The 101,173-nt window shown below is 41.2% G+C and overlaps 2 pseudogenes; one reads left to right on the forward strand and one right to left on the reverse strand.

The window, feature by feature from the left end:
• The first annotated feature begins 23,649 nt into the window (after positions 1–23,649).
• LOC124622964 lies at positions 23,650–97,653 on the forward strand (annotated as a pseudogene).
• A 65-nt stretch (positions 97,654–97,718) lies between these two features.
• LOC124622965 lies at positions 97,719–98,469 on the reverse strand (annotated as a pseudogene).
• Positions 98,470–101,173: the final 2,704 nt, after the last annotated feature.

Raw genomic sequence — 101,173 nt, forward strand, 5'->3', positions numbered from 1 at the left:
GTAATACTGAGTCCGTGAAAAATTTATCTTGCACTTCGGGAAAAATTCAGTGAGGCAACAACCTTTGAGCGTCTATTGCACGCACTGAGCGAAAGCACGCAACTAGCTGCCCACACGCGAAGTAATACAAGCAAGCATTCCCAAACTAATCTCACCAAGTAAGACTAACCATCTCAGTGAATAAATTGAGTTAGTCTCATCTAATCGCTGTACATTGTATTGTCTGCTCGACAGCGTAGGCCTTGGTGACACAAAAGCAGCTTCCTTCTCATCATCAGATACACAGCACAAAACGCCTCTTCCACTCTGCCATAACAAGAGACGAGAAATTAGCAAGCGTAATGACGGACTACTTTCAAACAAGCAAGACTGCTAGTTCCACAACCGCGAAAGAGTACTGTTGATCGAGAGCAAATCGACTCGCCAAAGACAAGGTTGCCACAGTGACCAGGCAAAGAGGTTTCTTAACAGCCTCTACCGTTGTATCGAAACTGGTTTGAACAAGAGCATCGCGATGCACAAAAAGCAAAATATACATTAAGGAAATGATAGTGTCGAGTAATGGCTCTGAGCACTATGGGACTTAACTGCTGAGGTCATCAGTCCCCTCGAACTTAGAACTACTTAAACCTAACTAACCTAAGGACATCACACACATACATGCCCGAGGCAGGATTCGAACCTGCGACCGTAGCGGCAGCGCGGTTCCAGACTGTAGCGCCTAGAACCGCTCGGCGACTCCGGCCGGCCGCTGAGTACTAGGAACCTTTCACGCTTCTAACTGGTACTGGCCAAAAATTAGATATTTCGCGTCCCTTTAAACCTAGTCACCAATGACGATACCTGCTGCGTTCGCTTCTCAGACACGAAAGCTTTGCTTGGTTAGCATTTCTTGTAGGTGCTAGGTTTGAAACAATAGCCCAAACACAACAGTTCGGCATAACTTTTGAAGTTCAAACACGTACATAAGGAACTGCTCATGAATTGAATACCTTACATGTTTAATGTCATTTTGTGCTGGATAACAATGTCGATAGGTGACTTTAGAGCTGCGCACAGATCCATGTGTCATAACGAGTAACAGTGAAATTGCTTGTGACACTCTGGTGATGCTGAAGTTTCTGTAGGGTTCTTGGCGCTGGTAATCGCGGTTTTTTAAACTCAATTGTTCAGTAACCAGTTTATGCAAAACCACTCGTCAAGTGAACGACAGGCAATAGTTGAAGGAATACCTTTTGGAGAGCAAGAATACGTCAAATTTTCATAGAATTTCGAATGTTCAGACTTACTGGCAAAAGTCTCTAATTTAGTTTTGACTGACGATTACTGAATGATTTATGTGATACGATCACAGGGATCAGTTGTCTCAGATGCTAACGAGAGAGGAGTGACACTTTTGAAACGTCACTTATGTAACAAATTTGAGTTTACAACCACTAAGGACTGTATTATCTCTAATAACGCGTTTTAAATAACGCGGTATTAATTTACATCTTGATTGATCGCCGTACATAGCATTACTCTCTAGGAGTTACTTGTAGTAACCATTTTGTACAGTCAAACGATAGTACAGCCAAGAGATTAAAGGATCATCATCATCTCCTTCCAAGGACTAGATGCTGTAGTCATATTTTCCGGCCTCTGTCACCCGTCCAACATCTCTCACGAGGTCTACCTAGTTCACTCTTTCCAGTCGGCTAATAATTCATTATCTTTTTGGCAATCTATTTTCTATCATTCTATCATCACGATCCTTCCATTTAATTCTATTCTTTTTTATCTTGTCATTAACTGAAAAGATTTTTAAACCTGATCTTATCGCTTCATTTTTTATTTTATCCATTTTATTACAGCCCCTTACATATCGCATGAACTTCATTCAGTGCCTACATACGTAATTTTTCTTTTTTTGTTACTTTCCGTTTTTCGAAACCATATACAAGAGTAGGCACCGCCTCAACTTTATAGAATTTCTATTGTGTTTCCTTTCTTGCTTTTCTTCCCACAGTTTTCCCATTGACCCACAGATAGTTTGATATTTATTATACCTTCTTCTAAATGTCTTTATCGTAGTTAAAACTAATATCACATCTAGATATTTGAATTGGGATACTTGTTCTAAAATTTTCTCATTTATTATTATTTTCGTTCTGACTGGGTTCTTTCCTTTGAAAACCACTATCTTTGTCTTATTTTGCAGATATAGTTACGTTGTAATGAATCGCATTTTATCTCAATCTATATACCGCACTTTGTAAATTATCTTCTGTTTCCTGTATAATTATTTGGTCATCAGCTTATAACAGAGTATTCAATGGAATGCTAGATCTTATTTCAGTTCCTAACTGTCTTTCATCTTGCCGCTTCATATCTAGGTCGCCAATATATAAATTAAATGAAGTGGGTGACAGACATACATATAGTATCATTAGACGAACGTCCCTTTCTGAAGCTTGATGAAAGGGTCTGTTAGAAAGTTACGTTATGGGGCTGCGTGTAAATCAGGGTACTTTTGAGCATGATAGTGCCTGCACGTAACCAAAAATTTAACACCATTATTTTTCGCAATTATAACTAAAAGTTCGTAACTGTACCTCGTAATGAAGATTAGGCTTCATACAGAGGCATACAGATAATCTGTTTTCCCTCGCTCAACATGCGAAATGGAAAGGACAGAAACTCACTGACATTGTTGAAACGTGTGCTGTCCCACAGGCTGACAATAGATTGAGAGTCAATGCAGGGAGTTTCAAAGTCTTTGCGACAAACGTCTATGGTTGATAGATTACGTCACTGGAACAACTTTTATTACAGACAAAATAATAGCTGACGCTTTCCAGCAATGCTAGGGGGCCTTCACTATTCGCGGGCCGTGGGATGGCAAAATTTCACCGAACTTTCAGTGTCTTTTAATCAGGCGCACAGCGTACCACCCACCCCAGTAAACTGCTAGATTTTAATCAACAAAACCATAAAAGTGAACTGGTGATTCGAGGCATGCTACTTTGGGATGGTAGGTCCGCAGCTGTAAAGTATTGAGGAAATTTGATAATTATTTTTATTTTGTCCGTCTCAGTGCATGAATACATAATTTTTGCAGCAGTGGTTACTGGTTTCGGACTGACGCACCCATTCTCAAATCACACACCTTGTTATTAACCGTAACTAGTCATACAACATGCTGCCAAAAGACACGAGTAGTTTCTGCACAGAAAGTCCAACTGTGGGCAACAAGTCCTCTCATTGATAAGTTAGTCCGAGACACAAGGGGCTAACTTGTCAATGAGAGAGACTAACTTATCAATGAGAGCACTTGTTGCACACAGTTTGGCTTTCCGTATAGAAGCTAGTCATGCCATTTTGCACCACATTGTATGACTAGTTAAGGTCAATAACAAGGTGTGTGGTTTGAGAATGGGCGTGTCAGTTCAAAATCAATAACCACTGCAGCAAAAATTGTACATTCATGCAACTAAGAAGGACAAAATAAAAAATTATCAAATTTCTTCATAAGAATGAGGGTCTCTAAATCAAAGAAAGATACTTCATACGCGAATTAAGGACTTCAGCTTCTAACAAAAATTGTCGTCCATGAAATTATCTGTCAGCCCTAGACGTTTGATGTAAAGATTTTCACACACTCTATATGTTGATGTACACGCAGATTATTCTTCAAGTTCGGGAGATAGTGTAGTACACTGTCGGAAAAAAATCTCAACACTGAAAAATAATTAAGGTAGAGTGACGAAATTTCAGGAATACATTTGTTTAGGTAACATATTTAAGTAGTTAACGTTTTAAGTACACATGTTAATGCAAGCGCAAGGTAAGTCATTGCAAATGCGAAATGCTGGTAACTTAATAACCGGTATAACCACCAGAATGTTGAATGCGAACATGCCTACGTGCGTGCATTGTGTCGTACGGGTGCCGGATGTCATTTTGTGGGATGGACTTCCATGCCTGTTGCACACGGTCGGTCAGTACAGGGACACTTATTGCTGGTTGTGGATGACGCTGGAGTTGTCATCCGATCATGTCCCATGTGTTCTCGACTGGATACAGTAGTCCAAAGCAACATGTCGACACACTGTAGAGCATGTTGGGTTACAGCAGCGGTATGTGGGCTAGCATTATCCTGTTGGAAAACAGTCCTTGGAACTATTTTCTTGATTAGTACCACAACAGGTCGAATCAGCAGATTGGCGTATAAATTTGCAGTTAGAAAGCATGAGATGACCACGATAGTGCTCTTCCTGTCATACGAAATCACATCCCAGACCATAGCTCCAGGCGTAGGTCTAGTGTGTCTAGGCCGCAAACAGGCAACAGGCTGCAGGGGCTCACCTGGTCGCCTCCTAACCAACACTCGCATCGAGGCAGAAGCAGCTTTCATCAGAAAACCCAACAGATCTTAACCCTGCTCTCCAGTCACCTCTTTCTTGATACCATCGACGTCACAAATGGCGATGGTTTGGGGTCGGTGGAATGGGCGTTACAGGGCGCCTGGTTCGGAGCTGTCGTCGAAGTAACCGGTTTGTTACGGTTCGTTGTGTCACTGTGCTACCAACAGCTATGCGAATTGCAGCTTCAGGCGCAGTACGATGCGCCACAGCTGTATGCCGAACATAACGGTCTTCCCTCTCGGTAGTGTCACGTGGCCGTCCGGACCACGGTCTTCATGCCACCGTATCTTCCAGTGTACACCTCTGCCAGGAATCATGCTCAGTAAGCTACGTCTTAAAGGCATTCTTGACTAACCTCAACCCACTACGTCCAGTTTCAAAGCTGACTAACGATCACCACCGTTACAGCGCGTATTTGAAGCACACCTAATTTTCATCCTCACAGTGGCGCTACTAACGCCACCCTTACGCGAATGGTGCGAAATTTGAATTCGTCATCTTTCTGATGAAACACACGTGCCAACTTTTTTCAACTTTCGTTTATCTCGCACGTCTCCTTCTTGGTGTGGGGAGTTTTCATTCCGTCAGCGTAAACGACTCTCGTATTTTAGGAACAGAATGTCGGCCACTGAAACTGAGGGGTTGCTTCGTGTCATCCATGGCACTGGTTTCAGCTCTCCCCCTCTTAACACCATTCCTTGTCTCTGTTTGTTTATTTAGTTAAAACTGGTGGTCTTTCATCCCTTTTGGACAGCGTTGCTGCTGACGTCATTCGAATGCAAGTGTTGAGCCGAGAACATTTCGTCTGATAGTGGGCAGCATGCGGCGGTGTGGCACGTGTGGTTAAGCGGCGGAAAAGTATTAGCAGCGGTAAGCCGCCGGTGCGGTGCGTGACCAGAGGGCGGTCGGCCGCCAAACAGCGGGCACACCCCGCCTGCACCAGAACAGCCACCAGGCTGCAGCGCGACACGGCCGCAGCTTGCAGCGGTCCCCGTCTCTCACCACCGAGCTGCCGGCACGTCTTAGGAACTAAAGCAGTCGATTCAGAGAGGCATAAGTCTGTATGAAGTAATACAGGGCTGCTGCACTGAAGCGCCAAAGAAACTGGTGTAGACATGCGAATTCAATCCAGACATACGTAAATAGGCAGAGTACGGCGCTGCGGTCGGCAACGCCTATATAAGACAACAAGTGTCTGGCGCAGTTGTTAGATGGGCTACTGCTGCTACAACGGCAGGTTATCAAGATTTAAGTGAGTTTGAACGAGGTGTTATAGTCGGCGCACGAGCGATGGGACACAGCATTTCCGAGGTAGCGATGAAGTGCCCATTTTCCCGTACGACCATTTCACGAGTGTGAATATCAGAAATCCGATGAAACATCAGATCTCCGAGACGGCTGTGCACAAAAAAAATATCCTGCAAGAAAGGGATCAACGACGACTGAAGAGAATCGTTCCAAACGACAAAAGTCCAACCTTTCCGCAAATTGATGCAGATTTCAATGCTGGGCCATCAACAAGTGTCAGGTCCGCGGCTCGTGGTCTTGCGGTAGCGTTCTCGCTTCCTGTGTACGTGGTCTGGGGTTCGATTCCCGCCGGGGTCAGGGAGTTTCTCTGCCTCGAGATGACTGGGTGTTGTGTGTCTTTCATCATCATTTCATCCTCATTCACTTGCAAGTCGCCGTAGTGGCGTTAAAGAACTTGTGGATCTGCGGCCGAACCGCCCCCGAGGGGTCTCCCGGCCACCAATGCCATACGCTCATTAACAAGTGTCAGCATGGGAACCATTCAACGAAACATCATCGATATGGGCTTACGGAGTCGGAGGCCCACTCGTGTACCCTTGATGACTGCACAACACTACAACACAAAGCTTTACGCCTTGCCTGAGCCTGTCAACACCGATATTGGACTGTTGAAAGATATTGCCTGGTCGGACGAGTCTCGTTTCACATTGTATGGACCGGATGGACGTGTACAGTTATGGAGACAGCCTCATTAATCCGTGGACCCTGCACGTAAGTAGGGGACTATTCAAGCTGGTGGAGGCTCTGTAATGGTGTGGAGCGTGTGCAGTTGGAGTGATATGGCACCCCTGACACGTCTAGTTACGACTCTGACTGGTGACGCGTACGTAAGCATCCTGTCTGATCACCTACATCCATTCGTGTCCATTGTGCATTCCGACGGACTTGGGAAATTCCAGCAGGACAATGCGACACCCCACACGTCCACAATTGCTACGCAGTGGCTCCAGGAACACTCTTTTGAGTTTAAACACTTCCGCTGGCCACCAAACTCCCCAGACATGAACTTTATTGAGCATATCTGGGATGACATGCAACGTGTTGTTCAGAAGAGATCTCCACCCTCTCTCATTCTTATGGACTTATGGACAGTCCTGCAGGATTCATAGTGTCAATTCCCTCCAGCACTACTTCAGACATTAGTCGAGTCCATGGCACGTCATGTTGCGTCACTTCTGCGTCCTCGCGGAGGCCCTACACGATAATAGACAGGTGTACCAGTTTCTTTGGCTCTTCAGTGTATAAATGATTCGTTCGTTCTCAAAGCTCTACATTTACCAAAGTACATGGTGACCATAAATCATGTTCACAGCTTAAGACTGTAATAACTTTAGAACTATATTGGATACTAACAAGCGTTTTTCATCATGTGATAAGATAACTCATCCAGGTCACGCAATTTTGACACAAAGTTGAATCTGAAAACCTGATAAAAAGTAGACGCCACAGGAGAAAGTGTGTGGACTGGTTCATAAAGACGACCTCCGATACCCAAGTGCAACCCAACTTCGTACACAGTACGGAAGGCAACGAACGTCCCGATCAACTATTTGGACTTGGCATGCATCATTTATGAAAACAGGTAGTGTTCTCCACAAAAAGAGGACGGGTCGCTAGTCTGTTTCAGACGCCAACGTGGACAAGGAACTGCACACAATTACAAGGAGTCCGACAAAATCGGTGCGTATGGCGACCAGGGAGTTGGAAATGAGACAGTCAGTAGTGCACATCCCTACAAGGTTCAGCTGCCTCAGGCATTAAAGCCTACTAACAAATCTCAGTGCGAACAGTTCGCAGTGAATAGGCCAGGCAACACTGACGCAAACAACGACATTTTGGAAAAGAGGCAACGTTTCATGTATTCGGCAAACAAAATCGTCATAACGTTCATATGTGGGGTTCACAGCATCCCTATGTTACAAGTGAAATGGACAGCCCAAGGTCATTGTTTGATGAGGACTGATGTACAGTTGCATCTTTGGACCATTCTTTTTCATCGAGTCTGCTGTCAAGGGTGGTGTTGACCTGGATATCTCACGCGTGTCTGCAGTGCCACAATTAGAACACCTTCATCCTGATGTCATATTCCAACAGGCACTAGCCCACTGGTCCCTAAATGTCCGTCAGTTTCCAGGTGAAAAGTTCTTGGCTAGGTGGATTGGACGAGATGGTCCAGTTCGATGGTCACTCCGATCCTCTGACGTCACACAACTAGACTTCTTCCTGTGGGGTTTTGTAAACGGTTTGGTGTACCGAAGAAAGTTTACAGACCTACAGGATTTGTAGGCATGCATTCGCAATGCATTTGAACATGTCACCTTGAAGATCTTGAATGTTACGTGAGAGAAATGGACTTCCGATCAGACATTATCCGTGCCACTAAGGGTGCTCACATATATGTGCATAAACGGGGAAAAGCCAGCCGCGGTGGCCGTGCGGTTCTAGGCGCTGCAGTCCGGAACCGCGGGACTGCTACGATCGCAGGTTCGAATCCTGCCTCGGGCATGGATGTGTGTGATGTCCTTAGGTTCGTTAGGTTTAAGCAGTTCTAAGTTCTAGGGGACTGATGACCAAAGATGTTAAGTCCCATAGTGCTCAGAGCCATTTGAACCATTTGAACCATGAACGGGGAAACAAAACTTCATGAGTTATCTCGTCAGATGTTGGGAGCCATCTGTTAATATTAAGTATAGTTTTAAAGGTACTAACTTACAAAAATAATTTATGCACATCCTGAATTACATGTATAAATATCACATGAACAGAAACTCAACAAGATTACAATTTGCACTCTACAAATGTTCTATGAACGCCCCTCTGGTCACACGGCACACGGCCAAGGGTTGTGAAGTTCTAGAAACAGCCTGTCAATGGCCATCGTAGCAGCATTCTACATCTACGTAATTACTCTGCAGTTTGTAATTAAGTATCTGGCAGACGGTTCATCGAACCACCTTCAAGTTCGAAGGCGAGAGGGAAAAAAGAGCGCGTAAATCTTTCTGAACGAGTTCTGATTTGTCTTATTTTATCGTGACGATCATTTCTCTTTGTGTAGGTGGGCGTCAACGGAATGTTTCCTCAGAGGAGAAACTAGGTGATCGAAATTTCATGAGAAGATCCGACCTCAACGAAGAACACCTTTGTTTTAATTATTGTCACCCAAATTCAAGTCCCGGCGGGGTCAGGGATTTTCTCTGCCTCGTGATGGCTGGGTGTTGTGTGCTGTCCTTAGGTTAGTTAGGTTTAAGTAGTTCTAAGTTCTAGGGGACTGATGACCATAGATGTTAAGTCCCATAGTGCTCAGAGCCAGAGCCAAATTCAAGTATTATTTCCGTAACACTCTCTCTCCTATTTCGTGATAATACAAAACGAGCTGCCCTTCTCTGAATTCTTTCCATGTTGTGATCGCATTTGATGCGGATCCCACATCGCACCGTAGTGCCCCAGGAAAGAGCACACAACCGTGCTATAAGCAAACTCCTAGTAGACCTGTTGTACTTTCTAAGGGTTCTGCCAGTAAATCATAGTCTTTGATTTGGTTTGCCCCCAACATTATCTGGGTGATAGTTCCGACTAAAGTTCTTCGTAGCTCATATCCCCAGATAGAACTGACAGCATTTATATTTGCTTGATTTATCGCATAACTGAAATGTAGCGGAATTCTTTTAGTACTCATGTTGATGACGTCACACTTTTCAGTATTTGGAGTCAGCTGCCACGTTTCACACCACACAGATACCCAGTCTAAATCGTTTTGCACTTGGTTTTAATCATCTGATGATATTGCAAGACGCTAAATGACAGCAGCTTCTGCAAATAATCTAAGATGGCTGCTCAGATTGTCTCCTACGTCGTTTATGTAGATCAGGAACAGCAGAGGGTCTATGACACTTCTTGGGGGACAGCAGATATTACTTCTGTTTTACTCGATGACGTTCCGTCCATTACTATGAACTGTGACCTTTCTGACATGAAATCATGAATCCGGTCGCACAACTGAGACGATACTCCATAGGCATGATTAGAAGACGCTTGTGAGAAACGGTGTAGAAAGCACTACGGCAATCTAAAAATATGGAATCAATTTGACTTTCCCTATCGATAGCACTCATTACTTAGTGAGAATAAAGAGAATGTTTCATAAGAACGATACTTTCTGAATCCATGGAGGAACAAGATATCAGAACAATATCACTTTCACCACTTCGCCCAATCCAGCGGTAGGGAAATACCTCCTTTAGGTAGCGACAAACATCGATGCTCCAATGAAGGGATGCCCCGTCTTATTTGGAATCAGCACTGTGTTATGGAAACATTGCCAGCTGCAACATATCAGAGTAAAAGATATCCTTCAAGGGCTTCTCACAGAAAAAATGACCTTTATAGCTTCGTCTGTGACATTTCACAAAAAACATTAACTTTCGGGAAATCTCGTTTATATGCCACAATTTCGTGAAGATGTTCGATGCCCCAAACACTCGTACGGTGGCGATTAACCTTTCCAGATAAATGGAAGGTTGCTTCGTCGCTGAACATAAGCTTGGAGACTAAACGTTCATCCTCAAGTTTTGGCAGCATTGTGGTGCAAAATAGAAGTGGTTCAAATGGTTCTGAGCACTATGGGACTTAACTTCTGAGGTCTGCAGTCCCCTAGAACTTAGAACTACTTAAACCGAACTAACCTAAGGACATCACACACATCCATGCCCGAGGCAGGATTCGAACCTGCGACCGTAGCGGTCACGCGGTTCCAAACTAAAGCGCTTAAAACCGCACGGCCACACCGGCCGGCGCAAAATAGAAGGCAACGGCGATAATCTTTTGGTTTTTATTGCTGCACGAGTTGCCTACGGTATGGTTTGAAATGTAACTGCCATCGCAAAATCTACCACATAGTTTTATGCAGTATTAAAAGTTCGTGGCCTGAGCGGTTTTTTTTTTTTTTTTTTTGTGAAATTTTCCCCCATCCTCTCCACCCTTACGTCTAGCACACTTGGCAGACTGATGCTTTTTTGTGTCCCTAAACTGTCGACACCAACGGACAATGCTCTGTTTACATGGAGGTTCCTTTCCATAATTCCTTCTGATTGCACTCTGCACTTTTGCAACAGATAAACTTCTCACATAATCACATCAACACAGAAAGACCCTTTTCTTGCTTTAGATCAGAGTAGAATAGATTAAGTTTTCATTCCACGGACCTAAGAATGAGATGATTGTCGCGGATGTGGGACAACTCATAAAGTATAACATTTGAATATACACTGAAGAGCCAAAGAAACTGGCACACCTGTCCAATATCATGTAGGGTCCTTGCGAGAACGTAAATGTGCGGCAATATGACGTGGCATGGACTCGACTATTATTTGAAGCAGTGCTGGAGTGAATTGGCACAATGAATCCTGCAGGGCTGTTCATAAATCCGTAAGAGTACGAGGGGATGGAGACATCTTTTGAACAGCACGTTGCAAGGCATCCCAAATATACTCAACAATGTTCATGCCTGGGGAGTTTGGTGACCAGCGGAAGTGTTTACACTCACAAGGGGAAGGCCTCAGTCACGGCCAACCGATTCTGCTCAAATTTGGCAGGTCCCTTGAGTACAACCTAAAACGAAGGACTCCAAGATATTTTGGGTCAACACCCCCGCAATTTTGAGAAAATCACCCCTAAAGTCTATGACGAGCAATCGACTCAAAATTGGAGGGATCGATAGATAATTGTAAATAGAGCATTTAGAAATCGAGGAAAGAAACTTTTACAACTGCCGCTTCTGTACCCACGCGGTAAACGCTTTTTGGCGACAGCCCCGATAGCGCAACGGATAAGGTAACTCGCTGGGAATCGGTAAACTCGGGTTCGAATTTCCTAGAAACCTTCATGGTATAGTACTGCAGCATCAACAAAAGTCATTTCGTTCGTCAGCTCCAAAAATCGCTCGACGATAGCCGCTCATATCAATCTGGAACGCCGAGAAACAGAACTGCCTGCTTCCAGCAGTGCATTGATAATGCATCTGTTTGCAACACTTTTACAAACCAAAACACAGCGTCGGTAATACTGTGACAGGCTCCCAAATATATATTACAGCGCTAGTCGAAGGGTGTACATCCTCCATTATTCAGATTATGCATCTGAAAGATATGACACAACAAACAATAACTAGTTACTACGGCATAAACTGACGCGCTAATTACTACAAACTACATGCAGTACTCGTCATATGTTACTTCGGCGCATTAACGACGAAAAAATCACTATATGTATCCGCGTGGTTCGCGGCAGCCTAATGAGGAAAAAAACTCTTTCTGATTGACTTCTATAAGGCTCGTGCTTGTCACTTTCACACTTCCAGGTCCACAACTATGACATGACGAAGTGGCAACCGGGACAACGTAACTGTCCCTGCATGCATTCTATCCCGTGCCTCGCTGTAAACAAGCGTCGCGAGGTTGGTTATCTGTAATCTCTCGTGAGGAATTCGCAGCACTCTTACTCGGAGTTGTTTTCATGTGACAAGGATTAGAAGTTTAATACTTTTCTAACTCACGGCGTTTGGGAAATTAGATCGCCTACCTTATTATTATCATTCCTTATTGATTTACTTACCTTATTAACCCTCCTATCCCTATCAACTGAGATATGGAAAAATACAAACGAAAAGAAGAATATCCGCTAGGTTTCTCCGAGATTGATTCCCAGCCAGTTACCTTGCCGTTGCGCTATCGGTGCTGTCGGCGAAAAGTGTTTACCATGTGGGTACAGAAAGGACACCTGTAAAAGTTTCTTACCTCGATTTCTGGAAAAGTGTGCGTTTTCGGACCCCATACCTGATGATGAAAAATGCTCTGTTTACCATTATCTATCGATCCCGCCAATTTTGAGTCGATTACTCATTACAACCTTTAGGGGTGATTTTCTCAAAATTGCGAGGGTGTTGACCCAAAATATCTTAGATTTCTTCGTTTTAGGTTGTACACAAGCGACCTGCTAAATTTGAACTGAATCGGTTGGCCGTATCTGAGGCCTTCCCTTTGTCAGAAGAGTGTTCCTGGAGCCACTCTGTAGCAATTCTGGACGTGTGGGGTGTCGCATTGTTCTGCTGGAATTGCCCAAGTCCGTCAGAATGCGCAACGGACATGAATTGATGAAGGTGATCAGACAGTATGCTTATGTACGTGTCACCTGTCAGAGTCGTATCTAGACATATCAGAGGTCCCATATCAAACCAACTGCACACGCCCCACACCATTACTGAGCCTCTACCAGATTTAACAGTCCCCTGCTGACATGCGGGGTGCATGGATTAATGAGGTTGTCTCCATAACAGGACACATACATTCGCTCGATACAATTTGAAACGAGACTCGTCCAACTAGGTAACATGTTTTAGACATCGACAGTCCATTTACGGTGTTGACGGGCCCAGGCGAGGCGTAAGGCATTGTGTCGTGCAGTCAAGATTGCACGAGTGGGCCTTCGACTCCGAAAGCCCATATCGATGATGTCCCGTCGAATGGTTCGCAACGCTGACACTTGTTGATGGCCCAGCACTGAAATCTACAGAAACTTGCGGAAGGGTTTCTCTTACGTCACGTTAAGTAGTTCTCGTCAGTCGTCGTTGGTCCCGTTCTTGCAGGATCTTTTTCCGGCCACAGCGATGTCGATATTTGATGTTTTACCGGGTTCCTGACATTCAAGATACACTCGTGAAATGGTCATATGGGAAAATCGCTACTTCATCGCTACCACGGAGATGCTGTGTCCCATCGCTCGTGCTCCGACTATAACACCACGTTCAAACTCACTTAAACCATGATAACCTGCCATTGTAGCAGCCGTAACGAATCTAACAACTGCGACAGACACTTGTCGTCTTGAAACTTTCTGGCAGATTAAAACTGTGTGCCGGACCGAGACTCGAACTCGGGACCTTTACCTTTCGCGGGCAATTGCTTTACCATACCGTATGAGCTACCTAAGCACGACTCACGCCCTGTCCTCACAGCATCACTTCTGCCAGTATCTTGTCTCCTGCCTTCCAAACTTCGCAGAAGCTATCCTGCGAACCTTGTTAAACTATCACTCTTGGAAGAAAGGATATTGGGGAGACATGGCTTAGCCACAGCCTGGGGGATGCTTCCAGAAGGAGATTTTCACTCTGCAGCGGAGGATACCATGGAATAGTTGGTAAATGTGAAATAGGGTGGTAAAAATACAAAAAGTCATGTTACTTTGGCAAACAAACATTTAATGTAGACAAAATGCAATTCTGAGATTGCTCTTATTTAAACCCTTAAAACAATTACTTTTCAGTAACAGCAAAAATAATTTGATGTGATAACAAAACTGCTGAAGTTTATTAACTTCCAAAAAAAGTTCTAAAACAATTATTTGTAGAGCTTGTTCCAAAAGGTACCAAATCCAGCTGGTCAAATTTTTTAGCAGACCAGAAACAAACAAAAAAAAATCCCAGTAGCCCCAACATTTCTCGTTGGTATACAGTTTGTCTGGGACTCACCCGTATACCTTTTAGAAAAATTTAACATATTCCTGATAATTACTGCAAAGTTATTAACAATTTAATTTTGGATTTGGTACCTTTTGCCAAAAAAAATTATTTTGAAACTGTACAAATTATAGCTCATTTACAGGTAACACTCAGTACTAATATATTTTATGACAATTATTGGAAATGATTTTAGCGGCAAGTATTATCTTAATGGTGCCTTTTTCTCCCGAGCCGGCCGCTGTGGCCGAGTGGTTCTAGGCGCTTCAGTCCGGAACCACGCGGCTGCTACGGTCGCAGGTTAGAATCCTGCCTCGGGCATGGATGTGTGTGAAGTTATGTTTACATAGTTCTAAGTCTAGGGGACTGATGACCTCAGATATTAAGTCCCATAGTGCTTAGAGCCATTTTTTCTCTCCCTGTGCTGTTCTCTGCATTTAAACTTTGTTATGTGACCTATAATTTCAGGCTGTAGTTTTTTCATATCACTGCCTAACTTGGCACCATCTTTTGTTTCAGAAACTGCTGCCCCACTATTCATTTTCTCATCAGCTGCATCCTCAATCTTCCTTCTCCCAGCCTTAAAAATACTTCGGAATGTAAATCTGCAAACAGGGACCTTCCCCTGAAGAGCAGTTTTTATGCTGTACTTATAGTTTTCTTTTGGCTTGAGCATTCTTTCTTACCTTGATTAGGCCTTCTTCTTTTAGGACAATTCACATCAATATACTTGATTAAAAGGTGTTTCTGACTCACAGCGTTTGTATTGTTCCAATATCTGTTATTTTCGCATATCGTGTCACCTTCTGATATGCATAATGCTTTCCAAAAGTTATCAGTAGGTTTACACTTGGTCTGGGGTTTTGCACTTGCAACAGCTCGTGTTGCAAAAATTTTGCATTTCATTGGCTATTCTGTAAATTCAGGCAGATTGGGGTATTTATCGGACACATCAGAATTCATTTTAAGTATTCATCATAAAAAAACACAGCAGAAAACGTAAGAATATTACAGGTAACAACACAAAAAGAAATTGAACGGAGGCATTACTGTAACTGTAATCACATAATTTCTATATAGGCTCACTGGGTTTGTGACGTCACAGAAATCTGCAAGATCTACCCTAGGGGATTCAGTACTTCTTGTCATGAAAGTTCGGAGGATATGGTAGGTTCTGCTGTAAAATACTGGATTTGACGACCTCCATGTAAGAGTTTTGGTCCTTCTTGCATGGAAATATTTACTTGTTAGATCCAGCAATCTATTAGGAAGGGGCTGCCAGCTATAAGTCATTTTTTGATTTTTCTGAATTTGGTACTTTTGGGAAACAAGATCCACAGTTATTTATGTAGCAGAAGTGTTTCGTTTTACAATCATCTGTCTGCAAAAGTTACGAACGTAATCTTCATCCTCTACACCTACACAGCAAAGGTAAGCCCACATTTTAAAAACAATGCACTTGACCTTAACTTCCCCTCTTCCATGACCTGAAACCTGTCCTTCACAAAACAAACGTGGTGCATAATTATTATCAATCGGCTGCATGAGGCTGACTGTACCCCCTTCCAATGCTTACACCGCGGAAATGTCCCTGTCAGTATTAAATGGCAAATGGTAGAAGACAGTTGCAGCACTGGCTGGTAAAAGTCGCGCGTTTCGATTATTTTTAGTTCGACGTGAAAGCAATTTTAATAAAAATGGAATCAATTAAGACAGAACACATATATACAATGATCAAAGCGTATTATGAAAGTGGTTCTAAGGTAACATTCTGACAGAAATTAATGGACCTGAAATAAAATGGCTTGTTATTCAATTTTTGTGCTGTTTGGAATAAATGTGGTGACATAAGCCGGGACTGCGGCTAAGAGTGACGCACAAGCTGAAGCGGCCAAGTAAGTCCTAATATTTTTTTTAAAAAATTATGTGTTATTTGCATTTTTGTGTAGTCCACAATGTTGCGAGATTTAGACATTTCCATCACGTATTGTATGTACATTTGAGAGGTTGGAGAGCGACCAACATTAAACGACACATCTCTTGAGATATATGTTTTGTGTCTTAAACTGAAGTTGTTTCGCAGAGTTATGTATTTGTGAAACTTGGAGAGAATGTGCGGAGTACGTAGACATATAAGCTGCATGAAAACGGCGTGTGGTGTCAGTCTTGTTCGGTCGGTCTGTATCAGTTGGTCAGTCATTGGGTCATTCTGGATAGCAGCGGTCAGCAGAAGTTAACTCTGTGAGATACGACGCAGGAGGAAGCACAGTTTCGATTGATAACGTTATGATGTGAGTCGGCAACCATTATGTTCCGAGGAGCGAAATGTTTGTTCTCGGAGCTAGTGATAAATGGGTGGAAGGTAACCAAAGGTATATGTCGTCGTAGGAATCTGGACAAGCAAGTAAAAGATTAGCTGACACAAGTGCACTTAAAGTAAATATATTGTACTCAATTGTTGCCGTAGAACTGCCAAGCTGTTGGCAGCTTGTGGCTGCCGTGGCTAGCTATAAGCAGAGACACGGCATCTACGTACATCCATGTATATTGAATGTTTGCCTGTAGAACTAGCTAGTTATCAATAGCTCGGTGTAACGTTCGGCACCAACCAGCAACACACAACTAATCTCGAACCAGTAGATGCCCAGGTGCTCGCCGCTTATAACACTATCCTGGCGGTCTTCATTGGTCGGCGACCGTGGTGATGTTCAAAACGCCACTCCGGTACCCCTGTTTGAACGCGACTCGAACTGTTCGAACAATTTACCTCACACTCTGGGAAATCTCGGGTTCTGTTCGAGCTTTTGATCGACCTGCGGTCTAGTGACTTTTGCTGGTTCCATCAGAACGACCTGCCTTAACGTTTTTAATGCACTATTCATTTTAATAACAAAAATAACTTGGAAATCACTGAAATATCTTTCAGGATATATGACATGTATAACAAAGACATTTAATAACTAAATAAAAGATTTATATCACGATTCTGTCCAATTCTGGAGGTTTCGGTCGGCCCGCTATCTAGTGACGTCTGGTGGTACAATTTTCAATTCATGCTCGCTATTAAAAGATACTGTCACTTTACAACGATATGTTTCATTTGTTCGGCATTTGATTCTTGATTAATTTTCGTGATCCTTTCATCTGAATGTTGTCGTATTTTTTTATTCAAAGAGATTAAAATCTGGTAATCTATTTAATATTCATGTATGTGAAGAAGGAATGAATTGCTCATTTGGAACTTACTTGGTAAGTCATTAATATTGTACTGGGTTTACTCACATGTTATTTTTTGGAAGATATTTTCGTCTTTGTCTGTTATCTTTGTATAAATTACTAATAATGTTTACATATCCATACATACCGGCACTGTAAGAGAACTTGTATTGCAAATTTGCTCAAACGCGGTAGGAGTTAGTGCAATGGTGGAAATTAACACTGTTTCCTCCAGTGTTGCACGAAAATATCGAACTTTAAATTTTAATCAGAGCCGTAGCTTAATGTTGTGGCTCGTTCGTAGTTTCTTGTGTATCACTTGCACTCCCTCTGTGCTAGTCAAATGTCACGTGATTGTTCGAACAAGCTCGACACTATACCGAACGTCCCCGTCTATCGGGAAATCGAGCCTGTTCGAAAGCGAGTACCGTTTACCCAGCACTATCCACAAGTATCTTTATCAAGGCGATGGCTCGGGCAGTATCGATAAGCTTACGACACTACAGATAGAAATATTGTCCTGGGTTTCGAACTTTGTCAGGTTTACTGCTGGTTTCAGTAACAGAAAATCTCTTGCGAGTTTTGGACGATTATTAGGCAGTTTTGTAGTCGTTTGGACTTGAAATACTTTCGATAGTTTGTTGTTTGAACTTCTGTTTCATTTAATTATATGGAGCAGGTCTTATATGTAATTTTGTAAAGAAAGGTGAATCGGGACTTTCTATTTACGCACCTATCGCGTGAATAAAGGGCACATAGTCTGCATGTGTTCCGTAATATTAAACTTTACTGCGCTCTGATTCAGTTCTGAGAATTTGTAGTGTCATTGTCTTACATACATGTAAATTTGTAATGGTTCCCATTAATCTCATTTCTGTTGCTTACTGATAAATAGCACATGTTAGTTGTATTTGTAACTGAATGAACCTTTTCACGTGTTTAATGAAAGCAATTATTGAATTTCGCAAACTGTGGGTGAACAAACATAGGAGCGCTTACTTTTTAGTGTAAGAATCACCCACCCGCCTCTCTAACATTGAATACGAGCCATGTTTATTTAAACAGAGTCGGATGTTTAACCAAATCTTCGTCCGGGTTAGAGGAATTCTGTCTCAATTATTCCCTTTTAGTTTAGCCAACCCAGCAGAGGAAGCTTACAGCCACTCAACATTGATAAGCAGTGCTTGAAGCCTTATAAATGTCAAAATTTACGTCTGTTACCTTCTACTGATATATTACAATTTACTGAATGACTTCATACAGGTATATTTTCACCATCTATCAACATAAATAGCTGTTATCACCAGATGTCAAAGAAAGAAGTTTTAAGTGTGAATGCTGCAGTGGTTTCGCTTTCCCAAAGCTCTTTCAAACAGATCTTGTGTCGTTTTCTCTATGACTGTGGCAATGGACCTTCGCAGTTCTATCAGCCTCGCTAGAAGTGGTACATAGGTTTTGTCCTTATCAATACGCTATGCCTTAAAACCTAAAGGTCTTCGAGAGCGTGATAATCATGTCCAAATGCTGCTTTTTTCTGTAATGCTGTTCCTTCTCCTCCATGCCCCAAATATATACAGGGTGTACATTAAATCTGAGAACACTTTCAATTATTTATTGCACAAGAACTAAACATAGTACATATGTCATACATATTGCATCTTGAAGAGAAACTCTGAAAGGTTTTTTTTTTTATTTTTTTTTTTTAACAAACATTCGATATGCGAACCGTGAGTGACCCGACAAACGTCAATACGGTAATTGAATTCTTGCTATACCTTTCCCAGCATGGCATCGTCAACTGTGGCAGTCGCTTCCCGTATTCTCTCCCGGAGCTCTGCTACATCACGTGGTAGCGGCGGTACTTACACCAGACCCTTAATGTGTCCCCACAGAAAAAAGTCACACGGAGTGAGATCTTATGGTTGGGGAGGCCATTTCATGAAACAGCTGTTCCCTTCTGTAGCACGGCCGATCCATCGATGTGGCAGTTCCGTGTTCAGGTACCCACGAACTTCACGATGAAAATGAGGTGGAGCCCCATCCTGCTGAAATATGAACGGAGAGTCCAAATGCATTTGAGGCATCAGCCATTGCTGCAATATGTCCAAGTAGGAATATCCAGTGACAGTGCCCTCGGCGAAGAAGAATGGCCCGTACAGTTTTCGATGTGACAAGGCACAAAAAACATTTACCTCTGGGGAATCACGCTTAAATTCAGTGCGTTCTTGTGGATGCTTTGTACCCAAGATTCGACAGTTATGCCTGTTCACTTTACCATTAGCGTGAAAAGTGCCTTCGTCGCTAAAAACTGAGCGATCAACAATGCCGTCCCCATCCTCATTCAGTTGTTGCAACTGCGAACAAAACTCAAAACGCTTGTCTTTGTCGTCGTCATTGAGCTTCTGCACTAGCTTCAATTTAAATGGTTTCATAGACAGCTTCTGCCGTACGACTTTCCACACTGTCATTGGAGCCATTTCGAGTTCACGGGATGCATAACGCACCGATTTCTTTGGACTCCTTATGAATGTCTCTCGTACACCGTCCACATTCACTTCACTCACACTGAGACGTCCGCTTCTCTTTGCAGGGCACAAGCAACCCGGCGTAACGAATTTGTTGTGCCTGTGGTAAATCGCCTACCTTGTTGATAGCTTCTTACGGTACTTGGTTCTAAACATCCGTTGAACAGCTGTAGCACACTTGTTTTTGTCGAACTCCAACACACAGAAAGCTCGTTCCGCACCTGAACTCGCCGTGTTTGCGACTATCGCTGACTACCGGCAAATTACCGAATTACGCTGTGGTGATGTACATAAAAAAAAACTTTCAGGGTTTCTCTTCAAAATGACATATGCATTATATCTGTACAATGTTTGGTTCTTGTTCAATAATTGAAAGTGTTCAAATGGTTCAAATGGCTCTGAGCACTATGGGACTTAACATTTATGGTCATCAGTCCCCTAGAACTTAGAACTACTTAAACCTAACTAACCTAAGGACATCACACAACACCCAGCCATCACGAGGCAGAGAAGATCCCTGACCCCGCCGGGAATCGAACCCGGGAACCCGGTGAAAGTGTTCCAGGACTTTATGTACACCCTGTATGTACAAGTACTTTCCATTATTTTCTCAGCTAATCAGTCTAAGCACCTCTGTTTAATATGCACAAAATATGTCTCCTTTGGGGCACCATGTCCAGGCTGATGCCCAAAATTGTAGTGTTCTTATTCATTTCTCCATACAGTAAAATTTTGCTACATCACTCATATCCGACGTCCATCCTGTTTAGTGGACAATACATTTTCACAAAGCACCCTCTTCTTTACACATTCGTTGTAATGCAGAAAGGAAGATCAGATTTTCATGTCTTTTGATCACAATATCCGTGCCAGCAGCAGTATGGATGGAATTCATTGAAATCGTTATCGTAAACCGCAGTATGAATGGGATTCATTATCGTAGTATCCATCTCATTAATGATGTTGGCAAATGCAATCATTGGTGGCCCCAAACCTTTGTTACTGCCCACTGAATCTTCATTTACAATCACCTTCTCAGTGTGTTTCGTGTCATTAATGAGAGATGTGACACTAAAGCGAAATTTGGATTGCTATTTCTACAGTTATCACCCACGGTCCATTCACAACAAGGTAACCGCCTGTCAAAAGCCTAAATAACCACCTTCTGCAGCGCGGACGTGCAGGAAGAGAGTCAGTGAGGTTCTGGAAGGTACCGACAGGGATGTGGAGCCACGCTGACTCCAGTGACATGGCCAGCGGTGCTGGATTTCCCGGTGACCCATGGCGCCAGCAGCTCGATCGAGATGGTCCCACAAATTGTCAATTGGGTTTAAATCCGGAGAAGTTGGTGGCCGAGAGAGTACAGTAAACTCGTCCCGGTGTGCTCTTCAAACCACTCTCGTACGCTGTGAGCTGGGAGACATGTCGCACTGTCCTGCTGGTAGATGCCAATGTGCTGAGGAAAAACAAACCGCGTATGGGGATGAACATGGTCCCCAAGGATAGATGCATACATATGTTGATCCATTGTGCCTTCCAGAATGAGAAGATCACCCAGTGAATGCCATGATAACATTCTCCAGACTGTAATGCTGCCTCCTCTGGCTTGGACCCATCTGACGATTGTCAGATGGCCATACACACCAACAGCCAGCTGTCCGATGGAGCATAAACCGTGATTCATCTGAAAAGGGCACCTGGTACCACTCAGTGGACGTTCAGTTGCCGTGTTGGCGCGCAAATTCCAGCCCTCTTCACCGATGAAAGGCAGTCAGAATGCGCGCACGAACCAGGCACCTGCTGCCAGAGGCCTGTATGCAGCAACTTTGGATGGAGGATAGCAGTAGCCAGATTAGGGAATTACTGTCCCTTGCGTGGGCTGCCATTAACACCACGACACAAATGGCTGCATCTGGAGTGGAGCCGTGACTAACAAGCAAGGACTGGTCGTGAATGACGCCGCACTGTGTCCAGCGATGAATCGCCGTTCTGCAGTACCACAAATGACCATCACGAGTACGGCGACTTCCTGTGAGAAGGACCCATCCTTCCAAGGTTTGGAAGATGGAAAGTGGGGATACTTCTGGCGTCATGTTGTGGGGAACCACTGTGTATGACTTCAGGTCACAGCTGGTAGTGATTGAGGGAACTCTGATCGCACAACAGTACATCATGGACATCCTGCGTCCTCACATGACAGTGTCGTAATGTCATTTTTCAACAGTTCGATGCCGGTCCACACATGGCACATATCTCTATGAACTACCTGCTTTATGTTGAGGTACTACCATTATGAGCAACATAAAAAAATGGTTCCTATGGCTCTAAGCACTATGGGACTCAACATCTGAGGTCATTAGTCCCCTAGACTTAGAACTACTTAAACCTAACTTAACCTAAGGACATCACACACATCCATGCCCGAGGCAGGATTCGAACCTGCGACCGTAGCAAGAGCGCGGTTCCGGACTGAAGTGCCTAGATATGCTCGGCCACATCGGCCGGCTGAGCAAGATCCCTAGATCTGTTCACAACAGGACACATGGACAAGCTCAGACGCCAATTTCATCCCATCGTCAGTACCCAGGATATCAAGGGCCAGTTACAAAAGTTTGCGATCAACTTGCCCCAGGATACAACGGCTCATGGCATATTTCCTAATGAAATCGCTGCTTGCATCAAGGCAAGAAGATATACAATCTCATACTGATAAGCGGCCTCATACCGCCAGTTTCATTGTAAATGTCATTCGATGTTGTAATCACTAAAATTACGTCACATACACTCCATTTCATGTCCTCCTCCCATTCTGGATGCTTCAATTTTTTTGTCAGGCAGCGTAGTTCCCCCATTATGAAATGGTTATACGACATGTATTTTTCTTCACTACTGGTGAAACTATTGTATGATTGCCCATTAATATGCAACGCGGCAGTAGTTCTATCAGTTGAGATATTTGTCTATCTGCGTACAGTCTTTTGCAGAAATACAGGTAGGTGCACATCTTTTGCGGGACAACTGAATTTCACTGCCAGTTTCCGACACGCCGGACGAGAAACGGAGGTACGGCGACGCAGGAACGCAGAGACGCAAAACCCCTGGCAAGAGCCGCGTGAAGAGTCGCGTAACACGTGAGAGAGCCGCCCTCGAAGGGAACCCGAAACCTGAGTGCCGGCGTCCGCGTCAGAGGACCGGACACCGGCCTCAGCCTACACGATACTCTTTCGTGATGCACAAGGAAGCAAATCCCTCAGACATCGCCAGTGTAGTGATGAAAGAGTAGCCCCAGCGAAAGAAAAGAGGCGTTGTCATTTCTGCAGCTACAGCCACAGTCAAGAGTGCTACTCTTTGCCTTTCTAGTCCCGTTCACGAAAAGAGTATGTTCAAAAGCGCAAACCACACATTCGTTCTTATGGTGAATTAGCTTCTTAGGCGGCATCGCCGCTTTGAGTGTAGCTCATGCACTGGACGAGTGAGTCAGCGCAATGTAACCATACTGCTCTCGTATCCAGTAGCTATCAGATTGGACTGCCACCCAAACTTAGGATTGCCATTAACCACTGGAGGCGAATGCTGGGCTGTTTCCCAAAGAGGATCACGGCTAGTTTGTTTCCCCATACGGGAATGTGGGATAAGACCGGGTAGTGGTGTGAAACCGGGTACCGTGTTTCTGATGTCACTACTCATGCCCTCTGGTGGAGAGACACAGAATTACTCACCACAAGTCAAGAAGAAAGAGCGACCATATTGGCGTGTTGTTGCTGTTCAGTTCACCATGTCTCTGAAGGTAAGTTTGTTATAAGGTATCAATTGAGTGACGTCCTTATGTTTTCAAACTGCGATTATTTCATACACATTGCACTTGTAAAAACGCTATTTAATGAGGAATATTACAGGATAACTATGTATTTATATATATTAGTATGTATTATACGTATTATGTATATGTATTAGTATGTATTTATACATGCCTTACTAAGGGCAAATAAGGAGTGGAACCACTGCCTTGTGGTGAAGAGGGCTCTTCAAAGGCTGAGGGAGTGGACCCTGAAAGTAAATCCTCATTTGCGTTTGGCTTAGCAGGCCGGCAGATGATGAAGTGACATCTGGCTATGTGATCCCAGTGTCCTAGAGGCTGCGAGGGCCTCAATTTGATCCTCGCGGTCTCTGGACCTCAGCTGGGGATGACACAATGATTGCTGACTACTCAGTGACTTGCAGATTTGAATAATGCTGTGATGATGTGACTGACTGGACAGCCAGTATTATTACATGCCAAAGTGCACCTGTTGTGGTGCTGTATCTGCTAAAGTCATATACACTGCATACTGATCTGCTTTGTGATGTTGAGCTGATCTGTCTGTACTTACGGTTTAGCTCAATAATCAGTCCATCATCAACAAGAAAAATCAGTAATGGTATTGTACTTTCATTGTGGAACATGTGAAGAACAATACAGATCTCCCAGACATTACATCTGCTGTGAATTTTAACAATACATGTAAATCAGCAGTTTGATGCTTGCTTCAAACCATAGTTTTCAACCATTTGTTTACAGGACCTTTATTACTGTCATAGCATTCTGGATGATAAAATTCGTTCTCCAAAAATACAAGTTAGAAATGCAGTCCTTACATAAAATTGTTTCATGTCCTAGTCATGTCTCAGTCATGTTTCAGATCTTGTTGCAAGACTAAATATGTCAGTATAACCTATTACAAATCACTATACATACCCTTTTGACTTTACCAGACCAGTTTATCATTTGCATTTAATTTTATGTTGAAAAGCCAGTTTGCACTAACCTTACTTGTTTAAGACAATTATTGCACTTCTTCTCCAGGTAATTCAGTGATTCTCATTTGCTTCCTTCCAGTTTTCAGTGTCTTCTGACTTTATTGCTTGTGTATAATTCCTTGCTGCTTCATGAAGGAACATCATTCTTAGCTGATGCTCTGAATCTTTAGTGTAACTTACTTCTAAGTTGCTACCAAACTGTATTTCACTGACATACAAGTCACTGCTAACACAGTCATTAGATACATGTCTGTTGAAACAATCTTGTTAATAATCTCTTCAAATTTAACTGTTTCATGTTAAATTCTTGAAAATTCATCATATTTCTCAACATCTGAAGTACAAACAGCTCTTTTAATATGATACAGTGGCTTCAGTAATTGTTTGAAGCTACAAATCTCTGCATATGTAGACACGCCATTTTTCTGGAAAGTAAACATGGTACCCACAATCTACTTAACCAACCACATATTTTGTAGTAGATTAATCATTAAATTTCTTTTGTTTTCATGTTGGCGTCCAAGCATAATGCTTTGTTCCATCTTGAAAATATTTGAATTGGAAACTTGCCTTAATTTTCATGGGACCAAATTGATTCAAGATACAGGCTGCAGCCAAAATTGCTTCATCCCGCAATGGTTTTAGTAGATGTTCAGCAGAGCAGAGCCAAGAATATGCCATTTCACAGAGAGTTCTGTGTTCAAACTCAGCAACTGCAATTTACTGGGAAGTATGTTTTGCAGTAATTGAAAGTTTTTGTGTAAATGAGTCAGCAAAACGACTCGTATCATTGTTACTAAACTCCTTACCACCATTTATATGTAATTCTCCTACTGTAAAATCAGATTAAATCGTTATATTTTTTAAAACAGTGGTAATTTTTCTTCTATTTTCTCTGTGTGTGAGAAAAAATATGAGGCAGTGAAACTGGAAAAATCACCTTTAAATAAAGGAAAGTACTGATGATTCTGAAAATCCCTTTCCTCCATCAGTCCACAGATATCTGTGTAAACTAAATTTCCGGTTTTTGTAGATTTCTGCACTATCACTAAATGACGTTCTATGATGATGTTTTCCGTAGACATACCATCCACAGAATCTGCAATCAGTTGATGTTTCTTTATTGTGATTGTCAAAAACTGCTGCACATAACATTGGCTTTGATAGCTGATTTTATCTTCCCACGCTCCTTTTAGGCAGAACAAAACATAAGAAACCATTCTGTCCATTTTTGTTTGCTGAACAGCCACACATTAATTTTACACATTCAAAATTCTTCAGTTTGTAGCACTCTTCATCCACTTGGTTGTCAGTAATGTGACAGAATATTTGAGCAACTTTTTTTCAGACAATAATTTATTGTAAACTGTAGCAGCAGAAAATAGAACAGAAAGAATCCTTACATACTTCTCGACAGCGCAACTAAAGTTACTTCCGCATCTCTAAATCTACATCTACGTCCATACACGCCAAACCACTGTGAGGTGCAATTGCAGAGGGTACTTCCCATTGTGCCAACTATTCCATTCATGTACGGAGTGCAGGAAGAATGGTTGTTTGAATTCCTCTGTGTGTGCAGTAATTATGATCCCTATGTGAACAATATATAGGGGTTTGTAGTATATTCCTACAGTAATCATTTAAAGCCAGTTCTTGAAACTCTGTTAATAGACATTTTCAGGGTAGTTTATGTCTGTCTTGAAGAGTCTTTCAGTTCAGTTCCTTCAGTACCCCTGTGACACTTTCCCATGGATCAAACAAACCTGTGACCATTCATGCTGTCCTTACATGTATACGTTCAATATCCTGTTACGCCTATCTGGTACAGGTCCCACACACTTCAGGATTGTTCTAGAACTGGTAGCAGGACTGATTTGTAAGTAATCTCCTTTGTAGATGGCTTTCACTTCGCCAGTATTCTGTCAATAAACCAACCACCTGCTTTACCCCTGACTGAGCCTATGAAATCATTCTGTTTCCTACTCCTGTACTGTGTTACGCCCAGGTTTTTGTATGAGTTAGCAGATTCTAACAGTGACTTGTTTCTATTATAGTCACAGGATACTATGTTCTTTTTTTTTCAATTCGTGGAGTGAATTTTATTTTTCTGAAGATCTGAAGCAAGTTGCCAGTCTTTACACCACTTTGAAATCTTGTCAAGGTCTGACTAACTATTGATAGAGGCTTCTTTCAGATAAGTACTTCATTACAGGTAACTGCATCATCTGCAAAAATATCCTAACTTTACTATTAATATTGTCTACGACATCAATAATATACAACATGAACAGCAAGTGTCCCAACACACTTCACTGAGGCACACCCGAAGTTACTTCTTCATCTTATGATGAAACTCCATCCTAGATGATGCGCTGCTTCCTCCCTGTCAAGAAGTCCTCAATCTAGTCACAAATTTCACTTCATACTCCATATGATTGTACTTTTGATTGTAAGTGTAGATGTGGTACTGAGTCAAGTATTTTCAGAAATCAAGATATACAGCACCTACCTGATTGCTTTGACCCAAAGGTTTCCGTATGTTACAGGAGAAAAGTGTGAGTTGGGCTTCACAAGATCAATGTTTCCATAATCCATGCTAGTTGGCATTGAGGAGGTCATTGTGTTTGAGGTACCTCATTATAGTTAATCTTAGAATATGTTCTAAGATCCTTCAACAAATCAATGTCAAGGATACTGAACAGTAGTTTTGTGGATCACTTCTATTGCACTCCTTGTAGGTGGGTGTGATCTGCGCCTTTTTCCGAGAACTGGGCACAGTTTTTTGTTTGAGAGATCTGTGATAGATTATAGTTAGAAGAGGTTCTAACTGAGCAGCACATTCAGTATAGAGTCTTCTGGAATTCCATTTTGCCCGGGAGCTTTGTTCAGTTTTAATGATTTTGGCTATTTCTCAACACCACTAACACTAATACTTTTTTCATTCATCATTTGCAGGGTGCAAGACTTAAATTCAGGCAATTCTCCTGTGTTTTAATATGACATTTGAAGATGAAGTTAAGTAATTCATCTGTTGCTTTGCTACCCTCAGTGTCAGTTCCTGTCTCATTCAGTAGGGGCTGGACACTAACTTTGGTGCCACTAACAGCTTAACATATGACTAGAATTTCTTTGGGTTCTGTAAGAGATTAGTTTGACAATATTCTGCTACAGTAGCCATTGAAGGCATCACACATTGCCCTCTTGACAGCCGAACAAGTTCCATTTAACATCTCTCTAAATCTACCCTTTGTTTAACATCCATTATGCAGTAATCTCTGTTTAGAAGTTTCTTTACAGTGACTGTTTTGTTGCCATTAGATCAAATATATTTCCATCATGAGTGTGGTTCCTAGCTACCTGTTCTATATAGTTTTGAAAGAAGGCATTTAGTAAAGTTTCACAGGATGACTTATGACCTCCACTAACAAAAGTGTAATTTTCCCAATTGATTGTTGGATGATTAAAGTCTCAACCGATGATTACAGTATGACTGAAGAACTTACATTCAAGTGGACTGAGGTTTTCTCTAAATTTTTGATTACATCAGGAGATGAGTCTGGTGGGCGTTACAAGAATCCAATTTTCATTTTATGCCCACACCTGATACTGAGTCTTGCCCAAATGATCTCACATGCAGCTTCAATTTTACCTCAGTGCGTTTGAGTTACTTGTCTATCATTTTGATATACTCTTAAAGTTTCCCCAGAATTCTCGCTGCTATCAATCCCAGGGTTCAACTACCTTCACGTACCCAGTATTATGTGAGCTTCAGTGCTTTTCATGAGTGCTTCAAACTCTGGCACTTTTTTGTGAACACAGGTATCGCAGGTACACGGCTCTCGGGAGCTCTTCCAACACAGCGATTTGCAGCAACTGCCAATCATTTGACAGTAGTCAGGGCTATTTCCAGCTGCTCGTGAACATCAACCAACTCATCCCATCTTTCGAGAACAGCATTCACAGTGGGACTGCATTTTAGCTGGTGCAGTGTGTTATAAGGCAGTGAACAAACAACTTTAAATTAAGTCTGATGATCATCTTTTAATCTGATTTTGCTAAAAAGTTGCTAATTCTCTGCAAATACACAAAACGACATTTCTATTAATGCAGCACGAAAACATGTTGCAAGGATAACAATCTATGTCCTCTCTACCCTTAAATTCTCAGTCCAGTCACAAATTCTGCATATTAGCACATACAGGTGTACTTTTGATAATAAGTGTGTGAGTGGTAATGAGTTGGATTCATTTCAGAAGTCAAGAAATACTGTATCTGTATTGCTGCCTTGATCATGGTCTTCAGATTTCATTGGAGAAAAGTGAGAGTTTGATTTCACTAGATTAATGTTTTTGAAATCACTGCTGGTTAGCATGGAAGAGGTTATTCTGTTTCAGATACCTTGTTACACCTGAGCTCAGGAAGTGTTCTAAGATTCTACATCAAGCAGATGTGAAGGATATTGGGTAGTACATTTGTGATCAGTTGCACTACCCTTCTTATAGAGGGTGTGACCTGTTCATTCTTTCAACCACTGAGGATAGTTTTGTTTTTGAGGGCTCTACAGTACCTTATAATTAAAAGTAGGGCTAAATCAGTTACAAATGTAGTAAAGAATCTCACAGAGATTCCATTGGGCCCTGGAACTTGGAGACTTCATTTGTTTTTTCAGTGCCACTAATGTTTTTTTTTTCTTCTTAATATTGTTATTATTCTATGCCAAGCACTGATGGGGAACTCAGTAAATTTCTGCTTTTGCTTTGCTACTATAAATTTTGTTTCTTTTCTTGTCCATGAGTGTCTGGACACTGACTGTGGTGCCAGCAGCCTGTATATGTGACTGGAATTTCTTTTGCACAATGGGAAACCCAGGATGGAATAATGACAATATTATGATAAGGCTTGATTGCCACTCAGATAGTATCAATCTATTCTTTTCATAATATTGTCAGAATTTATTTTGTTATTATGAAATATCTTTCAATAATACTCTGCTGCAGTAGTTGTTGAAGGCTTTATAGTCAAGTGCATCTTTCTATTTATATCCCTATACTTTGTTTTACACCTGTTATGCTGATGTACAGTCTTAGACATAAAAACTGACCGACGGCCGGCCGCTACAGAGACTAAGTCCGAGTCGTTCACTTAAAGTGGCCAATAAAACTGACCGCCCCTGACAACTGTAAGTCGGACCATCTGCACAATCTGGCAACACTGTAAGATGCGGAAGTGTTAGGAGGAAGTGTTGTCTACTTCCGAGATGTGCTCGGGTTGTGTGAGCCCGTGGTCTAGTGGTAATCTTCGTGCAATCTAAACCTATAGTTGCATGTTCGTGTCCAACTGTTTTTTTTTTTACTGCATTTTTGTCTATAGTTATGAGTCTGATTGAACATCGAAGATAATTCACTTTACATTCTACCCACCAGGCACCAGCAATAATAAGTATTCCAGAAACATTTCTGCAGGACAGCTCGTGGATGCGTCGCGATCATAACAGCTCACGTTCGAGCGTTTCCTCGCGCTGCAGCAGCTACCGGCCACCGGCCAGACGCCACCCGCCACCTGAAATCCGTCGCCACGCTGTCAGTGTATGTATCAACTGTCATTTTAGAATTTGAAGTTCTAGTTATCATCTTGCAGTTAAGCATTGGATTATGCATACTTGAAAATCATGAACTACAATTAAGCATTGTAAAATTGAGCCGCAAGTGGAAAAAGGTGTAACATCTGCAACATAACGCTTACTTTTGGTATCACAGAGGCGTGAATGCAGAGGAGGTAGCTAGAAAGATTTGAACTGTGTGTGGAGCGAGTGCTTTTGGGAAAAATACGCCAGAAAAAGATATTCTTGTTTCAACAAAGATCGTTCTGGCATGAATGATTTTCCACATAAAGGAAGTCTCGACTACTGATATATGTGATGGATTACCATTTACCCATCATGCGACATTAGCATTCAACAGGGAAAGTTCAGAAGTCTGGTGTAGGCGCTGCAGTCGTGGACTGTGCGGTTGGTCCCGGTGGAGGTTGGAGTCCTCCCTCAGGCATGGGTGTGTGTGTTTATCCTTAGGATAATTTAGATTAAGTAGTGAGTAAGCTTAGGGACTGATGACCTTAGCAGTTAAGTCCCATAAGATTTCACACACATTTGAAAAATCAACGGAGTGACTATTATCGGACGTCATCAGGTTACTCATTGAGCATTCCGATTCAGTACCGTCACTGGTGACGAATTCTGCTGCCTTTACCATTAACTTCCTAAGAAGAAATGAATGGCTGAGCCCCACCAAAAGACATAAACTCGACAAAGGGTAGTGTGAACATAATAGTTTACATCTGATAGCTCCAAAAATGTGTTTTGAGCTACGAATTCTGCCCCAAGTCGTGTGTGCTTCACAACAACAAAGATAACTTTCAGTACCATTCGTAAGTATTATGAAAATGTGGCAGTTCATTGATAAAATTATTTAGGCACAATAAAAATTATGTCGGCTGCAAACAAAAGTGGCATTATGAATTTTGCAGTTCCGTAAGGTTTTCGCTCTGACACTAAGGGTTACTGAAAGTAGCAAGACGAATTTTGCTCGAGCGTTGTCTTACGATCCCCTTATTGAGTTTGATCTGCCTGCTTGTAGCTCTGCTACAAAAGAATTAGAAAATCTGGCTTTCAGCGAGTCTCGAAAGGCGAACGAAAACAGCTTCCACCTGGTAGCCAAGCATGTATGTTACCTGGGAACTGGTTTTTTTCCTAAAGTGGGAAGACATCCTTTTGTGGTTGAATTGTAGGCAATGCCGTTGGTCTAAGCGTTTCGGTGTGTCGAATTTGTACCAATGATTTTTCAACAGGTTTTTCCTGTCCCAAATAGAGAGCTGAAGTCTCCCATTAGTATTTTCACGTCATCTTGGTGAATTTTGCTCATAGTATTTTCGAGTGTGTTCCAGAATTTTTGGACATTTTCGGTGTTTTCTTTATTTTCGATGTTGGTGGGGGCATGTGCATTGATGAGTATATATTTTTTACTGGGGCTCTGGATGAGCATAGTCATAAGTCGATTGTTGATGGGCGTGATTTCTTTGACAGAGTTGATGATAAATCTGTGTTCGAGAAATGCAATGTCGAAGATTGGTACGCCTTTCGCTACCTTTTGTTGTATTTTGCTCTTGAAGATGCAATGGTTTCCGTAATGCAAGGTTTCATTGCCAATTAGTCATGGTTCTTGAAGAGCAAGGATGAGAAATTTTTGTCCGTCGATTTCTTTTGTGAGATTATTTAGTTTTCGTGTTTGGACCAATGTATCGACGTTTAGTTTTCAAATGCATGTTTTCTGCTTATAGGGGAATTTACCAGAGATCTTCGATATTCTCTGCCGTGCTAACCTGGACTCCCCAGAATCCGAAAATCCAACTGCCGCCTGTCGACAGGCGGGTTGTGTACCACCTGAGGTAAAGTTGACTTTGCTTCCACAGTTCATGTTTTTTTGTGTTTCACTGGTTTGGCCAGGGTGATTCCCGGACCGGACAGGACCAGAGGGTGTTGAAGCCTTTGGAAGCAAATTTTTTCAGCCAAGCTCATTGAACTAACAGACGGTGACCAGAGTAGCGGTGATTTTTACTCAGATGTGTCTCTGTTTGGGGTTCAGAGGATTGAGTAACCGTTCAGGATTGTGTTAGTATTTAGTTCACCCCAAGTATTTGATTTCCTCGGTACCACCCATATGGGGGAGGGTTTCCTCTATAGGCCACACGGGATGTTTATTATTATTATTATTATTATTATTATTGTTGTTGTTGTTGTCATTATGCCATCAGCAAATCCGATATGGTGTATCTTCCCACCACTGAAATAGATGTGTATTGTTCGATTCAGTATTTCCATCACATAAATATGGGTTATAATTACGTTACGTTGCTGCTAGTAGACATATTCCTCACTTTTTTTGAAACAGTTGCTACCTGTTACTCCATCATAGGAATTTATGTGCGCGGCATTGTTGCAATACCGACGTTCAAATTATCCGATTTCTGTAATTTCATTTCGATACCAGATCGTTCTAATCGGATTCAGCCAGGTAGTCTTAATGTGGATATCCGACTACGACTCTCATCATACGATAGACTGGGCAAACCACATTCTTAATCGGACTGTTGAATCTAGGTCACTTATCTATGACAGGGCCTGAATTCTTAAACACTATGTAAAATAATAAGCCAATGTGCTTATTGCAAATACGTTATTTAAATATAAATATATGTACTATCGAAATAACAGTTTATTTACAAGATCAGAGCCCCATCCATCATAGCAGAGCAGTGCGAGATTGGTTTCAGGGCCAAGAGAGGATAAAGCTGTTGCCGTTTGTTCGACGATCACCGAACATCAACCAGATAGAGAATATGTGGGCTGAGGTAACAAGGTCATTGCCATGTGGACCTACAAATGCAAGCTACCTTTAGACGAATATAGAAAACGTATGGTCGGAAGTAAACCATCACGCTACACTGTCGACGACTTAATGAAATCAATGCCCCTACGCCTTCGAGAAATCGTACGTAATGATCGTGGGTCAGTTGATTACTAAAAGTATATTCGTCCACAAAACCCATGTGGACAGTTATCTGATATCGGTAAACTTTGCTTTGTCGCAGCTCTTTAGCATACAAGTCCATTTACTTTCAGTCTCCTCTTTACAATTCTTGCAATGCAAGGTAATTGAAAAATCTCATCCACTCGACGCCAACTGAGGAACTGACTTGTGCATGTGATGTTCAACACACAGTAATTGTCACCCTCACTGGAATCAATGACTGTGTGTGTGTGTGTGTGTGTGTTGTCGTGTTCACGCACAATCTGAATCAATACTATTAACATTGGAGAGACCAGAAACAATAAATATTGCATCAAATATGACTGTAAAGTATTTTAATGCGATGGGAAGTTACAAACTGAATTTTTACCCAACCCACTTCGTGCCTATTACGTTAAGTAAGATGTATTAACTCCATAGTATCGTTAGCAGTGACAGTGTGCTCTTGTTGTCGAGGCTCGCGACAAGTGCAGCGATTAGCAGTGCCCAGTGCCGCCGCGATTCGTTTATGTTGGCTGAGCTGTGGACACTGCAGCAGACGCTTCGCCGTAAACAGAAAGAAATCACCTTGGCTCTGACTGCAGTGAGCGGATATCACTGCCTGCGTGTTCTTGTAGTAACCAACGTGAGACTCTATTCACTGGTGCCATGACGCAATTGCAACGGGTATCATGTCATTAGCCATCAGAATATTAACCAGTGATGAAATGTCCACTCTATTTGAATCCCAAGAAAATAGGAACCTTCTTACAAAGGAATGTGAGGTGATATCAAAATTTATGCAACATACAAAAATTAACTGCAGGGCTTTCATGTATGCAGTAGTAGCACACAAGGAAGTATTATGACTTAGAAGCGTGTATTTCAATTCCTCTTCTCATATTAACGCCCTTGTTCTAATATGAAGTGAGAAAATAAACACGAAAAACTAAAGTTCCTGAGAAGCATATGAGTAATTTCCTCTTCTCATTTCGTAACTTTTGTTGTAGTATGAAGTAAAAAAATAAACAGTTTAGGGTTCTGAAGCCTAATTTGACACCAGATTCTTATCGTAGGCGCTATCGGAAACGCAAAAAGCGGGGAGCTGTCCATTCTTTTGTCCAACAGTCTGTTTCCTTTCATGCATTATTCCCGCTAGGAGATTCTTATTTAAGGACTTGTGGGCATCAAGTTCTTCAGCAGAACAAGCCTTATGTTATTGTGCTAATTGCTGTACGGAAAAAATGCAACAAAGACGAGTTCTCCTAGAGCAGTGAGGATATTTGCACATGTCTGTATTCAGCAATGACTGCCAGCTGCAACAACACTTCACAGAATCCTTGCGGCAGGCAACACAACTGTGCGTGCACTTCAGACTTCATTCAGTAAGACGTCAGGAGATGGATGGAAACGTCAAATTAACGTCGCTTTCCGATTCGTATTCAATCCAGAACGAGGTGTTATCAAGGTAGTTGAGCGTTCTAGCAATTACACTTTTATAATTCCGATATGAGTATTCCGATAGCCAAAAGAACCCGCTAGTGTGAAACCATCGAGAACTGCATTAATATCAAACTGCAAGAACTTGAGACAATACGTGGACTCTTTTCTTCAATGGGTGACCTATTACTGTTATTTTTGGATTCTCTCCGTCCTAGTCGTGATGCAAATGGAACTTCAGAGGCGCTTTTCGCTATTCTTGGCAAAAATCAGCAACTTGCAATCACTGCGAGTCACAACTGCGTCGTGATAATGGTTCAGGTTGCAGTGGTTGTGGTGGTGTTATGCTGTCAAACTGCTTACAGTCAAGTTAATGGTGGCGCACACAATTTAGCGCTGACTACCTACTTAAGTAAAGATAGTGTTGTGGCGTTGTCGCTTGTCTTTATTTGGCCTCATCGTGAGTAATCCGATTTAACGAACATAGTACTCCATCCGCGAGCTGCTAATGACATAGTATCACTTCAGAGATTATCGTGCGGGTGTTACATTAATTCTGCAGTGAATTGCTTAACAAATATTACCCTGAGCTATGCAGCTGGAATGACTCATTACACAGGTACTCTATGTTGCACTTGGTTAAGTGATCAGTTCGCTGCAATCCTGCTTCTACTGTTCGTAAATACTTTACAATTTACAAAATTTTTAATCCAAAATACTGCATCTCGTTTCTTACAATAGTGCAATAAGGGCGCACTGGTTAGATTTAACTGAACATATCATAACAAAAGTTATGATATGAGAAGAGGAAATTACTTATATGCTTCTCAGGAACTTTAGTTTTTCGTTTTTATTTTCTCACTTCATACTAAAACAAGGGCGTTAATATGAGAAGAGGAAATGAAATATACGCTTCAAAAATGGTTCAAATGGCTCTGAGCACTATGGGACTTAACATCTATGGTCATCAGTCCCCTAGAACTTAGAACTACTTAAACCTAACTAACCTAAGGACAGCACATAACACCCAGTCATCACGAGGCAGAGAAAATCCCTGACTATACGCTTCCAAGACATAATATTTCCTTGTGTGCTTCTACTGCATACATGAAAGTCCTGCAGTTAATTTTTGTATGTTGCATAAATTTTGATATCACCTCACAATCCTTTGTGAGAAGGTTCCTATTTTCTTGGGATTCAAATAGAGTGGACATTTCATCACTGGTTAATATTCTGATGACTAATGACATGATACCCGTTGCAATTGCGTCGCGGCACCAGTGAGTAGAGTCTCCCGTTGGTTACGATCAGAACACGCAGGCAGTGATATCCGCTCACTGCAGTCAGAGCCAAGGTGATTTCTTCCTGTTTATGGCGAAGCGTCTGCTGCAGTGTCCACAGCTCAGCCAACATAAACGAATCACGGCGGCACTGGGCACTGCTAATCGCTGCACTTGTCGTGAGCCTCGACAACAAGAACACACTGTCACTGCTAACGATACTATGGAGTTAATACATCTTACTTAACTTAATAGGCACGAAGTGGGTTGGGTAAAAATTCAGTTTGTAACTTCCCATCGCATTAAAATACTTTACAGTCATATTTGATGCAATATTTATTGTTTCTGGTCTCTCCAATGTTAATAGTATTGATTCAGATTGTGCGTGAACACGAAAACACACACACAGTCATTGATTCCAGTGAGGGTGACAACTACTGTGTGTTGAACAACACATGCACCAGTCAGTTCCTCAGTTGGCGTCGAGTGGATGAGATTTTTCAATTACCTTGCATTCCAAGAATTGTAAGGAGAAGACTTAAAGTAAATGGACTTGTATGCTAAAGAGCTGCGACAAAGCAAAGCTTACCGATATCAGATAATTGACCACATGGGTTTTGTGGACGAGTATACTTTTAGTAATCAACCCACCCACGATCTTTATGTAAGATTTCTCGAAGGCATAGGGGCATTGATTTCATTAAGTCGTCGACAGTGTAGCGTGATGGTTTACTTCCCACCATACGTTATCTCGATAGTTCATATATTTATATTTAAATAACGCATTTGTAATAAGCACATTGGCTTATTATTTTCCACAGTGTTTAAGAATTCATGCCCTGTCGTAGACAACTGACCTAGATTCAACCGTCCGATTAAGAATGTGGTTTACCCAGTCTATCATATGATGAGAGTCATAGTCGGATATCCACATTAAGACTGACTGGCTGAATCCGATTACAACGATCTGGTATCGAAATGAAATTACAGAAATCGGATAATTTGAACGTCCGTATTGCAACAATGCTGCGCACATAAATTCCTATGATGGAGTAACAGGTAGCAACTGTTTAAGAAAAAGTGAGAAATATGTCTACTAGCAGCAATGTAACGTAATTATAATGCTCATTTATCTGATGGAAATATTGAGTCGAACAATACACATCTACTTCAGTGGTGGGAAGATACACCATACCGAATTTGCTGATGACATAATGATAATAATAATAATAGTAATAATAATAATCCTGTGTGGCGGATAGGGGAAAGCCTCCCACAAATGGGTGGTACCGAGGAAATCAAATACTTAGGGTTAACCAAATACTAACACAATTCTGAACGGCTACTCAATCCGTTGAACACAAAATCCAGATACGTCTGAGTGAAAATCACCGGTACTCTGGTCACCGTCTGTTAGCTCAATGAGCTCGGCTGAAAATATTTGCTTCCAAAGGCTTCGACACCCTCTGGTCCTGTCTGATCTTGGTATCATCCAGGCCAAACCAATGAAACAGAAGCAAACATGAACTGTGCAAGAAAAGTCAACTTTACCCCAGTTGGCAGCTGGATTTTCGGATTCTGGGGAGTACAGCCTAGCACGGCAGAGAATATTGGAGATCTCTGGTAAATTTCTCTACAAGCAGAAAGCATGCATTTGCAAACTAAACATCGATACATTGATCCAAAAACGGAAACTAAATAATCTCACATAAGAAGTCTACCGACATAAAATACTCATGCTTGCTCTTCAAGAACCACGACTTACTGACAATGAAACCTTGCATTACGGGAACCATCGCATCTTCAAGAGCAAAACACAACAAAAGGTAGCGAAATGCGCACCAATCTTCGGCAAGGCATTTCTCGAAGACAAATCTATCATCAACTGTGTCAAACAAATCACACCCATCAACAATCGACTTATGCCTATGCTCTTTCAGAGCCCCAATAAAAAATATACATTCATCAATGCACATGCCCCCACCAACATCGAAAATAAGAAAAACACCGAAAATGTCGAAAAATTCTGTAACTCACTCGAAAATACTATGAGCAAAATTCACCAAGAGAATTGAAAATGCTAATGGGAGACTTCAACTCCCTATTTGGGACAGAAAAAACCTATAGAAAAATCATTGGTACAAATTCAACACACCGAAACACTTACACCAACGGCACACTTCTGACTCATATTTGCCAACAATTCAACCTCAAAATGATGTCTACCCACTTAAGGAAAAAACCAGTTCTCAGGTAACATGGTTGGCTACCAGGTGCTAGCTGCTTTCGTTCCCCTTTCGAGACTCGCTGAAAGCCAGATTTTTAATTCTTTTGTAGCAGAGCTACAAGCCAGCAGATACTAACTCAATAAGGGAATCACAATACAACGCTCGAGCAAAATTCGTCTTGCTACTTTTAGTACCTCTTAGTATCAGAGAGAAAACCTTACGGAACTGCAAAATTCATAATGCCACTTTTGTTTTCAGCCGACATATTTTTTATTGTGCCTACATAATTTTATCTATGAACTGCCACATTTTCATAATACTTGGCCACATTTTCCTAATACTTGCGAATGGTACAGGAAATGAAGTAAATACAGACCTTTTTGAAGTCAAAAGTCGGTAATATCCTGCTAATTAGTTTTAAAATAGGCGCAATCATCTTACAGATACTTAATGTTTTGTTATGATAGACTGCCGTCGTGATGTTTCTGTAGTAAGCTGAATTTAATGTGTGTTAGTACAGTGAATATTTTTATTGCGTTTTCCATTAGTTTACTGAACGCAACAGTAATCATCAAAGAGAAATCAATCAGCAGCTGAATTTTCTTTCTCGATATCTAAAACAATCTGACAATCCTTTCTTTCAGGAGTGCTAGTTCTGCAAGGTTCGCAGGAGAGCTTCTGTAAGTTTGGAAGGTAGGAGACGAGATACTGGCAGAAGTAAAGCTGTGAGACCGGGCGTGAGTCGTGCTTCGGTAGCTCAGATGGTAGAGCACTTGCCCGCGAAAGGCAAAGGTCCAGAGTTCGAGTCTCGGTCGGGCACACAGTTTTAATCTGCCAGGAAGTTTCAATGCTAAAGTAGTTTACAAGTTCCACGCCCGTAGATACCTGCTGCTTCTAACGATGCCATTAAGCCAGTGTAGTTCGAAGAGTATTTTCGTCCAGAAATGAATTGCCTTGACAGTTGATCGATCAAGAGCAGGAAACGTAAAATTCTACGAGTATATGACGAGAGGGACAAGTGCTTGAGAGAGGACTTCCCTATCAATACAAGTGCCTGAGAGACGACTTTCCTATCAAACTCCAGGATAGTTTTGTTTCTCAAATCAACAGAGTGCGTTATCATGCAGTAGCACAGGTGATGTAGTTTTACCAGTCGATTTTCTTACACTGCCTCTGAAAGTTATCTCAGTTGTTGGCAACTAATTCCTGCTGTGATGCACACACGACTTGGGGCAGAATTCGTAGCTCAAAACACATTTTTGGAGCTATCAGATGTAAACTATTATGTTCACACTACCCTTTGTCGAGTTTATGTCTTTTGGTGGGGCTCAGCCATTCATTTCTTCTTAGGAAGTTAATGGTAAAGGCAGCAGAACTCGTCACCAGTAACAGTACTGCATACGAATGCTCAATGAGTAACCTGATGACGTCGATAATAGTCACTCCGTTGATTTTTCAAATGTGTGTGAAATCTTATGGGACTTAACTGCTAAGGTCATCAGTCCCTAAGCTTACTCACTACTTGACCTAAAGTATCCTAAGGATAAACACACACACCCATGCCCGAGGGAGGACTCCAACCTCCGCCGGGACCAGCTGCACAGTCCATGAATGCAGCGCCTTAGACCGCCGTTGATTTTTGTTGTTTAGAAATTAGGGTAAGCGGTACTCCTACACCAGACTTCTGAACTTTCCCTGTTGAATGCTAATATCGCATGATGGTAAAATGGTAATCTGTCACATATATCAGTAGTCGAGACTTCCTTTATGTGGAAATCATTCATGCCAGAACGATCTTTGTTGAAACAAGAATATCTTTTTCTGGCGTATTTTTCCCAAAAGCACTCGTTCCACACACAGTTCAAATCTTTCTAGCTGCCTCCTCTACATTAACCTCTCTGTTATACCATAAGTAAACCTTGTGTTGCAGATGTTACACCTTTTCCACTTGCGGCTCAATTTTACAATGCTTAATTGTAGTTCATGATTTTCAAGTATGCATAATCCAATGCTTAAGTGCAAGATGTTAACTAGAACTTCAAATTCGAAAATGACAGTTGATACACACACTGACAGCGTGGCGCCGCGTTCACATGGGCGGCGCCGGATTTCAGGCTTCGGGTGGCGTCTGGCCGGTGGCCGGTAGCCGCTGCAGCGCGAGGAAACGCTCGAACGTGAGCTGATATGATCGCGACGCAGCGACGAGCTGTCCTGCGGAATTGTTTCTGGAATACTTGTTATTGCTGGTGCCTGGTGGGTAGAATGTTAAGTGAATTACCTTCGATGTTCAATCAGACTCATAACTTTAAACAGAAATGCGGTAAAAAAAAAAAAAGTTGGATGCGAACACGCGACTATAGGTTTAGATTGCACGAAGATTACCACTTCTTTTTTCCTTTTTCTGAATTTTATTTTTATTGTTTTTATGTTTTTTTGTTTTTTTTGTTTTGTTTTGTTTAGTTTTGTTGTGTAATTGATCAGAGGTCTTCTGCGCCCTGCTGATAATATGTTGAGTCACGTCTTCTCGAAATTGATGTGTTCCGTTCAATTGTTCAGAAATGTTCATTGGCTCAAACAGGAAACCTTCTTCTCTCTTGGCTTAACACATTCCAGATGTGAGGCGGGTCGTGGAAAGCACTCCAAAGGAAGTTCGAGAAAAATTGTCTGTATTTTGGGTGACGGACAACGACATAATGACGGTCATTGAGGTATGTCCAAAAATCGAGTACAGAGTCTACAGTTTGTCCAAATAGGTAGTGAATGGCATGTCCGCAAATCCAATTCACAGCATTGGTCTCTGTCCGAGGAAAATAGTCACGTTCCGGAAACAATAATAAAAGGGGAGTAATCCGATCCGGAATGTCCCGCGTTAGAAAAGCGACAATACGACGAATCAAGTGCCAAACCTCCGCCGCCGGTCCGCAAACAAACCGATGTTCATCATTGTCTGGCACTCCACACGTGGAACATAGAGGTGATTCGGCGAGGTGGATACGATGAAGGCGAGATTGGTTGATTTGCTTACCATTGACAGTTAGGTACCAGTCAGATTGAACATTCGTGTCAAGGTAACAGACGAAAACTGCGCGCCATACATGACGCCAGTCAACCTGGGGGAACTTTTGTTCACTTGGGTTAGGTGGACGACCTAATTGGAGGGCATTGTATACTGCCTTTGTCTTGAGTAAAAGCTGTCTTGGTAAAGTGAGGCGTAGATAACTGAGTTCAAGAAAGAAGTATCGTATATAATGGAACTGGGCCGGAACATCCGAGATCATCACTGGGGCTGACAGTAAGACCAGCGTATGTACCGACAGGAGGAGGCCAGTGAGGCTCGTTGGGCAACGTGTCCATACCGTCATCTGGGAGCTGACAAATAGGGCGCGAGCTCTATCCGGCACGTGAAACAGACCTATCCCACCTCGTTCACGGGGAAGAGTAAGGGTTGCATAGTTAACTCTGAACAACAGCCCAGAGCTGACGAAAGATGCCATCGCTGCCAACATGCGACGTGCCACAGTAAGCGGGAAAAGTAGAACTTGTGCTACATGGGGAACTCGGGATGCGATATATATATTGACATATCGAGCTCGTTGGAGAATATCTAGGGATCGAAGGCGATGGTCCATAAGACCTGCTCTGATCATTAAAAGGAGGCGTCGGCAGTTGATAGTGGCTGAACGCCGGAGATCAGATGAAAAATCTATTCCCAAACAGCGAATGGTATCAACGGTTGTGAGAGGTGTAACGCACTTCACGGGAAGTCCCGTGCCAATGAACATAACTTGTGACTTACGTACGTTTAAAGAGCTACCCAACGCCTCACCAATAAGTCGCTACCCACGTCAAAACAGCTCGAACCTCGTCGGCATTACGTAAACAGATGACTACATCGTCAGCATAGGCCGTGCAACAGAATCGGTATCGATCTATGGCCAACCCCACCAAACGTTGTCTGAGTCCACATAGCAAGAATTCCAAGGAAAAGGCGTACAAAATCGCTGATAGAGGGCAACCTTGACGTACGGATCGACCTATTTTTATCGGAGGAGTGAGTCTGTCATTGCCATAATCCTGGAAGAGGCACCCCGCAGAAGGCGCATCACTACCGTGATAACGGCGACTGGGAAACCCATATGGTGGAGAACGGCCGTACGGAACGAATGGTCAACCCTATCAAAAGCTTTACCAAAGTCCAAAGACGCAAGTGCCCCAGAGAGGCGTTGTGCCTGGGTGACGGCGATCATATCCCTGTAGCTGCATAAAGCCGTGCGGATATTATTATACCCTCCCAAAGTTGCTTGGTCTGGCGACACAACATATCGGGCAACGTTTTTAAATCGTGTCGCCAAAAGGCGAGTGAAGATTTTCATATCACTTTTAAGGAGGGTGAGGGGCCGATAATCACTGATATTGTTGCCACCATGCGGTTTATGTATAGGAATAATAATTCCTTCCATGAAAGCGTCCAGCACAGGTACTTCCAGAGACATCAGTTCCCGACAGATGGAGGTGAAGGTAGACTCTAACAAATCACGGAAGGTGCGATAAAATTCGAGGGGAAGACCGTCGGGTCCTGGGGAGCGATTGATGGTTCCTGCCCGGATCGGATCGCGGACTTCATCATCAGTCACCTCTGACATCAAGTCAATCGCCGCATCTCCTGGGATACCACCGAAGTTGAGCTGTGAGACTTCCTCAGACAACTCTGGGGAATGTGGAATTGCGGCGTAGAGCTGCTGGTAGTGGGCGTGAAGCACATTCCCTATTGCAGATTGGGTTACGTAGCGACTCCCTTCTTGGTCTGTTAGGACGTGAATCAATTTTCGGCGTCGATGTTGGCGTTCTTGGATGATATGGTACATCGACGGATGTTCATGAGGCATGCGATCAGCAGTACGGGATCGTACTATCGCTCCTTCCAAATGCCTTCGCATGAGATTGGAGATTTGGGCCTTAGCATGGTTCATCCTTGTATGGCGCTCAGGGCAGGCTGGCATCGTGGAGCATTCTCGTAGGATCCTGTAGTAAAAGTCCATAGTGCTCTTCCTCCAGGCGACAACATCTTTGCCATATCGGATCAAAGTTTTTCAAAGAGCAGGTTTTGCACACTGGATCCACCAGGATATGGTAGACGGATACGTGGGACGGCGTCTGTTACATGTGATCCAAGTCCCTTCTATTAGAAGTCGACAGTCAGGTGAATTAAGAAGTGCCATTTCAGTTTCCAGAAACCACGTCTGTCCCATACTGCCTGTCTTGTGAGAACAACGTCACGGAAGTAAGCCTCATGATCTGAGAAAGCAACAGGCCAGATTTCAGCCTGTCGAGTGTGTTGAATTAGGGATCGCGAGATGTAGATGGGATCCAGTCAGCTAGAGGAGTGCGCAGTGTAGTACGTAAAGCCCAAAAGATCACCGTGAACATGTCTCCACGTGTCGACAAATTGTAGCCGCGTGACGACTGTTTCCAGAGCTGCGCATGGCGAGTGACGCGGCAGTTGATCCTGAGGTCGCTGGGTGCAGTTGAAGTCTCCACCCACCCAGTCATCGTGTGGTCCCATAAAAAGGGGTGTAACTTCATTTGCGAAGAAGGCATTGCGTTCTCGACGGTAGCTGGAGCCCAACGGCGCATAAATGTTGACGATGCGTACACCAAAGAGAGTAAGGGCCGTTGGGGAGGTATAGGACATCTTCGGCAGGAAGACCTTCTCGTAAGATGATGGCAACACCACTACCGGTGTCCGAAGCAGGAGAAAGATGCGCCGTGAAGCCATGTGGTGGTGAAAAATCGGCGACATGCACTTCCTGACAAAGCGCAATATTTATGTACGCATCATAAATCGTATCGCGGAGCAGCGCTAGTTTGTGGGGCGCACGAATGGTCGCGAGGTTAAGCACTGCGACACGATAATGCTGGTGTTGGAGTCCCACAGGCACAGGTGGGGCTCCTTCTTCAGGAGCGAGAGGTCGTCGATTGTGCCGGTCCGTTGAAGAGGCTGCTACTGTGGAGAGTTTGCGGTCCCGGGCACAACCGATGGGGGTGCCACATCATCAGCACCGTCTACCCCATTCCCTTCGATCTCCATGTCGTCTGCCCAGGAGACTGATACTGCGGTAGGGTACCGGCTGTGTACATCATCCATGTGGAGAGGAGACGTAGTTTCCGGCTCAGCGGATAGACTCTCTTCAACGTCGACCTGTGGGGCGACGGCGCCAGTAAGGAGGGGTGTTCGTTGTCAGTGGTCACCTGTGGCGGGTCTTTCGCATCAGACTTTTGGTCATCAAAGAGCGGTTTGTCATCCACCTTCGGGTCTGCATCCCTGGTATCCATCCATAGAATGGATTCATCAGGGGGTGTACGGCTACATTTCTTTCTCTTTCGTGTCGACCCTTGTTTTCGAACAGGTCGTTCAGAGTCCGATTGCGGGTGGCTTTCGTCTGACTCCAGACCAGTCTGAAGGAAAGCAGAAGTAGGTACCACTCCCGGATCAACGTCCATCTCAGTAGCATTTTCAGTCACAGTGCTGCGATGATTCGGCAGGTCAGGATCTGGCATCTGTGGCACCTCAGAAGGAATCTCAGGAGCGGTTGCATCTACCTGATCAGACGACGTCAACGGAGCAAGAAGACCCTGTGTAGAGGTGCTACCTTCCTGGGCAACCTTGGCATATGTGATAGGGATCTGAGTGATAACCGCTGGGAACGCTTCCTCGCCGACCGGCGTCTGGATCAGGCGGCGTCGCATGCAGGCGGATCTGACGTGGCCTTCTTGTCCACAACTCGCACATGTTCGGGGTTGGCCGTCGTACATGACAACGGCTTGCACTCCGCCAATTGTCAGGTATGATGGTATATCTTTTTCAGTTCAATTTTGACCTGACGCACACTATTAAGGACATGGTAGGTCATGAAGGTTTGACATTTTTCCACTACGTAACCGATGATGTTACCGTATGGTTGTAATGCAGAGGCAACTTCGTCCTTCGGCACTTCAAAAGGTAGTTCAAACACCCTAATCGTACGTTGACCATACTCTGCGAGTTCAAGTGTTACAGCTCCGACGTGACCATCAGAGTATTTGAAATTAAGTCCATTGGCATGGCGGTGAATAACATCTTCACACACCTTGGTGTTTGTCATTTTAATATGAACGACACTACTTGTGGTCAAAAAATGGATTCTGATAATGTGGTTAGGATCCAAACGAACTTCTTCACGTAGGAACGTTTCAACTTCATGTGCACGAGGTCGCGCATGTTCAGCTGGGAAGGAAACTTTAAGGGTCGCACGGCGGTAAGCGCTCGACATGCTGCTCGCAGTGGGTGGACACAAGCCTCAAAGCTACGACGCGGAAGTAAACAATGCCTGCAGCGGACCACTGGCTGGCACGCGGGGCCGTCCGCATACTGCCACGGCTGAGAGCCGACTGACCACTAAACCACGGGCTCACACAACCCCAGAACATCTCGGAAGTAGACAACACTTCCTCCTAACACTTCCACATCTTACAGTGTTGCCAGATTGTGCAGATGGCCCGACTTAGAGTTGTCAAGGGTGGTCAGTTTTATTGGCCACCTTAAGTGAATGACTCAGACTTAGTCTCAGTGGCGGCCGGCTGGTGGTCAGTTTTTATGTCTAAGACTGTACATCAGCATAACAGGTGTAAAACAAAGTATAGGGATATAAATTGAAAGATGCACTTGACTGTAAAGCCTTCAAAAACTACTGCAGCAGAGTATTATTGAAAGATATTTCATAATAACAAAATAAATTCTGACAATATTATGAAAAGAATACATTGATACTATCTGAGTGGCAATCAAGCCTTATCATAATATTGTCATTATTCCATCCTGGGTTTCCCATTGTGGAAAAGAAATTCTGGTCACATATACAGGCTGCTGGCACCACAGTCAGTGTCCAGACACTCGTGGACAAGAAAAGAAACAAAATTTATAGTAGCAAAGCAAAAGCAGAAATTTACTGAGTTCTCCATCAGTGCTTGGCATAGAATAATAACAATATTAAGAAGGAAAAAAACATTAGTGGCACTGAAAAAACAAATGAAGTCTCCAAGTTCCAGGGCCCAATGGAATCTCTGTGAGATTCTTTACTACATTTGTAACTGATTTAGCCCTACTTTTAATTATAAGGTACTGTAGAGCCCTCAAACACAAAACTATCCTCAGTGGTTGAAAGAATGAACAGGTCACACCCTCTATAAGAAGGGTAGTGCAACTGATCACAAATGTACTACCCAATATCCTTCACATCTGCTTGATGTAGAATCTTAGAACACTTCCTGAGCTCAGGTGTAACAAGGTATCTGAAACAGAATAACCTCTTCCATGCTAACCAGCAGTGATTTCAAAAACATTAATCTAGTGAAATCAAACTCTCACTTTTCTCCAATAAAATCGGAAGACCATGAATCAAGGCAGCAATACAGATACAGTATTTCTTGACTTCTGAAATGAATCCAACTCATTACCACTCACACACTTATTGTCAAAAGTACACCTGTATGTGCTAATATGCGGAATTTGTGACTGGACTGAGAATTTAAGGGTAGAGAGGACATAGATTGTTATCCTTGCAACATGTTTTCGTGCTGCATTAATAGAAATGTTGTTTTGTGTATTTGCAGAGAATTAGCAACTTTTTAGCTAGATCAGATTAAAAGATGATCATCAGACTTAATTTAAAGTTGTTTGTTCACTGCCTTATAACACACTGCACCAGCTAAAATGCAGTCCCACTGTGAATGCTGTTCTTGAAAGATGGGATGAGTTGGTTGATGTTCACGAGCAGCTGGAAATAGCCCTGACTACTGTCAAATGATTGGCAGTTGCTGCAAATCGCTGTGTTGGAAGAGCTCCCGAGAGCCGCGTACCTGTGATACCTGTGTTCACAAAAAAGTGCCAGAGTTTGAAGCACTCATGAAAAGCACTGAAGCTCACATAATACTGGGTACGTGAAGGTAGTCGAAACCTGGAATTGATAGCAGTGAGAATTCTGGGGAAACTTTAAGAGTATATCAGATTGATAGACAAGTAACTCAAATGCACTGAGGTAAAATTGAAGCTGCATGTGAGATCATTTGGGCAAGACTCAGTATCAGGTGTGGGCATAAAATGAAAATTGAATTCTTGTAATGCTCACCAGACTCATCTCCTGATGTAATCAAAAGTTTAGAGAAAACCTCAGTTCACTTGGTTGTAAGTTCTTCAATCATACTGTAATCATTGGTTGAGACTTTAATCATCCAACAATCAACTGGGAAAATTACACTTTTGTTAGTGGAGGTCATAAGTCATCCTGTGAAACTTTACTAAATGCCTTCTTTCAAAACTATATAGAACAGGTAGCTAGGAACCACACTCATGATGAAAATATATTTGATCTAATGGCAACAAAACAGTCACTGTAAAGAAACTTCTAAACAGAGATTACTGCATAATGGATGTTAAACAAAAGGTAGATATAGAGAGAAGTTAAAATGAAACTTGTTCGGCTGTCAAGAGGGCAATGTGTGATGCCTTCAATGGCTACTGTAGCAGAATAATGTCAAACTGATCTCTGCAGAAACCAAAGAAATTCTAGTCATATGTTAAGCTGTTAGTGGCACCAAAGTTAGTGTCCAGCCCCTAGTGAATGAGACAGGAACTGACACTGAGGGTAGCAAAGCAACAGCTGAATTACTTAACTTCATCTTCAAATGTCATATTAAAAACACAGAAGAATTGCCTGAATTTAAGTCTTGTACCCTGCAAATGATGAATGAAAAAAGTATTAGTGTCCATGGTGTTGAGAAATAGCCAAAATCATTAAAACTGAACAAAGCTCCCAGGCAAAATGGAATTCCAGAAGACTCTATACTGAATGTGCTGCTCAGTTAGAACCTCTTCTAACTATAATCTATCACAGAGCTCTCAAACAAAAAACTGTGCCCAGTTCTTGAAAAAGGCACAGATCACACCCACCTACAAGGAGTGTAATAGAAGTGATCCACAAAACTACTGTTCAGTATCCTTGACATTGATTTTTTGAAGAATCTTAGAACGTATTCTGAGATTAAACATAATGAGGTACCTCAAACAGAATGACCTCCTCAATGCCAACTAGCATGGATTTTGGAAACATTGATCTTGTGAAACCCAACTCACACTTTTCTCCTGTAACATACTGAAATCTGTGGGTCAAAGCAATCAGGTAGGTGCTGTATATCTTGATTTCTGAAAATACTTGACTCAGTACCACATCTACACTTACAATCAAAAGTACAATCATATGGAGTATGAAGTGAAATTTGTGACTAGATTGAGGACTTCTTGACAGGGAGGAAGCAGCGCATCATCTAGGATGGAGTTTCATCATAAGATGAAGAAGTAACTTCGGGTGTGCCTCAGTGAAGTGTGTTGGGACACTTGCTGTTCATGTTGTATATTATTGATGTCGTAGACAATATTAATAGTAAAGTTAGGATATTTTTGCAGATGATGCAGTTACCTGTAATGATGTACTTATCTGAAAGAAGCCTTTATCAATAGTCAGTCAGACCTTGACAAGACTTCAAAGTGGTGTAAAGACTGGCAACTTGCTTCAGATCTTCAGAAAAATAAAATTCACTCCACAAATTGAAAAAAAAAGAACATAGTATCCTGTGACTATAATAGAAACAAGTCACTGTTAGAATTTGCTAACTCATACAAAAACCTGGGTGTAACACAGTACAGGAGTAGGAAACAGAATGATTGCATAGGCTCAGTCAGGGGTAAAGGAGGTGGTTGGTTTATTCACAGAATACTGGCGAAGTGAAAGCCATCTACAAAGGAGATTACTTACAAATCAGTTATGCTACCAGTTCTAGAACAATCCTGAAGTGTGTGGGACCTGTACCAGATAGGCGTAACAGGATATTGAACGTATACATGTAAGGACAGCATGAATGGTCACAGGTTTATTTGATCCATGGGAGAGTGTCACAGGGGTACTGAAGGAGCTGAACTGAAAGACTCTTCAAGACAGACATAAACTATCCTGAAAATGTCTATTAACAGAGTTTCAAGAACTGGCTTTAAATGATTACTGTAGGAATATACTACAAACCCCTATATATTGTTCACATAGGGATCATAATTACTGAACACACAGAGTAATTCAAACAACCATTCTTCCTGCACTCCGTTCATGAATGGAATAATTGGCACAATGGGAAGTACCCTCTGCAATTGCACCTCACAGTGGTTTGGCGTGTATGGACGTAGATGTAGATTTAGAGATGCGGAAGTAACTTTAGTTGTGTTGTCGAGAAGTATGTAAGGATTCTTTCTGTTCTATTTTCTGCTGCTACAGTTTACAATAAATTATTGTCCGAAAAAAAGTTGCTCAAATATTCTGTCACATTACTAACAACATTCCAACGTGGTACAAAGATTGGAAACTTGCTTTAAATGTTCATATATATAAAATTCTACAGCTAAAAAAATAAGAAAAAACATAGGTTACTATGACTACAATATACACAAGTCACATTTGGAATCAGTGAATGCATGCTATCATTTGGGTGTAACAAACTGTATGTTTATGAACTGGAACTGTCATATAGTTTCAGTAATATGTAAAGTAAGGCGCAAACCAGTTCATTGGGGAATACTATGAAAATGCAATGAGCCTACAAAGGAGATTACCTGTAAAATTCTCATGCTACTAACCGTACAATTTTGCTCAAGTGTGAGCAAACCATATCAAATAGGACTAACTGTGTATACTGAACCTATGCAAAGAAGGGAAGCAAAAATGGTCGCAGGTTTGTTTGACCCACAGGAGAGTGTTACAGAGATTTGCTAAGAAAACTAACTAGCAAGTGCTTGAAGACAGATGCACACTATCCCATAAAAGGCTTCTCAGAAAATTTCAAACAGCAACTTTGATGAATCTATAAATATGTTATAATCCTCAAAATATTGCTTCCACTGAGATCACAAAGACAGGATTGCCGTGTGCACCAAGATGTTCAAGCAATGATTCTTCCACACTCCAAATGTGAATGTAACAGCAAAAAGCCTTAATGACTGGTGCAATGAACTGGACCATCTGCTATGCACTTCACTGTGGTTTGCTGAGCACAGATGTAGAACATGGAAACTTCAAGAAATGAAAATAATATAAATATGTATAAAACTAAAAGGAATATTTTAATGATGAGGAGCTATAATTGTTTTATAAATATGGTACAAATAAATTGGGCTGTGACAAGAGCTGCAGCATGTCACAAATCAATATGATAGACAACTGAAACACCAGGTGGATGAAGAGTGCTACAAACTGAAGAATTTTGAATGTGTAAAATTGATGTGTGGCTGTTCAGCAAACAAAAATGGATAGAATGATTTCCGGTGTTTTGCTCTGCCTAAAAGGAGCTTGGGAAGATAAAATTAGCTATCAAAGCCAATGTTATGTGCAGTAGTTTTTGACAATCACAATAGAGAAACATCAACTGATTGCAGATTCTGTGGATGGTATGTCTGCAGAAAACATCATCATAGAACAGCATTTAGTGATAGTGCAAAAATCCACAAAAACCAGAAATTTAGTTTACACAGGTATCTGTGGACTGATGGAGGACCGAGTGAGGTGGCGCAGTGGTTAGACACTGGACTCACATTCGGAAGGACGACGGTTCTATTCCGCGTCCGGCCATCCTGATTTAGGTTTTCCGTGATTTCCCTAAATCACTCCAGGCAAATGCCGGGATGGTTCCTCTGAAAGGGCACGGCTGACTTCCTTCCCCATCCTTCCCTAATCCAATGAGACCGATGACTACGCTGCCTGATCTTCCCCAAACCAACCAACCAACCAACTGATGGAGGAAAGAATCATCAGTACTTTCCTTTATTTAAAGGCGAATTTTCAAGAGTCACTGCCTCATATTTTTTCCCACACACAGAGAAAATAGAAGAAAAATTACCACTGTTTTAAAAAATATAACGATTTAATCTGATTTTACAGTAGGAGAATTACATATAAATGGTGGTAAGGAGTTTAGTAACAATGATATGAGTCATTTTGCTGGCTCATTTACACAAAAACTTTCAATTACTGCAAAACATACTTCCCAGTAAATTGCAGTTGCTGAGTTTGAACACAGAACCCTCTGTGAAATGGCATATTCTTGGCCCTGCTCTGCTGAACATCTACTAAAAGCATTGCGGGATGAAGCAATTTTGGCTGCAGCCTGTATCTTGAATCAATTTGGTCCCATGAAAATTAAGGCAAGTTCCCAATTCAAATATTTTCAAGACGGAACAAAGCATTATGCTTGGACGCCAACATGAAAACAAAAGAAATTTGATGATTAATCTACTACAAAATATGTCGTTGGTTAAGTAGATTGTGGGCACTATTGTTTACTTTCCAGAAAAATGGCGTGTCTACATATGCAGAGATTTGTAGCTTCAAACAATTACTAAAGCCACTGTGTCATGTTAAAAGGGCTGTTTGTACTTCAGATATTGAGAAATATGATGAGGTTTCAAGAATCTAACATGAAACAGTTAAATTTGAAGAGATTATTAACAAGATTGTTTCAACAGACATATATCTAATGACTGTGTTAGCAGTCACTTGTATGTCAGTGAAATGCAGTTTGGTAGCAATTTAGAAGTAAGTTGCAGTAAAGATTCAGACCATCAGCTAAGGATGATGTTCCTTCATGAAGCAGCAAAGAATTATATGCAAGCAATAAAGTCAGAAGACACTGAAAACTGGAAGGAAGTCAAATGAGAATCACTGAATTACCTTGAGAAGAAGTACAGTAATTATCTTAAACAAGTAAGGTTAGTGCAAACTGGCTTTTCAACATAAAATTAAATGCAAATGATAAATTGGTTTGGTAAAGTCAAAAGGGTATGTATAGTGATTTGCAATAGGTTATACTGACATATCTAGTCTTGCAACAAGATCCGAGACATGACTGAGACATGACTGGGACATGAAACAATTTTATGTAAGGACTGCATTTCTAACCTGTATATTTGGCGAACAAATTTTATCATCCAGAATGCTATGACAGTAATAAAGGACCTGTAAGCAAATTGTTGAAAACTACGGTTTGAAGCAAGCATCAAACTGCTGATTTACATGTATTGTTAAATTTCACTCCAGATGTAATGTCTGGGAGATCTGTATTGTTCTTCACATATTCCACAATGAAAGTATGATACCATTACTGATTTTTCCTGTTGATGATGGACTGATTATTGTGCAAAACCGTAAGTGTAGACAGATGGACTCATCATCACAAAGCAGATCAGTATGCAGCGTATATGACTTTAGCAGATACAACACCACAACAGATGCATTTTGGCATGTAATAATACTGGCTGTCCAGTCAATCACATCATCACAGCATTATTCAAATCTGCAAGTCACTGAGTAGTCAACAATCATTGTGTCATCCCCAGCTGAGGTCCAGAGATGGGGAGGGTCAAATTGAGGCCCTCGCAGCCTCTAGGACACTGGGATCACATAGCCAGATGTCACTTGCCTCAACTGAACAGCTGCGGCTGCCTCACTAGCAGTGAAACAAAATCAGTCAGTGACATCAGCGCATGACACAATGCTGCTGCAGAATGTCTACTATGCAAGGTTGCTCTGTGCTTGGGTCATGGAGAGTGCCATCACAAAGCTTCTCCGCTGTGAGATAAAAACCTGACCACATCATGGAACATGGATGATGAGGATCAATGCCACACTCACCACATGATGAGAGTGCACAACTGCAGCTGCAATAAAATTTTTGAAATGATAAAGAATTCATATGCATGCCACCTGTCTTGCTATGGCCACTTTACACATCTGACAGACTCCTGTAGTGTTCATCTACCCATCGCTCCCCCAATTCTCAGGTGGAGTGAGCTGGATGCCAACCTGACATCCTGGAGAACACTCTTTCCACCCATTGATAGTGAACATTTGATGCTAATCTGCTACAATGAGCTCTGCAGATTCAGAGAGTAAATTTACTGAACAGTTGGCTAATTGCTTCCATGTCACTGTAGACAATCTTGATTACTATTTAGGTTTATAAATCAAGAACTTAGACAACAGGATTCAAATAAATCAGTCTACATTTAAGATGAGGATTTTACAGAAATGTGGCATGATGGATAGCAGGTGGGTCACTGGTTTTCAATAATGCTGAACTCTATTTCGGAATAGTTGCAAATCTGATGAACTTAATACATTCCACAACACAAAATTTATTGTACGTAATTAATCTGCCTTTGACAGTTCAAGATACAAAAACAAAGGTGCATCATGCACTGCTGAAACTATTACTTAGGTATACTAAAATGACAATATTATGAAAAGGAAAGATTGCAATTCACCATACAGCACGGATGTTGGTAGCAGATACGCAGAACAAAAAGACTATCAAACAAATAGGCTCTTGGCCAAAAAGGCTTTAATCAGAATTAGACAATACAAACATGCAATGAAAAATCACACACACATGACCACAGTCTCTGACTGCTCAGGCCAGATTGTGAGCAGTAGTGCATGATGGGAAAGCAGTCTGGGTGGTAGCGGTAAGGGTGGGCTGGGGTGAGGAGGGGGAGGGGTAGCAGAGCAGGAGTGGGGTACAGTAAAGTGCTACTTGCAGGAGCATACATGTACAAGGTGTACAGAGGGTAGGGCAGCTAGGTGAAGTCAGGAGGTTAGACAGAGGATAGGGAAGGGAGAGGGGAGGCAGGGGCAGTGGATAAGGAGAGAAGTAAAAGGATTGTCAGTGCGCTGGTGGTACCACATGCTAACCCACTTGTCACTATTAATTCCACCACCCTTTACACTAATATTCCTAATACCCTTGGCCTTGCCACTATTGAACTCTACAGTTCCCAATGCCCACTGGATTTCATGCCTACAACCTACTTACTAGTCACAATGTCCAACTATTTCCTCACCCACAATTACTTCACCTTTGAAGGCATCACCAGCAAACAAATACAGGGTATGGCAATGGGCACCCACATGGCAGCATCCTATGACAACATATTCACGGGCCATGTGGAGGAAACCTTTCTAACCACGTAGAAAACCAAAAATCTTACCTGGTTCACATTCTTTGTTGACATCTTTGTGATCTGAATCGAGTTGTGAGGGCACTGTGCCCTTTCCACATTCCTCCTGAACCTCAACACCCCCTCTCGCATTCACTTCATATGGTCCTTCTCAACCCAACAAGCCAGCTTCCTTGACATTGATCCCCACTCAAAAATGGCTATGTCTGTACCTCCATCTATATCAACTCTTCCAACTGCAAGAAATAACCTCCACTTCAACAGCTGCCACCCATTTCATACAACCTACTTACCCATCCCCACTGCATATGTAATGATGAGCAGTCTCACTTGAAGTATACCAAGGGTCTCACTGATGTCTGTAATTACATTCCCAACCTCTTACACAAACAGATCTCCCATGCCTTATTTCTCCATGTACCAAAGTCCCACCATCTTACCACCGAGGAGCATTCCCCTCATCACTTAGTACCAGTCAGGACTGGAGCAACTGAATCACATGCTCTGCCACAGTTTCAACTACCTGCTCCCAACTTATGCCTCAGGGCACATATCACTGTATTAGACCTAGAGGCAAGACCTGTCCCATACATCCTCCCCCCACCACCTACTCCAGTCCGGTCACATGCCTCACCTATCCCATCAGAGGCAGAGCAACTTGTGAAACCAGTCATGTTATCTACAAGCTAAGCTGCAACCACTGTGCTGTGTTCTACGTGAGCCTAGCATCCAACGATCTGTCTGTCTGAATGTGAATGGTCACCAACAGTGGTCAAAAGACAGCTGGTCCACCCAGTGGCTGAGCCACTACCCGACACAACATTCTTCATTTTAATGACTGTTTCACAGTCATGCCACAATCCTTCCTGCTAACATCAGTTTTTTGGAACTGCGCAGATAAGAACTCTCTCTGCAGTATATCCTATGTTCCTGTAACCCTCCTGACCTAAGCCTTATTAGTCATTGTCCTCCACCCTCCTACCCCCTTCCCTGTTCCCATTCACAGCACAGTGATGATGGCCTTTTTGGCTGAAAGCTTGGCAGTCTTTTTTGTTCTGCCCATCTGCAGCTCAACATCTCCACTGTATGATATATTAAAATGACAATTACAGAAGAAATTAATACTGAGGAAACTGATGACTGTAGTATTGAAGCTTACAGCAATATCAATCATGCTGGGGAAAAGTAGACTAATGATACTCTTCCTGAGTTTCAAGGTGATGCAGTTGTATTAAAAAGTAAACTAAGGTAGTGTGTCATTCTTTTTCCAGCTGAGGCTCAAATATGTAGATGCATGTAATGCTTTCAAATCATTTTTGTGGTTACATTTGCTTCTGAAAGAAGCTGAAAGAGCTGTTGATGGGTCTTCTGTTCTTCACTTACAATTAGTTGCACAAAGTACACACCAAAAGGTTTCAGATTTATAATGTAACAATAAGATAGAGATTTAAAAAAATTGTGAAAGATTTCCAGGCACAAATCTGGTTTTAGAGTTGCTGAGCCTTTCAAAGGTAGAATAAGTAGGCAATGGTTGACTAAAACAGAGGAAAGAAATACAAGACAAAAGGGTAGCTTTTAAAGACAAAATAGTGAAACTAACAGATAATCAAATAAGCAAAAAGACAAAGTTCAATAGACATCCTTGGATAATGTATTAGTTATTGAAGATAAGTAACTCAAGGGGCAAATGTAAAAATGCAACAAATTAATCAGACAAAAGGAATTACAGATACCTAAAAAATGAGATTGACAGGAAATGCAAATTACCAAAGCACCAATGTCTAGATTAGAAATGCAACGTTATAGAAGCATGCATGACTATGCGAAACATATATACTGCCTATAGGAAAAGTAAAGAGATCTTCATAGAAAAGGGGAAACACTGTTAGCAAATTAAGAGCTCAGGCAGCAAGAACATACTAAACAATGAATGGAATATTGAAAGTCAAAATGAGTATGTAGATTAATGGAAAGAAACTTGAAGACAGAAGAACTTATAGAAATAGAAGCCCAAATAGATGAAGATGAGGTGGGAGATACAATTCTGTGAGTGAATTTGACAAAACCCTGAAAGAGTTAAGTTGAAACAAGGCCCCTCACAATTACTGAGGTCCTTGAGGGTAACCAGTCATGACAAAACTACTCTACCTGGTACACCAAGATTTATGAGATAGACAAATTACTCCCAGACATTAAGGAGAAAGTAATTATTCAAATTCCATAGAAAGCAGTTGCTGATAGGTGTGAATATTATTGAACTGGTATATTACTGAACTAGCATTATTAATTCATGGCTGCAAAATAAGTACACCAGTTATTTACAGAATCATTGTAAACTGGTGGAAATTAACCTCAGGCAAGATCAGTTTGGGTTCCAGGGAAATACAGGGCAGTAAAGATCCTATCATTTATCTTAGGTTAAAATGTTTGTAAATTTAGAGAAAGCTTTGGACAATGTTAACTGGAATACAAATACAGCAATCAGACTGTAGTTATAAGGCAGCAGAGGTAAAATACATGGAGCAGTTGCTTATTTACAACTAATATTGACATCAGACTATAGTTATAAAAGTTGAAGGGCATGAAAGGAAAGTAGTAGCTGAGATGGTAGTGAGAAAGTGTTAGCCTCTCCCCAATGTTTTTCAGTATGTACATTGAGCAAGCTGTACACAAAACGAAGTAGATATTTACACAAGACATTAAACTTCAAGGAGAAAAATAAAAACTTTTTGAGGCCTGCTAACAACTTTGTAAAGACAGCAAAGGAATTAGAATAGCAATTGAATTGAACAGACAGTGATTTGGAAAGAGGTTATAACATTAGCATCAACAGAAGTAAAATAAGGGTAATGGCAATCAGTCCAATTAAATCATGTAATGCTGAAGAAATTAGATTAGGAAATTAGGCATATTTCTCACTTTTTCTTAGGCAGTTGCTACCTGTTACTCCATCATAGGAATTTATGTGCGCAGCATTGTTGCAATACAGGCGTTCAAATTATCCGATTTCTGTAATTTCATTTCGATACCAGATCGTTCTAATCGGATTCAGCCAGTCAGGCTTAATGTGGGTATCCGAATACGACTCTCATCATTTGATAGACTGGGTAAACCACATTCTTAATTGGACGGTTGAATCTAGATCACTTATTTATGACAGGGCCTAAATTCTTAAACACTGTGGAAAATAATAATACAATGTGCTTATTACTAATATGCTATTTAAATATACATATATTAACGAACGAGATAACAGTTTACTTACAGGAGCAGAGCCCCATCCATCTTAACAGAGCAATGCGAGATTGGTTTCAGGGACAAGAGAGGATAAAGCTGTTGCCGTTTGTTCCACGATCACCGAACATCAACCAGACAGAGAATATGTGGGCAGAGGTAACAAGGTCATTGCCATGTGGACGTGCAGATGCAAGCGACCTTTGGACATATATAGAAAATGTATGGTGACAAGTAAACCATCACGCTACACTGTCGACGACTTAATGAAATCAATGCCCCTACGCCTTCGAGAAATCTTACGTAATGATGGTGGGTTACTAAAAGTATAATTGTCCACAAAACCCATGTGGACAATTATCTGCTAGTCGGTCGAGCTTTGCTTTGTCGCAGTTCTTTAGACACAAGTCCATTTACTTTCAGTCTCCTCCTTACAATTCTTGCAATGCAAGGTAATTGAAAAATCTCATCCACTCGATGCCAACTGAGGAATTGACTGGTACATCTGTTGTTCAACACACAGTAGTTGTCACCCTCCCTGGAATCAATGACTGTTTGTGTGTGTGTGTGTGTGTGTGTGTGTGTGTGTGTGTGTGTGTGTGTGTGTGTGTGTGTTCACGCACAATCTGAATCAATACTATTAACATTGGAGAGACCAGAAACAATAAATATTGCATCAAATATGACTGTAAAGTATTTTAATGCGATGGGAAGTTACAAACTGAATTTTTACCCAACCCACTTCGTGCCTATTACGTTAAGTAAGATGTATTAACTCCATAGTATCGTTAGCAGTGACAGTGTGCTCTTGTTGTCGAGGCTCGCGACAAGTGCAGCGATTAGCAGTGCCCAATCCCGCCGTGATTCGTTTATGTTGGCTGAGCTGTGGACACTGCAGCAGACGCTTCGGCATAAACAGAAAGAAATCACCTTGGCTCTGACTGCAGTGAGCGGATATCACTGCCTGCGTGTTCTTGTAGTAACCAACGTGAGACTCTATTCACTGGTGCCATGACGCAATTGCAACGGGTATCATGTCATTAGCCATCAGAATATTAACCAGTGATGAAATGTCCACTCTATTTGAATCCCAAGAAAATAGGAACTTTCTCACAAAGGAATGTGAGGTGATATCAAAAGTCATCCAATATACAAAAATTAACTGCAGGGCTTTCATGTATGTAGTAGTAGCACACAAGGAAATATTATATCTTGGAAGCGTATATTTCCTCTTCTCATATTAACGCCCTTGTTTTAGTATGAAGTGAGAAAATAAACACGAAAAACTGAAGTTCCTGAGAAGCGTATCAGTCATTTCCTCTTCTCATATCATAATTTTTGTTTTAGTATAAAGTAAAAAAATTAACAGTTTAAGGTTGTGAAGCGTAATATGACACCCGATTCTTATCGTAGGCGCTATCGGAAACGCAAAAAGCTGGGAGCTGTCCATTCTTATGTCCAACAGTCTGTCTCCTTTCATGCATTACTCCCGCTTGAGAAATCCGATTTAACGAACATAGTACTCCATTCGCGGGCTGCTAATGATATAGTATGTCTACAGAGATCATCGTGCGGGTTTTACATTGATTCTGCAGTGAACTGCTTAACAAATATTACCCTCAGCTATGCAGCTGGAGTGACTCATTACACAGTATGTTGCACTTGGTTAAGCTATCAGTTCGCTGCAATCCTGCTACTACTGTTCGTAAATAATTGTATAGTTCATAAATGGTTCAAATGGCTCTGGGCACTATGGGACTTAACTTCTGAGGTTATCAGTCCACTAGAACATAGAACTACTTAAACCTAACCAACCTAATGACATCAGACACATCCATGCCCGAGACAGAATTCGAACCTGCGACCGTAGCGGTCGCGCGTTTCCAGACTGTAGCGCCTAGAATCGCTCGGGCATCCCGGCCCCGGCATACTTGTATACTGACCATTTGTTATTTGACTAAATATGGACTGCAATGTGGTTCGCATATATATGATTATGGGGTAGCGCTGGCACAATGCATTGAGTAAGGGTTGGATGCCGTTGAAGTCCCGTTACACTGATGACAAGACAAATGTTCGCAAATCACCTCTATTGCCTCAAATAACAATTGCGTCTTAAATATCGAAGGACCGACGTCCACACTGTCACAGCGCGTGTAATACAGCTAAGTCGGCAGATGAATATTTGTGACCGACTGGGCTTCGAACCCGGACCTCCTGCTTACTAGACAGACATGCTGATCACTGCACTATTATTTTTTTTTAAAGTTTGAGAAGACTTTCAGCACCAGGTCGGCGGAGGCAAAGAGGGCAGGGGTCGAAGATCCGAGGCCTGGCCTCAATGCCTCCTCCATATCTGTCACTGTGGAGCTGCATTATTCCCATGTATTCCATGTTTGCACCCATATTTACCTTTAAATTGTGGAACAAAATTGAAGTAGTAATTAAGGTAAAATAAATTACAGATTGCCGCCTGCAATGGCGTGCGTTCAAAAATGGCTCTGAGCACTATGCGACTTAACTTCTGAGGTCATCAGTCGCCTAGAATTTAGAACTAATTAAACCTAACTAACCTAAGGATATCACACACTTCCATGCCCGAGGCAGAATTCGAACCTGCGGCTGTAGCGGTCGCGCGGTTCCAGACTGCAGCGTCTAGAACCGCACGCCCACTCCGGCCGGCGGCGTGCGTTCCTTGTAGAAGATGTGCTCTAGAGTTTCTACAAGCCGACGTGTGTCGCAGTATGGAGATGGTCTCAATTTGATTTTCCATAATCGTTCCGCTGAGGGTATGGTTTCGTTTACAACGTCGCACCATACGGCACTGACTCTAGTTGGTAGAATTTTATTGTTGACGCTTTTCCAGACGTTCCTCCAGTTTTTTGTAGGTTAATTTACCGGATTTGGTTTGTGAAGACGATGTCTGGTAATATAATCATAGACGGTTCTAGTGTTGGTTTGTGCTGGTGGAAGTCTTACACAGCTCCAATCGCCATAGTACTTTCGGGCGTAATCTAGGCTGGCATGCTACATTAACAGAAGCGTTCCTATCCCCAGGATCTAACGAGAGGAACAGAAGTTTCGTGATGCCTGTCTTAGTGGCATGTATTAGTTTAAAAGCACGTCTTTAATTCCAAGTCCTCCGTTTTGCCTCTGCAAAGTCGCCGTGTGGAAGGAGACTTTGAAGATATTTTAATTCCACACATACCAAGAGGCAACAGCTAATGTTTTATGTGTAGTGACCTGCAGTATCGGTAAGACTGCTACGACATGATATATTTTGCTAAGTATGAATATTTATAAAGTGAACATTCTGCAGTCGGTCTAGCAATCGCATGTCATGGTCCTTCAACAAGGTTCCGAGGACATTAAGTTTCCGCTCCCAATTGTTCGTGGCCATGCGCTTGGGATTCGCGCTTAACCTCAAGCCGAGTTGGAGTGTCTCTTCAGTTGCATCTAACCAGTGCGCACCTGTTGCACTATTGTAAGAACCGAGATGCAGGTTCATTTGGCTACAAGAATGCGTATGTTCCTCCAGCATGACGGGGCTCCTGCACATTCTAGTCGTCAGGTGACACATCATCCAAACCTAACATTTCCCGGAAGGTGAATCATTAGATATGGGCACTTTTCCTGGCCTTCAAGGTCCTCGGACCCTATCTGTTTGGATTTTTGCCTGCGGGATGGTTAAAGGCGAAGTCTACAAATAAAAAGTAACTCCAAGAGCCGATTTGAGCGTTCGGGCTATGAATAGTGCAGCCCTCATAAAAGAACGCAAAGACGACCTCAGTAGAGCTACACGTGGTGTTATCAAGAGAAGTCAAATGTGCATTGAAGTTGGTTGGTGAATTTTTGATAGTCAACTTCGACTGTCCTAATTTGCCTTTGCTTTGAGTTTTTTAGCGTTACGTACTAACAGCTGTATCTCTGTACTCAATAAAAAGTAGACGCATTTATATGGAATTTTTTTCGTCTGTGCTACCACCTGCTAAAATATCTACTATTCCTCCTGAAACACCCTGTATATGGATATATGTATGGTGGCCGTTCTTTCGGACATGTCCGAAAGAAAATGCTTGACGGCATTCTGCAACGACCTCCGATCTAGTTGCAGGGGCTGACAGAGATTTCAGAGCTGCTTGGCTGTCTGAATAAAAGTAGATGCTACGATTTTTGTAGGGTCTACTCTAATTCTCCTCCGTGCACATGCTGACAGAAAAAAAAAACGTGTAATACTGTGGCCATCTTCCCTAAAGATATTCTAGGCAGTACACCAGACCTGGTACTTTCATCTGTTTTCGACCTGTCAGTAAACCACTATATTATGTTTCCTGCACGGTGTTGTGGTTCGTTTTTCCACTGCTCCCTGCATCCAACTGTTACATGGCAAAGTTTATTGAAACAGCTAGAAGTTATCGTGCAGTTAGACGGCATTTCCCCAGCCATCACCTTACTGATTTGGGATTCTGCATAGTCTAACTATATCCAGTTATTTCCAATTTTTAGCCTTTATGCCCCTGCCGCTGCCTCCATTTTAAGCCACAGGTGTAAGGCGGGCATGTCTAGCATAATATCCATTCCAAGAGTGGATGTCCTGCTAATTCCATCTGTTTGTGAAAGCAGACCAGTCTCTGCACTTTGCGACTCCCTAGCAGCCACCTTCTGTTCGACTTTGTTCATATTATAGGCCAATAAATTATCATTGGTCTTTTTGCAGGAATGTATATCCAGTACGTACTGGGTTTAGACCCCAGTTTACCCTACAGCAGCTTCTAGTGCTTATAAGTTTATCTTTCGCAGTGGAACATATTTTTTATGTGAGGCGTTCATAATAGTTTTCCATCCAGGGCTACCTCTAGATACACTACAACCCTCTCTAAAGTTTCATCGAGAAACATAATTTTTCATTGTGTGTGCTGGACATGCTTCCCCATAAATAATACTACACCAATTTTCGTGGGGCTCGTCTTTAAATAATTTTTCACAATGTTCAGTGCACATAGGTTTAACAGCACTAGCAAATTTTCTAAGTCTTACTGCGAATAGATCGTCTACTTATTCTTTTCAAGAGTAGTCTCCCATATTCAGCTCATCTATGAGTTCATTCATCACTAGATTCTTCATCTCTAACCATTTACTCGAAGGTCGTATTACTCGACATCCAGGAAGATACAGAGAGCATCCAGAAAGGGTAGTGCTTTTTCCTATTCCCAACAAGTTGTCGAAGTGTTACTTCACATGTTTTGCTTCGCAAGTATTATGAAAATATGGCAGTTCATAGATAAAATTATGTATTCACAACAACAAAAACTATGTCGGCAGAAAACAAAAACGTGGCATTGTGAATTTGGCAGTACCTCAAGGTTTTCGCTTTGACACTAAGGGTTACTAAAAGTAGCAAGACGAATTTTACTAGAGCGTTGTCTTACGATTCCCTCATTGAATTTGTATCTGCCTGCTTGTAGCTCTGCTACAAAAGAATTGAAAATCTGGCTTTCGGCGAGGCTCGAATGGCGAACAGAGGCAGCATGCACCTGACAGGCAAGCACGTTACTTTTTTTAAATGTATTTATTTATTTATTTACATGATAACAATTAGGAAACGTGTACAAATGAGAATTCTAGGAACTCAGTGTTACAAGTAAGTGCTACAACAACAAAAGTGGCATAAAAGAGTAATCAAATAAATAAAAATGTAAATCACTGATGCAATTCCAACTAAAAGGTTCTTCAATAAATGTAACTGGTTCCACTTGGTGCTTCGCCATCGTGATCTGTTATCACCAACAGCGCCTGTGAAGGGCATCTGCAACGGAGGCATTCTGCTTCGCTAGTGCCTCAAGGAAAACAGCATCCTTGCAGCAGGCTGTCTCTTCCGTCGCTCATGGCTGACAAGGCAGAACGTTCAGCCGACAGCGTGATGCGGCACAGAACATTAACCGCAGTTTGGCACTCCCCAGCTGAGTGGGAGGTTAACGAAAACGCTGCGTAAATAATTTGCGAAGAGCGTACGGTATTTCGGTGTGCGTTCGAGGGCATCATTTTGAGCATTTTGTAGGAACCACCAGTAATCAAGCTGCTCTTTCTCTCCGTCGCTAAAGATATAGGCGACGGTAAGTCCTTCGAACCATGTAAGCACATGATATTTTGCCGCCGGAAAGTAAGTTTCACCTGGACAGAGTAGGGCCTGAGGGCCAATCATATCAGGTGTGACCCGGAGGTAACAAGCCAATATCTCCTGTGTTAGTCGCCAAACTCCGGACGATGCGCAGGTAAAATGATGTTCATCGGTATCCAAGAGGTGACAATCTGGGCAATAAGGTGAGTCTGCCAGTCCATTAGTGTGAAGTCGCTGTCGTGTGGCATATTTTTTGTTGGCGATCTGATACCACTTCGAACGCACCGTGGATGACAGAAAGTTGTGGTGTATCGTTTTCCACACTCTTGGCCAGTGAACCGTAGGGTACTTGTTTTCCACCACGTTATGGGGAGCAGCCCGCAGAAAGTTGGTATAAAAATCTTTCGCCTTTGGTGGACGTGTGGCGGAGAGATTCGAGCTGACATAGCTGTAATCAAGAATGAAGGTCGACACATGGGAGAGCTGTGGTGCCATATGCGCCACCGACACCGGCGGGACGTGAGAGACTGGCATCAGAACCTGTAGTAAACGACCCGTGAGAGAGGTATGTTGACTTTTCCATCGTTTCCTCATGTTGCTCATGTAAAGGGCAGCTGCTCTCGCCCTGACGTTGACCAATCCCAGCCCCCCTTTGTGCACTGGGAGGGTAAGAGTGTCGTATCGTACTTTAAATATATGACCTGCGGAAACGTAGTAACTGAAGGCCGCCTGAAGCCGGCGACCTATCTGCAGCGGTAGTGGGAGGACCTGTGCCACGTGGATGAGTTTTGATGCCACGTAGAGGTTCAGGTATTCAACACGTTGTAGCTGATTCAAGTCCCGGAGCAGGTTCTGTCGCACCATTGCGCGTATGATCTGTAATAACCGTCGGTAGTTTGCTGCAGCTGTTTTACGTACGTCTTTCTTGAACGTGATTCCCAAATATCGCAGATCAGAAACTGGTGGGAGGGGAGGAGGGCTTCCGGTCCGAGACCACGCCCAATATCCAACGCCGCCGACTTGTTGATGTTCAGAAGACTACCTGCGGCCTGTCCGTATCGCTCAATCCAGGTTAGTACGCTTTGAACTTCGTCATTGGAACGAACCAGCAGTAGCAGGTCGTCAGCGTATGTCCTATAGCGAAAGGTGACGTCCCGCAGCGTGATGCCAGATAGGCAGTGGTTAAGGCCCCCTAGGAGTGGCTCGAGTGCGATTGCATAAAGGTAGGCAGAAAGGGGACAACCCTGTCGTAGAGACCTCTTAATGGGTACTGGTCCTACCGTCCTTCCATTGCCCTGGACGTGTGAGCTGACTGCGGTCCAAAGACGCCGTAGGGTGTCGATGAGGCCCGGGGGGAATCCCATACAGCCCATCACTCGCAGGAGGAAGTTGCGGCGCACTCTATCAAAGGCGCGGTTGAAATCGACGGAGACGATCACCTCTCTCAACCGGCAAGCAGAAGCGATCGCTATTAAGTCCCTGCAGTCACCGGTGGCCATGTGTATGTTGGCTTTTCCACCCTGTGACGTCCGTTCTGGAGCGAGGATCATCGGCAAAGTCTTCTTAATACGGCTCGCCATAATCCTGGCGAAAATCTTGTAATCGGCGTTCAGCATTGTAAGCGGCCGATAGTCGTTAATCGATAGCCCTCCACCTGGCTTGTGTACCGGTATGAGAAGTCCTTCTACAAACGATGGCGGCACAACGCAGTCTGGATACATAAGTTCGCGGAACATAATAACCCAGCGAGGCATCATGATGTCACGGAAAGTCCGGTAGAATTCGATGGGCAATCCATCAGGTCCAGGAGACTTATTGGCCGCACCTTTGTCCACGGCGTCTTCGACTTCTTCGAGTGAGATTTCCTCTGTTAGTGCATTCGCGGTAGCCTCGTCGATAGTACGTGTTACCTGCTGTAACACTTCAGTAGTGGCCTCGTCATCGACGGTTCTTTCCTTGTAAAGATGACGAAAATGATCCTCCACCGCCTTTACTATGGTTGCTTGGGTCGTACATAAGCGACCGTCCTGTGTCCTGAGTTGTGTGATTAAATGTTGGCGTTGTCGGCGCTTATCCGCAACAACGTGGTGCATAGTGGGTTCCTCTGCAACCGTTCGGTCGTGCCGTCGCGAGCGGACTACTGCACCTTCTAGTTGGCGCTTCGTCAGTGATAGTATGTGAGCCTTGATTCTGCTTTGGTCATGTTGTCTCTCCGGGGAAGGGTGTAAGGCGTCGAGGTCCCTGAGTGCCGCGTAGTAAAAATCGAGGGTCTGTCGATGCCACGCAGTCACGTCCTTGCCATATTGCATAAGTGTCCTACAGATTGCTGGTTTGGCACAGAGGAGCCACCACTCCAGGGTCGAGGTGTATCGTGGGTGGCGGCGTTCACAGTCAGTCCACGTTGCTGCAACTTGCCTACGGGAATCCAGGTCCCGGAGATGAGTTATGTTGAGCTTCCAAAAGCCATTGCTGCGCCAGACTTGTTGGGGCGTTGGTGTATAGTGCAGATATAGGCACTGTGATCGGAATAGGCTTGTGTGAGATCTTGTGACACATATATGCGGTCAAGTCGGCTGGCCGAATGACTGGTAAGATGAGTGTGGCCAGAGCGGTTACCGTGGACTTTTTCCCACGTGTCGCACAAATGAAGCTCTTGGATCATCGCACCCAGTTCCGAACAGGGCATGTAATGTGGGATTTGGTCCTCGGGGTGAAGTACGCAATTAAAATCGCCGGCGAAGACGCTGCGGTCGTATCGTCCAAGGAAAAGGGGAGCGACATCTGTGGAGTAGAATCTGGCGCGGTCGTGACGTCTTGTGGTACCCGACGGCGCGTAAACATTAATGAATCGGGTGTTGAGCGCCGTAAATGCAATTCCTCGCGCAGAGGGAAGATACGTGACGTCGATAACTTCAATACCATCACGCACTAATATTGCCACTCCGGTGTCTGCAGGGCTACCGGGCGTCACATGTGTGGCGTAACCGTAAAAGTGCGGGAGTGGAGTCGTTTTCACTTTTTGTAGGAAAGCAAAGTCAACTCCCATGGCTCGTATTGTTTCTTTCAAAAGTTGAATCTTGACAGGAGAACTGATCATGTTGATATTCACTGTCGCCAGGCGGTAAACCGGGCAACGCATTGTTTGGGCGAGGTTATCCATGTTGATGTTGGAGAGAAGCGAACATCGGAAGTGATGTCACCCCCCGCCGAACGCGGTCCTCCTTGTGCTGCTTATGCTGCATGATCCGGCGGCGCCTCAGCTGACCACGGATCGGGATCTTGTGTCTCGACGTCCTCGGCCCACAAAGCGGGCGCGGATGTCCGTTCATGTTCCATAGCCTCGGAATGTTTGATAGTAAGGGACCGGGCGACTTCGCTGCCTGCACTGGTACCTTCCCGCTGCTCACTGTTTCTGTCAATGGGCTGATGGTCGAAAGCTGCATGTTTTTCTGTCTGTTCTGCAAGGTTGGAGTCAGTGGAAACAGCCTCAGCTTCGCAGCTGGCTTCTTGAGTGGTCAGTTGTTCTTCCCCGGCCGAATGCGTACCGCAGTGTTCCGACACGGTCCGACGACGGCGCTTTCGGCGTTTCGGTGATCTCTGTTTCCGTACATGGCCTTCATTGTCAGAAGACGGCACTGACTCACGCTCTGCCGGAATAAACGCTTCGGTCGGTACAACAAAGGAATCAATTGCCATCTTGCTGGCGTCAGTGTCTGTCGCGTTCGGTAGCTCCAGAGTCGTAGTACTATTTTCCACCACTGGCCAGGTCGGCGGATTAGCCAGGTTTTTGTCCATGGAAAGTGATTCCTGTGCCGCTGAAGCGGTCGGCTGTGTCTGTTGTGTGGAAAACGTCGTGAGCGCCGCCGCGTAAGTCACGGATAGAATAGTCTTCGTCGCTGGTGGTGCAACGTCCTTCGGTGGGAGTTGTGTGATCCGACGCTGGAGGCACTCGGAACGAAGGTGACCTTCCTTGCCGCATCCGGAACACGTCTTCGGCTGGTCGTCATAAATAACTATGGCCCAGCATCCTCCTATCTGTAGATAGGATGGCACGTGTCGTTGGAGATCAATACGCACTTGGCGTACTCCATTGAGTACTGGATACGTCTTAAACTGGGTCCATTTTTCAGCCACGTGTTCGTGTACCGTGCCGTAGGGGCGGAGCGCCGCTACAACTTCTGCCGCCGGGAGCTCAAATGGAAGTTCGAATATGCGTATAGTCCGCAGTCCCATTGCGGCATGGCCGACCTCGACGTTGCCAACATTGCCATCTGCGTGGAAGAAGCGGAGTTCTTGTTTCATCTCACGAAGCACCTTGTCACATGTAGTTTCGTTTATGAGCTTTACATATACCTTGCTACTGACGATCGAAAAGTGAATGCCGATAATGTCGGCAGCCGGGATCTTGGCTGCCTCTTTTAAAAAGCGTTCGACTTGGAGCGCCTTTGGTCGGGTAAAGTCCTTCCGAAATGTGAATTTTAAGGTTGATCTTCTGTATTGGTTTGCCATGGTCTTGTAGCGCTACGGCGTCACGTTAGTGTCGGCCGAAGAAAGTAAACAAGGCGTGCGGACCCTCGCTGACGGCGGAAAGCACACACTGCACGTCTGCTTCGCTCGGCTGCGAGAGCCGCACTGCATCCTAATGTCACATCTCAACCGAAAATCAGTGTTAAATTGAAATGACACGATAATATCAAGTGAATTTAGCAGGATAGTTCTGTGCCATCAATGAAGTAACACGTCGGTCACAGAGTTGCCAAACATATTCTGCGCTGTTGCCAAGTTTCAGTTATACCGCCAGGAAGGATACCAGCTGATGTGTTCTGTGAGTGACCCCGGAAGTGACTATAGCTTCGTTTCAAAGTTGCGGGTGGCAAGGACTGCAAGATCCTCATTATATGTCAATGAGTCTTATTCGCATTTCTGTAACTAGGTTTAGGGGCCAGAGTGCAATTACTTGTAATACATCGATACACTGAATGCAAACTAAATGAGATAAATTAATAACTGCGTCAATTATTTATGTCTTACTGACTTAATCGGACCGAAACCTTGAAAGCGTATTCACCAGAAGCGATTCACAGTTTTGGAGCTTCTCCAGTGGCTCAGTTGCTGTACAATATTGTTATTGAGATCACTGTCATTGGCACATCTACCAGAAGACGGGCATGGACTGGTTTATTGGTGTCAGCTTTCCTGACGGATATTCTACCTTTGTTTGAAACGTTAAGACTTAGGGTGAATTCTAACATCCCATAAGACGGAAATTTGTTGTTTCTATTCTTCCAGCTCTAACATTCAAATAACAGTTACAATAAACGGCAGAAAAGCGCCTGTGAATCAACAGTTAATAATGCAGTCATAATTAGTGGAATGTGACAAATTCCATCTGCTGTTGTTCTTGTGGACTTCAGTCCTGAGACTGGTTTGATGCAGCTCTCCATGCTACCCTATCCTGTGCAAGTTTCTTCATCTCCCAGTACCTACTGCAACCTACATCCTTCTGAATCTGCTTAGTGTATTCATCTCTTGGTCTCCGTCTACGATTTTTACCCTCCACGCTGCCCTCCAATGCTAAATTTGTGATCCCTTGATGCCTCAGAACATGTCCTACCAACCGGTCCATTCTGCTCGTCAAGTTGTGCCACAAACTCCTCTTCTCCCCAATTCTATTCAATACCTCCTCATTAGTTATGTGATCTACCCATCTACTCTTCAGCATTCTTCTGTAGCACCACATTTCGAAAGCTTCTATTCTCCTCCTGTCCGAACTATTTATCGTCCATGTTTCACTTCCATACATGGCTACACTCCATACAAATACTTTCAGAAACGACTTCCTCACACTTAAATTTATACTCGATGTTAACAAATTTCTCTTCTTCAGAACGATTTCCTTGCCATTACCAGTCTACATTTTATATCTTCTCTACTTCGACCAGCATCAGTTATTTTGATCCCCAAATAGCAAAACTCCTTTACTACTTTAAGTGTCTCATTTCCTAATCTAATTCCCTCAGCATCACCCGACTTAATTCGACTACATTCCATTATTCTCGTTTTGCTTTTGTTGATGTTCATTTTATACACTCCTTTCAAGACACTGTCCATTCCATTCAACTGCTCTTCCAAGTCCTTTGCTGTCTCTGACAGAATTACAATGTCATCGGCGAACCTCAAAGTTTTTATTTCTTCTCCATGGATTTTAATACCTACTCCGAATTTTTCATTTGTTTCCTTTACTGCTTGCTCAATATACAGATTGAATAACATCGGGGAGAGGCTACAACCCTGTCTCACTCCTTTCCCAACCACTGCTTCCCTTTCATGCCCCTCGACTCTTATAACTGCCATCTGGTTTCTGTACAAATTGTAAATAGCCTTTCGCTCCCTGTATTTTACCCCTGCCACCTTTAGAATTTGAAAGAGAGTATTCCAGTCAACATTGTCAAAAGCTTTCTCTAAGTCTACAAATGCTAGATACTTAGGTTTGCCTTTCCTTAATCTTTCTTCTACGATAAGTCGTAAGGTCACTATTGACTAACGTGTTCCAATATTTCTACGGAATCCAAACTGATGTTCCCCGATGTCGGCTTCTACCAGTTTTTCCATTCGTCTGTAAAGAATTCGCGTTAGTATTTTGCAGCTGCGACTTATTAAACCGATAGTTCGGTAATTTTCACATATGTCAACACCTGCTTTCTTTGGGTTTGGAATTATTATATTCTTCTTGAAGTCTGAGGGTACTTCTCCTGTCTTATACATCTTCCTCACCAGATGGTAGAGTTTTGTCAGGACTGGCTCTCCCAAGGCCGTCAGTAGTTCTAATGGAATGTTGTCTACTCCCAGGGCCTTGTTTCGGCTCAGGTCTTTCAGTGCTCTGTCAAACTCTTCACGCAGTATCGTATCTCCCATTTCATCTTCATCTACATTCTCTTCCATTTCTATAATATTGTCCTCAAGTACATCGCCCTTGTATAGACCCTCTATATACTCCTTCCACCTTTCTGCTTTCCCTTCTTTGGTTAGAACTGGGTTTCCATCTGAGCTCTTGATATTCATACAAGTGGTTCTCTTTTCTCCAAAGGTCTCTTTAATTTTCCTGTAGGCAGTATCTGTCTTACCCCTAGTGAGATAAGTCTCTACATCCTGACATTTGTCCTCTAGCCATCCCTGCTTAGCCATTTTGCACTTCCTGTCGATCTCATTTTTGAGACGTTTGTATTCCTTTTTGCCTGCTTCATTTACTGCATTTTTTTATTTTCTCCTTTCATCAATTAAATTCAATATTTCTTCTATTACCCAAGGATTTCTATTAGCCCTCGTCTTTTTACCTACTTGATCCTCTGCTGCCTTGACTATTTCATTCCTCAAAGCTACCCATTCTTCTTCTACTGTATTTCTTTCCCCCATTCCTGTCAATTGTTCCCTTATGCTCTCCCTGAAACTCTGTACAACCTCTGGTTCTTTCAGTTTATCCAGGTCCCATCTCCTTAAATTCCCACCATTTTGAAGTTTCTTCAATTTTAATCTGCAGTTCATAACCAATAGATTGTGGACAGAGTCCACATCTGCCCCTGGAAATGTCTTACAATTTAAAACCTGGTTCCTAAGTCTCTGTATTACCATTATATAATCTATCTGATACCTTTTAGTATCTCCGGGATTCTTCCATGTATACAACCTTCTTTTATCTTGAACCAAGTGTTAGCTATGATTAAGTTATGCTCTGTGCAAAAATCTACCAGACTGCTTCCTCTTTCATTTCTTAGCCCCAATTCATATTCACCTACTATGTTTCCTTCTCTCCCTTTTCCTACACTCGAATTCCAGTCACCCATGACTATTAAATTTTCGTCTCTCTTCACTATCTGAATAATTTCTTTTATCTCATCGTACATTTCATCAATTTCTTCATCTTCTGCAGAGCTAGTTGGCATATAAACTTGTACTACTGTAGTAGGCGTGGGCTTCGTGTCTCTCTTGGCCACAATAATGCGTTCACTATGCTGTTTGTAGTAGCTTACCCGCATGCATACTTATGTATTCATTATTAAACCTACTCCTGCATTATCTCTATTTGATTTTGTATTTATAACCCTGTATTCACCTGACCAAAAGTCTTGTTCCTTCTGCCACCGAACTTCACTGATTCCCACTATATCTAACTTTAAGCTATCCATTTCCCTTTTTAAATTTTCTAACCTACCTGCTCGATTAAAGGGTCTGACATTCCACGCTCCGATCCGTAGAACGCCAGTTTTCTTTCTCCTGATAACAACGTCCGGAGATCCGAATGGGGGACTATTGTACCTCCGGAATATTTTACGCAAGAGGACGCCATCGTCATTTAACCATACAGTAAAGCTGCATGCCCTCGCGACTGCTACGGTCGCAGGTTCGAATCCTGCCTGGGGCATGGATGTGTGTGATGTCCTTAGGTTAGTTAGGTTTAAGTAGTTCTAAGTTCTAGGGGACTGATGACCATAGATGTTAAGTCCCATAGTGCTCAGAGCCATTTGAACCATTTTTTGCATGCCCTCGGGAAACATTACGGCTGTAGTTTCCCCTTGCTTTCAGCCGTTCGCAGTACCAGCACAGCAAGGCCGTTTTGGTTATTGTTACAAGGCCAGATCAGTCAATCATGCAGACTGTTGCCCCTGCAACTACTGAAAAGGCTGCTGCCCCTCTTCAGGAACCACACGTTTTTCTGACCTCTCAACAGATACCCCTCCGTTGTGGTTGCACCTACGGTACGGCCATCTGTATTGCTGAGGCACGCAAGCCTCCCCACCAACGGCAAGGTCCATGGTTCATAGGGAGGGAAATTCCATCTGTCATCTGATAATTGTGAAAAACTACTTTTTTCATCTTCACAGCACCACAGTATGAACTCAAGGATTTCATAGGATACCTATACTTAATTTCGTTGTGATCGTTTTCAGTGACAGTACAGGAGGAGCAAAACCATCTGACTTGAAACATACTTTTGCAGAGGGATTTGAATCTTTGACAACAGTTGCAGTAGCGCGTCCAGTGAGGTATCAAGAATGTGAGCAATCACTCATTGCTATAGTATAGGCTAGAGCAGAGAGAAGCAGGTTTCCGACAAAGTAAACGATGAGAGAGACTGTCGCTGTCACTTATTAAACAGGAATTGTTCATAAAATTACAACTATATCTAGTGAAATGAGTAGGTTGCTGCAGCTCCAGTCCGGCACTATCACTGAGTTACCAAACACTTTCCGAATAGCACTTAAGATAAAAATGTGTATATATATATATATATATATATATATATATATATATATATATATATATATATATATATATATATATATGTGTGTGTGTGTGTGTGTGTCTGTTCTTTCGGACATTTCCAAAAGAACAGACACTACGAATCGAAATAGACAGCCTTGTTAATCAATTAAAGATTGAATGACAGATGTCCAGGCTGTCATGCGCATTAAAATAGAACAATGGCGTCAGATGAAAATTTGTGCCTGACCAGGTTCGGACCCGGATTCGTAGTGTCTTTTCTTTCGGACATTCCCAAAAGAACAGACACCACACACATATCCATATACAGGGGGTTATATGGCATTTTTTCTGCAATTTGTCTATACCACCACCTCCTACAATATTTACTATTCCTCCTCAAACATCCTGTATAATTATTTGGGTCTCGACGGGTCATCGAATGTTTTCAGTGCTAGACGCACAACATCGTCCGAACACTAGCGGGAATACAGTGTGGCCGCGAGCGAGTGGAATAATGGCCGAAGGCATGTGGTATGCGGCAAAGATGGGAATTCGCGTCTGACGAGGAGCGTGTGTAGATAGGTGCTGAAGAGAGGTTGGCTGCTGTGTCCCGGCAGTGCCCACCGTCGAAGGTTCGAGTCCTCCCTCCGGCATGGGTGTGTGTGTTGTCCATAGCGTAAGTTAGTTTAAGTTAGATTAAGCAGTGTGTAGGCTTAGGGACCGATGACCTTTGTCTCATAAGTTCTTACAACGAATTTACAAAATTTTACATCCAAAATACTGCATCTCGGTTCTTACAATAGTGCAATAGGTGCGCACTGGTTAGCTGTAACTGAAGAGAGACTCCAACTCGGATTGTGGTTAAGGGCATAATAACTTAAATTGTGAATATATTTCTGAATGAATGTTTGTTATGTATTTTCCGTCACCCTTTTCACTGTTATAAGTTACGTTCTACAAGGAACGCACGCCGCCGGCCGGAGTGGGCGTGCGGTTCTAGACGCTGCAGTCTGGAACCGCGCGACCGCTACAGCCGCAGGTTCGAATTCTGCCTCGGGCATGGAAGTGTGTGATATCCTTAGGTTAGTTAGGTTTAATTAGTTCTAAATTCTAGGCGACTGATGACCTCAGAAGTTAAGTCGCATAGTGCTCAGAGCCATTTTTGAACGCAGGCCATTGGAGGCGGCAATCTGAAATTTATTTTACCTTAATTACTACTTAAATTTTGTTCCACAATTTAAAGGCATATATGGGTGCAAACATGGAATACATGGGAATAATGCAGCTGCTCAGTGACAGGTATGGGGGATCGTCGACCCCTACCCTCTTTGCCTCCGCCTACCTGGTGCTGAAAGTCTTCTCAAACTATTTTAAAAAAAATAATAGTGCAGTGATCAGCATGCCTGTCTAGTAAGCAGGGGGTCCAGGTTTGAAGCCCAGTCGGTCACAAATATTTATCTGCCGTCTTAGCTGTATTTCAACGCGCTGTGACAGTGTGGACGTCGGTCCTTCGATATTTAAGATGCACTTGTTTTGTGAGGCAATAGAAGTGATTTGCGAACATTTGTCTTTACATCCTTATTCATTGCTTTGTGCCGGCGCTACCCCATGTCATATACATGCGAATCACATTGCAGTCCGTATTTAGTCAAATAACGAATGGTCAGTATACAAGTATGCCGGCCGGGGTGCCCGAGCGGTTCTAGGCGCTACAGTCTGGAACCGCGCGACCGCTACAGTCGCAGGTTCGAATCCTGCCTCGGGCATGCATGTGTGTGATGTCCTTAGGTTAGTTAGGTTTAAGTAGTTCTAAATTCTAGGGGACTGATGACCTTAGAAGTTAAGTCCCATAGTGCTCAGAGCCATTTTTTTGACAGCATAACACCATCACAACTACTGACAACTTGAGCCATGTCATCATGCAGTTGTAACTCGCAGTGATTACAAGTTGCTGATGTTTGTCAAGAATAGCGGAAAGCGCCTGTGTCGTTCCATTTGCATTACGTCTAGGACGGAGAGAATCCTAAATAACAGTAAGAGCGAAGAGAAGAGTCGACGTATTGTCTCAAGTTCTTGCAGTTTGATATTTATGCAGTTCCCGATAGTTTCACACTAACGAGTTCTTTTGGCTGTCGGAATACTCTTATGTGAATTACAAAAGTGGAATTGCTAGAACGCTCAACTACCTTAAAAACACCTCATTCTGGATTGAATACGACTCGGAAAGCGACGTTAATTTGACGTTTCCATCCATCTCCTGACGTCGTACTGAATGAATTCTGAAGTGCAAGCACAGTTGTGTTGCCTGCCGCATGGATTCTGTGAAGTGTTGTGGCAGCTGGCAGTCATTGCTGAATACAGACATTTGCAAATATCCCCACTTCTTCAGGGGAAGTCTTCTTTGTTGCATTTTTTCCATACCGTAATTAGCACAATAGCATAAGGCTTGTTCTGCTGAAGAATTTGATGCCAACAAGTCCTTAAATAAGAATCTCCTAGCGGGAGTAATGCAAGAAAGGAAACAGACTGTTGGACAAAAGAATGGACAGCTCCCTGCTTTTTGCGTTTCGGATAGCACCTACGATAAGAATCGGGTGTCATATTATGCTTCGCAACCTTAAACTGTCTATTTTTTTACTTTCTACTAAAACAAAAATTATGATATGAGAAGAGGAAATGACTGAAATGCTTCTCAGGAACTTCAGATTTTCGTGTTTATTTTCACACTTCATACTAAAACAAGGGCGTTAATATGAGAAGAGGAAATGAAATATACGCTTCCAAGATATAATATTTCCTTGTGTGCTACTACTGCATACATGAAAGCCCCGCAGTTAATTTTTGTATATTGGGTAAATTTTGATATCACCTCACATTCCTTTGTGAGTAGGTTCCTATTTTCTTGGGATTCAAATAGGGTGGACATTTCATCACTGGTTAATATTCTGATGACTAATGACATGATACCCGTTGCAATTGCTCCATGGCACCTGTGAGTAGAGTCTCACGTTGGTTACGATCAGAACACGCAGGCAGTGATATCCACTCACTGCAGTCAGAGCCAAGGTGATTTCTTTCTGTTTACGGCGAAGCGTCTGCTGCAGTGTCAACGATCAGCCTACATAAACAAATCGCGGCGGCATTGGGTACTGCTAATCGCTGCACTTGTCGCGAGCCTCGACAACAAGAGCGCACTGTATCTGCTAACGATACTATGGAGTTAATACATCTTACTTAACGAAATATGCAGGTCGTGGGTTGGGTAAAAATTTAGTTTGTAACTTCCCATCGCATTAAAATACTTTACAGTCATATTTGATGCAATATTTATTGTTGGTTGTCTCTCTAATGTTAATAGTATTGATTCAGATTGTGCGTGACAACACACACACACACACACACACACACACACACACACAAACAGTCATTGATTCCAGTGAGGGTGACAACTACTGTGTGTTGAACAACAGATGCACCAGTCAATTCCTCAGTTGGCGTCGAGTGGATGAGATTTTTCAATTACCCTGCATTGCAAGAATTGTAAGGAGGAGACTGAAAGTAAATGGACTTGTGTCTAAAGAACTGCGACAAAGCAAAGCTTGACCGACTAGCAGATAATTGTCCACATGAGTTTTGTGGACGAGTATACTTTTAGTAATCAACCTACCCACGATCATTACGTAAGATTTCTCGAAGGCGTAGGGGCATTGATTTCATTAAGTCGTCGACAGTGTAGCGTGATGGTTTACTTCCCACCATACGTTTTCTATATTCGTCCAAAGGTCGCTTGCATCTGCACGTCCACATGGCAATGACCTTGTTACCTCTGCCCACACATTCTCTGTCTGGTTGATGTTCGGTGATCGTGGAACAAACGGCAACAGCTTTATCCTCTCTTGTCCCTGAAACCAATCTCGCACTGCTCTGTTAAGATGGATGGGGCTCTGCTCCTGTAAGTAAACTGTTATCTCGTTCGTTAATATATGTATATTTAAATAACATATTAGTAATAAGCACATTGTATTATTATTTTCCACAGTGTTTAAGAATTTAGGCCCTGTCATAAATAAGTGATCTAGATTCAACTGTCCGATTAAGGATGTGGTTTACCCAGTCTATCAAATGATGAGAGTCGTATTCGGATATCCACATTAAGCCTGACTTTCTGAATCCGATTAGAACGATCTGGTATCGAAATGAAATTACAGAAATCGGTTAATTTGAACGCCTGTATTGCAACAATGCTGCGCACATAAATTCCTATGATGGAGTAACAGTTAGCAACTGCCTAAGAAAAAGTGAGAAATATGTCTACTAGCAGCAATGTAACGTTATTATAACCCATATTTATGTGATGGAAATGCTGAATCGAACAATGCACATCTATTTCAGTGGTGGGAAGATGCACCATATCGGATTTGCTGATCACAAAAAAAAAAAAAAATAGTGTGTGAAATCTTATGGGACTGAACTGCTAAGGTCATCAGTCCCTAAGCTTACACACTACTTAACCTAAATTATCCTAAGGACAAACAGACACACCCATGCCCGAGGGAGGACTCGAACCTCCGCCGGGACGTGCCGTACAGTCCAGATGACGTAATGACAATAATAATAATAATAAAAATCCCGTGGGGCCCATATGGGTGGTACCGAGGAAATCAAATACTTGGGGTGAACCAAATACTAACACAATCCTGAACGGCTACTCAATCCGTTGAACTATAAATTCAGACACGTCTGAGTGAAAACCACCGCTACTCTGGTCACAGCCTGTTACCTCAATGAGCTCGGCTGAAAATATTTGCTCCCAAAGGCTTCAACACCCTCTGGTCCTGTCCGGTCCTGGTATCACCCAAGCCAAAGCAACGAAACACAAGCAAACATGCACTGTGCAAGTAAAGTCAACTTTATCCCAGGTGGTACACAACCCGGCTGTCGATAGGCGGCAGTTGGATTTTCGGATTCTGGGGAGTCCGGGTTAGCACGGCAGAGAATATTGAAGATCTCTTGTAAATTTCCCTACAAGCAGAAAACGTGCATTTGAAAACTACACGCCGCGTAGGATTAGCCGAGCGCTCTAAGGCGCAGCAGTCATGAACTGCTCGGCTGGTCCCGGCCGAGGTTCGAGTCCTCCCTCGGGCATGGGTATGTGTGTGTTTGTCCTTAGGATAATTTAGGTTAAGTAGTGTGTAAGCTTAGGGACGGATGACCTTAGCAGTTAAGTTCCATAAGATTTCACACACATAAGAATTTTTTTTTAATAACTAAACATCGATGCATTGATCCAAATACGAAAACTAAATAATCTCACATAATAAATCGACCGACAAAAAATTCTCATCATTGGTCTTCAAGAAACACGACTAACTGAAATTGAAACCTTGCATTACGGAAACCATTGCATCTTCAAGAGCAAAATACAACAAAAGGTAGCGAAAGGCGTACCAATCTTCGACATTGCATTTCTCGAACACAGATCTATCATCAACTCTGTCAAAGAAATCATACCCATCAACAATCCACTTATGACTATTCTCATTCAGAGCCCTAGTAATAAATATACACTCATTAATGCACATGCCCCCACCAACATCGAAAATAAGAAAAACACCAAAAATGTCGAAAAATTCTGGAACTCACTCGAAAATACTAAGAGCAAAATTCACCAATATGACGTGCAAATACTAATGGAAGACTTCAACTCTCTATTTGGAACAGAAAAAACCTGTAGAAAAAGCATTGGTACAAATTTACATACCGGAACGCTTAGACCAACGGCACACTTCTGACTGACATTTGGCACAATTCAACCACTAAAGGATGTCTTCCCACTTTAGAAAAAAAACAGTTCCCAGGTAACATGCTTGGCTACCAGGTGCAAGCTGCTTTCGTTCGCCTTTCGAGACTCCCTGAAAGCCAGATTTTTAATTCTTTTGTAGCTGAGCTACAAGCAGGCAGATACAAACTCAATAAGGGAATCGTAAGACAGCACTCGAGCAAAATTTGTCTTGCTACTTATAGTAACCCTTAGGGTCAGAGCGAAACCCTTACGGTACTGCCAATTTCGAAATGCCACTTTTGTTTTCTGCCGACATATTTTTTGTTGTTGTGAATACATAATTTTATCTATTAAATGCCACATTTTCATAATACTTGAGAATGATACAGAAAATGAAGTAAATACAGATCGTTTCGAAGTCAAAAGTCAGTAATATCCCACTAATTCGCGTTAAAATAGGCTCAATCGTCTTACACTTAATGCTTTATTAAGATAGACTGCCGTCGTGATGTTTCTGTAATAAGCTGAATTTAATTTGTATTAGTGCAGTGAATATTTTAATTGCATTTTCCATTAGTTCACTAATCGCTACAGTAATCATCAAAGAGAAATTAATCAGCAGCTGAATTTTCTTTCACTATATCTAAAACAATCTGACAATGCTACAGTTGTTTACAAATCCTATGCCCGTAGAAACCTACTTGTTTTAACGATGTCATTAAACCATAGTAGTTTTAAGAGTATTTACGTCTAGAAATGAATTGCCTTGGCGGTTGATCGATCAAGAGCGGGAAAGGTAATATTTTACGAATATATGACGAGAGGGACAAGTGCTTGAGAGAGGACTTCTCTATCAATACAAGTGTCTGAGAGACGACTTTCCTATCAATCTCCTAGGTAGTTTAGTTTCTCATATCCACAGAGTGAGTTATCATGCAGTTGCATAGGTGATGTAGTTTTGTTGCTCGATTTTCTTACACTGCGACCGAAAGGTGTCTCAGTTGTTGACAACAAATTTCAGCCGTGTTACACACACTCCTTGGGGCAGAATTCGTAGCTCAAAAGACACTTTTGGTGCTATCAGATGTAAAATATTATGTTCACACTGCTCTTTGCTCTACTCTACGTCTTTTGGTGAGGCTCAGCCTTTCATTTCTTCTTAGGAAGTTAACGATAAAGGCATCATAACACGTCACCAGTAACAGTACTGCATAGGAATGCTGAATGAGCGACCTGATGACGTTCAATTATAGTCACTCCGTTGATGTTTGTTGTTTCGCATTAGAGCATGCAGTACTCCTACACCAGACTTCTGAACTTTGCCTGTTGAATGCAAATGTCGCATGATGGTAAAATGGTAATCTGTCACATATATCAGTAGTAGAGACTTCCTTAATGTGGAAAATCATTCATGCCAGAACGATCTTTGTTGAAACAAGAATATCTTTTACTGGCGTATTTTTCGCAAAAGCACTCGCTCCACACACAGTTCAAATCTTTCTAGCTGCCTCCTCTACATTCACCCCTCTGTTATACCAAAAGTAAACGTTATGTTGCAGATGTTACACCTTTTTCCACTTGCGACTCAATTTTACAATGCTTAACAGTAGTTCATGATTTTTAAGCATGCAAAATACAATGCTTAACTGCAAGATGATAACTAGAACTTCAAATTCGAAAATGGGATTGATACATACACTGTTAGCGTGGCGCCGCCTTCACATGGGCAGCGCCGGATTTCAGGCGGCGGGTGGCGTCTGGCCGGTGGCCGGTAGCCGCTGCAGCGCGAGGAAACACTCGAACTTAAGCTGTAATGAATGATTGCGACACAGCCACGAGCTGTCCTGCGGAATTGTTTCTGGAAGTACTTGTTATTGCTGGTGTGTAGAATGTTAAGCGAATTATCTTCGATGTTCAATCAGACTCATAATTTTAGACCGAAATGTGATAAAAAAAGAATACAGTTGGACGCGAACATGCGACTCTTCAGTTGAGAATGCACGACGTTTACCGCAAGACCACGGGCTCACTCCAGTTACATCCTCTCGGATGTAGACAAGACTTCCTCCTAACACTTCCGCATCTTACAGTGTTGCCAGATTGTGCAGATGGCCGGACTTAAGAGTTGTCAGGGGCGGTCAGTTTTATTGGCCACCTTAAGTGAACGCCTCGGACTTAGTCTCTGTGGCGGCCGGCCAGCGGTCAGTTTTTTTGTCTAAGACTGTACATTATAAACCAACGTACCCATTTCTGCAGACATTGATCTAAGTGTACACTATATGATCACAAGTTACTTTCTGAATGCAAATATTTTAACCTCAAACTCAGCTGTTAGTGTTTAAACCTCAAAATTCAACTGACAGTGCTCTAAACTCATTTGTCGACACTTCAACATCAACTTGTAACTGCGTTTTCTAGCATGCTTAATTTTTTTTCTTTTTAACACTTAACTGTACTAAATACGGTTTAGAAGAAGATTTACCAACAACAGTTCACTGAAACTGGACCCGTAACCTGTTCAGTTTCATAAATAAATATGCACCTCTTACAGTACAACAACATGGTTTTAGAAAGTCTAAATCTACACAGGCAGCAATTTTCAAATTCTTAGACTTAAAATCCCTTGATCAACATAAATTAGCTGCAGGTATTTTTCTAGATGTATCAAAAGCCTTCGACGTCCTGGACCATAACATTCTGCTCGAAAAATTAGAAAGACGAGGAGTAAGAGGTGTAGCACATAGCTGGTTGTGTTCATACCTAAAAAAACCACAGGCAGAAATTATCACTTCAGTGTGAATTCAACAAAATGAATAAAACAAGAAACAACTCCTTTCTTTCTAGGGAATTACCAATAAAATATGGTGTACCAAAGGGCTCAATCTTAGGTCCACTATTCTTCTTGATTTATGTGGAAGACTTAGTTGAATATATGAGTCCCATAAAAACAATTCAGCATATTGCTCACTGAATCCAGTCCAGAAACTTTGCGGTCCACAGCAGAAAGTTCTATGAAAAGACTTTCTGAGTGGTTCACAAAAAACAAACTCATTATAAATGCTGAAAAAACTGTGTGTGTCGATTTTCATGTAATTCCACCAACTAATCAAATGTCTATTCAAGCCCAATTAATAAATGATCCCCTAGAAAATTTAAGTGTCACAAAATTCTTGGGTCTTTGGGTTCAGCAAGACTTAAAGTGGGACACACATATAAATAAAAAAATTATCATCTGTGTGCTATGGCCTAAGAATTTTAAAAGCTACAACAAGCAAAACAACAGTACTGCAGGCACACTATGCACAGTTCCACTCAGTAATCCGAAATGGGATCATTTTTTGGGGATACTAAACTCACAGTGTAAAGGTTTTTAGAATGCAAAAAAGGGCTTTAAGAATAATTTGTGGCCTTAAAAAGTTGGAGTCCTGTAAATCCCATTTTACTGAGCTTAGTGTTCTAAATGTTCCAAGTTTATTCATTTATGAAACTATCTTGTTCACTAGGGACTACCTCCTGAAAACAGGCAATCTGCTACAGAACAAACATGTACACAACTATAGTACCAGAAGGGAATCAAATATACATCAAAAATATCACAAAACAACCACCTATCAGAGGAGCATAATTAACATTGGTGTAATACTACACAATAAGATACCAGAGGAAATAAAAAATACTACTCATCCAATATTTAAAGCTAAACTAAAGGCATTTCTAATAAAGCACTGTTTCTATTCTGTCAGAAAATTTCTGAATAAGTAACAAAATTAATTGTAGTAGGTACCTAATTTTAATTGCTACTACCATGTATTATTGTAACTTATCTTTGACCTGTCCAATATCAATTGTACAATTTGTGCTACATGATAAAACTGGACCAATAAAAAATCAAATCAAATCAAATAAGCTGAAAAGTTTCCAGACTAACAGTAGTTGCAGTCTGTAGTTTTACACTGGATATTTACTCTCAATCGTACATATACCAGAAAAAACTGAAAATTATACAGAGAGATCCTTTTCTTATTAGTAACTGCTATTGACCTTCCTCATTAAACAATCAAATACAAACATATTTATGACAGTAACAATTATGAGGTAACTTTTTCATGTGCAGTAACACTTTTCTGTAGAAGAAAAAGATGTACATTTATTGTTCACAATTATTTTAGTGCTACAATTTTGTTCATGTGTTTTATTGTATTGATAATTTAATTTTTTAATGGTGTGTGTTGTGCCATGAAGCAGAATAGGATTTAAAGACTTACAAGTTCAGTTACAATGGTGTGGTTGAAAGAAAGAAAAATACACCATTGATAGGTTCTGATAGTTCTCTTGTCATGTGAATATTCCCACAATGTGGTACTGAATTCTTTAAAAAATACATATTTTTATACTGTGATTCTGTTGATAAAATTTGTTAGTATGTTATTTATTACAGACTAATATCCTTAACATTTATTTGCTGCAAAATTTTTGAACACGTTCTAAGTCTGAAAATAATAAATTTCTTTAAAATAGAACAGCTTATAATCACAAATCAGTACAAATTTAGAAATCATCACTCAAGGCAAACTCAGCTAGGCTTTTTTTTTTCACATGATATCCTACAAACCATGGGTGGAGGACATCAGGCAGTTTCCATATTCCTAGCTTTCCAGAAATTGTCCACTGCACACTGTTGACAAGGTACATGTATGTGACTTGAACACTTCTTAGATAATAGATGCCAGAGTGTTATCATTGACAGTGGGTGTTCATCAGAGACAAGGGTATTACCAGGAGTGCCACAGGGAAGTGTGATAGGACCACTGTTATTCTATATTCAAATAAATGATCTGACAGACAGGCTGCACAGCAATTTATTGCCGTTAGCTGATTACGTTTTGGTCTATGGGAAAGTACTATCTTTGAGTGACTGTAGGAGGAGACAACGTGACCTGGACAGAATTTCTATCTTGTGTGATGAATTGCAGCTTGCTCTAAATGCAGAAAAATGTAGGTTAATAGAGGTGACTAGGAAAAGCAATACTGTAACATTCAAATACAGCATTAGTTGTGTGCTACTTGACATAATCACATCAATAAAATATCTAGGCATAACATTGCAAAGTGATATGAAATGGAATGAGCATACCAGGTTGGTGTATGGAAGGCAAATGCTCAACTTCGTTTTATTGGAAAAATTTTGGGAAAGTGTAGCTCACCTATAAAGGAGACAGCATATAGACTCCTAGCGTCACTCATTCTTTTGTACTGCTCAACTCTTTTGGATCACCACCAGGTCAGAATAAAGGAGGACATTAAAGCAATTCAGAGGCATGCTGCTAGATTTGCTACCAGTAATTTCTATCAGCACACAAGTATTACAGAGAACTCAAACGAGAATCCCTGGATGGAAGTCGATCCTCTTTTCACAAAGCAGTGTTGTGGAAATTTAGAGAGCCAGCATTTGAGGCTGACTCTAGATCAGTTCTACTGCCATCAATGTACATTTTGCACCAGGACCACAAAGATAAGATGCAAGAAACTGGGCTGTTTTTCTGTCACTTTGTAGTAGAACATGGTACCTTCTGCTGTGCACTGTACAGGGACTTGCAGAGTGTGTGAGTGCAGTTGTAGAATCATCAGTCTCATAATGGAGGGAGGCCTGGTGGGTAAAAATTGAAGGTGCATAATAGGCTGGACTAAGCAAGCAGTTCAAATGTATGCAGGTTATAGTCATTAGGAGAATATCAAGAGGCTTCTGAAGGTTTTGCTAGTATGGCGAGCTGCATCAAAGCAGTCATCAGACTGAAGACAGCAACAAACAAACAATCGAAGTGCCAACAGATTTATATGTGGATTAGGTATTTATGGGCGAGGTAAAAACTGACAAGGAGATAGCATTCTTACAAAATAGTTACTATACGCTAACTTACAAGTGATGGAAAAAATCAGTGACACAATATAAAATATGTGAAGGGAATATGAAAGTATTTGTGAGTTTAATGGTATTATATCTTAACAATATTTCAACATGTAAACTGATTATGTACAAAGTCTTTGGTGTTATTCTAGTTCTTCTGTTTCTTTTGGGACAAATGGATGTTTCATCAAAACTCTAGTGTGATTTATTTTCATGTTTTCAATTAATAAAATACCAATTTTACAGGGCTATTCAAAAACAAGGAAGAGATTTCAAACATTTATTGCCTCCAAACTACTAAAGATAGAAAATGAATCCAATGTTTGTGGTAAGAGATAATTTCAAATTTTTATGTATTCAATATGAGTACCATGTGCTACACAACAAATATCAAAACAGTGGCCCATTACTTGCCATACAGAAAGCAGCTGGTCTCTTGTTATCAAATTCACAGCTTCAACAATGCGATGTCACAGACTTTCAAGAGTGTCAGACATAGGGGGGATAAAAATGTGCTCTTTTACATAACCTAAGACATATAAGTCACAAGAAGTCAAATCTGGAGACCTGGGAAGTCACTGGTGATGAAGTTCATCTTCTGCTCCTCCTCTTCCAGTCCAACACCTGGAATGGTGACCTTCAGGTAACATTGGATGTACTTAGAGAAATGTGCCAGGGTACCACTTGCTTGAAGCTGAAGTCATTTGAATCACCTTCGTGTTGAGGAAATAAACAGTTTTGAAGCAAGTCTAGTTCTAGAATTCAAAAATTAAACTGTTGTCTGTCCACAAATGTTGGCATTGTGGTGCTACCTTTTGTAATTTGGAAGATATAAATGTCTGAAATCTGTTTCTTGATTTTGAATAGCCCCCTATTTGCATCAGAGGATGATGATTTGATACCCATGGTTGTTCCCACTGCCAATTAGCACTTCACATAGAAGTTACCTGGCAATACTGATGTATCGTATTCTTTATCCACTGTCACACGTAGCTGCTAGTATGTATTCACATTTTAGGAGCTCTGTTTTATTCTTGGCGTTATTCCAAAAATGAAATAATGTCTCCAGTCTCTGTAATAGTGGCCATGAAACATGACTTGGAACAGCATGTATTTTAAGATACATGTGTATTAATGTGATAAAATTAACAACATTCAAATACTTAATACTACTATAGCTATGGGGCTTTCACCCCACAATAAGTATGCTTAGTACTGTACTGTACTGTACTTAATACCACTGTAACCGAGACGTTGCATATGCACATTGCCTAATGCAAGTGCATTAGAGCAGTGAGATGATTTGTCAGTAGAAACCTGACACAGCTTCTCACCATCATCAACAGCAGCAAAACAAACAAACAAACACACAAACCACAAACAAACACACACACACACACACACACACACACACACATGCCCAGGTTGATTAGAAAATTTATTCTCATGTATTATCTTTAATGCTAGACTCTTTTTTTTGTGCAAAACAAAGCCATAAGATGGGATGGAGAGCCATAAAGAAATAATATTGTCTTGTCCTGAGAGGGAGTAAGGATTACATGTTTGACTGACGAGGGCTTACCTTGATCGACGCAACTGAAGAGCGGCTTTCATGCAAGCAGTTGCAGGACTCAAACCTGTAAGGAACCTACAAGCTAAAAGGGTGCTCCAAGACAGAACTCAATGTTATTCTCAAGGAAATTTAGGGCCAATGAAAGTCAGACCCATACTGATGAGGCTTGAGTAAATGATTGCACAAATGCTTCTGCTGTCTTTCCAAGGCAGCTCTTAGATACAAAGTACACTTAATGTGATATTTCATCTCTTAATATTGGATTCTGTGACACCTCCCATCTCGTTGGTAAAATATTATAGACACTGACCTCATAGACCGGAAAATTCTTCTTGTCATCTCATCAGTATTGCCAGTGGATTATTATTTCTGTTTATTTACATTCATTTTACGTTTTCATGTGATTACAACTCAAAAAGTGAAGGCAGGCATCTTTTTTCACTGTCATCACAATTACATAACATAACACTCATTTTACATTTTTACCTCTGACCACATCTCACAAAATTATGACTGCTATCATTCTTTATTTTCAACAGTTATACATATTTTCACAAAACATGTCAATATTTTACCACTACATTGTATCACTTTGGGCATAACTGTGGGAAATCTGGTTTTGAAGAAAGGAATTCAGTGTCCTTAGTTCTCCTTGGTAGAGGACTAGTAGCCCTCCACATTGTTTGACTGGCTGTAGGAGAAAGCTTCATTGACCTCTCACCATAGTCTACATCAGTTTGGCGAACTGGGGTATATCTCACGGTGAGCTAGGGAATTTCTCACAAGTGCGCTGGGAGCACAGTGATTCACAACATTATTTTTCATACAAATTCTGACCGAACAGTCTATACTTGCTAATAGACACATCATTTAACCACTATTTCGACACAATTTACAATAAATTTATAGGCAACACAATATTATTAATACACATAAAATAGTGGATCCTAAGCTACAGGGGATACTCAGGATCCACTTGCCCATACACTATCCTTTGAAGGCTTCATTTTTTGATAATTTCCTCTTGTAGTTCATCAGTCTTATGCCCAGCAAATTTAGATTTGGCCAACTGGTGAACTATGTCCTAAAGGTAGCGTTACGGGTATTCCTGAGTGTTTCTGCTTCTCATCTTCTATAATACAATGCACTACTTACATCATATTTGAGTTTGGACTCAGTTCCCCTGCTTGCAGAAAAATGTTAACGAATTAAGGATGATCCAACCTGTTTGGAGGTACATAAATTATTGTTTCACTTTATCACCCAAACATGGGTCACGGCGGTTGTAGCATCCTCAGTGGGTTTCTTATTATTTTCCTGGAAATATATACATACAAGTTATTGTAAGGTTATGCAATGTGATGCATTACATTATGTTGTCATTTAAATTATATGTGCACTTTAGCCTTTGTTTTACACTGAGTTTTTCCTGTGGCGGCATACCAAAATAAGCCACAAGTCTAAATCAGGACACCTGACATCTGCATACATGAGGGATGTTAGAAAATCATCTGCATTTATTTTATTACCCTATCTTTAATTTGTATATTTTGGTAAAATTCGTGGCATATGTTCATTTCTGTCCTTACCTTTTCCTATTTCTTAGCTGTGACAAGTGTGGTTTCTATACAATAATGCGCTCTCGTGTAGTTGATCTACAACGATTTTGTGAAGCTTTGGTAAGGCGAACTATTTCGTGTGGTTTGTATTTTCATGGATTCTGTTTTGCATTTCGATAGTATTTACTCATGTTTTCTCCTGTTCGTTTGCAAATACAACATCCTCTTACATTGCTGTGGCTAGAACACACCCATTTCACTGCACAATGTTACGTCTCTTATGTGCTTACGACTGTCGTTTTTTGTTTGTTTATTGTTTTGTTTTGCTTTGATGCCCATGAACTTTGAAATGTCGTCTGTGTGTGTGTTTTGACCGATAATTCATTTAGATTGTTGAATAGTCTTTTGTTACATAGTACTGTTTGGTTATTGATATCTTTTTGTGGATAACGGAAGCATCCGATTCCACCCAATATGACGGAAACGACCATTCACAGTAACTCCCATAACGCTCCTATGACTTCATCATGTATACATGACAACAAACACGAAAAGAGATCGAAAAACTGCCAGACAGATACTCCTCCAAAAATATAATAAAACTAATGGGGGAAGTGGGGGAAACTGGGAGTTTTTTGGCGGGGACAAACTGAATATAAACACACGCCACTACACCAAATGACAAAGAACACTAAAATAACGAGACCCCACAGCCTTCCCAAGTACCACTGCACACAAAACCCATTGGAATCGATCACTTCCCTTGACCTATATAGGTCAACAGAAACAACCGATACCACACTATAAATCTCAAAACTTTCACCACCACCAAGCTTAATCCTACCACCGAAAAACACCTAGAAAATCGAAATTGGAATTGAACACTTCCCTTGACCCATATAGGTCAACAGCAACTAACAATACTAAACCAGTCCTAGCCATAGTGGTGCCCTCTTCAATAAAATCCTCAATCAATTCCACTAATTCCCTTTTTGTCTGGCCCTCCAAAACCCTAAATACACATTCTGGAAACCCACCCCCTGATACCACAGACCCTCACATTCATAAACCAACCAAAGACTTACCCCTCCCATACTCTATCTTCCCAAACTGCGACTCATCAATCTCCACAACAACACCAGGACCACCCAACCTACCCCTGTACTTAATATATTCAGAACATGCCGCACGACAATAACAGCACCAATGAAGCACCATTCTCTCACTCACATCCACCTCATGCGCACAGAAACTGTGAGAGGATTTGTAACACAAATGATACGTCATTAACATAATTTCTCACATGCCCAACCTAGAATTCTCGAACAGTAACCTCACCTAATGAAGCGCCGTAAGTTGTCCTTATGAAATCTCCAAATATAGCTGTCCCTGGTCCAAGATGATTGAGTTTCGTAAGCCTTATTTCTTCACGACACACTGAACACTTCATGACTTCAACCAACAGGCTGAATAGCTGAAGAAATTTTATTAGAGACAACGCAGAGTCCCCCTTCATCGCTGACAACTGAGAGCTGTTGACCTTGTCAGTCATATCCATACCTAGCAAAGACATAAACAAAGCAATTTAACAAAATTCACAAACGACAAACAGAAAAAAAAACTGAAATAATGTCAACATAACAAAACCAACATCATTTACTCACTGAAAAACATTATGCTGACAGCACAGTCACCACCGCAGTGCAATGCTATCACGCAGATGAACCCATACGCCACATAACACACTACCCATAAACACACCACCAGATAGAACCACGGACGGCAACAATACGCCACCTATAAACACACCACACACGCAAACTAAACCAAACACAACACTTAACACACAGAACATAAATACACCACCAGAGAGCACCACTAATCACATCAAAACGACACCTACAAACACGCCACCCTAACAAAATAAACTCCACACCATTGTGACATCACAGACCACAAAAGCCTTATCTCATGGGTCAAAGCCGACGGGTGGAATCAGACGCTTCCTGTGTCATAGCCTTCTGGAGACAGTAATTTTCATCTGCCACCTTTTTGTGTGGCAGTCTGTCTGATTATGTTTAGTTCTTGTGTGTAGCTATCTCTGTCTATTGGAAATCTGTTCAGTCCACATAGTTAACTGAAACCATCTAACAGGCCATGACTTACAAAAGGGATAAAAATATCTTGTAAACAGAAAAGGGAAATGCATCTTATAGCTAGGAGGAGTAGTGATCCAGAAACAGTTAAACATTATAAAAACTACTGCATTGTTTTAAGAAAAGTTATTATAAGTCGAGAAGAATATGCATTATGTCTGCGATTAGTGCATCTGATAATAAAATTAAAACAATTTGGAATATTGTTAAAAGGAAAACAGGGCAACTGTAACAAAATCTCAATTTTGTTTTCAGAAATGTTTTTCAACAGGAAATGCTATATATGCTTCTACTGATCAAATATTAACTGCACTGAATAACCAATCACCACTCATTGGGATATTTTCTAATCTCTCAAAGGCTTTTCATTGTGTGATTATGAAATTCTTCTAGATAAGCTGAAGTACTGTTTTCTGAATTCATATTTAACTGGAAGAATGAAGAAGGTTGAAATTAACAATTCGGATAGTCTGCAAAAATCAGCAGAGTCCTCTAACTGGGGAGGTATCAAGAATGGTGTCCAAAGAGTTCAGTTGTGGGTCCCTTTTTGTTCATAATACATATTAATGACTTGTCACTCTATATTGCAGAAGATGCAAAGCTAGTTCTTTTTACTGATGATGCAAGTATAGTGATCACACCCGAAACACACGAAACAGCTGAGGTAATTGTAAATAATGTCTTTCAGAAAATTATTAAGTGATTGTCTGCAAATGGACTATCACTAAATTTTGAGAAAACACAGTATGTAGATCTTGGGTTATCTGATGTTTTGCCAGATACCAGCATCATACATGCTGATATTTCAGTAACGTAGCTTGTTACCTTCATGAGGTGTGACCTGAGACTACTGTCTGAGTGGACCTGGTCCAGTATTTATGCCTGTGGCATTTCCCCTTCACCAGGCACTCCCTCCGCGGTCTGGAGCATTGTCATTCCCTTTTCCGTCTGCTGCAGTCCTGGGTGTTATCTTTAAGGTCCACGCCCACCATACACATTCCTGAGTGTTCCATCTTTGGTCTGGTGTGTTAGGAATCCCGTCTGTGGTAACAGTCATTCCCCCTGTGGTCCTCTCCCGCTCACTGTGATCTGCTGTAGCGTTGACAGTCCATTTTCGGTCTACTGTGGTTCTAGATGTTCCCTCGGAAGTCCGTGCCCATCAGACCCAATGCTGGGTGTGCCATCTTTGGTCTAGTGTACCTGGAACTCTGTATGGGGATCGTTCTCCATGTCCATGCCTTCAGTTCTTCTATTTGTGGAGAGCTGCAGCTGTCACCATTGCTTCTTCAACAATTCCAGACCAGGATCCCAGGCTCTAATTAGCTGGTACCCTGTGTCAGGGTTCATGAGATTATCAATAACATTTATTTCTATTAACTCCCTTACAACACTGTCCCAAAATCTGGGCGTCTGTGCTAGAAACTTGGTTTCTTCATACTTTATGGCATGATCTAGGTCTAGACAGTGTTCAGCAATGGTTGATTTTGTTGCCTGTCTTAATTGCGTGTGCCTCTGATGTTCCTTGCACCTGGTATCTACTGTTCTGGTTGTCTGGCCAATGTAGGATATGTCGCATTGGCAAGGTATATTATAAATCCCCGTTTTCCTTAAACCCAGGTCGTATTTAACATTTCTCATCAGTCCCCCAATCTTGCTGGATGGACAGAAAACACACTTGATATTGTGTTTATGGAGGTTCCTACTAATTCTGGCAGAAGTAGAACCAGCTTAGGGCAAAAACGCCATCTTCTTTGCTTCATCTTGCTCTGCTTCTGGAACTGGTGTGTAGTGGCTGGTAGGAGTGCCATCTTAATTTGTTTTGGTGTATATCCATTTTTGCAGATCACTGTTTTGAGATGCTCTTTCTGTCAGTAGACTTTCTTGGTCTGATAGGGCATGTGCTCTGTGGGCCAATGTCTTAAGAACACCATTCTTCTGTGCTGGATAGTGACAGCTGCTGGCCTGCAGATATAAATCAGTGTGTGTGGGTTTTCGATACACACTGTGGCCATTCTTCTCCTGTTCTGTGGTGAACTTGATATTTGGGTGGCACAAGTTAAGATGTTCCAGAAACTCATTGAGCCTGTCCTTCCCATGAGGCCAGATCTTGAAGGTGTCATCCACATACCTGAAGAAGCAAATGGGTTTATATCTGGCTGTCTCTAATGCCCTCACCTCAAATCTCTCCATGAACGTGTTGGAAACCACAGGAGACAGTGGGCTACCCATAGCTACACCTCCATTTTGCTCGTAATATTGGTTCCTGTACAAGAAATACTTGTATGTCAGTGTGTGCCTGAACAGGTGCAGCAGAGCATCTCAAATTTTTCTGCAATCAGTTCTAGTGAGTCTCTCAGTGGGACCCTAGTGAATAGTGATACCACATCTAAACTAACCATGATGTCCAAATCTGTGATGCGTAGTTGCATGAGGCGTTGCAGGAAGTCTTCTGAGTTTCAGATGTGGTGAACACATTTCCCCACATATGGAGAAAGCAGATTTTTCAAATACCTGGCTGTTGTATACATAGGTGCCCCAAAATTACTGACAATTGGGTGTAGAAGCACAGTCTCTTTGTGTGTTTTAGGCAGACCATACAGTCTGGGTGGCACTGGTGCTTTTGCCCAAAGTTGTTTGATGATCTTCTCAGGCATCCCTGTCTCCTTCAGGAGAGCCCTGGTCTTCTTGTCCACCTTGTCAGTGAGGTCACACTCCAAAGTTCTATATGCTGGGTCCTCCAGAAGTTGACGTACATTCTCATCATAATCCACCCACTATAAAATTACTGTAAAGTTCTCTTTGTCTTCTGGAAGTACTACAATACCATTGTCTTCCCGGAGCTTCGTCAGTGCAAGCCTCTCTTCAGATATGATATTCGATTTTAGAGGCCTGGCGTTGGTGAGCGCCCTCCATGTCTCTTGGTAGACTTCCTCTGCCACATTGGGTGGGAGTGGGGCTGCAACTTGCTCCACTGCACTGACGAAACCTGAAATGGGCATATTTCTGGGGGTCATTGCAAAGTTGAGACCCTTGCTGAGTACCTTTATGGTTATATCATCAAACTGTGTGCCACTTAGATTCATCACAGTATGAGTCTCCTCCATCTGCTGCACTTTCATACTCATGTGGTCAAACTTTGCAGATTGGCAAGATGAGGCATTTCTTCTGGCATGCTCCGCCAAAGACCAGGAGGCATGTTCTACCCAGTCCCAGTCTTCCTCTGTTTAGGAGGCTGCCATGTACAGATGAAGGTGTAACAGCTCCCTGGCTACCACATCTAATCTGTGGCGCAAATCTCGAATCCTTTCTCTCACCAGTGCCATGCTAGCTCTGTGTTGTATCTTGTCCGTCACCCTGGAGTCGATGTGATGTCTTATTCTGGCAAATACTGGTACCACTTCTTCATCTCGACATCTCAGCAAAAAACTGAGAGAACTCAGCATCCTCCCTTTCCTCTGTCGAAGCTTGTCCAGCTTCTTGATATTCTGGTACATCTCCTCCCTGTAAAGTCTCTTGATGTAATTCTTCAGGCTTTCCTGGCAATCTAATGACACCTTGTGTTATTGGGTGTTCTGCCGGATATCAGCCTCATACTTGCACGATATTTTGGTAATGTAGCTTGTCACCTTCACCAGGTGCGACCTGAGACAACTACTCGGGTGTCTCCCATAAGGGGAGAGTGGACCTTACTAGAGCTTGCTGACTGCTCTTATTCAGCCAATGGGGTACAATACATATTTTGTTTCTTTATTCCATTTGTTTGCATACGTGCTAAGCATAATCAATTTGACAATATAGAGGTCTTAAATTATTTTTATTTTAACATTTAACAGATATTCATAAAAAGGATAGAGAAAAACATAAAAAGATAGAGAAAAACATAAAAAGATAGAGAAAAACATAAAAAGATAGAGAAAAACATAAAAAGATAGAGAAAAACCATAAAACTTAAATTTAGATTTAAATGGACTTGATTCTAAAAGGATTTAGTATTTTGTTATCTATTACTACTATGTTGTTATTGCCAATTAGTTGTACATGGGTGTTTCTATTATAGCAAATAATCTCATTTTGGTTATATGGTGGAATGGAGTACAGAGGGATCTGGCGACTTAGCATAGATTACAAGAGATACATGATAAAGATTTTACCATTTGGCAGAGTTTCATTTTGTGTTTAATGGATTTTCATAAGAAGGATAAGGAAAAGCAAAGATTTGGACCTACAGGGAATTACATCTAAAAGGGTTTAGTACTCTGTTACATATTATTACTATGTTGTTTTGCTGATCAGTTTGTACATATTGGTTTCTGTTATGGCAGAATCTCATATGGGTTGCACGGTGATATGGGGTACAGAGGGATATATTGACTTAACTATAGATTATAGGAGTTAATGCAAAAACAGGGAGGATATAATGGGGGGTCAGGGTGCAGGTTGTGCTTGTATGTGTGTGTGTGTGTGTGTGTGTGTGTGTGTGTGTGTGTGTGTGTACAGGGCCTGGTGTCGAGATGGGGGGAAGTGTGGGCATTGTTTATGAGTGGGATCATAGTGGGAGCAAGGTCTGGGAAGTGGGAAGATGTGTTTTGCGCCACTGTATGTGCTGGGTGAATTTATTTTAATTTTGGGAGTCTCTTTTCCAGGATTGGAGAGGTCAATAAGCCCTGCATGTCTGTTCGTTTAGTCAGTATGTATCTACCATAGTTGGCGCGTAATTTGATCAGTCGAGTTTGTAACAGCTCTATGTTTGTGATTTCAAACACGTCAGTGTCTGGTGGGGAAGGGGGGGGGGGAGGCATCCGGTAATACTACAGAGTCATCGTCTTTCTGTTTTGTAGAGTCTTTCAGCCTGGCTCTTCGCCAGACCGGCCAGGGGTGCGGCTGCATATTCCAGGACCGGTCTGACGAAGGCCTTGCAAGCATGCAGGGCCGTCTCCAGGTGGCAGCCGTCATATAAGTCGTATAAGTCCTTGTCTTTTCCTGTCGTATAAGTCCTTGTCTTTTCCTTGTTCTGTCGAGGAGGTAGGTGATGTGTGTCTGCCAGTTTAGATACTTGTCTAGGAACACACCTAGGTACTTAGCAGAGTCTGTGAGTGTCAGTGGCATGTTCCGTACGGTCAGTTGTAAGTCTACAGTATTTTGGTTTTTGTTCCTAGTCCGATGTCTGTGCTGAAAAAATATGGTTTGTGTTTTGTTTGGGTTAGGTCATATTCGCCACTTTGTCATCCAGGTCTGTAGTTTATGGAGATAGGCTGTCGTGTTTTGTTGTATAGTCCTGGTGATTGGTGCAGTGCACCAGTATATGGTGTCGTCCACATATAGTGCAACTCTCTGATCTGGTGTCGTGGTAGGGATGTCTGCCGTGTACAGCGCGTACTGGGTTGGTGATAGGATGCCTCCTTGTGGGACATCCGCCTGGGCTGCGAATGGCTCTGAGTGTTGGTCTCCTACGCAAATCTTGCAGTTTTGTTGAATTTTGCCTTACTATATTTTATAGAATCGATTTTTTAAATTATAGTTTATTGGTAATGAAAGTGTTTTATGAAATATTATTTTAAATTTTTTAAAGTAGATTTTATTTATTGTACCTCTTGTATCAGGGTTTATCAAAATTTTAGTATTTATTTTACTTGTCTCGATTTGGGTTGATTCATAAATAATTTATAGTTAATGTATCATAGTTATTATTAAATTATTTATAGAAATGAGATGTTAATCGTTTCCTAAGATATCTAGTTTCTTAAGAAAAAGTTTAATTTTTTAAAGTTAATTGTTTTCATTTAATTTTTAAGTATAAATATTAACTTATTTATTCTTTAAGGGATAAGCTTTCAAGTTAATAACCTATAATTTGTTTTATAAAAATATAATAGTAAGCTTTAAACTAGCTATCTTTAAGATTACATTTTAGTTCATTATTTCTTATTTTGATTTTATAAGTATTTTAGGTTTTTTATTAAGGTTATTAATTTAATTTTATAATTTTTGTAACAATGATAGAATTAGTATATTTATTTGTATAAAATTTTTACCTTGTAAACTTAATTATAAGGAACTAGGCAAAATTGATTTCCGCCTGTTTATCAAAAACATGTCCTCTTGAAAATACTTTGAGGTCTGGCCTGCTCACTGAGCGTATTTTTAAAGAGCCGCGGTATTTTGACCATGCAAAGGTAGCATAATCATTAGAATCTTAATTAGTGGCTGGAATGAATGGCTTGACGAGAAATCAACTGTCTCTTAATAAAGTTTTGAATTTAACTTTTGAGTCAAAAGGCTTAAATTCTTTTTTAGGGCGAGAAGACCCTATAGAGCTTAACATTTTACTTTTATACAGTTTTTTTGTTTGTCTTTCTATATTTAATGATGATGTTTTGTTGGGGTGACATGAAGAATAAATAAACTCTTCATTATTATATCATTGATTTATGTTTGTTGTTTAGATCCATAATTTATGATTATAGGATTAAGTTACCTTAGGGATAAAAGCGTAATTGTTTTTGAGAGCTCATATCGACAAAGCAGATTGCGACCTCGATGTTGGATTAAGAAAAATTTTGGGTGCAGGAGTCCAGTAATTAGGTCTGTTCGACCTTTAAATTCTTACATGATCTGAGTTCAGACTGGCGTGAGCCAGGTCGGTTTCTATCCTAAGATTATTAATCCATATTAGTAAGAAAGGACCATATGGTTGAAATATTTTTCATTATATTGATTAATATTAATTAATTTACTATTTTGACGGATTAATGTGTTGAATTTAGAATTCATTAATGTAGACTTTTTCTACAAATAGTATTGATACTTTATGATTTATGTATGTTTATTTTAAATTTTCTTTTATTAGTTGTTTGTGTTTTAATTAGTGTTGCTTTTCTAACTTTATTAGAGCGTAAGGTTTTAGGTTATATTCAGCTCCCACAACCCTTTAGTTATGCTATTAAGTTCATTTGTAAGGAGCAGCCAATTCCTATTATATCTAATTATTTACTTTATTATTTTTCTCCTGTTTTTAATTTAATAATTTCTTTGGCTGTTTGAGTAATTTTCCCTTACTTAACTTATATATGTTCTTTTCCTTATGGGTTTTTGTTTTTTTATGTTGCACTAGACAAAGTGTTTATACCGTTATGATTGCTGGTTGATCTTCTAATTCAAATTATTCTTTATTAGGTTCTCTTCGTTCTGTTGCTCAAACAATTTCATATGAAGTTAGTTTAGCTTTAATTTTATTATCTTTAATTATTTTAATTGGTAGTTTTAACATGTTTGATTTTATAAATTATCAGCTTTATTGTTGATTTGTTGTTATTTCTTTTCCTTTAGCTTTAGCTTGCTTTGCTTCTTGTTTAGCCGAAACTAACCGTACTCCTTTTGACTTTGCCGAAGGCGAGTCTGAGCTAGTTTCAGGTTTTAATATTGAGTATGGCGCAGGTGGTTTACTTTAATTATTAGCTGAGTATACTAGAATTGTTTTTATAAGAATATTATTAGCTTTAATTTTTTTAGGGGTGTCTTTTATTCTTTTATATTTTTTATTAAGCTTGCTATTATATCCTTTGGCTTTATTTGAGTTCGTGGTACATTAGCACGTTTCCGTTATGATAAGTTAATATACTTAGCTTGAAAAAGTTTTTTACGTTTATCTTTAAATTTTTTTATTTTCTTTGTTGGTTTGTTTAGTGAATTTTTTTTTAAGAAAAGTTAATAGAAGAGTTAAACTTCTAGTTTTATGTTTTCAAAACATATGGTTTTCCTAAGCTAATTAACTTATTATTCCTTAATTAGCTTATCTCATGCGTTTGCAACATGGACATTAATTAAGAAGTATGTAAAGTAAATAATTGTTAAGATTTGCCCTGTTATAATGTAGGGTTCTTCAACAGGTCGTTTACCAATTCATGTTAATAAGCATACAACAACTACTATGATTCAGAATAAAATCTGATTAATAGGATGGAATTGGATACCTCGGAACGGTGTTTTATTATAAAATGGTAAAATTATTAAGATTCTAATTGATAAGAATAGTGCAATAACACCTCCTAACTTATTAAGAATTGATCGTAGAATTGCATATGCAAATAAGAAATATCATTCTGGTTGAATATGAACCGGTGTTACTAATGGATTAGCAGGTACAAAATTATCTGGATCTACTAGGAGGTAAGGATTAATTAAGCATAATATAATTAATAATGATGTTATTAATACGAATGTAATAGAATCCTTGAAAGTAAAGTATGGGTGAAATGGGATTTTTTCAATATCTCCGTTTAGTCCTAAGGGGTTATTAGACTCTGTTTGGTGAAGAAAGAATAAGTGAATTGCAGCTATAGCTGCAATAATAAACGGAAATACATAATGGAATGTGAAAAATCGATTTAATGTTGCGTTATCAACGGCAAATCCCCCTCATACCCATTGAACTAAATCTGTTCCTAAATATGGAATTGCTGATAATAAATTAGTAATTACTGTTGCACCTCAAAATGATATTTGACCTCAAGGTAAAACATATCATAAAAATGCAGTTGCTATAACTAAGAATAGAATTACTGTACCAATTATTCAGGTGTGTATGTATATATAAGATCCATAATAAATTCCTCTCCGTACATGCAAATAAAATCAAATAGAAAATATAGATGCTCCATTTGCATGTAAAGTTCGAATAATGCAACCATTATTTACGTCTCGGCAGATGTGTACTACACTACTAAATGCTATTTCAATATTTGATGTATAATGTATAGCTAAAAATAGTCCAGTTACGATTTGAATTACCAAGCATAACCCTAGCAGGGACCCAAAATTTCATCAAAATGATACATTTGTTGGTGCAGGTAAATCAACTAAAGAGTTATTAATAATTTTAATTAAAGGATGTCTTAATCGTAAGGATTTATTCATTAGTAAATTATCTTATTTTACGAATAGGCCCCTGGTTAATATTAGTAATTTTAACTACTGCTAATAGTGCTAAAAATAAATAAATAATTATTATTATTGTAATAATGAATGTTGGTCTGTTATATCATTTTTCTAAAGATATTGTTATTTCTTGGTAACTGATTGAATTATCAATATTTATAGTTTCAGTATTTTTGAAAAAGTCTATAAATATTGTTATATCTAGGATAATTAATGTTGATATAATAAATACTCTTATTGTTAAGGTAATAAGTATAGTAATTGATTTAGGTTGAAATATTTCGTTTGAGGCAATTCTTGTAATATAAATAAATACAACTAATATACCACCAAGAAACGTTAAAAATAAAATATATGATAATCAATATTTCTCCATTATTGTTCCTGTTATTAATCCAACTAAAAAAGTTTGTAAGGTAATGAAAAGAATTATTGATATTGGGTGTCTTAATTTAATAAAATTAATATTTATTACATTTGATAGTGATATAATTACTATTTTCATCATTTCAAGGGTTAGTTTATTTAAAATATCGGTTTTGGGGAGCGTTGATGGAATCTTTTCCACCTCTGAAGTTTTAAAAGTGGGGGCCAGACTTATTTCCGGTTTACAAGACAGGAGTTTTTTTAAACTGTTAAAACTAATGTTTATATTCTCCGTTTTTACTTCTTTATTGGTTTATTTTGCTGGTGTTTATGTTTTTCCTTCTGAACGTAAACATTTATTGATGGTTCTTCTGAGATTAGAGTATATTGTTATTTCTTTGTTTATATTAATTATTGTTTTTCTTATTGAATTTGATTGTGATTATTTCTTTCCTGTTACTTTTTTAGTTTTTTCTGTTTCTGAAGGTGCTTTAGGTCTTTCTATTTCAGTTTCAATAATTCGTTTCATGGTAGTGATTTCTTTAATTCTTTTGCATTATCTTTATGTTAAAGTATTTATTTATAACTATTTTTTTGATCCCTCTTTGTTTGGTGAATAATTGTTGCTTGTTGGTTCATTCTTTAATGTTTCTGTCGAGTTTTGTTTTTATAATTTGAGTTTATTCATTTGCAGATTTGAATATAATTAGATATTATTTTGGTATTGATTATTTTTCTTTTAGTTTGATTTTGTTGAGTTTTTGAATTTGTTCTTTAATAATTACTGCTAGGGGTTCAGTTTATTTAATTTCTTATCATTCTAATTTTTTTGTCTTTATGGTTTTAATTTTAATGATTATGCTTTATTGTTCATTTGCTAGATTAAGTCTTCTTTCTTTTTATATTTTTTTTTTTTTTTTTTGAGGCTAGATTGGTTCCTACTTTACTTTTGATTTTGGGTTGAGGTTATCAACCTAAACGTTTACAGGCTGGTGTATATTTCATTTTTTATACTTTGATTGCTAGATTGCCTTTATCACTAGTTTTATTTAACGTTTATAATTTCTCTAATACTTTATATTTTCCTTTATTGGTTGACTTTGGTTCTTATTATTTTATATTTTATGTGTTTATAATTTTTCTTTTTTAGTTAAGAGCCAATATTTATGGTTCATTTATGGCTTCCTAAGGCTCATGTAGAGGCCCCTATTTCCGGTAAAATAATTCTTGCAGGTGTTTTATTGATGTTATGTGGTTATGGTATTTTTCGTGTTATAAAGGTTATTTCTTATTTGGGTTTAAAGTTTAATTATTTTTGATTATCTTAAGGTTTATCTGGAGGTGTTATTGTTAGATTTATTTGTTTTTGTCAGGTTGATTTAAAGTCTTTCATTGCATATTCTTCTGTCGCTCATATAAGAATGGTTATTGGTGGATTGATAACTATAAATTGGTGAGGTTGTATAGGTTCTCTTTCCTTAATGGTTGGTCATGGTTTATGTTCTTCTGGATTGTTTTGTTTATCTAATATTATTTATGAACGTTTAGGTAGACGAAAATTATTAATTAACAAGGGTATAATTAATTTAATATCTAGAATGGCTTTATGGTGATTCCTTTTGAGATCTTCAAATATAGCTGCTCCCCCCTCATTAAATCTGGTAGGTGAACTTAGATTATTAAATAGAATTATGTCTTGATCTTCTTTCAGATTTTTTGCTTTAATTTTTTTTTATCTTTTTTAGAGCTGTTTGTACTTTATATATATATTCATATTCTCAGCATGGTAATTATTATTCTGGGGTTTATACTTGTTCTCTTGGTTATTTTCGTGAATATCATCTTTTACTTTTACATTGATTGCCTTTAAATATTCTCTGTTTAAAGGGTGTATATTTCTTTGTTTAATTTGCTTAAGTATTTTAATT

The sequence above is a fragment of the Schistocerca americana genome, chromosome 7 (genome assembly GCF_021461395.2).
Source record: "Schistocerca americana isolate TAMUIC-IGC-003095 chromosome 7, iqSchAmer2.1, whole genome shotgun sequence".
NCBI classification, from domain to species: domain Eukaryota; kingdom Metazoa; phylum Arthropoda; class Insecta; order Orthoptera; family Acrididae; genus Schistocerca; species Schistocerca americana.